At 42.1% G+C, this 142958-nt stretch overlaps 5 protein-coding genes and 1 long non-coding RNA gene across 24 annotated transcripts; 3 read left to right on the forward strand and 3 right to left on the reverse strand.

Annotated features, from left to right (window-relative positions):
- Positions 1 to 10560: 10560 nt before the first annotated feature.
- PLEKHF2 (pleckstrin homology and FYVE domain containing 2) lies at positions 10561 to 29683 on the reverse strand. 3 transcript variants are annotated; one of them, XM_063390795.1, is made up of 2 exons: positions 29547 to 29683; positions 10561 to 11628 (listed from the first exon to the last, which is right to left on the reverse strand). In XM_063390795.1, the coding sequence occupies exon 2, from the start codon at positions 11612 to 11614 to the stop codon at positions 10865 to 10867; it is 750 nt and encodes a 249-aa protein (XP_063246865.1). In that variant the 5' UTR covers positions 11615 to 11628; positions 29547 to 29683; the 3' UTR covers positions 10561 to 10864. The 3 variants fall into 3 exon arrangements, with proteins under 3 accessions (XP_063246865.1, XP_063246856.1, XP_063246873.1); XM_063390786.1 differs by lacking the exon at positions 29547 to 29683 and adding an exon at positions 29158 to 29328; XM_063390803.1 differs by lacking the exon at positions 29547 to 29683 and adding an exon at positions 28930 to 29151.
- A 97-nt stretch (positions 29684 to 29780) lies between these two features.
- LOC134547183 (uncharacterized) lies at positions 29781 to 45849 on the forward strand. Of its 3 annotated transcripts, XR_010079411.1 has the most exons (6): positions 30069 to 30206; positions 34069 to 34336; positions 34492 to 34932; positions 35822 to 41518; positions 41611 to 41788; positions 42501 to 45849. It is a non-coding gene; the product is annotated as an uncharacterized LOC134547183 (long non-coding RNA). The 3 variants fall into 3 exon arrangements; XR_010079412.1 differs by lacking the exon at positions 30069 to 30206 and adding an exon at positions 29781 to 29901 and having other exon boundaries at positions 34492 to 41518; XR_010079410.1 differs by having other exon boundaries at positions 34492 to 41518.
- A 126-nt stretch (positions 45850 to 45975) lies between these two features.
- NDUFAF6 (NADH:ubiquinone oxidoreductase complex assembly factor 6) lies at positions 45976 to 63703 on the reverse strand. Of its 6 annotated transcripts, XM_063390759.1 has the most exons (10): positions 63517 to 63703; positions 62248 to 62994; positions 60028 to 60131; positions 59002 to 59124; positions 56923 to 56979; positions 55159 to 55261; positions 52497 to 52630; positions 50604 to 50705; positions 46631 to 46687; positions 45976 to 46126 (listed from the first exon to the last, which is right to left on the reverse strand). In XM_063390759.1, the coding sequence occupies exons 3-10, from the start codon at positions 60046 to 60048 to the stop codon at positions 45998 to 46000; spliced, it is 726 nt and encodes a 241-aa protein (XP_063246829.1). In that variant the 5' UTR covers positions 60049 to 60131; positions 62248 to 62994; positions 63517 to 63703; the 3' UTR covers positions 45976 to 45997. The 6 variants fall into 6 exon arrangements, with proteins under 6 accessions (XP_063246829.1, XP_063246819.1, XP_063246837.1 ...); XM_063390749.1 differs by lacking the exon at positions 62248 to 62994; XM_063390767.1 differs by lacking the exon at positions 62248 to 62994 and having other exon boundaries at positions 59002 to 59183.
- Positions 63704 to 83078: 19375 nt separating this feature from the next.
- TP53INP1 (tumor protein p53 inducible nuclear protein 1) lies at positions 83079 to 94974 on the forward strand. 4 transcript variants are annotated; one of them, XM_063390831.1, is made up of 5 exons: positions 83079 to 83223; positions 86355 to 86633; positions 87140 to 87491; positions 89179 to 89212; positions 91521 to 91684. In XM_063390831.1, the coding sequence occupies exons 2-5, from the start codon at positions 86522 to 86524 to the stop codon at positions 91536 to 91538; spliced, it is 516 nt and encodes a 171-aa protein (XP_063246901.1). In that variant the 5' UTR covers positions 83079 to 83223; positions 86355 to 86521; the 3' UTR covers positions 91539 to 91684. The 4 variants fall into 4 exon arrangements, with proteins under 4 accessions (XP_063246901.1, XP_063246906.1, XP_063246885.1 ...); XM_063390836.1 differs by having other exon boundaries at positions 87143 to 87491; XM_063390815.1 differs by lacking the exon at positions 89179 to 89212 and having other exon boundaries at positions 91521 to 94974.
- A 12243-nt stretch (positions 94975 to 107217) lies between these two features.
- Positions 107218 to 121145, forward strand: CCNE2 (cyclin E2). 7 transcript variants are annotated; one of them, XM_063390883.1, is made up of 12 exons: positions 107218 to 107348; positions 109151 to 109189; positions 109278 to 109386; positions 109566 to 109625; positions 111556 to 111707; positions 113539 to 113674; positions 115716 to 115862; positions 117085 to 117180; positions 117917 to 118051; positions 118714 to 118825; positions 119472 to 119626; positions 120014 to 121145. In XM_063390883.1, the coding sequence occupies exons 2-12, from the start codon at positions 109176 to 109178 to the stop codon at positions 120113 to 120115; spliced, it is 1218 nt and encodes a 405-aa protein (XP_063246953.1). In that variant the 5' UTR covers positions 107218 to 107348; positions 109151 to 109175; the 3' UTR covers positions 120116 to 121145. The 7 variants fall into 7 exon arrangements, with proteins under 7 accessions (XP_063246953.1, XP_063246987.1, XP_063246978.1 ...); XM_063390917.1 differs by having other exon boundaries at positions 109281 to 109386; XM_063390908.1 differs by lacking the exon at positions 107218 to 107348 and adding an exon at positions 107543 to 107680 and having other exon boundaries at positions 109281 to 109386.
- A 153-nt stretch (positions 121146 to 121298) lies between these two features.
- INTS8 (integrator complex subunit 8) lies at positions 121299 to 141968 on the reverse strand. The gene is made up of 27 exons (XM_063390863.1): positions 141744 to 141968; positions 140240 to 140414; positions 139123 to 139263; positions 138645 to 138716; positions 137438 to 137489; positions 137026 to 137208; positions 136342 to 136449; positions 135532 to 135687; positions 134925 to 135025; positions 134447 to 134588; positions 132582 to 132652; positions 132268 to 132443; positions 131275 to 131408; positions 130537 to 130647; positions 129659 to 129860; positions 128976 to 129097; positions 127778 to 127962; positions 126358 to 126391; positions 125641 to 125697; positions 125496 to 125557; positions 124733 to 124851; positions 123478 to 123581; positions 122763 to 122813; positions 122049 to 122122; positions 121908 to 121972; positions 121771 to 121814; positions 121299 to 121511 (listed from the first exon to the last, which is right to left on the reverse strand). Exons 1-27 carry the CDS (start codon positions 141871 to 141873, stop codon positions 121395 to 121397), a joined length of 2988 nt encoding a protein of 995 aa, XP_063246933.1. The 5' UTR covers positions 141874 to 141968; the 3' UTR covers positions 121299 to 121394.
- Between the last annotated feature and the right edge of the window lie 990 nt (positions 141969 to 142958).

Here is a 142958-nt window from a genome sequence, read left to right on the forward strand (position 1 = left end):
AGTCCATCATGTAAAACATGTGCGTGCAGAACAGCAGAAAAGGTTTGTGTCCAACCCTCAGGGTGGCATTCAATAAGTCGTAATTTCATTGATGTCTCCATCCTGAGCAAAACCCAGCACACTCTGCAAAGTGCTTTGGGACTGCTGGAAAGTTACCTGGCTTTTCTCCAGGTGTGGAAACTTCTGCTTTTAAGAGTGACAAACCCAGACCTGTGAATGGCACGTTTGGGGCTGAGCAGTGCTGCTCTGTTTGGAGCAGTCCTTTGTTGCAAGCAGCAAATCCCAAACACAAATGACATCTTAACACTTCTTGTCTGTGAAGAGCTGAAACTTGAGAGACAAAAACCAAAAAGTAACCACATGCTGCTTAAGCACAGGCTTGGCTGCCCACCAAGTATTAGTGACCACAGTGACTGTACCCTGGTGGAGAAACACAGCCCAGAGCCGGGTTTCACTAACAGCTAACACAGCCCAGACTAACAGGTCTCACTTGGCATCTCCCCTGGTAACACCAGGTCACTGAACAACTTCCCCATGGACAGAAAACTACTGACAGCCACTTACCCTAAGTGTTTTATCAAGTGGGAGCTCATATTCCTGAGTTTCATAGAATCATTAAGGTTGTAAAACACCTTCAAGATTCCCAGTGAATTGTGCATCCATGTTTACATTAGTTTGCTGCTGGACCCACAAGGATAATGATTCTCTAAAAGGGCTTTGATTGTTACTTGTACTAAGAATTGTGTTGCAAAAACAATTGGCATCACCTAAAACCTGAAGTTTTCCTCTTTGTCCTCAGTCTACAGGCAAACAGCAGAAACTGGCTGCTTTCCCTTCCCCTCCATACCTTTCCTGTGCTCCACCACAGCATGCTAGAGAGAGGGAAAAGAGCAGCCAATTTTCTTTCAGAGGTGCTCCATTGGGAACCCATTGGGAATAAGCCTCCATCTTTGTATCTGATTCAAGTGTTCCCTTATCTGTGGTTGTTCCCTGGGTTGGAAGGGTTGCCCTCCCTCACAGTTACAAGGAGTTTCATGCCTTCTCCTCAGTGGAGCGCATCGAATCAGCTCTGCACAGCCCCTGCCCCAGCACAGGAAAGGACAGAAAATGGCTGTGGTGCTACTGCCAGGGAGCTCCCCCCTTCACAGGGGTGACTAAAGCAGCTCTTGCAGCACCCGATACCCCACCTTGCTCTTAAATCAAGCTGCACTGGAAACCTACCAAGCATAGCTCAAATTATTGACAGTGCCAAGCAAATGCGCAGGGAACTGCAGCGTGTGCAAAGGGAAAGGGAGATCAATGCCATCTTTGACAGATGAATGAATCTGGGCAGAGCAGGGGACTCAGAGATTTGGGGAAGCTTTCTGAAGGCCCTGAATAGCTTCCTTGAAGGCTGCATCGCTCACTGCACTGTGAGCTAGGCTCCACAGAAGCCCAGTCACGCCACTAGGGATGGCCCACGCCGACCCGGTGGCACTGCCGCGCAGGCGGCAGAGCCAGGCAGATGCCGTCTGCAGACTGGCAGGCACTGACGCAGTAGGGATTTAGCCCAGTTAGAGCTTTGCAGAGCATAAGCTGCACCCTTACATCCACCTGCTAAAAAAGCCCTGGCAGCTGCTAGCTGCAAGGCAGGCACAGCACAGGAAACCCTCTCCTTCCCACCATGGCCTTCGCAATTCCCAGCACAAGCAGTTACACAAATTGCAAGAAGAAAATCTGATCTGCAGCGTTACTTTATGATTTAACCTTGGTTCAGCTCCCCTCCTGCCCTCTGCCCTGGTGTGAAAAACTTGCCTGTAGTTCTGCTTTGACTTCTCCATACATGAAGACAGTCCTGGTTGCTTGGTCACAAACAGGTACTCACTGCCTCCTCCCCACATCCCAATACCTACAAAAGACAGCTCTTAACATCCAAATAGCACCATTGTATGGGTCACACACTCCGTACAGTGAGGGACTGGGGCAGAGGACTCTGGTGGAACCTTCCTGGAGCCACAGCAGTGTTAAGGGTGCTCCCAGTGCACAAGCGTGCTATGGGTGAGACAGATTTCCACCCAGACCCCCAGCACTGCCCTCCCTCCCCTTGAGGGAGCTGAGAGTGCTGCTTCTGTAGGAAATGTGAGGTCAGGCTTGATTACCCAATCTCTGATCAAAGAGTAGAAAAAATTGCACAGAGCAGAGAAAGCGAGTTAAGAGGAAAACAGCACAGCAGTCTCCAAACCCTGCCATGATCTTCTCTCAAATGGCCCTGAACCAGTTGTTTCTCTGTGACTCATATTCCTCTTCTCCTTTATCTGCCCTTTTTCCTTCCAGACTTGTTAGAGAAGGCAGGTTTAGGCATTCCTACGAAGAGAAGCAACAAAGGAGCCCTTATCTCAGCAGGGATGCGCGGCTGTTTCTGCAACACCGGGGTGGGGTGTTGCCTTGCAGAGGCGGAGAAGCGCCGCTCCCTGCTCCCCACTTCCCTGTCCCTGCTCCCCAGCCTCCCTGTCCTTGCTCCTCACCTCCCTGTCCCCAAACCGGGAGATGCCTGCACCAGGACACGCTTCTTCTCCAGGGCAGGCATGAGTGTTTACTGCCAAGGCAAATGCCCATCCCACATGGCTCGGTGGTTTCATGCTCTGAGCACCACATCCTCTCCCTGCCTTCTGCACAGCTTGAAGTGCAGCAGGTACCGCTCCTGTGCCTGCACTCAGCTGCTTTGGGCAGTGAGGACAAACACGCAGAGGTGTGGGGAGTCCTGTTCCCACCGCCACAGGCTGCCATGGAACCCACACCCACAGAGGCGCTATTTTAGGCACAGGCAGGCCCACAGGTGTGGCAGCGCCCATGCGTCATCTGGGATGCAACCATCCCAAACACAGCCCAGAGTTTTGGCATGGGAACTCCTGGCTGGAGCAAATCAAATCCTCACACCGTGTTGGGAAGGCCAAATCAAAAGTGTCAGCTATTCTTCTAGAAAACAGAGAAATATTGTGTCAGCTAGAAAACAGAGAAATATTTAAGAGGTTGGGTAAAGTTCTCCCACCTAGAAAGGAACACAGTATGGGTGAGAATGCATGGCAGAGCAAAGAGATGGCAACACGGTAAACATCCTTGTGTGGAAAAATCTGGGTACAAATAAAGAAAATACCAGCAACTTTAAAATCTCTTCCTTCCTCTTACAAAACTCAGAAAAATATAACTTTTCTGAGGGGAGGACGGATGGGGGAAGAAGGAACACAACTACACTGGTGAGACCAGCAAACCTGAAATGAAAAATCAAGTTAGCATTAGTTTATAGATGTGCTCAGCACTTTACGACCCAATTTACATGAAGCAAAATATGCCCTTGCAGCAGAGGTAGCAAACAGTATCTTCAGCTGCATGAGGGAAAAATGACCAGCAAACAGAGAGAGGTGATTCTTTCCCTCTGCTTGGCACTAGTGAGGCTACACCTGAAGTCCAGCTGTGGGCTCTCTAGTAGAAAACAGACATGGACATACCAGAGAGAATCCAGTGAAGGGCCACAAGGATCATTGAGGGACTGGGGCATCTCTGCTATGAAGAAAGGCTGTGCAAGGTGGGTTAGTTCAGCCTGCAGAACAGTAGGCTCAAGGAGAACCTTATGTGTACAAATACCTGAAGGGAGGGTACAACGAGGAGGGAGCCAGGCTCTTTCCAGGGGTGCAAGGACCAGAGGCAATGGGCACACCCTGAAACACAGGAGGTTCTTTCTGAATTGCCCTCACTGTGAGGGCAAATGAGCCCTCATTGGGAATACATTGCCCAGAGAGATGGTGTAGTCTCCATTCTTGGGGATATTAAAAATCCACCTTGACACATTCCCGGACAACCAGCTCTAGGTGGCCCTGCTTGAGCAGGGGGTTGGTTCAGACAACCTCCAGAGGTCCTGCCAGCCTCAGCTGTCCCATGAGTTCCCACAGGAAGCAGCAGACAGACACCATTTTCCTTCTCCCATTTTACACAGGTACAAGACCAAGAGAACATGTCACAGATTTTTCCTCAGCTAAGGGGTTGGGTCACTCTTGGTCTCACATCACTGGTCTGACAGCACACAGGACAGAGGAGCAGAAGGGAGGACCTTGCGTGGCACTGTTGGTCCCTTGCTCCTGCCAGCAATTGTGTTTTATTTATTGTGTGGACCAACAAAGTTCCTTTTAACCCCACTTAGGTTATCACTGGGTGCTGTGGTGAACAGCAGGAGCCAGAAACGCGGCAGGGGCAGAAGCTGGCCCCAGGCACCTGTACACTAGCACTGATGATTGCACAAGTGGGACAATGCATACCTGACGCTCTTCTGACAACCAAAACAGCCTCTTAACATGGGTACCAACAGAGAACACCAGATCCAAGACAGAAACTGCAGATAAAGCTTCTCAGCCAGCAGCTCTGGTGCCAGGTATTCATTGCTGAGCCCCACCTACCCGATGGAGCCAGGCGACAAGCACAAGACATGCTGATGCTTGTGCTATAAGCAGATTGCAGTCTCTGCACTCGCTCTACCACCAACTGCAGACTTCACCAAACCCATCTGCATCCTGGGGTGAGCCTCCCCTAACCAGCTCTGAGTTACCCAGCCCGCTCAGGTGAGGACTGCAGGGCACAGCCGGGCAGCAAGAGTTCACCACATTTTTGGAGAGCTGCTGCAGAGCACCCAGCAGTGCTGGGAAATCTCTTCCAGGGCAGGCAGGCACAAGGCACTCCAGTTCCTTCCCCATGTGTGGTTTTGGGACAGCATGGCAGGAAGTTACTTGTCTCCAAAACTACATCAAAGGATCCTTAGGCATTTGCAGCTACTAGGAATCACACACTGAACTTGCCAGCATTAATCTCTAAATGCTGACCAGCAAGAGCAATTAATTTTTTTACTTCCCAAATTGCTCCTGTCCCTTGGAAAAGGGTGACAGGGAAGGTCCATGTTAACACTGTACTCATATGCTGCTCAAGACCTGAAGCCACTGGTATGCAGCACATCAAGATTGCTTTGTTTAGGAATGAGCAGAACTGCACTGTGCTCATTTGATTTGCATGAAATATTCCCTGCAACAAGTCAGATAAATTAGTTTATTCACAGAAAGATGAGATTTTCCTGGACCATATTTAACTTACATCAAGGGAAGTAACAAACCCTTTTATCACATGAACTAGGAAGTACCTCAACAGAAAGTAATATCCTCTGCTTCCAGTTGTCTTGTGACACAAACTATATGCATTACTAAAAGCCAAAGAGAATAATATTCAAAATAGACTTTTTCATGCACTCCTCCTCTTATATCCTATTGTTTCAACACTGTTAAGAACATTACACAATGCTCTTACTTAAAATCCAGGTTGATCTTTCCAACCTTTAATCCCATCTCTTCAACAAGTCAAGTTATTGTAAGTAACTTTCAGGTCAGATGCACATGAGTAGTACTTGCACAGACCTATTACAGACTTATTTTTACTTTTAATAGTAACTTTAGCTTCCAGATTACAAACTCCCCAAAGCCCGTTCCCACTGAAGCTGGTTGCCTTTCCTTCTGCATGTGGCAGTAAGCACCACAGCACTTTGCATGCTCTCAGCAGGCTGAGGGGCCAGGTCTTGTTTCTTTTCTCAGCGTAGCACTTAGCTCTGTTGTCTTCCTGATTCCCAGCAGTGCACACATCCCACAACCTGCTGTAACACCACAGGAGAGCTCACATCGTCCCGGTCCCACCGGAGAGGCAAACTCAGCCCTCAGGTATTTATCTCCCAGGGTAATACCCTGATAAAGCAGATATGCAGCCAGCCAGGTGGGGAAGGAAGGAAATTACCTATATATTTGCACAGAGGGAGCAGATATCCCAACTCATTTTGGAGTTGTCATTCTGGAGAGAGCACAAGCCTGCAGTGGGACAAAAAGGTACCAGAAGGAACTGATAGCTATTTCCAACAGACAAAGCACATCCCCTTCTTTTGCTGCTGAACACATTTCTCAAAGACTGTTGATGTTACACAAACCTGGTACAAGCCCAGAGGTCAGAAGTGCTCAACAGCAGCACCAGGCTCTATAAAAAGAATAGTCTGCAAGCCCTAACTCATTACAATGCAGCCTATGATTAAATTTGCATAAAGGCAACAGCTTTTGGAAATAAAAATCTAAATAGGAAGTCTAGCAGCAGATGCTAAAATGAATCAGCACCAAGACACACCTGTAATAGAGTTGACCACATGTACTTTTCATCAGCAAAAACGACTACCTAAGAAAAATCAAGAGATGCTCCTGAAGGTCTGACTGTTGAAAGATTTAAAACCTTGAACTCATTAGCATTATGCCTCTGAATATCTGAATAAAATCAGCTCTTTCTTTCTGCCTGAATACTTATTTATTCTGGGGGTATCATCTTGTCTGAAAGGATTTGTAAAGGAGGTTTCTTTTAGAGAAGTTCTTACCATTTAATCCAGTTACCTTCTGTGTAACTGAGAATGACCCTGAACAGGGCAGGGAGGGAGGCTGTGAGTGCAATCAGGCCTCTTGGCATCACCTTGGCCTTTGCTGCTGCTGCTATGTGTTAGCCTTCTATGCTTGCAGAAATTACCCTGGCATGGAGTTTTAAAACTAGGCACAAATAACTGCGAGTTTCATAAATGTAAAACTTCATCTCAAGGGACAGATTCATTCACTTAGATAGGACCTGTTAGATGCACTAAGTGACCATGAAATGCCTTCTGCTCCTTAGCATATTTCACTGTCAACTCAACTGATTCACTCTGTTAATTTTTATCCTAAATGTGTCCAAGTGCAGTTGAAGCATTTTGACTTTTACCCTGGGCACATATAGTATTTCACAGACAATTAAAAATTTGCACAGCAATTAATCTCTATTTCAAAGAGTGAGGTTCACATTTCTTACTCATTAATGAGTTTCAGAGAAGGCTCAGGTCCATGCAGTATAGCAGAGCTGTGTCTCATGTACAGCATGGTCACTGTGCTGCACTCCCAAGCAGCTCCCCAGTGCAGCCCAGCAAGGGAACAGAGCAGAGATTCTTCCCAGTGAGAGCACCGGGAGAAACCCGATGAGTCACGGGAGCCAGCTCTGGCAAGAGACCGGCTGCAGGCACAAACAAGTAGCTCAGATTTCATCAAATGAAAGGCAACAGAGAGCCAAGAGACTTTCTAATGTTTACTACAATAACTTGCTATTGGAGGGGAATGGGGGGACATCAACACTTTGACTCTTTTCTGACTGTATCTGCTAACAGAACCAGGCGTGCTTCTCTCAGTTCAAGATTTACAGGAAAATGCAAAAATCACAATACAATCCATAATCTGATTCCACACAAACATTAACCAGTAACTACGACAACCACCCTTTCATCTGCATTAAGAGATTAGCTTAAGCATATCCCCCGGGGGAAAGCCTCACAATACAAGGTTTCTGAATGCGATTTTCATAATCTGCCTGTTAGAGACGGGACCTTAAAAGCCCCACTGCAAACTCAACACTCATTAATCCACTCACCCATTTTTTAAAACTTTGTTTCAACTGAGTAGCAGTGCTTGACCCTCAGATTACAGCTACAGCAAGAACAGCTGAATTTATCATAATGGCAGTTTAGGTGCAAAAGCTAAAATTAGTAGTGTTCAACTAAAATCTTCAAAAGAAAGACTCTTCCCTTTCCTTTAATATTTCCAGCAAATTAACTATGAAGTACTGGTAAAGAGCGTGCAAAATGTGAACTCAGCTAAAGCAAACATATACTTATTTTTCCAATGCAGAATCTTCAACAAAGCAGAAACTGACTGCAGAGCCTTGCAAGAGACATGCACACTGTTGCTTTTATTTCATTGAATTTGGGGAAAAAAAAAAAAAAAAAAAGGGGGGGTAAAACTACTATAAGCAAAAAGTACATAAAAAACAATGACTGCCCATACATAACCACTATTTTATGATCTGAAGAGAGCTGAAGTTTTGGGAAAAGTACCAAGTTTCCTCTCCTGTTTGATACCCCAAGAAGTCTTCTCCCCAGGGGTGGTCTGACAGGACTGAGAACAGAGACCTGTAGCGTTGGAGCTGGGCTACTCCAAACACAGGATCCTCCAGCCTCTTCCAGTGACTGGGACTGCCAGCTCCAGCAACCAACACCAGTCCAACAAAACCCAAATTTTGCAAAGTGCTTGGTCATACTTCTTTTAAACCATTCTGTAAGTGCATAAATTGGCTTCTAAATCCATAACCACATTAATTTCAAAATTAGTCTTAAAACCCCTTCTGCAGGTTTATGCTCCCAGTTTATTGCTATCTCCTGACAGTAAATACACCTGCTGCTAAACTACTTATCAATGTAAAAACCAGGCTGCCCTGTTTTCTCTCACTTTTGAAGGCCCACAGTTAAAGAAAATTAAACACAAGCTTGAAACTATACCATGTATTTGTAAATAAAATAACTTGACAGAACAAGATTACAAAGTACAAAATGAGCCCTTTCGAAAAGTTTTAACCACAAGAGAAGTCAATGTTCAGTCCATTTTCAGATGAAAAATTCCACACACACTCATTGGTTTGGTTACAGCTTCAGGCGTCAGTGCAGCACAGTGCAAGTTTCATTCACAGATAATAAGATATATTAAGTAGGTACAAGTACATTCTCAAAATACAGGATGTGATCTAACTCTCAGAAACCCTTTTCCCCGCTACCAAAAGGTGCTGAAAAGCAAAACATGGAAAACAAGGAGACGGACTCTTTAATAAGACAAGTTAATATTTGACAGCTTAAGAAAGAGGAAACAATTAGATAAGGAAGAAAACTATTGTTAGTCATTGGAAGGTTATGTACGAGGGAGGTTTGTACTTTGATTCTACAGAAAAACAGAAGCTAGCAAGTCTCCACTCCCGAAATAGAAATACCAAGAGGTACAAAAAGTAAGCACTACTAACTCAAACTGCCTTCTCAGAACAGCCAATTTTCCCTGCTGCAGCATCACCACTCCCTCATCTTTCAAGGAAGAAAGTATATGCAACTACTTATTTCCATTAGTCTTTCATATATACAATCCGGCAATTTTACAGAATCTTCCTGGTCCCAAAGTCTGTACCAAAGTGTTTTTCCCTTTGTGTACTTTTAAGTAGAACAAATATTCCTCAGTGCTTCTAGAGAAAGCCTTATTTTTAGAAATTGTCTAAGTTAAAAATACTGATGCAATTTTCACCTGAAGCAATGTCTTGCAAAGTATGAATGCAGAGTGCCTCTCTATAGATGCTAAGTGCATCTTTAGCTACCAGAAAGCCCATGGAGGGATACGGCTCTGAAGTACTCTGCTAATTTTTATTAAAAAAAAAAAAAAAGACTGACACTTTCAGCATACAGAATGGGAGACTAGTGCAACATACAGCATTGATTGTTTATTCAATAAATATTTAACCCAATTATTGCCAACCAAGGCAAACAGTGCAGAAATTGTCATTTAGAGATACAAAAGTTTAACATTTTTTTTATATAAAGTCAGTTGCTACTATATTCATACAACTACTTTGAAGAGGTTTTTCTGCTTCAAAATTGAGGTTATCATTATAAAAATACAGAAACATATTTAGGGGTTGAACATGCCCTTGCAAGTGTAATTTTTGCACTTATATGGGAACATGACACTTCTGTATTCAAGAAATGAAAATGAACACTATGATAGAGACATTTTCTGCACTGACTATTTCATGATAGTCCTTACATCTTTCTTGGTCCTGGGTATACATTTAAAATGAAATAACTTTCATCTCACATTTATCCTGAGGTCAGCTGTGTAAAGAGGAAAGCCAGTTTTATAAGGATACTTGCAGACTTCTTGTTCAAAATATGAAGTTATTTTGAAACAAGCAAATAAAAATCCTGGGGGAAAAATAACCCAATATTCTCACCAGTGTTTTCAGAAAAAAAATTTGTGACATTTTAGGAATTACTTCCAAAAATATGTAGGCTAGCACACCCAAATGCTGTATCACCCAACTAAAATTTCATTATGAATTCACCAAATTTGAAACTATTCTGAAAAGAAAGCATATAAATCCCCACGAAGAATCTCCCTAAGCTTCTCATCCCAAGATCCCAACCTACAACACAAGTTCTGCAAGGAGAAAGCTGCTGGAGCCTGTAGGAATCTGCAGAGTCTTCAGGACCCCGTGCACAGGTGAGGATGTGCCATTTGGGTCTCCATCATCCACCATGGGGTGCAGTTATGACCTTGTCAAAGCTTCACTTTGAACACAGCAGGTATTTTCAATAGCACCATCAATCTCCCAGATACCAGCATTTAGGCAAACACAGACACAGAATAGGTTCATTTCTTCCTGAATCAGCACAATTGGTACAAGGCACTGCTTGGCATAGGAAGCAATAAGTAACAGCAAAACAAGAGTTCCCAAGTTTTGTGACATTTAGGTTTGTAGACTGGATGACCTTGTAATTAATTATATACCATGGCTAGAAAAATAAGATGGTCTACAGGATTAACAAAAACATCACCATCCCATGCATGCTCACAATTTCCTCCCTAGATCAGAAAAAACCCTGCATAACACACCAGTGTGAAACATTATGGGTTGTTAAATTAAGAAAGTACATTTCATTCTCCAATCTTCCACAAAGTCTAACCTAGACACAACTCAAGTAAATGAAGTCGGAAAATATTCTGATAACATTTGCACCAGTCTATCCCTGCACAGGAGAAAAATAACCTATTATCTAGAGAATTCATAGATTGAGGCACATTGCAGTTGAAGATATTCAGGCATATTTCATGGCTAGAACAGAATTTCTCTGAGGAATCTCACTACAGACTTCCCCAAAAGCAGCTCCATATGGTTTGAAACACAACTTGCAACACATGGAAAAAACATTTGGTCCTTAATCGCTACTATCTTCATCATCATCATCATCAGAAACATCATTTAAAGATGACTTAGGTGACTGGCTGTAGGAGTCTGACCTAGTGGACTGGCAAGCAGTCATCTCCCCTGTGGACAGAAGGTCATAGCAGAAGTCGCAGATTCTCACTGGCTTGGAAGACTGGCTGGGGAGCAGGAACCTCTTTTCCGAGCACGGCCCGCACACGACGAAGCCGCACTTGCGGCAGTGGTGGCGGCGGTTGACAGGCGTGAACTTGGCCTTCTGACAGCGCATGCACACAGCGGCTTCCGAGTCCGGCACCCACACGGCCGCGTGTTCATTGCTAGGGGTCTTCCCGCTTTTGGAAAGCAAATCGGAAACACACTTATTTATGTGGTTCATCCACTCCGACTTCTCTGTAGCAGTGGCAGCATAAACCGCAAAAGACTTTGTTGGTGTCTTGATAAGCCACCCATTCCGTAAGTCTCCCTCATCCTGGATGGAATCAATAGTGACGTTTTCCAGTGGGATTATGTGCTGTTTATTGTATTTCTTCTTCTGGATGACAATGTTACCATAAACAAGAATGTCATTGAACAGGAAGAACTGCCTTGCTTTGGGCTTCTTCCGACACAGTTTCGTTAGGACTCCCTCTCCAATCAGAACACGGCCAGGAATAGTCAGGGGTTGACCAGCTGCTCCAAAGCAGTTTTCCACTATACTTATTCTTCTAGTATTTGCTTCACTGTTTGCCAAGCGATCCACCATCTTTCACAAGTATCCTAAAATTAGAAAAAAAAGTTTGTTATTAGAACAGGACTGATTCAATGGCATGCAGCCTTCCCCAAGGAAAGTACCAACCCCGCATTTCCTAAAATATCTAACAGGACCTGCTGGCTGAGAGGCATTGACTTGGGCTAGATTTAAATAAGTATTAACACCTAAGAATTTTTAGCAACCGATTAGTCTTTTTTTCCAAAAGCAAAAATGTTCTATGCAGCTGACAGTTATCTTTATCACACAGACAGCACCCACAGCACTGCATTTGAGAGCCTCCAGAAACAAAATAGCTCCCCCCTAGTAAGGCTATGGCATCCTGGTTTAATGCTCATATTTCTCAGTATATTCTCCTGCACCTACTCCAGATAGCAACAGGAAGTATCATCCATAATTTCAAAGTCTAATGCTACAAAAACATCCACTTAACTGAGCAGCCTGGAGACCCACATTAGTTTTAACACAACAAACAAATTATATAATTGCTGTTCACATAGGAAACCACACTCCCCGAGCTAGCTCACTACTGCTCTTTTTTTCCAGTATGTAAACCTCAAATCATGGGCCAAACCCATGAATCTACCTGCTGGAAACGTTTTGTACAGGCCACAGCTTGCACCCCCCACTACATCAGCTTTCATGGGAAACTCTTGAGCCAGGAACGGGGAGTGAGTCACAGCTGGTGGCTCATCACCTGCTTGCTGCTGCCTTCATTTTGCAGGAGTCCCACAATCCCTCCCTCCTCACCTACACGAACCACACCTGCATCCACCACATTCAGGTGACCTACACTGGCAGACCTGTACAGAGGACAAGCCACACAGCTCACAGCTGCTCCTGAGAAAGACTAAGTGACCTGCACCAGCTCAAAGTTTAAAAAAAAGACTCCCTTATATTTCAGGAAGTGGTAATGAATCGTATGCTCCAGTTACAGATTAAAGCCCCACCTTGTTCCCCAAGTAGCAAATAAGATTTTTTTCTTGTGTGAGATAGCTAAGGCATCCAACAGAGAACTAAAATTAAGAAGCCACTCTAGTGATTCATACCCTGGCAAACCACTCTTTAGCCTCTATTGCCCTAGAGTTTCCCAGGCAGAAGTCTGGCAAAGGCAAACCCTGCCAGTACAATCCAGATCTGCTCCCTTTAAACTCCTTGTAGTACAGCCTTGAACCTGAACCGTTGTGCTTGACAGAGCAGTGAGACATCTGGCAGAGGCAAGCACCATGGACAGACTTTTTCTCAGCTCACAGAAGACATTCCCCCATGCCTCACACAGGACTGATGCTCACAACATCCTTTGCTACAGCCACAGCTTTGAACAGTGAAGAAGAGCAGAGCAGCAAATACTCCAGTGCCTTCTACCTGTGCTTCACAACATGCTCCCAAGTTGGGAAGTCCTCTACATCCCCTACTTTTTCTTTAATCTGCCCTGCCTGCCATCAACACAGCATCAGCCTACAACCGAGAGGAAACTGGGCTGAAACACAGCTCGGACTTGATGCTGCTCAGACTCCATAACTCTGGTATAACCTGATCCAGGCAGTCTTCCTCCTATGAATCAAGGCACAGATACTCCCTTACAAAATAAGGATGAAACCTCTCATCAGGTCTCATCTAAATAAGTATGTTACCTGTGATTACACACATCCACATGCCCAACGTTAAGTATTATTATTGCAAGTTACTGCTTTGGAAGTGTAATTAGTATCACACTAAAGTAGTTTGACAAGTGATTTTGCACAGATATGACTATGTTTTTTAAGCTCAGCACACATTATCTTATATCGAAGTCTGACAACTCAAGACAGAAGAACCTCTAAAAGTTATTTCTCAGCACTGTTTTTGAATTTTCTTTATATGCCTTACAGCGTTAGTTACAATACATGAGTATTGTATTAACTAGTTTTATGGTTAGGGGAATTACAAGCCACCAAATCCAAAACAATTTTGATCTGCAGAAGGTGAAGACAAAATACAAACTGCCAAGCAAAAGGTAGTAAGAAGGGAATGGTAAAGAAACTAGGAGCTTTTTCATGTGTACTTGCTGTTGGTCCTAGGCTCCAAAATCAAATTCAGGTACCTGACTGGTGAAGCTGACAGTTAATTGCCATTAACTGCCAAATAACCATTACCACTGAACAACATACAAGAGAAAAACAACCTCTGCAAGCATGAAAACTGAACTAACAGCCCTTCAAACTTAAAAAGCAAGGCCTCAGTCACAAGGTCAGTCTAAAGTTATTTACTAATCCCATGTTCTCCATGATGTGGCAAAGGACATCAGTCCTCAGAATGCAAAGGGGACAGCCCAGAAAATACACTTCTCTACAGGTACAAATCAACAAGCACTGCTTATGAACCTGCACATTTACACAAATTATCTACAAATTACAGCCAGTTAAATGCTTTTGGTAGTGCGCAGGGGGGAACACTACTCCCACCTCACCCCCACAAACACAACCACACTGACAAGTCACAGCCACCTGTAGGAAGCAGTCACTGTTCCAGGGCTCCAACTCAGCCACTATGTACTCCCTGCCAATAAACTGCAAACTCAGTTCAAGGCCACTGCAAAAGCTTTCAAAATACAAGTCACTGGGAGAAGAAAACAAGGGGAGAAAAAGCTAAAGGTTTCAATTAACTGTTCCCTAGGACAATTTAAGAGAAAACAACTCTAACCAAGATCGTTTAATAATCATCATGGCTTGAAACCAAGACACGTGACTCCAGAATTTGTGCTGAAGACTGTAGTTTGAACTTGCTGTGAAAATAATAACTAAATGGACCTTAATCAGGAATCCTGGGAAAGTTAAGGACTATTAAGAAAGACATGATAAATCGTATCTCTTCTAGATTGAAACTTTTTTCCGTAATGGATAGTATTCCCACCTGCCAGCCTCAAGGCCATAAATGCCAGAGACTGCTGCTGCCAATTCCACCTTTCCAAAGCATTAATTGTACTTTCCCACACTAACAGATTGGACTCTTTTGAATAAGCACTCAGTTTTCTCATGAGTTTTTAAAGAACTAAAAATTTAAAAATCCATCTGATATCCTATGCACACTAATACTCATATATCTTCACCAGCCATTTCTGAAAAAGGAAGTTCAGAAATGAATGGGAAACTATCCAAAATACATCCTGACTATAAGTAATCATGAAACATGAGAAAAATGCACCAGAAACACAAGAGAAGACATCCCTAACTCACAGGAGCTAGTTACAAGAAGTGCACCTCTTCCTCTCATGAGCATACTGACCAAGGAGATTGGAATCAAAATATTATCTGGACACGAAAAGAACTTTTAGCCCAAGATGTCACAGTCCAAAACCAAAGTGATCAATATCCAGTCTTTAAAACATACAATCTTGTCTTAAAGCATATTCAGATCTATTGTAAGAGACAGCAGATCATCATACCCTGGAACTGGCTAGCAATATCCTCCTCTCTTCCAGCTAAACTTTCATCTGAAGTTTCTACTGTTGGCCACCATGAGAAGCAGATACTGGATTACTGCCCTGAAGAGGCAGGATCTCAAGACCTGATCAAACAAAGTGATTCCTGAATAATGGCAAATTGCTGAAAACATGCCCAAATCCTTCCCCAAGCAAGCGAAGGAATAAACCAGAACCATGGGCTTCAAAATAAAAGGTTAGACAGCTCCACATAAGGGGAGAGAATTTTATACAGTCTCACTTTATGGATGCTGTGAAATCAAAAACCTCAAACCCATTATTCAGACTCTTATCATATTTTACTAATTTCACACTTCTGGCACACAAACTCCTAAAAGTCCTGAGGCTGTTATGCAAGGAGGACTCCATTTGTGATGGATTGATGCTCCTCACAGACATCAGATTCATTTGCTGTGTCCAGAAGCAGCACAGTACTAGCTGCTAGTCAAAACATTACAAAAACAAAAACAACAAAAACAACAAAAAAATCCAGATCACTTTGTAAGAAAAGTAGCTACATAGAGCTACATCATTAGCAGGGTTTAGCAGCCTTTCCAAATAAATAAATCTCAGCTCTCAAAATGCTGCAATACCTTCAGTTTGTCCCTCACACACAAGCTCTTAGTAAGTACCTTTCATGATGAAAATGCTAGGTGAAGGCTTTCATTTTAATGGCACCTATTTAAAGGTGACAAAATATTTCATGACACAGAAAGCTCCAACTCTTCTACATTATAAAGAACTGTCTTTCACACTTTGGTTATTTCCATTTTTATTCACATGAAGCTTCTAGAGAAATAACAATTCTGTTATCAAGATCTTCTTGCTCCCCTATTTCAGTCCAGTTTTACACTTGTATCCTGTTGGTGAGAACAACCACCTTCAGTGTGATCAAACAGACGTCACTGAAATTTTTGAAGAACTAACAAGTTACCCACTTACCTAAAACACAATCCATGTTGAGGAAGTCACCCACTTAGTGCAGTTATTAACATTCCAAACTACTGCAGCAGGAAAATAATTCTATTAGGGTTGCTGTGCACTGACAAGTCACTTTGCACATAATTTCTTCTTTTGCCACTGTATCCTGGAGACCAAACCAATGCTCTCCCAGGAATCAATGCTTCTACAGGTTATATTTAAAATAGAATGTTTATTTTATATGCTAGCTCTGCTTGTGATAGTGGCCAGACTAAACTGCACAGAATTGCTGCAGCTGAGGACAGACATTAAGGAGTCAACTAAAAAGAATGCAACCCTGACTGACATAGTTACACCCAATTCAATACTGACAGAAAAGTTTTCTACTAGTACATCAGCACTCTAGCAGTTAGCATTAGCACCACAAGCAGACCACAAATAACAAAGGTGCTGGAGGGGAGAAATAAGATTAAACAAGCTGTTACAGCATAGTTATGCAGACTGCATATAGCTCAGCACAAAAACATTTCTTCACCCCAGCTCAGTGCATCCTACCCTTACAACCAGCACTCCCTTCAGGCTGTAAAAGACAGGCACAAAGGGCATGCAGGAGAAAGAGACAACCCAAAGTCCCAAGTTTCTTCAGCAAGACAGCAGAACTGGCAGTGTTCCATTACTTCTGGCTTGGGTAAGAACACATCAAGTCCAGTGTACAGTCCCTGCTAACAAATGTTAATTAATAAGTAATTTTTAGCATTATTTTTCTTCAACACTCTTCAAGGGAAAAAAATACTACTGGTCTTGTTATAATTGTCAGTTCATCTATCTAGGCTGTTAACAACTACATTTAACACGTTGCATTAATACAAATCAGGCATTTTGCATTTCTCAGAGCCATGGTATCAGGACAGGTAGCTTATCCATTCCTATGAATATTCATAGTTAGGGTGACAGCTTTAAAGAAAAAAAAAAAAAGCATATTTAAGCTGTGGCAAAAAGCACAAGAGCTCAGAACTAATCACAGATAGGCCCATCCAATCTTAAAGCTGCAGCAGGATCCTGGATGTTTCAAAGCCAGATTCAGTAACAGCAGTCTAATAGAAAAGTGTGACTAACCACACAATCAGAATGGATGAAGTGAGATGTAGATACTGCACTGAAGCAAATGTAGGGAAAAGAGTCAGAAATGGAGGAGTACAAAAAAGAATAAAGACAGAAAAGGCAAAAACAGCAGATCTAAATCAAAGCACGTTACACCTTGTCACCCAATAAACTTTTAAATAATTACCCAGCTGTCATAGAGAGCCCTTGTTCTCACACCTGCATAAAACAATGTCAGCAACCATGCTACACCACATACATTCAAATTAAACAATTTTCCTTCTTACCAAAGGTAACATACTGTTGGAGTCCAGAGGATCCCTCTGACAGCCCTGGAGAGTCAGGGGGCTGTACAGGGGGGTCTGGGATCTGTACAAGGGGGTCAGCCAGCCTCCCACAGAGCCCAGAAGGACTCTGATTCTGGCTTCTATCCATGGAAGTGAATGCTCACATGAAGGAAGAATCACAGATCCTAAGAATTTAGAAGTAGATAGTAGTTTGTCATAGAGTATAAATATAGAGATTAGGATTCATAGTATACGGGGCTGAGAGGACAAGATGGAGGAACTGGGGAGTGGCCCCTAGTTTCCTTGTTCTTGTTCTCATCCCCCATCTTTTGCTGATTTGGACTTTAGAGATTGGTTTAGAATAGAACTGACATGTTAGCGTAGCAAGTTAGTATTGGTAATGTTCTGTAAACAATAAATACGTCTTGGACTGTGGTTGGGTCGGGGGTACGGTACATAAGGTACGGGGCTCTCTGATCCGCCCCAGTCCAGCGGCAGCCCAGCGCCAGTCCAACGGCGTGTCTTGCTTTGCTGGGGACGCCTTGCAAAGCAGAACAAGAACTGTTAGATAATATGAAATAAACAACCTTGATAACTTGAGCTGCTGGACTCACAGTGTTGTCTCTGCCTTCGGTGTGAAACGCTCAGGGCAAAGAGAAGACAGAAAACCTTATTATCTTGGGGAACAGCAACCCCAGGGAAATACCCAGGGAACAGCAACCCTGGGGGAAGATTTCACCACCTCGGGGAACATCAACCCGGAGAACATACATGGTTCATAAAAGTTTCTAGTTAGAGTCATTTAATAGCAGGCAAAAGTTACAGGTTTTTGTCATGTTTGACTCCACAACTTGAAGGTTCTGAATAAAACAGAAATTTCAAACAGAAATTCATTTTTCTTTATTATACTTAAATCACACAAATTAAACATATATGAAAGGTACAGAAGATCAAAGAAAAATTTTGCAAGACAGAAACAAGTAAATTATAAACCAGAGACAGACAAGAACTATCTGCAGACCAGATATCTAATGTGTATTAAATGACTGGTTTGCAAGATGACTAATTATTTGTATCCACAGAGGAAAATATCACACTCTCCCTAAAAAGAGTTCATCAAACAGAATCAGTCATTTAGTTACGTGGGAGTTTTTTAGTAACAAGTTTCAAATAATTGTTATATATTATCACATCAGACTCATAGAATTTTCCTCTTGCACTCAAATTAGCCTGTCTTCCTTGCATAGGTAGAGTTATAGCTGCATAAACACTAACAATTAAGCTACTCAGAACCCTCATACATCTCTCACTTAAAGCTCTGTCTGAAAGAGTAATATCACTACTTTTGGTGCTCAAACTTCCAGTTATAAAGGCATCTCAGTATTGTAGTACACTATGCTGACCTCTATCAATATTATGTACATTGCTCTTAAGAGCAACATTTGACATTTTGCACGACTGCCAAGTAAAACACAAATGTAAATTCCTGAAGTGCAACCTGTTTAAGGAAACTTATCCATGTTTAACATGCTGAAAATAGTTCTAGTGTGGAAAACTGCGGAACTAAAAACATGCACAGCAGATCTGATACAAGTGAGAAGCCAAATCAGCATGTTTTAAATCTTACTTCAGCCTCACTAGTTACACCTCCTACCCTGCATCCTTCAGTACACCCAGAGCAGGATGATACCGATGCTCGTCCTAGTTGACAAAATTACATTTTCTATGGACTCAGATCTCATCAGCTGTAATCTGAATCTAAGCATTCATGCACAAGCTACCTCTATGGTCCTTGACAGGTAGCACCAATAACAACAGCTGGATTAAACATAATATAGAAAGAGGCATTTAATTAAATTTTATTTCTATAATTCAGCATATAAAATAAAATACTGAGGAAAATTAAGTGTTAAGCATCCATCAACCAAATTTTTGATCTATTAGTATTTCATTCAATTGTCTACAGCTACTGAAATACATCTGTAACAATTAACTAATAGCTTTTTTAGTATTAATTATATATTTGCATTATTCACCAGTTGCTTTTTATTAAATAGTAAAAAGACCAATTTGAGCATAAAGTTAAGTGAAATCAAAAATAAATTCACCCACAAAAATATTATGTTGATAGGAGATATGGGTATGACAAATGTTTTCTAAAGGTCTTTATCACTGCTAAAAGCTGACACGACAGCAACAGCTAAAATGCCTGTCCTGTGCTGGAGCTAGCTGGATGCTATTTAAAACATAAGACAACAACTATCACTTAAAGAGAAATACAGCCTTCTAACAAGCAGTTCTCTTAATGATTCTCTTCAAAAAAGTATTTCCCAAACTGTTGTATTTAACAAACAGTCTTGCTATCACTACCATAACCAGCTGGTAAGGATATAGAGGATAACCCTATATATATTGATATAATATATCAAAATAATATATCAAAAATGTTTAAAGTACAACAAAAAGCTTCACTGCAATACTGGAAAGAAAGAAGAGCACAGATATCAAAGAGACTTTATCAAGGTAGAGATAATAGCAGGAAATGAGTCAATAAGATCCCTCTGAACTTCAGCATAGTCTTTATCCAGATAATCACTTTTGACTAACCTGGTTAATGGCTGCAGTGTTCAGAAGGGTACTGATAATGGGATAGAAACTTTGACTTGATTTACAGGACAAAAAAAAAAAAGCCCAAACAACCTTTTCTTTATGGCAATGTAAGCCATTCAATCTTCAAATCATTTCCCACACCCTTAATAAATATTGGTATTTAATCAAGTCAAAAAAGCCGCAAGATAAAACACTAGAAAAGATGATGGCAACACCAAGGCTGCTTCAGACTGCAGAAGCAAAGATGCTTGCAACATTTTCATCTGAACACTATAAAGAAACAGTGTAAGCAGCAATCAGTACCACACTGACAGGAAAGAGGGTGTTACTGTGGACTTCTCCAAGTCTCATTTTATGATTCTCATGATTTTCAGAATTTTCTATATGAATGTATTTTTTGCTTCCCCCCATGATGACACATATTCCCACACTGTGCAGGTCTGTGGAGGAAGGGCTCCAGTGCAGGGAAATACAGATTAGCTAACTCGTCCCTTACTGGTACACCCAGTATGACCCAGCAGACTTAACCCTTCATTTGTCTCAACCTGTTGGCCAATGCTGTGGGATCAACCACAGAAACCATGCCAGAAATATCTTAACAGCAACCACATTATGTCATACTGTACAACCTGTAAATACTCTGCCTTGACAAAACTTTAGAAACCTTCAGATTATTCCTGAGTCCAGCATACAGTCATGTCCAACTACATCATGAAAGTCATGAAAGCCAATCCATGCATTTGTCTGGTTGGATGTCATCACAGACCTATAGTAACTATAATGAACCATATGATAGTTCATACAAACTATAATGAACTGTTTTGTTTTTAACTGCTGCACATGACTATCACAAGTCAAACCCCACTAAAACTCTTCTTGAAAGTACAGTGTAGAAATTCTTGTTTTATTTTGGCTAATGTCTTATAGTTTAGTAATTCTTTCTATAAATTACAGTTAATTTTTGTGTAATCTAATTGCTATCTTAAAATCAAGGACTGTTCTTTCACTTTAGTTGACCAGTTGTGTAATAATTTCTCATACAATGTAAATAATTCTAAATGTACAACAACAACAAATTTCACTTTATTATCAAACCTGCAGGGCATGTGCATTGCTTTTCAAGTTTACATTATCCAAATGAGCTAGGAATTCCTGAGTTAGGATTGCCTAGAATGGCAAATTCTATCCTCAGGATGGAGGTAATTTCTAGGTAGATCTTTCAAGATGTATGACCTTATATTCCCTAACCACTCAGAAGTTCATTTGGGTACAGAAAGCTATTTTTAGCAAAAGACTATTTATTTTGCCAAGCAGCATATGTATTAGCACAGCAAGAGCAGAGCAGGCTACTCTGCTGAACAATTACCACACTCCCTGAGCTGCTGTTTGCAGGCAAAACCATCTAAATTCTACACATTAGCTCCTCAAAGGTCTGGCATTTAACACCATAAACCTCAGCTGGAAATAGAACACCAACTTAACCTGTTTGTAAACAGAAAGGCCACTCCCACATCCAGAGGAGTTACAATGCTAAGTAATCACAGAGAAGACACAAAGAAAACAAAGGCATGCGGAAGAGGGCTGTCCCACCAGACATGTCTGGCCTGTTTTAAACCTGCCCTGCACGAAGGATGAGAGGAACCACCTTGGCCATACGGCCACGTGCAGGAACGGCAGCACCCCTGCTCCAAGCAAGAAACATGTGGCACCCATGAAAGAGACACAGAAATCCAGAACTGCTGATTTCAAAGCTGCTCCCACTATCTTCTCCTGCTTGGAGAAAACATGAAAGATGGAAACGCAAGCAGCACTCAAGGATTTGTATCACAGGGCAGTCAGTACATGATCAGGAGGCCTCCATGTACTCCTAGACCAATTGGAAGGAGTTGTATTTCCCTTCCGCCCCCTGCTGCACTGAAAGTCATCCCTGAATGCCTCTTAGGGGAGAAGATACCTCACTGCAGAAGTCCAGGAGGAACATTCTTGTAAGAGGTCCAACTTTTTAATGAAGTCAACTGCTTACTATCACTGTCAGGCTTCTATTTACAATAAACCTTGGTAGCTGGTATTGTTTTTGTCTTCTGGCATGATAGAGACAGTTGCTGCTAGGAAGAAACATAATTCTCCATCCCCACCTGGTAGTCAGGGGTTGGTGCAAACAGAGCAACTATCTAAACTAACTTCTCTGTGTCCTTACCCATCTCTTGACAAGCTGAGCATTTCCCAAGCACCTACACAGGCTTACACGGCTTTGGTGTAACTTGAGGAGCTAGATGTGGAAATTCATAACACTGTTTAGAATATGAAAGAGGAGGTTGCCAGAATGAGCATGTGGAATGGCTAGAATTAAAGGAATTATTTTAAAAGCAACCAAATAAAAAACATAAAGAACCCCCCCCAAACCACAGCATACAGCCAAAAACCCTGAAAGCCTGAATTCTGCAGAGATAAACAAGCAGGCCTGATCCACCATGAATAGTGCTCAACTTTGACAAACTCGTCTCTCAAAGCACAGAAAGCAAGATAAAGGCAACTACAGGCACAGCAAATACTTGCAGCTGTCAGCATACTAAATCAGGGATAAGTAAAAAGGCTGATATTTTATATATCTAAAAATTACATATTCATAAACTACGTAACACAAGTGTGTCCTTTAAAATTAATTAACAAACAAAATTTACTAAAGAAGCTCAGTATTCAGATGAAATTTTTGTTGTCATGGGAAAACACCTAAGTATTTTGACTTGCCAATTGTATGTATTTAGCAGCACTATCAACGGTTTAGCTTAACTTCTGGTGCTAGCAAACTGCATCTTTCATCTTAACCAAAGCACGGGGGACACAGACCAGAACATAGTTTGAAAATCAATTTCCACAGATCTGAAGCCCAAAAAAGCTCAAGTTCCTTCTGAAGTTTTCCACAGTTCTGTGTAGATATAAGACATCAGAAAAAACACAGATCAACACCTTCAAAATGTACCTGAAGAGTCAAGAGCAGAGGACAGCAGCCTGGGATCCTGCTCTACCTCAAGAAGTTGCAGGAGACACAAACCCCATCTGCTGGGTTGGTGTCTAACAGATGACTTGACCAGGCAGCGATACCAAACACTGAGATGTATTTTTCTGTTTGCAATGTAATGTTTCCCTACTCCAAGTGTTCAGCTGTTTGGAGAGTCTCTCCCAGCAAACGTTACTCTCCAGTTTGGCAGCAGGGACTCAGCCCTCCCTTCCATGCCTGGACAGGTGCCAGGTGTGCCCCTCCCATCCCATACACTGCTTTTCAAGGACCAGCTTAACTGGTAGCCCACTTCAGCAGCACCAGGCCACACATCTGGACAGCTGGACTGGCAAATTACTTGACAGATATACACACTTAACATTAAATTTACACTGGGAGAGAGACATGAAAAAAAACCAAAAACCAACCTGTCAAAATGACCGGACCAATTTCTGAGCAAGCTACATCCTGCTTCAGCTTTGACAACCCAACATAACAAAGAGAACCCACTGCATCAACATTTTAAATTTTAGAAAAGATCTATTTAAATTCTTTTGAGGAAGAGACACAGCATCATTAGTATAGAAAAACACAGATCCAGATGCAGCTGTTCTACAAGAACGATTGCCAAATCCATCTTGCAAGCAATTTTCCAAAATCAGATTGGCTGTGTAGTTTGTTGTTTTTATGGATTATTACAACATACATGGAGGCAACTTGTTAATGGCTACCCAGACCGTCTCTCAGGCAATGTGAAAAAGAGGATTTGCTTTCCAGTGACTGAAATAAGCTGTATTTTTCAGCATGCTTCTTGCAGCAACTTTAACTGACAAGTACAGAACATTTACAGAATTATCTCTATTTATCTGTAAGACACAAGTATACATTAAAAACAGCACCTCCTGGATCTCAGGGCACTTGCTTGTTTTAGCACCTGAGAGCTACCAGACCAGCTACATGTTCCAAAGAGCTTCATCAAGTTCACAGAATTTATTTTTCCTTTTTTTTTTCCCCACAAATGCAAACCTGCGACACACCAGCCTGCTCACTGGCTCATGTATTTTTATTATGCACAGGTACTTAAATAAGACAATGCTAAAAAAAAAAAAAAAAAAGCTTTCTGCTTTAAGTTTTCTTCAGTTCACTTTTATTACCATTATGAGAGAAGTCACTGACTTCACTAACAGTCTAACAAGGACTAGAGCACAGGTAATAATTCACAGCATGACCAAACTAGAGAGATTTACCAAGTAGTCAGTCTGATGAGAGCCATTAATTTTCTACAAAGCACTACAACACAAAAGGACTTTCAGTTTTAGCCAGCCATGATTTAAAAGAGAGCAAAGTTTTCCCATTTACAAGCATAGCAGCATAACACCATTGCTATTTCATTTTTATTGTATCAATTTTTTCCATCGCTATGTGTTCTCTGAATCCTATGATAGGAAAAAAGGCTGCACAACACAGAGGTTTCTTTTACCAGCCCAGTAATTTTAAGCAATTCCACAAAATTAAACAAGACACAAGCCAAGTAATAACACTCAACCTTCTCTTCTCTGGCCAGGTGCAATCACCTCAACTCTCTCCTGTTCCTGACCCACCTAAACTAACAAATTTCCACTTCAAGAGATAACTAAAAATATATTGTACTGTAGAAATACTTCCAGGAGGCCAGGCAGCTGATCGCTACCTAACAGATCAGACAAAACACTGCTGGAGCACATTTTCAATATTATAGTAGAAAAAACAGAATATACAGACATATGGAACTCTTTCAAATTCTTCGCTCCTTAATTTAAAAAAAGCTACAAGTAATTTCTACCAGACAAAGGACAAGTATCACTGGTTGCAGGGAAACCTTCTCCTACTATTTAAAACCACTGAAAGAAGTTGCCCAAATTGGTACCAAAAATGGCTCATGCCCCCATAACCACATGCAGGGCTGGCATCGGGAGATCCCAGAGGCGCAGGCAGCCGAAACACGGCTTAGGGCTTGGAATAAACTACATGTGATTTTCATGAAGCCTGACAACACTGAAGTGCTGCAGTCATGGATCTGTCACTGCTGATCCCCAGCAATATTTAAAATATATTTATCCAGCAGTATTTAAAAACACATAACATGCCAAGTGTTGAATTCTCTTTCTGAACAAGAGACATAAGAGCTTTCTTATGTCAAATGCTGCTACCTGGTGACACATGGATGAATGTTGAAGGTGTAGAAAACCGACATCTGACAGCTATTAATAAAAGCCAAAAGGGAAGCTTTAACAATTGATATCATAAATAAAATTTGTCAACCTTCAATACAACCAGCTTTTCAAACATAGCCTGTGTGTTAAAAGGGCAGTTCATTTGCCTCCATGCTGTTAATCTAGATCAGAGAGAGGAGTGGAGGGGGAACTAATCACTGTCACAGCTTTCAGAACAGAAGTACACTGAAAATCACTCTCAGAAGTTTTACATTACCAAGTATTGACAGCTAAAGTACAGACAGGAGAAATTTAAAGCAGAAGAATGGTAAAAACAAGGAGTTATTCCCTGAAAGAACTCCTTAATCACAGCAGCTTACTGTAGGTAAAGGCCTTCCTGGGAAATGCATTCACTGGCCCTTTTCCCTTTCACTGCTTGTCAGACGTGTTTGATTTATTTTAGTTATATGGAACCAACAGAGAGCACAGACTATCTAGAGGACAGTTGGAAAACTGCACAAAGGTTTGCACTGGAGTTAAGCTGCACATGGAAGATGCTGACAACCTGAACAGCTGTGTGTACGGTACACTGTTAATTTGGTTAGCAAATTACGTGTATACTTTAGAAATGCAGATGTTAGAGAACATGCTGTAGCTTTTCCTTTTTCAGAAGGCATACTAAGTACATAAAAGACAAAACGGTTACCTCTAGATGATACGCTGGAGGCACAAGAAGCATTTAAAGAAAGCTAAAGCTGCTGATACAAAGATCATATTTATCAGTATTCAACAGCCCCCTGTGTCTGCTTGAATGAGTAAAATTTCTCAAGAGATTGCCTTTCAACACAGTAACTAACTGCTTGCATGTCACTTTATTACATTCATCCACATTCTCACAACCCCCATTGCACTGGGGGTTGGAGGGCAGGGTGATGCAGCAAGAACATTCCTGCATTTGAAATCTTTAACTTTCAACTACTTTTTTTTTTTCTTCTTTTACAGTCTGTCAAACACCAAAATCCTACTACATAACACACACAGTACGCTTAACACTGTTTTACTGTAAAATAAAATGATGCAGAGGAAAAATAGGAAGTCACTCCTACGTTATTTTTAAAGTCCTTAAATTATTTACAATCTCTAAAAAGCTAAAAAACCCCAACCAAACAAACAACAAAAAAAATCCCACAAAACGTGATTATGTCTAAACAAGCAGTACTCTTACTTATTAATGCAACTAAAGTCAACATGTGTGCATTTTTGACTGCATAGCACTAAAGTGGCAGGCTGAAAAACATGCAGTACTCTTCTCTTCAATAACACTTCTGCAGAATAATGTTTATTTTCACAAAGGGAGCATCTTTGTCCTACAACTCTCAATCAAGTGACTTCTCATGTACACATTTATTTAAACCAGACTACTCTTGCAGCCCTGAATTTCCAGGACTCTACTTGCTAACATCATCATATCTTACAGTTTGCAACAACAATAAAATAATCTTTAGTAAACATATTCTACCATACCTATATATAGAGTAGGTTTTCAGCCCCCTCAACTATAAAAACAAGTCCTCCAATGAAGCACGAAGACAGAAGTTATCCTACAACAGCAAACTTGGCACTTGCTGCATCAGGAAGAAAGTTTTAAACACATGTTTCTATTTCAGAAATCCGTATTTGCCTGTACGTATTCTCTTTTGGAACAATCTCCAGATTATCACACTTTCATCCAAACACTGAATTAATTCATGAAAGTAGTAAAATATACATATATAAGCATAATGTATAACTTAAAAAAAATACAAAGATTAAATGGAAAAGTAAGCTTGAATATTAACAGAGCTTGAAATAAGTCAGAAATATACCTTTACAATTTGAGGCTGTACAGAATAAGGTTTCATCTCCTAACACAAAATGAAGAATTTTAATTCCTTACCTACCATCATCTAAGAATCGTACCAATTGTTAATACTGGGATTTCCTTATTTGACATCACCCATTAATAAGTGCACTTTAAGAAGAAAAACTGGCATGCCATTTGTTTGCTAGGACACCACTTCCAACATTTTATCTAACGTACATTTTCAGAAAATCAGGTCTGCAAGTACTAAAAAATTCAACTCTGCTTTATCTACGTGCCATGCCTTGCCCCTAAGGCTTCACTTAAGCACCTCCAGCCCTCTTTGGTGAAGACAAGCCACTAAAAATGCTGTAAGTGTATAAAACCAATGTTTGTACTCTGCCATAATTGCTCTCTGAGCTTTTGGCAATGCTCTGTCATATCATGCCTCACCTGAAATTGCAGTTTCATCTCTTTACTGCTCTGAAACTATCCCGTATCCACTAACAGTGAAACTTAAAAGCCACCATACTTTTTGAATATAGCAAACATTTTGCCAATGATAATTTTTGTAAACAAAAGGGCTTTAGGATACTATGGATAGATCCTTCTGTCACTCTGGGCACATGTGTAATTACTACAGCTAAAGCTCAGTCCTTGATTTAAGGGAAACAGAACAAAGCTCTAGCTGAAAAATTATTTCATCACAGTATCTAATGAAAACTTGCTTCTAGGTGAAAAGATGCTACTCTCTTTCTATAGAATACAACAGAGGAAAATGAACCAGCTTCTCCAGCTAAAAGTTTCTACGCACCAGTTTTCATTTCGCATTTAAGGGACTTCCTCTATGTGGGGTTCTATGTAGAGCAAAACTCAGACACACCAAACAGCACACAGCCCATCTGCATTCAAAAGCAAGAATTTGGGACTCAGGCACACAACACTTCACTTTCACTGTCGCTTTCAACAAAATTGGTGGCACTAAAACTCTTGGGAAAGTATTATTGAAGAAACTGAGCTGATATAAAAGACATTTAACAACACTGTTGATTCCTATTACCCACTGGGATTAGCCAGCAGTATTCAGATTAGAGGCTAAAAGCAAGAGCACTGCCTTCTGAGCTAAAGGATTCCATTCTGCATGCTGATGACTGCACACAAAGCAATCTGTAGGATCTCAGCACTGATTACACTGCTGTCTTTAAATACTTCCCTTCTTTCAGACAGGCATCCCTAAAATAATTCAATATACAAGCATCAGAACTTAAGTTCTGAATATTTAAGTTCTCCTTATTTCAGGAGAGAAAGAGGAATTTGCAGTCTCAGTTCTGAAGTAGATTCCTGTGTTGCGGGTCTGCTTTGCCTACTGTATTAACCTCATCTGACCTTAAGCTGTTAGGCACATCGAAGCTTCAGCTATAGAGTGTTTGTCAAACAAGCATCAACCGTTTCAGTAACACTTAGCACAGCCTGACGAGAGCCTGAATCAGAATTTAATGATGCTTCTGGAACCATTCGCATCAGTTCAGCCAAAAGACAATCCTTAATCTCTGGTGAAGGACATAAAGGGTCCTTTTGGTTATCAACAACCATTGTACTGACGCTTCATGTCAAAACTCGAGTTACAGCTACTTCCCTTAGCAGGGACAAAGCCGATGCCAGGACGTGCTGCTCAGCGGACTCACCCATCACTTTCTTACCGTGATGAGCAGTTTTGCCATTTATAAACATCGGTGCCTATGAACATAAGTATTTCGAATGAGGCGAGAGGAAAAACATGCGGCTGTCTTTCATCGAGCTACTTTCAGAAAACAGCTTATGAGCCATACGTATCTCTGGCAGACCAGTTACGCTGCGCTCAAAATAGGCGAATTTCGCAGAGAAAAAAAAAAAATAGCACCTTATGCTCGCAGCCGCACGACTCGCGGTCCCCTTGGTTTTTCACCACAGCGTCAACACTTTTCAGGCGCCTCGCTCCGAGAACGACACGAGCTCCACGGGGCGAGCGAAGGGTCGGGGGAGCGCGGCCCCGCCAGCCTGCCGGGGCAGGAAGCGCCCTCCGCCCGCCCGTCCCGCCGCCTCACGGCGCCTCGGCGGAGTCACGAGTCGAGGAGTTTCGGGCACTTACGTAACGCCGCGGGGCCGCCGCCGTTGTTGTTGTTTCTCCCCTTTCCCGAAGACAAACTCGACCCCCAACTCCCTCAGTGCCCCGGGACAAGCCAGCGCTCGCCGTCGCTTCCTTCCCCGGGTCCTTCCCGCCCCGCCGCCGCCCTCCCCGCGGGCGGGACGCGGCGCTGCCCCAGCCCCGCGGCGGGACAGCGGAGCCCAGCGCCGCCTCCCGCCGGGGAGCTCCTTCCCCCCCCCGGCAGCCCCCGGTTCCCAACATGGCCGCGGGAGAGCGGCCGGAGTCCCGGAGGAGAAGGGTTCCGCGAGGAAAGTTTCCCTCTCGCTCCCCGGCTGGCCCCGACCCGAGCCGATCCCCGGCCGCCCAGAACGCGGCCGGACGGCGCTGCTCACCCGGTACACCCCGCTCCGGCCGCCGCCTGCCCCGCTCGCCGCACGGCCGCGGTCATACACCCCGCGCCGGGGGACGGGCTCCGGGACACCGCCCGGCGGGGCGGGGCCGCCGCCATCTTGGGCGGGAAGGAGCCGCGCCGGAGCCCCGCGCCGCCCGGAGAGCCGCTCTGAGCGGGGAGGGAGCGCAGGGCCGCCCGCCGATCCCGGCCCACGGGTGGCACCTCGTGGAAGAGCGGTACTCCGGGCACCACACCTGCCTCGTAGGCGTGTTTGTAAGAGACAGAATGTTTGCAGTCTTTGTGGACGGTCGCGGGTTTGTGCTCGCGCCCGTGGCTCTAAGTATGCTCGCCCAGAGGTAATTCAGGATGGGCACGTTTTTAACCACCTCTCTACACAGCACATGGAAGGGAATTAGTAACATGTTTCAGTCTGAAGAGCTGCTGGTCAGCCTGGAGAAACTATGGCAGGTCTGCTAGAAGGGCTGCCACCAGAAACTGTCAACACAAGGAGCCTCTTCCAGCTTCTGTGTCAGAATTTTTTGTGTGTACATATCGAGTCATCCAGAGCAGTATTTTCCTCATCTAGCTCGGCAGCTCACCTGATTCCCCAGGATTTCCAGCCATTCATGGATGCTGTCAGAGCAGAAGAGTGGCTGGGAAGGTAATGAAGGGCTTTGGGGCCAGGAGGGGTAAGAGGGTACGGCACCATTGACTTCTTCTGTGGTGTTCCTCTGTGCCAAAGTCTGTGCTCGAAAATGGCCCAGTGGGGGGTGTGCTGCCTTTTTTTTTTTTTTTCCCCTGAAGAGAATTTCGTTTACATGTAATATGGCAGTTTCATTTTTCAAATTTCACATTATTGAGCAATAATGTGGTTGGCTTTTCTGAGGATTAAAAATAGGTAGTGGGGCCTTCTGTTAGTAATCATGAACCTGCTGAACTTTCTGACTTTCAGCTGAATTTTCTATCCCAGCACAGATAGGGACAGAGATGGGCAAGAGCCACATCACTGAGCTGAGTTTCTCCTGCTGTGGAAGAGTGACACAGGAAAGGGAGCAGGACATGGAGGTGTGAGCGTCCTATAACATGACAATCTGGTCTTCCACTTCCCTCAAATCCATCCAGTGTGTCAGCCTGAGCTGTCATGTAATTATTATTATTATGTATTATGCACTGATTTATGTAAGGTGTGGGCCAGGCTGTTTAACATGAGTTTTTGGGAAACAAGTGCTTATGGCTGTTTAAGGCAAAAATCTGAGAGCGTGTGCAGCAGGATGTTGGCAGGTGTAAAGAATTCATGTGTAAAGAACTCAGACACAGCCAATATTTAAACTGGCCACAAAGTGTCTTCATTTTGCGATTACTAGTTGCAGACATCTTCACACCAGAGGATCTGTTATGTATGGGCGGGGCTGGTTCTTGTGAACCAAAAAGATCCCTTTGTGTTGTAAGCTTCTGTAGATTTCAGTTGTCCTCTAAATCAATTTTCTTGTCATAAGAAGCAGCTTCATGGTTAATTAAATTTTCTTTCATGCTTACAAATAGTTTTATGACACCCAGTCAAGTTAAGATGTAGCACAAAGTTGGATACAGGCAAGGTGAAGCAGTCCTAATGTTTCTGCCTGTGTGTCTCTGTTTTAATTCTCTTCATGAAGTGCAAAGTGACATTGTTTTCTGCAAGGTTAGAAAGGTGTAAGTAACAGCAGTGAGATGCTTTTTCTACCATGTGTAGTCGTGGAAAATCAGCACAAGACCTTAGCTCCAGTTAAGAGAAGAGTAAGTAACCTGTTATCTGAGGAAGGCTGGGAACTAAAAATGACTTAATGTTATCATGCAAAGCAACTTTAGTGCTATGAAAGCCTGCCTTATTTTTTTCTGTTGCCTATGTATATCTTCAGAATTCTTTTTTTCCTACTGAATGGGATTTTTTTTACTCTGTTCAGGAGGGGAAAATAAACCTGAAAATGGTCTGTTTGCAAATCCTCAAACACTTGTTCCTAAGTCACTCTATAAAAAAAGTAAACATTTGACCTAATTTTTAAGTAGTGTTGAAAAACTTGGCTAAATACCAGAGATTGTTGCTTGGTGTTCACTCTATTGAAATGTCATACTGATCATGTGTGCTGGTTTCAATGGGGTTTTTTGTATTCATCTATCTTTGCTCTTACATGTCTAAGATACTTTGTATCTTAGTACTGCAGGAGCAATCTTGCAAAAAACTGGCTGTAAAGAGAAGATGAATAGAAGAGAAAGGATGGGAGATCATGGAGCGTTCTACTGGAAGAAGCAGACGCTAATTTATTTTACTATTTCACATAGAGTGATTATTTATTTGTAATTTGAATTTAGCTGAAAAAAACTTCTTCCAAAGCATAGTGTAGTCTAAAGAGACTTTTTTTTTTTGCTCTCTAATTATAATCTTGCTTATAAGTTATGCCAGAGCTGTGCTTTAAGGGCGGAGGAAGTATCTTCTTCAGAAAATATGAGATAGCAGGGATATGCTGCAACACATATTGTACTTCCTGAATTGCCCTATGATTTTGAAATGGACACTGTTTACCCACAGCTTGCATTTCAGGGCTTGCATTTTCACTTCATATCTTCACAGGGATCACATGAAAATTGAAGCATATCTGTCTGGTGTTGAGCCAATGCAAATAGTTGTTTCAGTAAGGATTTCTGCTTCATCATGTCAGTGAGACATTTGCACTATTTATGAAAGCTTCCAGTAATGGGCTGTCTACAACTCCCTTGGCTTATAGGTTTCTCTCAAGCAATTTGAAAATTGCTGTGAAGCTTTCCTTTGTGCTGACATCAAATTTCTGATGGAACCTCATTGGGGTTGCAGCTTTCTTTAACATATAAAAATACTCCAAAATTTTCAGCACTGTTGAGTGGGGTTTTTTCTAGCAGTAGTAAAAAGTAGTTTTAAGAAAATTAAAAAGTAATATTTAAAAAATGCATAGAAATCCGCATATATGTAGGTTCAGAGGTTTACTGTGAAGCGAGATTATCCTTTAAAGATGTCTTGCCTTTAAAAGCTGGAGTCGGAGATTTTTTCCTTTAGAGTTCCATGTACAATGAATTACCTGTAGTAGTACCTAGGTAGTCAACTGTGGTTTGCTTCATGGAAGTCCACTTGTCTCTCCCACAAACTCTGGGTTTTTTTCAAATGCTTAAGCATCAGTTTTACAATTGATAGAACTTGCAACTAGACCCTTGCAATGTTTGTTGTGCTTGGGCTAAAATAAGAATCTGTCCACTTCTTACACAGCTGAGTTCTGCGTTACAAAAAGAAATTATTAGAGATTTAATTATTAACATTATATATTCTTGGTCAGTAAAATTCACTCATGGTATATTGAAATGGGACTGTAAATGCTTTGCTTTCAGTAACTTTAAAAAGTATTACGAACAATGAAAAGAAAATCTTTATGTCTTTTGCTTCTTTATTAAATGAAATTCATTTTGAAGCAGCAGCACATTGGCTTTTCTAGCTGATGGAAATGCAGAAATGCAGAATACCTTCCCACTTTTGATTACTTCTTCTTTATCACTTGCAAACCCAGTAACTTAAAGCTTTTCAAGGGGGACTTAAATGCTTTGCTCTCAAATCTTGCCTTTTGTGAAAACGAGAATGAATATGCAGAACTGGTGATTTCTAATATTTCTGATATCCTGGTCTCAGCTTCTGCACTGGAAATTTGTTTGGCTCCACTATGTTGTAACCACCCCTGTTGGTTTGTCAGAGCTTTTGGATGTGTCCTTCTGGGATGTTACTGTCTTTTCTCAATGTTTTGTACATACACATTATCCTCCTTATTCATTTAATTTGCTGCCTTGTTGAATTGTGTAGGAACCCTTTTGACTTTTCTCACACTTTAGCTGTTACTGCTGTCTTACCCATGAAGTGTTTTGCTGAGAAGAGCAGAGCTGTGTATTTTAGGGATGGGGGTTATAACAGGCACTTTTCCATTAGGGTTTTTTCTTATGGTGTTTTTTTTTTTTTTAATTGCAGAGATTTCCTATTCTATGGTACACTAGGGACTGGAAAGACATTGGTAGCCTGTGCAGTTGCTAATGAATGTAGCCAGGGTGATGGGGGAGTAATCTTTTTTTATGAGAAATGGTGTCAACTGCCTGAGTGAATGGGTAGGAGAATATGAATGACAGTTTCATTTATTATTTTAGCAGGTAAGACTGAAATGTGCCATGTGTTCTGAGTTGTAACTGATTTTCTGTGGTCAAGAAGAAATTCTTTTTCCTGTTTTGTCAGGTTTTTCCACTGAAATGGGACTGTCAGTGTTTCCTTTTCCCATGGGGTTTTGGGGGGCTGGGAATCTTGGGATATATTGGGAAATATTAATAATGCAAACCAGAAAATTTTGCAAAGCACCACCATGCTCCTCAAAAAACACCCAAACTAACCAGTTCCAGTGCTCTTGTAAGCATAATGTTTTTCATGTATTTTCTCTTTCAGATAGTGCTGTTTTCCTGATGTCAGTGTTCCTGTGTTTTCTTTGCAGGCCTACCAGATGTGACCTTCAGTTGTTTTCCTGGATGAGATTGATGCTGTTGCTCTTGTATGCGACAGCAAACAAGACCAGGTTCCTAGGACATGTCTGGTATCTTGTGTAGAAGATGCTTGATCTTTGTGAAAAGAAGACTGCAACCTATTTAACTTGATGTGACACCTTCATTTAACCTGAAAAGTAGTAATTCAGTGCTAGTGAATTTCAGATGATTTTTAAATGAGAATGGAAAACAATTCACTAAGCTTGAAATCAGCCCAAGGTCTGTATTATCTTATCTGTATTTAATGTCTTAAAATTTGCAAATCAGCATCTCATCATTAAAAACTTGTCCTTTTTGAGAGATTAGTGGAGATAGTTATGTGTAACTGAAGAAAATTTACTAAACTAGTGAATAAAATTGTATTTTTCTGTTAGCTCTGTTGTAGGAACACTTCTGGCACTAATGGATGGCTTCACTGGTTCAAAGGTTGTGGGAATCAGAGCCATCAGCAGACTGTAATCGGTAGATTCTGCTTCACGAAGACCTGGACACTTTGTGTGAATTCAACTTCAGCTTGCCAAACAAAGAGGTCAGAACTTCAACTCAGCCTTAGTGCTTGTGAGGCCAAGTCCATCGTTATAACAAACCCCAGTTTCAAGGCAGCATGGCAGAGCACTGCAAGTCTCCACTGCAGTCTTTTTGGTAACAAAAGCTTTGATCAAAGCTGGTGCTGGAGCAAATTGAGTGTGTTGGGATCTGACATTCTCACTTGTACTTATTAACAGAGACTTGGACTAAAAGATGTAAAACACACTGTACAGGTGCAAGGCTTGGGAACCTTCTAGCTCATTTGAAACAACTAAGCAAAACAATGGGTATGTAGCAAACAAAAATTTTGGGACGGAGGTGGTGTGTGGGGGACAGCGTGCAAAATTGGAACCCTGTTTTTTTGTGGTTTTTCTCTGTGTTTTTTTCTCTTCAGTATTATCACTAATACTTTTTAGCACTTTTTGGGAAAAAAAAAGATCCAGTTCTTGGATTGAAGGCTAGTAAAAGGGCACTGAACAGCACATTTAGCACAAACATTTGTCTCCAGTTTTTATTTGCTTCCAGGAACCGCAGATGAGGTGCCATGAAACAGATCTAATACCTGATTCCCTACTGTGGAAGAATTCTAAAAATCTGCCATTTAATTCCAATTAATCAGGAAACACTTCAAAGAAAATCTTGTGAAGATCAGAGATAAGGATAAGTAACATTTGACATTTTCTGGATGAGTTACAGTAGTTTGAGTTAAGCTACTCTTCTTGGTAGTAACTGTAGCAATTTGGAATGGAGTGCTAAGACTGTTTTCCTTGAATGAACTGGCAGAAAAGAAAATTTAATGAACTGAGACTGTCACCATGAAATTTTGCTAAATTGCAGAGAATTTGTTGAAAAATCTAAGTTTTCAGATGAGGTTTTATTACAAAGTTTTCCTCACGATCATTAGATCTCATGCTTATGAAAACTCCCTTTTGATGAAAGGTGTACATGCCTTTTATTTCACTGCAACCTGTAGTAAGTGTTTAACATAATAAATTGAGAATTATTAACTTCCCCACTTGAAGATGCAAAGAGTGTATGAATAACTGACCTTTAAAATGCTTAGAAGTATAGCAGATAAGAAAAGTATTTGTGTTGGGGTGAGGGCTTTAGGCGAGTGATTGCGGTTTTTTTAAGAGAAAACTTAGGGCAAACTAAAGTGCAACCATTTGTTTTCAGACAACAAAAGGATTTTCAAAATCACACATGAGACTGGACCCTGAAGCCATTGAATAACTTTCTTGAGCAGCTGGTTATGCTATAAAAAACTGTGTTAGTGAAATATGTGTAGTTAACAAAAACTTCCAAGAAAGAAAAAAACCCAAACACCTAACAATCCCACCTTTAAATGACAGATGCATAAAATTCCAGGCAGGACTTTCAGATGCACTTCAGGAGCCACAAGAAGCAAGAAATGATCTTTCCTGAGTTGGAAGTTGGGAGTTGGAACGTGGCACATGACAACAAGCCAACCTGTTTTCTGCGCTACACTGAGCCTGCTCTGAAGGCTTTCCAGGGGGAAATTAGCTGTTCCCAAAGTCACTGTTGGTTTTCCATCCTTCTGAGCTGCCCAAGAGATGTAAAATGTGGAGCAGGAAGGACTCACAGGACTGTCTGTGCTCGTATGACAGCAGGTGGTTGGCAGATACGTCAGGCACTGCAGGACATAATCGATGAAACAAGTGTTGCCCAGGTTTTGGAGGCCACCTTCAAAATCCCACTTTTCCTGCCAGGCAATGGAACTCTTCTGTGGAAGAAGATCCCATTCTGGCAGAGCCATTTCAAGATGGAGGAGGACACTCATGGAGGAGCACCACCATTGCAATGGTTGCAATGCCTTGTTTTTGGGTCCATTCTCTCTTGCATGCTCAAAGTCTCTGCAGAAATCAGAAGCAATTTAATTGTCCCACACTCTTCAGTGCCTCTTGCTACACACCCTGTTCCTGCAGTGACTTCCTGCTGAGCCCCCTGTTTGTGTCTTCCAGGAGCTCACCTGCAAATTTTCGTCATCTTCTGGATTTCTCATTCCCACGATATCTTCCATAAAGATCTGCGCTCAACCCAGCTTTCCCACACCAGCACTCTGTGTCTCTTGGGACTCAGCTCCTGCTCCAGGGTGCAAGCCTGGAGTAACAAGGGTGGTCTGAGTCAGGGGTGTCCCTGCAGCTTCCTCGTGGCTCCAGTCTCATCCTGTCATGTTCAGCCAACACGTAAGAGGACACAGAAAAGACTGAAACCAGCTCTAGAAGCTGGAAATTAGATCAAGGTGCTCCAGCCCCAGTTGTTCCTGGACAGGGACAATTCCTGTCTTCTCTGTCCACAAGGAGAGACAGTGCATGGTGTTAAAAAGCCACTATAGAATGGTCCTGGAGTGACTGGGAGAGACTGAAGGCAACCATAGAGACACAAGGGGACACAGGAGCTTCTCCAAGGATGTTGATTCCAATCCAGAGGCCCCAGCATCAGGGTGACCTCAACCCCAGGGACCCCAACAGCCCATGCTACATCCCAACCTACTGCCATCCCCCCCATAAACACAACCCTTTGGGGACCATACCCTGGCAAGCTCATCCCGGCACCCTGTGCCTGCTGAGCCAGCATTCCTGAGACTTCCCACTGCACCAGCACTGTTCCACCACTGTGTCCTCCTTAATCAGTAAACACTGCACTGATGCCAGAGGCTTCTGTGTTTCCTGAGTGTCCCCATGCACTGGAGATGTGTCCCCTGGTGTCGAGTCCAGTCAGAACACACCCATGTCTTGATGGGTTTGTGTCCTATGGATCTGCATGTCCAAAACTAGCACACATCTCCAGAGATGGAAGGACTGATTAATGAGAAATTAAGTAATAAGTAATTTTTCATCATCTGTCATTCTGTAAAGTGACAAGATGTCACCTGTTGATCATCTTTCTCTTTGTCTTTGCTCTTATTTTGTTTTTTCCCCCATGTTTGTGGTTTTGGCTCTCTTCCAGTTCTCTTCCATTTCCAATGCATTGTTTCCTGTGCTGCTGCTCCTTTTTCTCTTTTTCTTACTGCCTTGACTTTCCAGAGCTGGCACTGCTACTCTGCCTTCCAGCTTGACTCTCCAAAGGCTGAGGCTACACTTATCTGCACATACAAATTAAATTACTATAATTCAGTCACCCTCTCCCCAGATTTTTTTCCTCCCAAATTTGGCCTGGGTTCTCTTTCTTTCCCCTGCATATGCTTACACCAAAACTTCTTTCAGCTGCTGACATCATGCCTAACAACACATGAAAGGTTCTGCCTGAAGGCAGGACAGCTGCTGCTTTGTGAGTGTAGAACACACCGGAAGGGTCAGTCTGCTTCCACTCCCTTCTAGCCCATGATCTACCAGACCTATGGATGGATTCCAACTGGTATATACTGGCCTCTACTGGTACCTGTCACACATTTTTAGTGTTCATTGTCCAAATCTGCGTGCTCACTGACTTCACTGTGTGTTACTGAGGGTGACTGATCAGAATATTGACAACAGAAATGTCATAGACGTTTAAGAGAAATACTTTAACTTCAGCATTTGTGTGTCTTTTATATTCGCAATCTGCAGATTTACTCACTGAAAAGGTTTCTTTGTCTTTTCAGCAGAGAGAGATGTTCCTCAGATTGGAGGAACACTGTTCCAATACCTGCAAATAATTAGAATCATTGCTGATGAATTAGTTTTTTAGCCAAACTAAGGAAGTTTTGGGGGTTACAATCCACTATAAACTCCCATCTATTATTGATCTGAACATGATCTGGAGCTGAGAGCATGAAGCTATCAATAGTGTCAGAAATTTCTGGTACACAGCAATACTGTCTAGTTTGGGGATTTCACTGGTGTAACCTTTGAAGATGTTGAGCTGGCTGAGTCTGGTGTTTCAACTCTCTTTTCTACTCTCTAGAACAGTGAAGAGTCACCAATCTCCAGGTTAATGAACAAACCACATTTCAAAGCACTCCAAATTAAATGTCTAAACACTGGCATTTTTGAAGGCTAAATCTCTTTCTAGAGCCACACCACCAGAAAAAGGAGGAGGCAACAATTTTCCTTCTGCAGATGGTCACTAGATGAACTAAGAAAATAGGTCAGGTTAAAAAAGTAATTTTTTGACAGCTAGAAATGAATTTTCCTTTCCTCTTGTTGGCCTGAACCTGCAAATTCAGTTGCAGGATATTGTGTGTTCACAACAGCTCACCAGGTTGAGGATCCTTGTAAAATCATACAGAGACAGCTGACAGTGGCATCTCTGCCTCACCTCTGCAGCTGAAACACCTTCTCATCTACTACCACTTAAATGGAGGCTTTCTGGACTTCTAACCCTCCCCTGTCTGTCTTCAGAACACTGTTGCTTAAAGGTCCAAGTCAAATGGGTTCATATTTTCTATCACATTACCTCAGCCACTAACTTCTTGCTGGGTGAAGTTACTGGCTAGGAGAGAAGTCAGGAATTCAGGCCAGTAGCACTGACATCCCACAGCATAAAATGGTTCATCAAGAGGAGACTACTGTGAGAGGGTCGGAGATAGGATGTATTTATTAATTGCTAAAACTGTAGGCATTTAAAAAAGGGAATTTATCATTTATTTTACTTGAATTGAGTTTAGAGTCTTGGAAAAGTGTCATTGTCATAGAGGTCACAGATAGGGCTGGCTCCTATGCCTCAAAGGCTCTAGGAACCCACCATCTCTCTCAATGATGTTAGGACCATTTATTCATGGTATTATTAGGACTCCATATTTTGGGGGGGGAAATCCATCAGGACCCAGAAAGAGGAAAACAAAATGTCCTTTTTCTGTGTTGGTAACTACAAGTCTGACACAGCAGGCTCAGCAGGGACTAGCAACCGAAGGGGCCGGGATCTGACCTAAGCAGAAAATGTAAAGTAACTTTTCAGCTAATGTATTTGATACAGCTAAAGACTGGAAATAAAAATCATCACTTCAAGCAAAATGTTCAGTGTAGAAATGTAGTAACATTATTATATAGCAAACAGAAACATTCAGTCTTCTCTTCTCAGTTAATCAGTTAGTAGTCAATAAAATTGAGTACACAAATAAGTCCTGTGGTTATATCAAATACATTAATAACATTTAAATGACCATATATCCAAGCTGTAAGTAACTTCTAAGTAAATACTGCTAAATTCTTTTTTCCTGATTTGGGAGAAAGTGAGAAAACTATGTATTTTGGAGGAAAGCTCTTCAGCTGGTGTTTAATACTTCATCCAGCTCAATGGACATGGGATGGTTTTTAATTATCAATTCCTCCAGACAAGTGCAGTCATATAAAGGTCTCAGGGAGACAAGCACTGACCTGTTTTTCTGGCCACATGTGTGCACTGTCTCACACACACTGAACACTGTAACTCTTGCAGCGTGCAAGGTTCTCAAGACATCACAGCACAAGTATTATTCTCAAAGTATCACCATTTATACAGTCTAGTTTCACATAAAGGCACCAGCTTTAGTCATTAAACAACTAGCTTTCAGTAAAAAAAAAAAAATAGCAAAGAGCATATCAAAGAATATGTCCATGAAGGAAATACTGTGAAACAAATGGGATTTTTACTACTCTTGTGATGTTTGCCTAGTAGGTAGACCCTACAACGTAAAACAATACAAAGCATACAGAATTACCTAAAACTAAACACAAAAAAACAAACAGACAAGTTTCTGTGCTTTTAAGTAACCAAAAATCAGTGACTGTGAAAGAAAAGACAAAGTTAGCAGTTCAGGTGAGTAAAGGAAGCATTAATAACTCAAACCATTCTTTACATGCAGTATTTGAAAACTTTGAAAAGACCACAGCATGCCAAAAGCAAGGACTTGTGACTAAAAGGTGCATTTGTTTTAGTTGTTTTATTTTCCTGATGTTTTGGCTGAATTGCATTGGCTTTCTAATAGGAGGGTTTGATTTGTTTGCTATTAATGCAAGAAATTATATCAATTCAGTTTATGATCAGAGGACAAAAATGCCCTCAGGAACAAGTCAAGCTAGTCTGTCTACAAAGACAAACCACCAAAAAACCCCTAAATTCCTGTTTAACAACTCGAAAAAGATACACTGTTCTGCAGGTCTGAGGCCAATTGTTTCCAGTTACTTTCTTTCTAGGATATACATCTAAAGGTGAGATTCTGAACTTCAACTGAACAGAACTATCACTGTGTTTCCTTAGCCAAGTGCAGAAAAATAATCCATCAGAGTATTGTGTGTATCCAAACTATGTGGGGTTTTTTGTTATTACTTAGTTCCATTCTTCATCATGATTTTACATAGTCTGCTGATAGCAGAGAGCCAGAAGTATGCCAAGACTGTCAGATCATGCCAGACATCAGCACCATTTCTATTTGGGTGCCAAATTTCCTGAAAGGCTTTTAGGACTTAGTAAGAAGAATATCATTACGGTATAGGAGGGAGATGAGTGTCTGACATGGCCAGTTGATGAGTTTGCTGGAAAGAAGCACTTGGAAAACATGAGCAAAACCAGCGTGGAGCAAAAAGGAAGATAGAGGATGGACGTGGATTTTTTCTCTAGAGTGAACCAGTACAAATATTTTATGTTACTGTTCCAGAAATGCAGATTTAAACTGAAAGAACTACAGGTCCAGATTAACACTGGCCCTGAGTGAGTCTTCAGGGGAGAAAGACAGAGGTGCCAGTCAGAGGCTGAGGAAAAGAAAGTAAATAAATGAGGGAGGAAAAAAGGCAGAAGGAATGTCTCTGCTTTGATATGGGTGGCATGAGAAGGAACAGAGTAAAATTCAAAGTAAAATTCAAAGATTTTCTTATTATTTCATACAGTTTAATGAAGTTTCTATCCCAGGAAAATCAGAAAGGCACGACTCCAAGACAGCAAACTCTTGTGCAAGTATGACCAAGTTCAGTTCTCACCTCAAAGCCCAGATAACAGTCACATTCACTACTTAATGATATTATTAAAATTTTCCTCTTTTCCCTTAGATATAACCTTACCTGGCTTATACCAAAGTTGGGTACCAACTCCCATGATGGGATCATCTATGGATGCAATTCTAGAAGACTTTTCTGCAGCAACAGGCAGTACTGCAGCACACTTATGAATGCAAATGGATGGCAACTGCCTGTGAGAAATAAAAGCTGACTGAGTACATGCTCAAAGGTATGTAAAAAGTTTAATCACCAACCCCGCCACTTCCTGCACACCCCATCATAAGTTTCTCTGCACCTCAGGTGTCAAATCTGACCTGGGGCACACAGGGAAGTGACAGAGCAATGATTTTAGACAGATTCCTAAAATAACTGTGTGAGGTGTCAGCACTATCAGGATATATTAAACTATTTTACAGTACCTGTAATAAACATTCAGTCTTTTTTCTCATCAATCTTAGACAGTGTCCAGTGAAACATTGTATGTTGCCAGAGGAAAATTTCTAGGAAAATAAGAACATAGTTCCCTTCTTCCAACTCAGGGCTGCTGGTCTTACTGTTAAAGACTGGCATTAAGTATCTCTGCTTTTTCCTCATCATGTTATAGATGGGCTTTTGGAGGCTGGTCACTGAACTGATTTTGAAACTAAGGCTTTTTTTATTTTTTTCATGAAACACGATGTTTTTATGAAAGGCTTCGCTGCAGTGATTTTCTCAAAGGCTATTTGGCTCAAGTTGTGGACAAGAGTGTGGGAGGAGAGCTTTAGCTGTAAAAGCTGGTTTGTTGGGGTTTTTTTGTTTGTTTTTTTTCCTGAGAGCTACTTCTTGGTGTAGAAGTAGTTGTTACCTGCTGCTAGCTGAGTCAGGAGAATCACAGAGCAAGAATTTCCATCTTAGCTCAATACAACTGGTTCATATAACTGTGTTCTTCCTCCTTGTTCCAGAAAAGTTCAGTTTGCATCCTCTGAGTATATTCCTGTGGAAGAACATCAACTGAAAAATGGGTCAAAAACTGAAAGACAGTGATCCTTGTGGCTAAGTCTTCTTCCGGAAGTAAGAGTATCACATCTCCTAAACAGTCACACCTAAGCAAGGAGAGTGAAACACTGGACTGCCAAAGAGCTCAAACTTCTTAAAATGTGGGTTCAAATATCAAGTGAAAGTCAAACTGGATCTGTGAAATAGAATAACTATGTCCTTAAGTTTGCAATGCAAGATGTTTTGTCTAACCTAAATTACTTGGAGTTCTACCATACAGTGCTGTAATAGCAACATGACATTTTTCCTTAGTGCTGTTTTCTTTGTATCCAAATTTCTCATTTTTATGGAGCTGTTACTTTTGCCAGAAAGTAAAAGTCAAGCATTTCCTAGTGAAAAAATGGTAACAGTTCTGTTATTGCAGAGACATACCTATTCCAGGTATATGATAGTTCACTGATACTATATTTCAAATAAAGAGAAGTCCTGACTTAAGACATTTGTGTCACTGCAGATTTGCAGGGACACCCTATGGCTCATGCAAGGTAGTCTCAGGTGGGCAGAGAATCACAAGTATGGGATGGGAAAGCAAAGGAAATTTACACATGGGGAGCAGTTTTGGATTACCCTGAGCTTAGAGTAAGTCTGATTTCAATTTTGTTAATACTAAAGTGGGACATTTTCTTGATACTTCCACAGTTGCAAATTCAGTTGGTTGTTAACCAATGCCCATTCAAACAATTATGGGAGGGATATTTAGCTTGTGAAATAATTCAACCTGTAATGGACTATGACTTGTTTTCACAGCTGGTGTGGACTGTTCCTCTTGCTTATAGTGAACTATATCTTAGAAGACTGGTTTCTCTTCCTAATTTTTAATGTAAAAAGGGGTTTTACATTTTAAAATAACCCACTGACAACCTCCTAATAATGTTGGTTATTGATATCTTAGCAGTTTTTATGATGGACTATGGGGTGGCGTTGTTTTGGTTTGCTGTTTGCATGTTTTTATTTAATAGGAACAAGAAAAGGACTGATTTTCAGCAGTCGTGACTTTAAACCCGAAGTTTAGTTACCTGAAGTTCATCCTGGACAAAATACTAATATTTTTCTCAAATTCTTTCAAAATCCAGTGTTAGAACTGTGCATACATAGAGTTGCAGTGCTATAAGGCTACCCCAGTCCCCTGTAGGAAAGAACCTGCCATCTCAGGCTACAGCTGGGGAAAGGGTCAAGAACGGGCCCAGTTACAGCTTTGCATGGATTGGAGAAGGTTGGAGAAGGACCTGCATTTCAGAGGATATTGCTATGAGGAAAATTTGGGAAATTGCTAGGTTGAAGAGCTCCATGGAGGATGGTCAAGGCAGAGGAGGCTGCCCTTTACCTGCCATGATGAGAAAGGGAGTATTGTAGAATCACAGAATCATTTCGGTTGGAAAAGATCTTTGAGACTGAGTCAAACCTTTGACTGATCTCCACCCTGTAAACTAAACCATAGCACTAAGTGCCACATCCAGTAGTTCCTTGCATATTTCCAAGGATGGTGACACCACCACTTCCCTGGGCAGCCTGTTCCGATGTTTAACAACCTTTCCACAGAGAAATTCTTCCTGATGTCCAGCCTAAACCTCCCCCAGCACAGCCTGAGGCTGTGTCCTCTTATTTTGTTGCTAGTTGCCTGGGAGAAGACTTTGCAGGAGAGTGATTCCTTTTGAGAGGACAGACAGGCCTGCCTCAACTGTCCCGACTCAGCACTTCTGGAACAAAACATGACCAAGTGCAGAAAGAGGTGTTTGCAATGCTTGCTGCGGATCACAAAATAAACAGAGCCAATGTGCAGCTGGCCTGGTAGCAGCAAAAGAGCCTAAGTCTTTGCTCTTCATTTGCCATGAAGAGCTGCACTGCCTGCATAGGAATGAAACTTTCTTTTCACCAGACCTCTCTGCCACAATCAGAAACACCAGTGATATGATACTGCAGCTGATCTGAAAAGTGGACAGAGCCTGCAAAGACTTTACATTAAGAAAACAGCCAGTATGCTCCCCATCCAGTACATACTGATTCTTCTTGGTTTGTATCACTTTGATTATTCCACCTCTAGCTAACAGATAAACCAGGAGCCTGAGGTGAACAAATTCAAAGAGAAATACCTTACTCAGGAATAAAAATCTGCATATTAACCAAGATCTGTATCACAAACCAACTTCAAACATGTAAAGCAAAATCAACCAATGAAGAACTTAATGTCAGGATCCTAAAATTCCTACTAGGCTGACAGTTGGTAATAAAAAAAGCCAAAATCTTGTTTGCAGAGATTCATTATGTAGCATTTTACACGAAAGTCCAGGATGATGTTATACAGCCACACATCTGGGGTGATTAGCCCCAATTTAAGAATAAAAAAATCTCAAGGAAAAGCAGCTATTTACTAGAATAAGGATGAGGGCACAACAAACTACCAGATTTGTGCAACTGAATAGGCTGAATGTTAGGAAGCATTATTTTATCATATAACAAATCAAACAGAAATACTTACCTTGATCCTAAGAGATGCTGAGTACAAAGCTACTAGTAATTTCCCACAAAAAAACCCCAGATCAGTATCTTTAGAGAGGACTAAAATTACCAGAAACATTCAGGAATATGATTTCACAGTACCAAAGAAAAGGAATTCAGGGAAGCCATGTAGGAGTGTGTCCTGAGCCATGCTGAATACTGAACACAGGGGCAGTGGAAGCCACATTGCAATGACAGCTGTGGGCAACAACAGAGACAAGGCCAGGAGGAGGCAAACCAAGAGCAGAGGAAAAACACCAGAGCTAAAAAATGTATTTTGTTTTATCCATGCTAATGCATACATATTAATGTATGGGCTCTCTTCCTTGGTTGCAAAGTTATCCTCCCACTACCTAAACTCACTTCAATGCTCAATCTAAACACACAGTTAAGTAATTTCTGCTAAACTTTTCCTGACAGTTTTCTTGCATTCAAATATATGTGTTCATTCTTCCAACTTTGAAGTGTCTTCGCTACATGAAGGAAGCCTGCTCCTTGCACTATACAGAACTACTTAGCTGATATATCGGACATTTACTGTAACTGCTTCTGGGCACAAACAAAGCACTCTTTTTTCTTTATTCAGCAAAGAATCAGAACTGTCAGAAGTATCCATTAGCACAGTGTTTTTCCAAGCATTCTGTCATACTGTTGTTACAGAAAGACAAGAAAAGCAATCTCAGACAAGGACATACGACTTGGCAAACAAGTAAAAAGAGGTATCAGCCTAATATTCCAAGAACCTTAGCTACTGCCAGCAAGCTGACAGCTACAGTTCATGTGCATCTGCTGTTTCCCTGGGACTGCATTCTGCAGAAGTGTGAAGCCAGACACTTCACAATTTTAGCAAGTTAAGACATTAAAGAAAAAGCTCAGCACTCTGAATCAGTATTAAAATAACCAAACTTTAATATGTTTTTTTCCAAGATCTAATATACAAATACAATGGTAATAATGTACTCTTCTTTTGTAAGCTTGGATGAAATATATTGAAGTCCACTTTTCGCATTTTATATAAATAATCATCTAAAGCAACCTAGAAAAGAAGAAAAAAGCTTAATATATATGGTGCACACAAGTAATTAGGCATTAAGTTGAAAAAGCAATACCAGAAACTGAATGATAAACTGCAAGAAAGGCTTGACAGTTTGCCTGTGCTATTAAATGGTAGTGTAATCATCACATTCCAAGCATATAAAAAGTCAAGTTTTGTGAAGAAAAGCATTCTCTTTTAGTAGACCAAACACCAAATTATGAAAATAGACAGGATTTGGGGCTCTTGCATCAGAACAGCAGTCTATGAATGAACAGACTGCTTGGCTGGAATGATGTAGTTAAAAGAGAAGGGTTAGAAGTGTTGATCAAAACTGTAAGGTTCTACAGTCAGGCACACATTATGATTTCTACGAGTTTTAGGTATTACATCCTCCCAAAACAGACACATGAAGTAGCAATTAACCATGCTTAATTTGATACTCCTCACAAATGCATCAGCACAGTAACAAGTCCATCACTTAAAGAGTGCACATATCACACCCACCGTACAGAAAAAAGCAGGATACGCCTTCACAGGAACTTTCTTACTGAAAGATCTAGCCTAGAAGTAAATGGGATAAGGTGGTAGGGAAAAACAAAACACAAAAAAAAGCACTTATCAGAAGAATTTAACATTTCTGATTAAACATCAAGTACTATATATAATGCTTAGAGGCAACAAACTGTATTACCAGTGTTATCCCTTTTTATCTTGACATCCTGAAACTGTAATGTTTAATTCCATGAAAGCCGTGTACAAAAGTAGTTACACAAAAGTATGTAATACTGGGAGAGGCTTGCTAAAATACTTACATAATTTGACAGACCTCAAGATTACATACTATAAACCGAGGTAAATTAGCATGCCTTGTTCCAAGAAAGTCCCTAGTTGCATCTGGCTTAGTAAATACATTTTAACCTTTTTTTTTTTTCCAATAGACAGAAATGATGGAAGACCAGAAATGCATTTTTCTGAGTGCATCTTTCTGGTTCAACATTGCCATCAGTCCCAGGAGTCCAGCTGCAAATGCTCTGGTTACATTTCTGAGACATTGAAATGATCTCAGTTCCTCAGTATCTACATATAAAAATCTAAAGTATGGCTGCATCAAATCTGCAATTTAAACTCATATTCAACTCAGTACATCTAACAAAGCTGAACAAGTCTTCCTGTCTTGTCCCTCCTTGTCTTGCCTTTTCTTACAGGCTAAAACAAATGAACTCTCTATAAATACTGATAAGAATGTGTGGGTTTGTTTAGTTTTTCAAAGACCTATCCAGGCAACTGAGAAAATGAGGTTGAAACTTTAGGAGGAAAAAGTTACCAATCTTTTCAGAAGACAAATTATTTTAAAATTTTGAGATATAATAACACCTGTGTGTGTTTGTGTATATCTATTTCTAAAATAGAAAAATGTTCTTCCCTGATCTAATCCTCTGCCCTTCTACTATTAATTGCAAGATGAAGAGAGTCTCGTTGGACCTTCTCAACCTAGAATGTCATTCAGAAAGCATTTTATCTCCCTTGGTAAGCTGAGTCCCATAATGATGTAGCACAACTGGGACAAATGCAAAAAGCCAAAAGGGAGACCCTTTTTCACAAGAGGAATCAGGGAAAGAGTGCTGAAGAGAAAGAGGGAGAATGTGTAAATGTATTTGTGGGCTTTCCAAGGGAACACTTTGGGGGACTGACAGAACATTTTGTTATGTGCTTTTACGCTGATAAAACACACAATTCCTAAGGAAAACTGCAATCTTCACTATCATACTTTGCCACCTGCTGGTCAGCAGTTGCAGTGTCAGGAAGACCTGACCATGATCAGAAACTTTCCTCCCAAGATCAAGGGCCACAGGACTACAATAAGCTTCATGTAACATGGCTGAGACTCCATTCAGCATTTCAGATTTACGTGTCTTCTGGCTGTGAAATGGAGGTGGTAATTGTTACCCTCATCCTCTAAAATACATGGTTTATGTAACAAATGCTGAGACAGCCGAAACCTCTCTGCAGGTTTGAACTTTACCCTACCCTGTAATCCCAACTAAAACAAAGGATAAGTGGCTGTAAAGACCCTCAGGCAAAACAAAATGGTGATTTTATACAGCAGAGCAGATACATTTAAAGGCATCAGCCCATTAGATTCACTGAAAGTCCTAAAATACCCAGCAAATGCTGCCAGCAAAAGCCCATTTCATCCATTAGGCAGAAAGGATCCTTGTCCTTGCATGAACAAAGACCATCAGATTATGAAGGAGGCCAATACTCTGTTACTGCTGCCAGTTATGGCCAGATCAAGTGGTTTGAATATTCTAGAGCTCCTGCACTGTCAACTGTCCACTGATGATGGGAGACTAGAAGCAAGTTTTCAGAGAGGAATTTTGTTTAAATTTTAATTAAGATGATATAACCCATCCATTAAAAACATACAAAGGGGGGAGAAAATGGGAGGAGTGCCAGGATCAACATTCAATTGAATAAAGTGCTAATGCTGCCCTAATCTGGTTTCTTTGTATTTATACTTTTCTCTGTATTCTCCAACTACATGATCACATTGCATATTTTCCACAGGACACTCCTAGTGCAGAACATGGGCAGGGCTCTATGAATGAAGTGGGAAGAAAGGAGGCCTGTTCTCTTCAGAAGTTGCTAGGCTCATCTTAGGAGCCAGGGGACCAAAGCATTATGAATTATTCAATTACCTGAAAGGTTCTGAAGAACCAAATTCTCTTCCTGCTTCTGTTCCAAAGTTTCCATACAATACCAGCAACCAAATTTTAAGTATGTGGACCGTAAATACACATTACTCATTTTCCATGCCTCTCATCCCTGATATGAGGCATATCAGGCCATGCACGTGGCATTTTTCTAAGCCAAAATTGCAACTAAAGGCAATGGGGTTTATACACTGCACATGATGGGTTGAGGTGTGGAGAATAAAAAAAAAAAATCAAAATATTTCAGCTTGAACAAAGATAACTGACAGTTTTGACGTTATACTTTGTCTCTGTTCCCTGCTTCTAAATGGAATAAACAGTTTTCTTGGGCATGTGACGACAAACTGAAACATCAGGTTAAACAACATGAATAGGAATGCCTTAAATGAAAATTATAATTAGTGTCTGAAAAATGAAGCTGAAGGGTACACAGAATCATGGAATGATTTGGGTTGGAAGGGATCATCTAGTTCCAACCCTCCTGCCATGGGCACGGACACTTCCCACTGCACCAGCTTGCTCAAAGCCCTATCTGACCTGCCCTTGGACACTTCCAGGGATGGGGCATCCACAGCTTCTCTGGGCAACTTGTGCCAGTGTCTCAGCACCCTCACAATAAAGAATTTTTTCCTAATATCTAATCTAAATCTCCCATCTTTCAGTTTAAAGCCATTTCTCCTTGTCCTTAATGCCCTTGTAAAAAGTCCCTCTCTGGCTTTCTTGTAGGCTCTCTTTAGGTACTGGAGGGCTGTTACAACATATACACATTAGTAACAGAAAATAAAATTAATCAGCTCAGTATGCACTGACTGAACAAATCAGGGATGCCACACCTTCAGAAAAGAGATGAAGGTTTCTCCTATTTCGACTGCGTAAGACACTGTGATCACAGGTAATGCTGTAATTGAGGACTGTATTAAAGGTGCAAATGCAGAGATAAATTTGGCATTTCTTTACTCTGAAGAGGTATCTATCTCTCCCCAGTACTCTGACTGGAACCACTGTGTGCAATGCTCAAAGTGTACTTGCAGACGTAAGAAACTCTTTGCAGCGCTTTGTTTTCCAGCTAGAGGCAGACAAAGCATTGCCAATAAAACATTATTCTGCTTTTGTACTGTGCACTAGCAAGCATCTCAGAATGTAGCTAGAATAAAAGCATGAAAGAAAAAACAGAGTAGGATTCTGCATTTCTTCAGGGCCCATCATCCACTGTTCCAACCAAATAAACTTTCCTAATTGACTTTGCTGCATGCCAGGAAAGAAATAAACAGAAAGCACCTTTCTCAACATAGCTCTGGGCATGGCTGGTCATGTTAGGGAATGAATCCCCCCTCCCACACACACTAACCAGCAGTTAAAGGCAACATGCTCTGTTTTCCTGGCAGCGTTCCACTGTGCTTTCAAATACCATATGCAGATGTACTTTCTGTGGTGCTCATTACATGCTGGCACATAGCTGCATTTATAAAAGTCTACTTAAAGTTTCTTCTCCAGTAATAATTCTTTCAGGCAGCATTTATATATATGAAACTGGACCTGGCTGTGAGTAAACTGTCTCCTGTACCTAGATAATATTCATACGGAAGTAGCTGTAATATTTGAATCTCTTGTGTGGTGGGAGTTTTTAATGTGAACTCTCAAAATAATAAAAGGCAAAATATTTGAAATTAAGTATGCAGCTTTAAGTCTTCTAACAACAAATGCTTTGTGAAGACTAGCATCGGTTATGTTTATTTAGATAAATGAAAGGAAAGGAATCTCACATGTTCTAGATGAATATGGGCCTGGCTGGCGATGTCGTAAATTACATCCCTCACATTTTTCTCTTGCTTGCCTCTTATGAAATCCTCTTGTGAAACTCCATGCTAGACACAGGAAGAAAAACCAAAATCAAAAAAGAGAAAAAAAGTCTATAAATATCAAGTTTCCATTTTTGCTTTCAAAAACCTGTCCCAGCAATGAAGCTAAGGACTGAAGACTAAAAGAGCCTAAATGTTCTAACTCTGCTCTCTTACTTTTTAATTCCCTTTCTTTTGGTCAGTTACCTGGAAAAAAAATCAAGAGAACAATGAGAACAGTTGGTACCAATTCTCTGCACATATTGGTTTCCTAAAATTTTGTGGTCAGTAAGATAACAAAGTCAGATTTTAAAGTTTGGTGGATTTAGATCAGTTTAGATACCTGATTTTTAAAACCATAATTCAAGAATCAATATTAAAGCAGAAGAAAGCCAGTAACAGCTACCACAGAAGCCATGCATGCTTTTGGATCTTGGGATTGGTGTGCACATCCCGGACTTGCAAAAAAACCAACCAACCCCCAACTCACAAAACATTGAACAAAGCCATCTCCACAAACCAACCAACCTGGCATCAAAACCCAGAACCACCTGAAAAGAACCCTTCCAACCCCCCAAAAGCCATCTCCAAACGTATTCTTCAACTATAGTGACCAATGTTAGGAGAGAATATGGCATATGCATAATTGCACCAGTTGCCCACTCCTCTCAGCAACCCTCAGGCATGTAAGCTGTAGGAAGGTGGGCACAAAGGCTTCACAGGAGGTCCAGACTCAGCAGAACTCCACAGCTCTTGCCAGCAGCTGAAATGCTTAAAAGAGTGTCTGCACAGAAGGGATACAAGCTGTTTTTACAGTTTCACAGCAGAACACCTTCCATGGCAAGGAATGACTGAATTTTCAGGCTATGTTTGAAAAGCTGAAAACTTGGAAGGCCTCCCATAACATGCAGTCCCAGAAAGGAGAAAGGAGAGTGCAATTTCCTTCTGCAGTCTTGTAACCCTGACCTATACTAGTATCTACATTTTTTGCAGCTACCTCCACTACTAAACTTCCAATCCAAACTTTCAATTGTATTGAAATTATATTCAGAAAATATTAACACAACCACCTTAGCATCACCACAATTGTAAAAATTTTGGTTACGTTTAAAAAGAACAGCATTAACATTTAAAATAAAGACTGGAAATGAAGGACTAACAGCTGAGATGCCTACAGAGTAACCAACTTTAATGAGAAATTCAGAGCTTTAATCCCATTTTACCTAAACTGCAAGATCTGCTAAATTCCAATGCAAATTTGATGTACAGTTTAAACTGGAGGACTATACATCTCCTACAGAAACGCAGGCAATACAGGCCTATAACTGTCTAATATGGGACAGAAGAAACACCACAAACCACCAGCACATTATGATATAATAAAGAAAAGCCCAAGAAGATTCTCACAGTGGTGAGAACAGTACAAGTTCTCTTTATGGTGATAGAAAAAGAAAAAAAAAAAAGAAAAAACCCCACACCCAACCCCAAAACACAAAACTCCAGGCCTCATTCCGTACATCCATTTTTATACATTACTGGAAAAATTCCTGAAACCTAAAATACTACAACATTTAATAATAAAAAACAAACAAACCCCAAAGAAAAATCTAGAGTTTCTTGAAGACCACTCCTCTCACTTCCCAAAAGATAGAAAACTGTGACAATGGCATTATTAGCAGGCCACAGGAGAATGAGTAAAAATAAAGAAAAAACACACTGTTTCTTTCTGGCATAATAAATTATGATTTCATATCTAGCCTTGAGAAACACAGTTAGAAAAACTACACTGTTCCATTCCAGACTATTTGCTTCTCTTACCAACATACAAATGTCCATGGGAAGAAAGACCTTTTGTCTTGTACAATGATACGGAGTTGCTCTTAAACAGGTAACTATGCCTTGTGCTTTCCCAATGTGACTGGCTGCATGGTCAGCATGGATGTCCCTCACACCTAAAATTGCACAAACAATAGATTTAGAAACATGCAGTCAGGCCTTTCGAGGGGTATGGTCTTCTCTGATATGTAGCACAGTCATACTTTAGGAAAGCTACGTGCACTGGTCGATGATAGAACAGTCCATGTGCATAAATTGCCTTGAGATCTCATCTCAGAGGTGCAGAACAGCAGGAAAATTCAGTTATTTCTACATTCAAGAGCAAGATGTCTCTTGTTGCAGTATCTGCAAAGGGTATACTTAGCAGAGCAGCACCTATTCAGATATAAGACACTGGTACACAATCTCATTTTCATTGGCATATTCTCTCCCAGGATAACAGAATTCCAAGAACTGCTTTTTCTGCCAGAAAGTCATTCAAGTGTGAGACTCCTGACAAGAATTAATGCACAGTGAGGTTTCATGACCTGCAGCTGATTCATCAGTGCAGTGAAGTTAAAGAGAATGATCCTGTGTTTCACCCCCCAAACCCATATTTCTGCCCCCTCCCTTGTGCTGTCAGGAGCAATGAGGCAAACTGATCACCAAAACCAATGGAAAACTGATGTTAGTTACTGCACAGTCACACAGCTGTGAGAACTGAAGGAGGGAGATGAGTGGGGCACAGCTCTTCATTGCTCCTCATGACAAGACCATACAAGCTTGGCTTAGACTGACTATAAAGCTGAGCTGGGATAAATAAAGATTTAAACTAAAATTCATAAAAACTCTTAACAGAAGCAGCATTCTACAAAGAAAGAAATGAGGATACAGCAATTACAGATCAGTGAGCCTAACTGACATCTGGAAATAAGACTAGGGGTACCAGATTCACTGCAGAAGCCCGTCTGGGTCTTCAGTGGATCTCAGAATGCCCTGTGAAAGAGTGACTGTACCCAGACCACAGGGACTGATCTTGGCAATGGCTGCAGAAAGCAAAGGGTGGCTTGGAGGAAGCAATGGATATTATTTACAAACTACTTAGGTAAGTAGTTAGAGGTAATTAGTTAGAAATATTAACATTTTTAAATGATAGGAGCTGAGAGGAAGTACCAGGACTTTGGATGACATGATTACCAGTCAAAATGAACTTGACAAAAAAATAACCTGAAATCAGCAAGAACAGAACAGCACTAGTACTGGGAGAGATATATACTAACTGGAGACTGGTCAGATAGAATCTAAAAAGCACAAGGAATTTAGCAAACATGACCTGAATGAAAATAGGTCCACCTAGTCTAGAAAACTCTGCTGATGGGCAACACCAAGAAAGGGGCTGTATTTGATTAGTTTCTCAATTTGTGGGAAAGAAAGAATCACAGAACTGTTTAACATGCAGTGAAGAAGCCTTTTGCTTAGATATTTTGTTACATTTGTATATTTAAGAGAAGTTAAACATGACAATAGAACACCTGGAATATCCAGAGTCTCCACACAGATTTTCAAAAACACTTTAACTGATTTGTATGAGAAGTGAGTGATCCAAGCATGGCTGAACTTATTCAGGATTTCTCAGCATGGAAGACGCTGGCATTTCTCATACTCCTCCATTTCCTCAATAAGAGGTTCAGAAAGACACTTGCAACATTTCACTGATTTCCTACTGAGGAAGCAAACATCAGATGTGAAGAAATAAGTTCCTCAATTGTTCCAAAGAAGAATGTAGTCACCATCTCTCTCTTTTTACTTCTCTTTTTTCTATTTTTTTAACTCTTTTAACATCAGTATTTGCCTTTCATCAGATTAGTCTGGTAAGTAAGAGGAAAATATTGCTACTACAATACGAAACTAATAACAATAATAACAATAATAACAATAATAACAATAATAATAATAATAATGGTTATTATTATTTTCATCTTTTTTTTACATCCGAGCTCATATTCAGAATACTTCCACAATGCAACTGGCACCTAAATGAAAATTACCCTTTTCTTCACTACAAGAGAACAGTTCTTTCCCAGTCTGTGGTTCTTACATTAGACATGACACAGATAGTAACTCTTGATCATAGGGATCATATTTGTTGCATTGTTTTCTAGCTCTTGAATTATTGATAGTTAACCTATTTCTAGGGAAAGGAGAGGATTCAGACTCAAATTTACAATGTCACCAAAGGAAGTTTATAGGCTGGGAAGTTGGCTGTTTCAAGATAATCAGCGTCCCTCACTGCAATATAGAACAACATCTGCAGGATACCCATGGTATTTTGTATTCTGGTAAGTAGGGCAATCAAAATACAGTGAAGAGCTGAATTTACCACATCCTCTAAGAGGAGCAAGAACAGAGAAAACAAAGCAACAAAGAGCAGTAGGAAACTGCACTTCAACGAGCTCTGCACTGAGCAGCTTCCAAGGACAGCACCGACTTCTAGGACAGCTGCAGTACAATTCCACATTTATGGTTCAGCATTCAAAAGATATCTAAAGTTCTACCTAGGACAACTTTTCCTGAAATTAAACTCCAGTGGAAAAAGAAATATCAGTAAGTATTGCACTTGCATTAATGAGTCATCAGCAAAACGTGGAAAGGGGAAAACACCTACCCAGTGTTTCCAAGGTGAGGTACAGGAGAGCACTCTGAGTGTTCTCAGCATACGTTTCGAGCTCCTGGATGTTACGGTACGCCCTGTCATCCAAGTTCTTCTCCTGGAATATAAACACGGAGCTTCAGTGGAACACAAGCACAACTGCTGTCTGTGCAGGCTTATTACTACAGTCATGTCAACCCAATGCACTACCAAAACCAAAAAAAGGACAAATTTGAGAGACAGAGAGAGTATAAACTCAGATAGAAGCAGTCATTAAAGATTATAGCAAGCCTAACATAACTATCCTCAACTGCAGCCAAGTCTGCTTATAAAAGCAAATACAACTTACTGCAGTAATATGAAATCAGAATTCTCCATTCAAAAAAAGAAACAGGCAAAACAAAGCATCATACGGTAATCTTATATTATAGCGTTGTCAATTTTAATACGTAATTTGCATCTGAGGCAGAGAGAAATTGAGATAAATAGGAATGATTTTTTTAAAAACACAAAATAAATCTATGGAATGCACACAAGTGTTAGAGTCATGTGAAAACCACAGATTCATAGAATGGTTTGGGTTGAAATGGACTTCAAAAATCATCTAGCTCCAAGTTCCCTGCCATGGACATAGAAACCTTCTACCAGACCAGGTTGCTCAGAGGTCCACTCAATCTCTGAACATCTCATAGAGCCCACACCCTCTCTGGGCAACCTGTTCCAGTGCCTCCCCACTGCCCCAGTAAACAATTTATTTCTCAGATCTAATCTAAACCTACCCTTCTTCACTCCAGGCCATTCCCCCTTGTCCTATCACTACATCCCCTTATCAAAAGTTCCTTTCCACCTCTTGTAAGCCCCTTCTAGATAGTGGAAGGTGCTCTAAGGTCTCCCCAGAGCCTTCTCTTCTCCAGAATTAACAGCTGCAAATCTCTCAGCCTGTCTTCACAGGAGAGGTGTTCCAGCCCTCTGAACAATTTTAGTGGGGCTAATAAATAATACACCCAAAATAATAAAATACACCCCAAACTATAACATCCTCCAGCATTTTCTCCTGTCCTAGCCATTTGTTGAAGTATGGTGTGAAACATACCACTCTCAAGACTAAAAAACAGTCTTGACATTAAGAAAGTCTGAAGTCTTTCATAGCAATGACCCTTTGCAAGTAACTGACCATCCATTTGCTCAATTTATAGCTTAATTTATAGCTATAAATTATAATTTATAGCTCAAATTATGAGACACTTAGTTCAGCAGCAAAATTAGCTTAGGAGATTCCTGCACTCTGCTTTTCATTCTTGTCCCAGTGTCAGAGTTTGTAGCAACATCACTGTACCAGTGATATTCTTAGTCATGTTTTCTCCCAGGAAAAAGAGTGGCTATTTTAAACTTAATGTGATTTGAATGCTCCAGCTTATACCACTGGTTAGGAAAAACTCCACAGCCGTGATAAGGAGTAGCATGAAAGTGTGGCAGAAGGGTTCAGACAGATCATTTAAACTTTGAGATTTTATATCCACATGAACTCACAAACTACATCAATTTAAAACAAAAATAAACAAAGGATTCTGTTAGCCATTTTGGCAGAAAGAACAGAAACTCTGAAGAGTAGCATCAAGGAAGAATTAAAAAAACCCAGCAGTATCATTTTTAAAGAGAAATACTAATGTCTGAAAAACTATAAAAGCTTTTGTTTTACACACAAACATATAAAAATAAGGAAAAGAAAACCCAAATATGACTAAAGCCAGAATCAGACTCTGATAGGTAAATACTTACTCTTTCATCTATGATCTTCATGAACCACATTTTAGTCAAGTTATGTCTCTTGACAGCCTGAAAATTATCAAATAAAACTTCCATGTTAATGTACACAAAGCGATGGTAGTACTGTATTCTGAAGGCTGAAATATGTTTTAGGTATTGAACACAAGAATTGCATTCACTGGGTTAAATCAAAGTGGCATGTCAGTGGAAAAAGAGAACTTTCTTCAAATACAAAAATTTTCAACTGGCATTTATTGCAAGTTGCTGCACACAGAAAATGAAATACCAGACCTCAAGCCAGCTAACTAAAAGCATTTCTTTAAAAATGTTTTTGAAATTAATTTATTCTTGGAGTCATATGTTCCCACAAAATATTTGCAGACAACTATGTTCACTTTCCAAAAAGAACCGAGTTTCCTCCAGACTCCAGCAATAAAAATATTTCCCCTGTAAATTCTCAAGAAAATGTCAGCACAACATACCAATACATACTGTAAAGACAGAATGCTAACAAAGCAATACAATATTATGGGTTTGTTTAAAAAAAAAATCTCACAGCATCTCATATTCATGCATTCTTCTTTTGGTTCTTGTCTTATATTTGACTTCCTTCCTGTGCCACTTCATTCTATCAACTTTCCTTCAATCCTCTTAATTCCACACTTTGAATTTTTCAGAACATCTGTCAGAAAGGCTACAATCACACATAAAAACTTCTATAAACAAAATTTACGGAGCAGATTTCTCACAATTTAGTCCTTACAGCCCACTTTCAACTTCTTCTTTACCATCATCATATTAGTAAATATTTTTTCAAGATTTGACAAGACCAGATCTTGTTGATTCAATAAATTCTGCTTGAGACAGTACTTGGTATATGAAAAGGCAAATTTGAAGTTGTAACTACAAATGTTGGGTTTGAGTCTCACTTGTTCACCTCAAGTATAATTTTGTAAATTAAATCCTTGGAATACTAACGGGTCAAGACTTTAAGGACCAAACTCAACTATGCAAAATTTGGATATTACATCCATTTTGAGTTACCTTCATTCAAACACATGGGTCCTCATTTCTCTGAAGTTTGAAATATTGGCTTCTTCCACAGAAATGAACAGAGAATTAGGCCTCACTTTTCATATGTCCAAAATAGACAGAAAAGTAAGATCATGTATCATATAGTTGCTGTGTAAGTTTATATTAAAGTCACCAAGAGGTGAGCTATTAATAATTCCACAAATACCATTAAAGGCTCTTTATCTACTTTACTAGTGCATGAAAATTTGGAACCCAAATACAAGTATTCTGGGATATACAAAACTTCAGGAACACATTAAGTATCATAAATTAAATTTAGTCTGGAAAATCACATTGTCCTCATATAAACTCAACAGCAACAAAGGAGTATACACAGAATATGCAGTGCAAAGACATGTTAATTCTATTAACAGCTCTGTAATACTTGTGAGTTCAGGTGTCTTTCCAAAGCTTTTTTTCTAAGAATTGCAATGACATTCTTGGACATTTGTGAAGTCATGGGCTTCAGATAGTTCACTTCTCGGGTATTTGCTGAAATATGGAATAAAATCCCATCTTGACTGCAAAAGTCAGCAAGTCACATTGAATTATGTTAGTTCACTCCAGTGCTCTGCAGTGCTCAGAGCCATCAGAGCTCCTAAAATATTTTCTGAACTATTTTTCACCATCTTCTTTTGCAAGCAGTTCTGCCTGGATTGTAGTATTTGGTCTTCCTTTACAGGAACCATACATGAGGTGAAATTTCACCAAAGATCATTCTTCTTCCACTTCAAAACCAATTTTCTGTTTTGTGAGAAAGGAGTACGATTGGCACTCTAGGCTACTGGAGAGGGTTGCAATTGGTATCCCAGAATCTGAATTATTTCTGTCTGAATACTGTAGTGGTTTTGGCTGGGAAAATTTTCTTCACAGCTCTTTTATGGGGCTTTGTTCTGGATTTGTGTTGGAAATGCTGTTGTTGGTTAGACCTGATACAGCACAGCACACACACAACACTGACATTACTTCCCACAGTATTATTAACACCAATTTTAGGACAAGAAAGGTGTATTTTACCCTCCACAGTTCTGTAGCGACAGGCTGGTGTGGTGGGTTATCGCCGTATATGTCCTCCACAGCGTCCCTCCAGAACTGCATCCGCATTAAACCTGTTGTCTTCTGAGTTATGGAGTCTTTAATCTGGAAAGGATACATCTGGAGTGAAATTCAGTGCCTTTAAGACACTTGGTCTATCTAGGCTGAAAAGACAGACACAGGACATAGTCAGACTAAGCAGGGAAACAGCTCTGTTCTGAATCCACGTTTATTCCTCATAAAGTTTAGGAACACTATAGAGTAAATGCGGAATCTTCACTACAACCTAATTTTAGAACCCACAGAAATTAAGTGCTCCCTGAAGGGGACTTTCCTCCCTGAAGGAAAAAAAGCAGTGGTAACAACAGCAAGGGAAGGTACACCATGGGCTGCCAGAAGCACAGCCTTCAGAAGCCCATCAGGGGTTTTGCCTGGTCAGCTCATTTCCTGGATCACTCCTTTCTGGCAAGCACTGCCAACTTTTGTGGTTGCACTAGCAGTTTCTGGCTACCTAGCAAAGCAGAGAGACTGCAGGCCACTCCTCTTCCACAGCAAATAACAAACTTCACTCCCGCAGCCTTTTCATCACCTTGCTTCTGCCAACAAAGACTTGGTCCTGATTACAGTATCCTGTTTTTTGACTGACCTTCTACAGTTAGGATTTAGCTGCACTTTATCCATTAACTGCATGTGAAGCCAGGACTTAGATGCAATCACTTAACAGTATCAAGAACCACTGCCTATGTGTTATAATTCAATTTTAAAATGCATAAAGAAAAAAGTCATAGAAATTATATACATAAACAAAATAATGGGGCAGGCTGGGTACTTTCCATGGGCCATTCAAAACTGGAGGTTTGCACTGCACTATTTATTCATTGCCCTTGACAGTATAGAAGTTAATCTTGGCAAAACACCACCTACTACAGAAAGAGTACTTACAAGTGTAATTCAGAATATCAAAATTGTTATTTTAAATTTCCAGAGTTCACAAGTGTATTTTAATACCTGCCTGAGCCAGTTCCACATTGAAGGCTCTCAAGGCCAAAGCAGAGGTTCGGGATTCCGCAGGCAACAGCAGAGAACACAGAAACCCATCATAGTCACGCTTCCTATAAAAGAACCAAAAAGCACATTTGTTATTCATAGCTCCAAGTCAATTGGATGTGCTGCTCCTTAGCACTGAACTCCTGAAAGAGTAGCAGTTATGTTATAGCTCAAAACTCTGACCTTGCAAAAGTAGCAGCTTTTAGGCTTGTTTTAAAACAAGACCAACTCCAAGAGAGAGGGCAGCTGTCTGAACTCTTAGTGCACATCTCAAGATATCTGGCTAAAGACATGAAGCAAGGCTATGGCAGAGCTGCAAACAGAATCCAGTTTGTCCAACTGGCAGATTTCTGTTCCAAACATGAAGCCACATTTATTTAAAAGATTGTGCTTTTGAGCTTGGCAGAAGAGTGCTTGTTTAACCATTAAGTTTTTGTTTACTAGCAACTGTATATTCAACACATAAAAGCTCCAGGAGTTGGCAGTTTCACTGCAGGTAACATTGCCAAGCCAGAGTGATGTGCCTTCGTTTGGCCACGTGGGTGTGCCACGAAGTTAAAAACACAGTGCTTAGAATCATAAACTACAAAATCACTCCAGCTAACAAAAACACCTGGCCACCACTGAAAAGCTAAACTGCTTGTTTTGAACAACATTTTAATGTACTTTCTGATAAGCCTGAAACCTGATTCTTCCTTAGAACAAGATGAACTCCCAAGTTTGGCCTGGAGAGTAGAGAAGCAGGTTGTCAAAGAAAACACATGTACTCATTTTCATTAAATTTGCTGTTCTTGCATGTAATCATATTTCTTTTGAATATGATCTTAAAATAGAAAGCCAGACCAAAACCAAGGGTTATTACTTTTAGCATCAAAGAAAAAGGAAGTGAAGTTTAAGAGATGCTTAACCCTACAATACACAGCAGCTGAAAACTAGCAAATGCTTAGTTTCCACAACTGTTGTCAAACTCTTTTAAAGCTTGATGGAAATCCAGAAACATCAACCAAAAAAATTACATTTTTGAGTTGCAGTAGGTTTTAAAGGACACTTTCATATTACAGAACAGATGCATTAAACCTCCCTCAGTTAAGATACTTTCTAAAAAGTATTACCACCTCAAAACCTCGTATTTTTCTCAAGATTAATTGTAGAAATACCCAATTCTGCTCACCCTAGACAGAGCTGCAATGTTTACAGCCACATTTCCCCAACCAGTCTGTCTTTGTTGTTCACACAACATAGAACCACCTCTACTTTCAGAAAGGAAACAAAAATATACGTCACACAAAGTACACAGCAACACAATAGAGAAAATTGTCTTCCCTGTGGTAATGGTGTTGACATGGTGGGGTTTTGGTTGGTTTTCTTTTTTCAATTATTCCAAGCTTAAAAATTTAGTGTTGCAAATCCATTAAGCCTCAGTAAAATAAAATTGATATTGCTATAGATCACATTCCACCCCAACCCTCTTCATGTATCAGTGCAAGGAATGAAGAAAGGAGGGAATGACTTTAAGTCAGGTACTGAGTGTTTTCATAGTGTTCAAGTAAGTATCAGTTTACATATGAACCCACAGACAGAATAAAAATCAGTAATGGTCATAACTGGACTTTCCAAATAATGAATTCATAATAAAGCTAGCAATCCACAAGCTTGTCATTGAGAGCAGGCATCACAGACAGTAAGAGACATAAAACATACCCATAAGGGAAACATTTTTAGTCAAATAGCTGGAATTGAATCTAGTTTTTTAACAGAAAAAGGAAGACCCAGGAAAAATGGCATCTCCTATATCGCAAAAACAAATATTAAGGCACAACACAGTCGTACTTCCTAATGTGTTGGAGACTCGAATTCAGAACTAAGGAGTTGCACAGCCCCAAGTGTTTTATTTCTGTTTGAATAATAATTCCTTCCACTTATTTTTTATAATTATTATTATTATTTCCATGCAATATTTGAGCTACTGGGAACAGCAGCTTCAATTAAATGATGCCAAAAGCATAATTACCTTTCATTTTACTATTCTGAATGCATGTGTATTTATCTAATTAGTCCTTTTCTAATTTAACAAAAATACATATTAAAAAAGTTTTAATTCAACCATCTCATTGGAACCTAACTATTCTGTTCACAGTTGCTGGTTACTGGAAACATTTCACCTGCAGATGTTAACTTTACCTGTATATTGGCTGTACACACAGCCTCTGGTCTCCTGAGTATCAGGGAAATGAATCCTGGGTAGAATAAGTAGGAAAAGAAAGCTGTATTCTGAAAACCATGAAAAATGCAACGTGGCTGTGCATTCTGGTGCATCTGCACAGGTCAAGTTCTTGGTGCTGCACTGAACATTTAAGATTGTCCCATTTCTTTTCCTTAGTTTTCCTACCTCAGACATTACTGCATCCCACACACAGCTTTCTGTCTTTTACAAGCATCAGTTTGGAAAAGATAATCCTGTTCCACTCCTTCTATACACACACGGAACCGGAACCCTTCTCCCAGCTTTTGTAAATCATCTGGAACAACACTATCCAAAGGGAAACTACCTAGGTCTTTATTAAGAGACTTGTTTAACATCGTACTTTACAAAGAACTGAATTCCTGGGAACTACAAAGCAGCCAAGGGGCCCTACACATTGTTTACAGCCCAGAATCCAAGAAGGAAAAGCGGCCTGACATGGAAGTGTCTGACTGTGCTCCTGCTCCTCTTGGAGCATTTTGGGTTTGACAAAAAAAAGAGAGCACGTTTTGGAAACACAGCCCTTGCGTTTAGGAGAGAGAAGGTACTGAGCTGCTCCAGCTGTCTGATGTCCTCTGCTTTGGCCCGTTTTTCCAAGGAGCACGCAGGAAACATGGCTATTTCTCAGCAGCCAAGATCTGCAAACATCCAACGCTTTTAAACATCCACTTCGGTGATTTCGCTCTCTGAAACACCGCCAGAAGGAAACAGAAACGTTCAATACTTCTAAAGAAATCCAGCCATGAAGGGGAGGGAGGAGAGGGAAGGTACTGCCGTGGGAGGCTGCCCAGGAAGGTGGGGGAGTGTCGCCTTCCGGACACACTCAACACCCCCTGGACACACTCCTGTGTAACCTGCCCTAGGAGACCCTGCCTGGCCGGGGGCCGGACCGGGTATCTCCAAAGGTCCCTTCCAACACAGACAAATCAAAGATTCTGTGTGCAGGCTGAATCATCCACGCGGCCTAAATATTCGCCTGGTTTCACGCTCCCGACACGGCGTGGTCCCGCCGCCGCCGGCCACACGGGCTATTTTTGGGGCCCGGAGAGCCCGAGGGCGGCCTGGGCAATCCCGGTCACCCCTTCCGGGAACTCGTCAGCGTTCCCGTCGGGTGGGAAGGGCCGCCGAGCGTTCCCGGGCCGGACTCGCCACCCCCCTCTGCGGAGCGCGCCGCCCCGCGCCCGCAGCCCCCCGCCGCGGGCACTCACCGCACCAGCTCGGCGCAGTACTGCATCGCTCCTCCGGCCGCCGGGCCGCTCCAGCCCGCCGCCGCCCTCCCGCCGAGCGCCGGCGGCCGCGCCAGGCGCTGGCCGAGCCCGCCGCGCCGCCGCGCCGCCCGCGCCATGCTGCCCGCCATGGCCATGGCCCCGCGCCGCGCGGGCCGCCGGCAGGGGGCGCTGTGGGCGGGCGGCGCTCGGGGCGCTGCCAATGGCGCCCGGCGCGGGCAGCCCGGACCTCCGCCCGCAGCGCCTCCCTAGGGGATCCCTGCGCTCCTCCGGCACGGGGGCTGGAAGGCGGCCCGGCGGAAAAGGACCGCGGGGTGCAGGTCAGCAGCTGGCTGAATATAAGCTAGCGTGTATCCGGGTGGGCAAGAGGGCTAACGGCATCCCGGCCTGCATCAGCAGGACCAGGGCGGTGAGGGCACTGGTGAGGGCACACCTCGAGTGCTGTGTCCAGTTCTGGGCCCCTGACTACAAGAAAGACATTGAGGGGCTGGAGCGTGCCCAGGGAAGGGCTGTGGAGCTGCTGAAGGGTCTGGAGAACAAGTCCGGTGAGGAGCGGCTGAAGGAACTGAAGGTGTTTAGCTGGAGAAAACGAAGCTCAGGGAGGACCTTAATGTTCTACACAAGTGCCTGAGAGGTTGTGGCCAGGTGGGGGTTGGCCTCTCAGGTAACAAGTGATACAACAAGAGGAATTTGGCATAAGCTGTGACAGAGGAGGTTTAGGTTGGACACCAGGAAGAATTTCTTAACATAAAGGGTGATTAGACATTGGAATGGGATGCCCAGAGAAGTGGTGGAGTCCCGGTCCATGGAGATACTTAAGGAAAGACTGGGCATGGCACTTAGTGCCTTCATCTAGTGGATGTGATGTTTGGTGAGATTAGGCGCAATGATTTCAGAGGTCTTGATTCTGATTTAAACCTGGGGCCCAAAAAAACTTAAGGAAGCTGTGTAAAGGCTTTGGGCAGTGTGGGCAGAGGAGCAGCTCTGGGACTGAGAAGTGCCTCAGGCTGGTGTGCTGTGTGAGGGAGAAAGAGCAGTTTTGCCCAGGCAGTAACATTAGTCCCAGGGCTCCATCCTTGGTAAAATATGTTTAGGGTTTGCAGCAGAAACACTGTTTCCTCCTTTTAGCTGGCAGAGGGGTTCCTCATCGTACAGGCTGGCTGGACTTTATCTAGAGATAGAATGGCTCTGTTAGCCATGTGGTCATGGACAGAACAGCTGTGCTTCCTCAAAATTTGGCCTATATAAGGATAAGACAGCAGATTGATACAAAATTGCCACTGTGCTTAAAAGCTTCATCTTAAAACTGCACCAGGCCAACCTATTAATTAGCAACTAACCCAATCTAGCTCTTGCTAGAAAAGGCACAACAGCAGTCTGGCTCTTCTTTCTGTCCCCAGCTGTTGCCATCCTCTTCCTGGTGCCAACTTTGACCTTCATTTTATAGTACAGGGAGTTAAACCAGCAGAGACCCATCCACTGCTCAGTTTTGTTTTTCATGAGCTCCTTTCCTGCCAGTTTGGTGCCTTGCATTAGTTCACAGTGTGGTCAGCTGAGCAAGGGGCTGCGGGCCGGGGAGAGGGTGGGCTCTCCTGGGCTGTGGGCAGTGATACATATGTTCATCAGCGTAGCTGCAAAAGGAAGCCATGCAGTAAATACAGGGAGTGTTTTGAGTGGGCAGTGATCCTCAAGGGACAAGGCATCTATTTGGAAATCAGAGCAAGCCTTTATTTTGTGTCACAAAGACAAGGAGGAGAAGGAGGTTAGGGATCACACTTAAACATTATTTATTTTATTGATTAGTGGCCCCTGTGGGTTTACTCTAAGTCTTTCTTCTTCTCTTTTTCTCATGTCTAAAGTTCTCTCTGTCTTGAAACTCTGAACCTTGTTTTAAACTCTTGCTGTGCCTTGAACAAGATTTATTGTTTGTCAGGGCACCCAAAGAAGGTCATTTAGCTTTGGGTGGAGGCTGAAACTGCTGTTTAAGTTTTCAGGGAGAACCCCTAGATAAACGAATCCAGCTCTTTCAGTTGCTGCCAATTCCTGGTAGAAGGGTTACATAAACATACTCTAAACCTCAAGGGTATTATAAATAAATCTTATAAAATATTATACTTTTTTTTTAGTCTCTGAGCAACTGGGTGCTAAACTGATTTAAACTCATAGTAAGGAAAGAATAAACCAGTTGTTTATGTAAAATACTAATCCTGACCTTGTTCTCAGTGTACTGACATTTGCTTCTTATTGTTCTGTACCTTTACTGTTCTTATTGAAGAACTGTTTTTATCTTTGAACAAATATTTTAAGTGTCATGTATAATTATTGAAAAGCTTCCTCAAGACTGTATAGATTCTAGTAAGTTAGCTTTTTCTGCTGCAAGCTCAATGGGAGTAAAGATTTGGCTTAATGTTTTAGCAAGTTTTTGACACTGTATAGAAATGGAAGCTTTGTAAGGGTTGTCCACAAACTTTTCTGCTATTATTTCACTGTGTTAAATAGCATGTTTGATCACATCTTTCAGCACTTCTCTCAGAAGCTGAACTGTGGCCACATCTCTGATGTGTACTTCTTACTGAATCTTTTCTCCCACTGACTCCATAGATAAAACTTTAAAATCCTTGGGCAGCAGTGCTAGTGACAGCAATGGCTGGTTTAGGCAGAGATAGTTCAGTTATTACTCTAACCCGGCATTTCTAGAAAAAAACCCCAAGTTCTGTGTCAAGGAAATACTGATCAGTTATAGCCCACCCTTGTTATAAGAACATCCAGATACAATTTGTCAACAGAGAAATAAGCAAAGGAGCCCCTCAGCCATCCCATTGGCCAGAAGAGGTTGAAGCTTAGGAAATCTACATGTACTCATGTGCTTGTACCACAAAAGGCTTCATGCAGAGGAGAACAGAGCAGAGAGGAGAGAGATCTCCCACAGAGTATCCAGGGACTGGAGGTTGGGGTGTTAATTGGGATATGGGGGACAGTCACTGGGATCCCTCATCTCTGGCAACAAAAGCAGAAATACAAACAGTGATCTGACAGGTCTGTTCTCTACACTCACAGGACCAAGGATATATTTTCCCTCTCTCCATTTTCCTTTTCTGAATAATCCTGAATTAATTTCAATATCAGAGTTAAGGAAAAATCCGTGAGCACTAACAATAGTGTTTCCTGTCAAGTTCTATGCCACAGTGAACAGGCCATTGTAGTTATTTTTACCTGAACTACTAAAAGTATTCAACCAAAAATCTTTGTTTGAGGACAACATTAAGAAAATTAGTTTAATGGCAGTTATTTCAGTCCTGGCCAAAGAATAATACATTAATACATGTGCTAATAAATGCTGGGCCACTTTAAAACACATTTTTCCCATTTTTCATGCTTTAAATATCTCAGTCTTTGATTACGAAATAGATGAAAAGCTGTCCCAAAGGACATTGCAGTGAAGGAGTTTCATCTTTGCTGCTGCATTTTTTATAGTTGATATGTTTCTCTGTAGATAAATTGCTGGTAAACCTTTGTTTATTTCTTGTTATGATTGTGCTCTTTCACTTTCCAGTTTCAAACACAAACGAGGTTGTACAAGGTGGTATGCTAAAAACAGTGGGAGACAAAGGTCTCGGTGATTTATGGAGAGTGAGAACCACTGCAAGCTTCCTTGGCTTTGTGCTGTGGGACTGGGCTGGAGCAACTGTCCTGTAGAGGAAAACAGCAATTTTTCCATATCCACTGGTGAAGGAGTATCTCCGAGACTGTAGAGTTAGCGACAAAGTATCTCTATAAGCAAAGTAGCAGGGGTAGCACGTGGTTTATTGTGAGGGCCTTGCTTGTAGCTGCTGGGCACAGCTAAAGCAGGCCAGGAGAGCAGGAACAGAGAGCGAGGTCCCGAATACCGTACATCAAATATCTTTCCAAGTTGAATAGTCTGTGTTGGACCAACCAATCTAATACAAGATGACAACATTTACATACAGCCAATAGAAATGTCCCATTACCTAAGGCAAGCAGAGGGGAATTGTCTAACCAAGGGAGCTGGCCCTCAGCTTAGCACATCGTTGTTCACAAGCTGATGGCTCTGTACTCTACACCCTAAATCTCAAAGCATGCTTTCATTTCTATCTCGCTTGTTGAACTCATACTCCCAGAATCTAAACCACCATATTTGCAAGGTCTTTTTACTTCATCTTTCCCAACACACTGGCACCTTTGCCAACCAAGGCCATACACCATTGCACTCAATAGGAATGGCTGCTCAGCTGATATTCCTAAACCTCCTGGGGTTTTACCTGGGATTCAGGAATACTCCCATGAAACGGATGGATCTATCAACACACTTTACATACACCACCAAGTAAAGGCCAGGTATTACCAACTTCAAATTTCTTCTGATTCAAACTGCATGCAGACTTGTGAGTGAAACAGTGTCATGCCACTTTTTGATGCCTATCTTTTGTTAGGTTAGTCTCATCTCTTTTCAGACAGCAGATTAAAATAGGACTTCTACAGAGAGTAATTCAGAATAAAGAATAGCTTCAGTTAATCAACTTAGTCCCTCTCCTTGCTGTGGGTTACTGACTGTTTCTGATCAGGAACATCTCCACAGCTGTGCCGCATTCTTTGAACACACAAACACATGGATGCAGAGCTTTGGGCCAAGTTTTCGAGTGTTTAGTGCATCGTACTGCCCAGCTTCCACTTCGGGATCAAAATAAGACCTTCAGATTTAAGAAACCTTTGCTATTAATCTAACAAGTTCCTTCAAAAATGATGCTCTCTGGGGGACAATGTACTCTCGTCAGAATTTTGTCTCTAGTTTTTCAGCACCCATCCTGCCATGAGAAGAGTTGACTTACTTGGCCACCCTTGCACAGGAGTGTAAGCCCACACAAACACAGTTTGGTTCCATGTTGTTGTCTGGTGTGACACACTTACAGTATCAAATGCAAATACAGTGAATATTTGAATAGAATTCACAAAGTGTGCTTTTAAGATAAAGTAAAGCCAAGTCCTTCCACTGCTGCTTTGGATGCAAATGTATTTGTAATGAACTCCTGTTTTTTTCTGTACCCCTTATCTTGCACCTGTTATCATCCTTGTAGTAAAAAGCTTAGGGGTAAGCTTGCCAAATGATACACCCCATCTGTGCTACCTGGATAAACAGCAAGAAATACGCAAATGGAAAAGCCACAAGTTCTTGACAGACAGGTACCAGCACTTTCCCTCTGGCTGGCAAGGATAGGGTCTTTGTGTTCTTTCAACAAGTTGCCAACCTTTTCTTTGAAATTCTCGTGAAGTTGTTAGGAGGGAGATGAGAGAGAGAAAAAGAGAAAGCAGAGGATGTGCAAACTTGTTTGGGGCATGCAGATGAAGTCAACTGCAAATATAACAATGATTTCAGTGGAAATCACCAAGTGAATGTTTCTTCACATGAGCCTAAATTGACCTAAATATTGTGTATGCTGTGTTGAGGGCAGGTGTATCAGTTGTGCACACTACTTTTGTTTATATATCGTTGCTTGGACCCCTACACACCAGACTAGCACTCAGAAGGAGGGAAGGTGAGTGATGAGAAGCTGAATCACTAGGGCTTGTCCCTGTCAAGCCTGGAAAGAAGTTACAGCAGAAACAGGATGATGAGAGAGGCCTCAGGCATTTGGGTAAAGAGGCAACAACAGCAGAGAGAACAACTTGTTCCAGAACCTTATCATGTTCTACTGAGGTCTCCACACTTCCCTATGTTTTCTTTTTTAGGAACATACAGGAGGGACCATTATTGAGTAATTAAAGCACAAAGTTGGCAGCTGGGTTTCTGAAGTCCTGTCATTGAGTTCCTGTGGCAACACATGTACCGTCTGCAGTGGTCACCTCAGAGACAGGCCTGCACTTCACGGTCCTGGCCAGGTCATTTTAACTGACTTGCACCTTTAGTGTTCACCTCTAAGGGCCTTTCTGGTGCACAGGGCACATCACTACTGCATATTAATGGGGATACAGGGTGATATGAGAGCTGTCCCATTTGGGAAAGATCCCCAGACCTGTATCCTCAGTTTGCTGAGGCAGAAGGGGTGAGACCAGCAGTAGTTGCTGTGGCTGGATACAGACAGCTCCCTCTTCTACTGTTCTTCCTCTTCCTGTGCTCCCTGTGCTGGCATGCTGGGGCTTGTTACTTTTGTGTGTTAGAATGAGATAAAGGGTAGAACTCGGCATCAGGAGTGACTTGCAAGGGAATTTACCTAATGCCATTTCACCAAAAGAAGAGACAGAATTAGGAGCCACATTCCTTTGGCTGCTTGTCATATGGGATCTGTGTCTGCAAGAGCTGGGAAGGATCCCTCACCTGATCTGCCCAAGCCTAGCCAGTCAGCAGGGATAATTCATACACTGGTTACCCTGGCAGAGTCCAAGATGACGGCATGTTTTGGCATTTGGATACATTCCACCAGGCACAAGCCAGGAACTTCTGATGGCTTCTACTATTTAAAAAAGTGGTGGCCTGAGGGGATCCCTTTTTATTGTGGTCAGTTTAGTCTAACCCCTGACCTGTCCAAGAACTTTAACCAGGCTCCAAACTCTTGCAGGGTTGGGTGTGCTGCCAGGCAGCTGGGCAAAACATTACAGGTTTGCTGGCAGTGCTACAGCAACCCATGCACCCTTGCTGCCTCCAAGGCCCTTGTAACAGCTTGTAAAAGGGCTCAGAGAAAACTTTCTGTGCAGAGCAGACACTCCTAGAGTGTTTCAGACCAGGCAGTATGCCAGTTGCCAGGGATGAGACAATGCTTTGGGAAGCTCACCTGTAATCAATGACTGGCAGCAACATGTTCAAAACTTGTAGAGCTACAAGGACACAGACAGATTCATTGCATCTTGACTTTTGCTCTCTATGTCCCAGTGGCAGTCTCCTTACCTGCCCATAATATGTAACTAACCTCTCCTCCTTTCTCCTTCCTGCATCCCAGACCCTCATGCTAGGTGTCAACAGTGCCAGTGAGAACAGGCTGTAGAGTCAGCTGCTTAGCAGAAGACTGCCCCAAATCCTGCAAGCTTCTTTTTGAAAAAAGTTTCTTTTTGAAACCCATTGCGCAAGGGTGCAGGGTTGCCAACCCAACTCAAATACCCTTAAATGATCTGACAATTTTATACCGTGTAGGTCATAAGGAACAATTGTAGGGGGACAGTACTGCAGATTACAATGTAGAGAACACTCAGTGCCTAGGCTCCTGAGACTGTGCAGCATTTGTTCTGTTTGTATTCATTTTTAAATGGTTGCTGAGGGCATATGAGGTTTCCTGGGATTGGTTCCTGGGGTAAGGATTGCTGGTGTGCCAGAGGTCCTGTGGCAGCTGTCTCTACCGAGATAAGGCCACATGCAGAAGCAGGATCTTGGGTGTCTTAAGTTTTATTTCTGACAAAAACTTGGGCACTTCCAGCTCCTCAGATCAACAGCCTGAGCCTGACTGTCCAGTCAGACTGCTTTCTGCTTAATCTTTATCTCAGGTAACTGTGTCTCCTTCTGGAACTCAGCCTGGTTCCTCAGAGGTCACATGGAGTGCTTCCACCCTGTCACATTGGTCTGCTCCATCTTACGGTGCGATCCTACTCTGTCAACCATCCACATGAACATTCTTACACATAGTGTTCTTACTTCTCAAAGAGAATCCCTCCCAGCTCTGCTTGGACAAAGTAATTTGTCAGATCCAGGGGGCCTAGGAGAGGGGATACACTTGGGCAGAAGCCAGGAGGATCTTCAGCAGAGGGCTTAGGGCACAAGCATACATAGGAATTTTGATACTGAAATTTGCAGTCGTAAGTAGAAATAATCACCCTCAAAAGTGTTCCTTATCAGCCAACCATAATAACTTGCAGAGTACAGCATTTGCTAGAAAGAATGAGATGCCTAGCTACTGCCCTGTTTTTCACTTCCCCAGATTTTTCTGGTCATGTGGAATCTCAAAGCATTTCTAAAACACCTTTTAGAAATCAACTCTTTTCAAATCCACAAACACTCCAGTTCTGAGCATTATAAATGGCCATGCTAATTAAATGCAGCTAAGATAGTGGAAAGAGTTGCAGGGCAGACAAGATCTATGACAAAACACCCTAAGAGCACAAGAAGGGGAAAAAGTACTGTAGAAAGGTGATTTATGGTTGATTCTCTGGTTGCTGAAGCAGAACAATTCTTGAGACTCTTAAGGAAAAAGGAGCTTTAGGTTGGAAGATTGATGACTGAAAACCATGGGGAAGTAATCCTTTCAGCACCAGCATGGCAAAGCTTCGGTTCTGGGAGGCAGGTCAATGTAGGTCAGTGCTGGCTCTGGAAATGCTAAGCTGGGGAACCTCTCCGGTTGCTTTCTTAACACCGTGTTGCCTCCTCACCACCCCCTCTTTGACAAAGGGAAGCCAGTGCATTTTGTTGTTGTCATTTCACATTCAGCTCCACGATCTAATTCCTAACCAAAGGCTGCAGCACTAGGCAGCCTGATGCAAGAGTAACATTAATTGCTCCAACATGGTGATTCATACTTTAGCCTAGAGTTAGAAAGTTCTTAAATGTAGGTAGCATTGGGATTTGGCATCTGTGAGTGTAAGGGGTCTTTAGTCATCTTTTACCCTGTATAAACCACTATCAGCTTTTAACATAAAGACATTTCAAGGTCCGTCTTACACAAATATGCATTTTTGAGTTAGTTTGTAGCCTCCAGTAACGGTGTGAAAAACAAAACGAGAATAAACTTTTATTCAAAGGGACATTGTTACATTTTCCTATAGAAAGTTGTTCCTGCCCACGGTGGGGGGGTAGAACTAGATAATGTTTAAAGCCCTTTCCAACTCAAGCCCATCTCTGATTCTGTGACTGTATAATCTGAAAACATTGTAAATGCAAAGATTGTAGCTCCATATTCTACACAATAAGTAATATTCCAGCCTGACCAGTTAGTCCACTACAACACAAGATGAGAATCGAAAAGAGTCAGCATGTTGATTTTTGAAACTTTTAAATTTCTTTTGGATTAATACAATTACATATTTGAACAATTGTACTGTTATGTTTGGACAGTTATTTTATGACCATCACAGGCTGTAATTAGACATAGCTGTCTCACTTTAAAGATATAATTTTCTTTGTTTCAAGAGGTTTCAGACAGCAATTATTGCAATTGTATGGTGTTCCAATAGCTGGTCTCCAGGAAACTCCTATGATGAGTCACACCATTGGCAAAACTTGTCAGGTGTGGTGTTATAATGTCATGTAACAGCAGATCAGTGTCTTTTGTTAATATTTGAATGACAACCGTCTCAAGTACTCTAGGTTTTCACAAAGTGTTTCTTATTCACACATAATGATCTGGGTTGCAAAAACACCCTTGGAGGATAAAGCTAATAAAATAAGCAGCTAGTTATTACAAACTTCTTAACTTAATTTTATTGTGTGGAAAATAGCAGTTTTCTTGCATGAGAAAGACTCTGCTGTTGCCTGCAAAGCTTCCACATGGCCCTGCAGCTTTCACATTGCTGCAGTCGAAGGTGTCGATCAGACAGTTGCGGCACTTTCACTGTTGCCAACCTGTGCACCTCTATGTATTTCACAGGTTGGCTTTATTCAAAAAGTTATGTATAGCTGTAATTAGTCATTAATCTGGCACCATTTAGATGTAAAGAATGAATCATTAATCTCTTAACCCCTTACATGCTGGGTTTGCATTTTCATTTCTTTTTTTTTTTTGATAGCAAAAAATGTTTGCAAACAAAATGGAAGCTCACTTTTTTCTCTGTTTCAGAGGTGCATTTCAGAAGTCTCCTGTTGTGCTTCTTTCCCTCAGAGAGTAAAGCAACCCTGCCCAGTTCAGTGAGCTACTGCACTGCTTCTTGCTCAGTATGACTAACACAGTTACACCAGAAGGAGGTTTAAAATAATTTTGTTAGCATTTGGAGCATGAGGTTTGTCTTCAGTGACCTCAGACTGTGCTTTCCACAGCATTATTTGGATCACTGAAATACTCTTATATAAGCCTAATTAGCACAATTAGAAGAATGACTCCTTGCAGATGTGTGTTGCTGTAGCAACCTGGGGGAAGGGCAGCCAAAGTGCCCTCCATGTTTAGCAAAATAATATTAATCATAATAGATAGATGCACCTTATCCTTTTTATAAGGCAGTTGCTCAGGAGGTAAGTGCCTTAACATGTCACAACAATAATCACTGTAATGGAGTTTAAATCATTTGATGCCAAGCTAAAATTCTCTCAGTAATAACCAAAATTACATTGAGATAGAAACAGTCAAATGTTGACCAAATCTTCCGGAATATAGGCAGAAGGCTTAGCTGTTCAATGCTTTGATTCCACTGCTGTAGGAGCACTGGAGGAAAAAAACCACCAAAGGCATCCATGCTGGCAAGAAGAGGCCTGTGTTGCTGAGCTCATCTCAAGTCTTCCTGCTGAACACCCCAGGAATTCAGTGGGAGCACACTTGGCAGACTTGAAATCCACCTGCCAGCTCCTTTGTGTGACAGGGACTCCATGTTTCTGGCAGTGCATGTGGATATGTATAAAAGTGTCGATGGTGCTGGCAGCACAGTGAAACCGTGGCAGATCTTCTGCTTCCCATGTGGAAAGAGTGGGAGCAGCTGCTTTGCAGAGTGGATCCAAATGGTTTGTTCCTGACTCCATCTTGCATGTCCCAGTAAAATTGCACATCTCATCCAAGCATCACAGTCTCTTTGATGTGTCAAAGGGACCATGTGAATTACCCAAGACTCACGACTTAGGACTTGTTTTCATGAACTCTTTTGATTTGAAGCCAATGATAAGTCTGGTATGATTATTTGCTCATAGTTATTAATTTAACACAGTTTTAAATTTTGTCTTTATGTCTTTGCACCTTGAACAGTCACAATGTGTTGCTGTGGAGTACAAGAAAAACCTGAACTCAGCCCTGACTGGGACTGAATAATGGGATTTCCATTTCTAAGATGAAGAAGCAAGTGACTAGCATGAATAAACAAGCAAGTCTGAAAAAAAACAAACACTCATCTTGTGGATGAACATGGAAAATAGAGATGAAAAGGTATCATGAAAAGTTATCTATACCATCCCACTCTTTACAGACGGATAAATTTTATCTCTGTCATTACTGACTAAGTTTTATCTGATCTCTTTAAAAAAGATTTACAATCCCCAGGCAATCTTGCCTAATGCATCACTAGCCTTATTTTTAGAAATTTTTTCCTAGTGTCTAACCAAAGCCTATTTCTGCTGCAATGGAATGTCTTATTTATCTGCAACATCTTTATATTTGAAGGCTGCTTTCACATTTCTGTTGGATTTCTCTTCACTAGAGCAAGCACCCTTGTTTGTCCAGTCTTCCCATGTAATTTGTGTTTTCTAGAATTCTGCTCATATGCATTGCTCTCCTCTGCAGCTTGATGAATGTCTTATTTCTCCCAAGCATGGTGGCCCAAGCCAGGTTTGCTGAGTTCCTGCTGATCTTTGCCAATACTGAGGAAAATTGAAGAATCACTTAATGTATTTTATTTTCTCTATTTATATTTGTAGCTCTCAGTATGTAGTTTGCTTTTTTTGAAAGAGTATGCAACATCCAGACTATTTCTTCAGGGCTGCTCACTACTCATTTGCTCCTCAATCTGTGTTTTTTGCAATGGATTATTCTTGACCAGACATAAAATATTTGATTTCCTATTCTTGAACAATGTCTTATTTTTTTTCACTAACAATCCAGCTATGTAGTTAACTGGTGTGAAATTGCTTAGTTGACTGCTAAGCTTATATTTCTTCCATTTTACTTTCAAGTTTTTTTAAACTTTATCATGCTGGTTTATGCCAGGTATCTATAAATCTTCAGCTTAGCTCTAATTATAGTCCCAGAGCCCAGGTACATCATGTTCATGTGCAGCCTGCATGTGGCCCCTCCACTTACCCTGTTCCAGGTACGATGTTATGATTATAGCTGTTTGACCTGTTGCACCATTGGAAGTTCAGTTTGTCCTGATAATAGTGCAGTTATGTTTACTGTCCTTGCACCTCTGGCCATTACATCTTATTACACCATTTTAATAACTCAAACACTGACATTTGAGTGATATTACGTCCAAAATTCAGGCACAGAGAAAAAGAGCTCTTTCAACTTCGGAGTCTTTTATTTATCTGTTCTCTTGAACTGCCTGTTTTCTCACAACGCATTCCACACTCTGTCACAACCACTTGTGTTTTTCCAAAAACCCTGGAAGACACTGTAAGGCCTTACTTCAGCCAGAAATTTTTTCATAAAAAACTATTTCTTATACTTCAGCATTTTCACTACAGCAGGATGAAAGATATATCTTTAAAATACATTGGGTAGCATGCCTTGAAGCACTTACACAGGTGAGACAACTGGTTCATTGCACAACTATTGGGGCTGAGCCCTGGGAAATACTAGGTGTTAGGAGGCATCATTCTCAAGTTGTCACATTCTGTCATACTGTCACTCATGGCAAAGAATATGCTGTTTTGGTGTATTTGTTTAAGAATTGAAACATACTAACTTACTTTTGCTATGTTTTGGACCTCACACCTGCTGAATTATCAGCTGGAAGAATATACCAGGAGCAGCTCTACTTCACCTTACCCAAGAAACTTTCCAGCAGCTTACAGCCATTTGAAAAGTTCTTATGCAGCCTAGAGTAAAAAGAGTTAAGTGTAAACACCTCTCTTGCATCATCCCAGTGGAGTGCCTGGCTGCCTGACCACATCCTACCTATGAGGAACTCAGAGTTGCGAAGTCTGCCCAAAGCCATACAACAGGTTACCAACCAAATCTGGAGCTGCAGGTCTCTTGCTGTAATGGCTGGACAACATGATCTTGCTGGCAAGTTTTAATAAAACCTTTGCTATCATCTGAGGAGTTATATTGTTATGTAGGGAAGCTAAACCTTTCAGTGAACACTAACTTTTCCAAACTGGAAGGGCATGTTGAAGGGACAATCTGTCCCTTGCCTGAAGGCTTCATTAACACAAATACTGAAGATACTGAGACCTCATAAATTCATTATTGTGCAGAACCAATTTGAAATGCTACCTGAAAATATAGCTGTAATACCAGATCCTGAGCTGCAGAGATTCAGTGTGCAAGGATGATGCTCGCACCTGGCTCCTGTGAAATGCTTAACCCCACAGACAAGGCCTCCCACACTATTTATTCATTCAGCCACACTCAGCTGGCACAGAATGCTGGTGTTCATGTTTGTGAGCTACATAAACATGCATATATGCTGTATTGCACTGCATAAATAAATTGTGAAATACACAAAGACACTCATATATATTTGTATATATCCCATGTTAAAATGGGGTTGGAATTTGCAAGCTGAGGACACTGTGAAATATTGACTGCTTTGTTACAAATGCAATGCCTGAGACCTGGGTGCAGGAAAGGTCATGTCTTTTTTATCCACCATGATCACCTCAGCCTCCATTGCAATTGACTTTATTTGTCCTTCTCTCAGAAGGATTTGGCCTTTTTGTTTAATTGCGACTGGTCTGAGCTATGGTGAGGAACATTGGGCTCAGTATTTGTAAGAAGCATCCATGGCTGAAACGAGTAACAATGCAGAATTAAGGTGTGTGGCTTTGACCCCTGAAAAGACTAAGAAATCTTTCAAAAATAATGGTAATTTACAATTAGGTGGAATCTTACAGTTGAAATCCAAGCACATCTAAGCGTATGATATGAATCATATTACTTGGTGCTAAACTGATGTTGCTAATTCTTTTGTAACTTGTCTCAACAGAACAAAGATAGTGGGCTCTATTTTAGGAAGCATACGAATCAGTGGGAGAGCCAAAAGGAAACAAATGCATCACTGGTGAGACTAAAAATGCCTCAGAGATGTGAGCAGTGTGTCTGCTGACTCTGAGGTTGTGCAGAAAAAATTCAAGGAAGGGTTTTAAGCATGGCTAGCCACACAAAAAAACTACGGTTGGAGCTGGCAATTTAAGGAGGAAGTGATCTTGCACACTGTCCGTCCTTGCTATGTGGTTTAAAACAAAGATATGATACAGACAGACACTGCTTATTCTCTCACTGAACATTATCTGACAGTCTTTAAAAGGTAAGTCCAGCAGAGGAACATAAATTACATGACCAAGACAATTTCCTCCTAAACAACCTGTATTAACTGATCAAGCAGCCTTGCCTATACATTGACCGGGGGGTGCTGATCATCCTAACATCACCACTGAAATGAGGAACAAAAACATGATGGGTTAATAACCATGGTAATAACCCATCAACATCTGAAGCATGCAAGAATTTTATAAATGTAACAAATGCATGTTCAATGCCATAGTCAAAAATGCATGGGTCATTTCCCCTTTGGATGTTAAGAACAATTTGCTTGGCTGTGTTAGGTGGGAGGTTTGCTTCTGGAAAGGCTCTCTAATCACATGGCAAAGAAGAAAACAGTAGAAGAGTATTCCTGGCTGTACTCAGAGGTACAATAGTGTCTTTTATTACTGAGTGCTGAAGGAGAGGACAGGTTCAGGCAAGAATAGTGACAATGCACTGGACTTTTTCTAGTACAAGTGACAAATATGAGAGAGGACAGACAATCCCAGTGGAAAATATTTGATGAATGCCTCTGGGCTCAGGAGAAAAATCATTCCCATAATGACAAGAAGAGGCATCTGTCTCTGGCTCTCTGATGCTGGCATTGTGGTACAGCACTACCTGCTGTGATGCCTGACACGCTTCAGCCCAAGCTAATAATTCAAATGCTGCCACTCAAGGTGCTCTAGAAAAAAGCAGATTTATTCAGACCACTGAAATCTGTATGGCTTCTGAGAGGATTTTTATTTTGACAAGAAGAAAAGTGGCTAAAGCTTATCATTATTTTTTCAATCTGGCTATGATTTACAATGGCTCCCTGCCAATGGCAATTTGAAGGCAGAATTATACCTGGTTTTGCTCTCAAACAATATGAAAAGCAGGATTTGCGTTTTGACAGTTTCAAAGGAAAATGAGGTTTCTTCTAAAATGCACTCTGCTGAAAAGGGCAACAGATTGGATATTTTAAGATAACAGTTCTTCTGAAAATGGAATCCCTCAACTTTTTCAGTCTGTCTTAGAGGATCATATCCAGTAATTTCTGCTTCCTTGGATCTTGCTCAGCTGAATCATGAGGGTTCTAGTCACGTCAAAATTGGATTCTTGAATTTGCTGAATTCATGCTGTAGAAATACAGTCACAGGTCTCTAACACCTGTTTTGCATAAAAGTCTGGAAAGGCCTGCTCTTACTCAAATTGTAATTTGCTGTTTGGGAAAATAGCATTAGAAACTTATGACTTACAGCAGAAACAATCCATCTATCATCTTGAAGCCAATGTTGCAGAAATCTTTGCACTAAATAAAGTCAGGGGAAGAACAGCAGTAAAGTACCTGTTTTATTTGAGATTGATGTTTAAATCTAGAAGTCCACTTCAAAAATGGGATTGACATTTGTACAAGCACACAAATGTCAGACTGTGCTTTTTTAGGCTTGGGTCTGCTTAGACCGTTTGTGCTTTAAACAGCAGGTTTGAAGTGTTTGTACCTAAATTTGGACAGAAAAGTTTCGGCTCTTTTGAACAGTAGTATTTTTTCCATAGGAAAAACAAATAAAAAATCCAAACCAACACAACAGCATTTCATTGTGGTTAATTATAAACTTGAGATATTTTTTAAATCAGAAACCCTGGCTGTTTCTGCATAATGCATTCAGTAGGATCTATCTGACAGCTGTGATTGTGCAGTATCACACAGAATCTCTTCCCATACAGCACAGGACTTTCTGCCACAGCCAGATGGAAGCTTAGACTTCATCTTAACCAGGGTTAAGTTCAGAGCATCAGTTTCTAACTTACCATTAAACTGAAGCTTCCATTTTGGTAGCTGTGCTGGACTGACCTTAAAACAATGGCACGAATCATCAAAGGTGACTGTGAGGAGGTTCCTGTACTGATATGCCAGGTTCTTTCTGCAAGGGAATGATGGCTGTGTTTATGCAAATCACTCAGAGTGATATCAAGCTGGTTTTTACACATTGTTTGGAAAGAATTCTTACTCATCTTTGTCTGGAGGATGTATCTTGCCTGAAGTTTAGAGGGAGATTATTTTTGGTATGTGCAAGGTCTGTTTGGTGTGGTTCTCCCTCCCGCTACTCAGTATTCCTAATACAGAGACAGAGCTGCATTCTCACCTACCTTTGAAACAGGCACAACTGTGGAGTAGGGCCTCTCCAAGAGGCACAACACATGGCAGTGCTTTGTTGTAAGCTCAATGCACTCATTGTAACTCGCAGGTCTTGTGGTAGGAAGGTCACTCTCTACTCCATGGCTAGACACATATTATGCCTGCTAAATACTGCTCTAGTATTTCATCGCAGTGGGAACCCAGACAATAGGTCATGCCTTGCATTAATGTGTAGGATCTTGAAAAATCAATACAATTCAAATAACAGGGGACTGCTGCCCAGTCGTTTACTGTTCCCAGGACACACAGAGCAGCAATGGCTGTGCCATTAAGCTGCCACTATGCACACAGTAAGTACAATGTGCTCTCTGCTAACTCAGACCAATAAATCCAGAATCATGCATAGGCATGTGTTATTGGAAATATGAATGGTTCCCCTGCTCCAGAGATATCTTCAGAATATTTTCTGTAATACAGATATAAGCATCAAATTCCTCAAAGAAAGGCCAGTTTCTCGGCCAGTTTTTGCATCCAGCAAGCCGCAGACCTAAGCAACTGAAGGCCTGCTCTAACAACCATTAGAATCAATAGAAAGGTTAATTGATTTGAAAGGCTTTGGATAAAGCCTCCAAGGCCACAACCTTCACGACTGCAATCGCCAGAAAATTTATCGTTGACCTCAGTGAGTGCAGGATGAAATACCTGGGCTCTTGCTCAGCAGGTATTTGAGTCCACACACATAATTTATGTCATTATAAACCATTCATATGCCTAAGTACTTGTCAGATATGGAACAAAAGTGTGATGGTTGCCAGGCTGAGGAAGAGAGTAGCTTTCAGAACTGCCTTTCTCCTGCCAACAGCAATGATATTTGAGAGAAAGAATAAGCAAGTTCATTGTTTCCACCATTTTTGTTACAACAGAGAATTAAGAAATAAATGAAATAAAAATGGAAGAATGTGAGAGTAGCACTACAGAAAGAGGAGAGTTTCTTGTCAGGAGACTTTAAAAAATATAAACAGTGACTTTTTATCTTCATTAGGAGTCTGTGTCTCAAATACAACCCAAGCTTTCCTAGGGCTTGCCTACACTGGAAAAATGCATTATGTTAATTGATTAACATGTAATGCTTAATATAACAGTCAGTATAAACAAAGACCAAGCTTTGACATTTTTTGTTGTCGTTGACCCAAGGTAACCCAGCTGCCAAACATGACAGTTCTTGTCTACACTAAGTGGTTTGTATCACCTTAATTAACATGTTCTAACACAATGTAATTTTGCAATACAGATTAGTCCTTTAGGGCATTTATTATGTTCATTTCATTTTCTGTCTCGCCTATCTTGAATTTGCAGATATGCGTTGCTTCTCCCATCCCCCTTCTATTCTGATATGATTCACTATCATTGAAAATTGAAGAGACTTTGTAGGCATTCTTATTTCTTGCTTCAACTTATAAACTGAAAGCTCAATCAAATATACTATTTGTTTATGTTCCTTGATAGTGCTGGTGTTGTAAAAATAAACTTGATCTTTTAATTCAGGAACTGCTAGTTCTGCACAGAAAAGTATCATCAAATGTTGGCTAATTGAAGCTTTTGCAAAAATATTGCTGATTGTATGACTAGGCAGTCTCTTGGTCAACTTACACCATCTATTCCCAGCCACAGCAAGGCACTTCGGAGCATTTTTCCAAAATCTACTTTCTCTATTTTGTTTTACATAGACAAGCTTTATTCTTACAAAAAAAAAAAAAAAAAAAAGGGAGGGAGAAATCAAACAAGTAGACAAAAAAAATCATTAAACATTGAGGTTAAAAGATCAAGTTTATCTGGACTCCAGCAACTGACACGCTCAGGCTGGACACATAGTATTTTATTACAAAATGCTATTATTTTGTAATAAACCAAGTTCCACAGCACAACTGAAACTATGAAAAATCCTAAATTGGTAGGGCATGTTTCATATCAAATGCAGTTTGGCTGCGTATCACTGATTCTTTTCAGCGTCTTCTGAAGGACCTTTGCCCATCCACCACTCACTGCAGTCTGAAGTGACTATTGACTTTCTGATATATTCAGTTATATTAAGTGACTGAAGGTGTGTAGCACAGCCACACCAGCTCTCCTGGACTGTAACTTCACTCTGGAAATTCCTTTCTGAGAGATAAGCAGCTAAAAGAAAAAGTGCTGCTTTTACATTCAATTCCTCTTATTCTTTTTTCCTAAAAAGATGGGGTAAGTGATGCATGAGTTTTCTAGGGCTTCACATCTGTGACTTGGAAATTTAAAAGCCCAGCTAATGTGCTTCAGCCTAATAAATGCTGAGAGATAGGATTCTTCTCCTATACTCTGCTCCCATAAGACCCCACTTGGAGTCCTGCATCTAATCTCAGCACAGGAAGGACGTGGACCTCAGTACAAGAGAGATATGAAGTTCCTGGAGCAGGTCTAGCATAGAGCTACAAAGTTGGTCAAGGGACTGGAGCATCTCTCTTATGAGGAAAGGCTGAGAGAGTTGGGTCTGTTCAACCTCGAGAAGAGGCACCTGAGAGGGGACCTCACCAATGTCTATCAGTCTCTGAAGGGAGGTTGTCAAGAGGATGGACCAGGCTCTCCTCAGTGGTGCTGAGCACTAGGACAAGAGGCAATGGGCAGAAACTGATGCACAGGAAATTCCACTTGAACATGAGGGAAAACTCTGTGGGTGACTGAGCACTGAAACAGGCTGCCCACAGAGGTTGTGGAGTCTCCCTCACTGGAGATACTCAAGAACCCTCTGGACACAATCCTGTGCCATGTGCTCTGGGATGGCCCTGCTGGAGCAGGGAGGTTGGACCAGATGACCCAGTGTGGTCCCTTCCAACCTCATCCGTTCTGTGATTCTGTGACCTGTTGGAGCAAGTTCACAGGAGTGACACCAATATGACTAGGGGGATGGAGCACCTCTCCTGTGAAGAAAGACTGAAAGGGTTGGGATTGTTTAGCTGTGAGGAGGCTCCGGGGAGACCAGGAAGTTTTTCACGGTGAGGATGGTGAGACACTGGAGCGGGTTTCCCAGAGCAGCTGTGGCCGCCCCATCCCTGGCAGCGCTGAGGCCAGGCTGGACGGGGCAGTGAGCGGCCCAGTACGGCGGAGGTGTCCCTGTCCCTGTCCCTGTCCCTGTCCCTGTCCCTGTCCCTGTCCCTGTCCCTGTCCCTGTCCCTGTCCCCTGCAGGGTTTTGGTTCGCCACCATCTCCGCGCTCCGTGCCAGCCCAATCCGCCGCCGGGGGGCGGGGCGAGGGGCGGGGGCCGCCGCTCCGCCCCGCCCCCTCTGCTCCCCGCCCGCCCGTCACGTGCGTTAGCGACAGGCGGCGGCGGCGCCCATTGGCGGAGGGGCGGGGGGGCGTGGCCGGCGGCCGGTCCGTCAGCTGCGCCGGGCCCTGACAACAAAGGGCTCCGCAGAGGCGGCGCGGGGTGACCGCGGTCCGGTGAGTTCGCTTTGCGGGGAGCTGCGGGCACCGAGCACGCTGCCGGTGTCCCGGCTGTGGTGGTCTCCCGCGGTCTGAGCCGCGGGAAGCGGCAGCGGCGGAGCCCCCGTTTTCCCTTGCGCCCTTCCCGGCTTCTCTCCGCTGGGAAGGCGCCGAGGCCGGGGGCTTTTGGTGTTTCCCCGGCTGTGGGGCAGCCGGTGGTCTTGTCCGTCCGTCCCCCGCCCGGCCTCGGGAGCGTAGCCGGGGATGTGCGCAGCTGCCGGGGGCTGTGCCGGGGCAGCGCCGCCGCTGGCCGCGGCCGTGTGGAGCCTCCTGGTGGTGGCTGCGGGCTGGGGGCGCGGGGATCGGCGGCTCGCTCGATCTAGCACAGGACTGCACTGCGATTAGGAAGTGTCGTTTGGTTGTGTTTTCCTTTTGCTTAGCACATACCCCATCTCCTTTGCTAGGTTAGAGACCAAAAAAAAAAAAAGGAAAAAATACTTTTTTCATTGCAGCGATACTGTATTGTTGACATTCATTGGATGTGTATCTGTAACAGCCTCTTAATCATTACTGTAGCTGAGTCAGTTGTTCCCAGGCTTGTGTTTTCCTGCAGCTGCCAGTTCCTGTCTAAGAACTCGAGAGCCTCTCTCAGTCTCTGTTCTGTTTTCCTCTCCGGACGATGGCCCTTGATAACAGCCTGACTTCTCTTTTGCTCTCTGACTTGCACAATAGCACACAAGTGTGGTCTTTTTAAAGGCACTTGTCCAAAAGGATGTCAAAGTATCAACCACTTTCTAAATGTGCCGTGGTTTTAAGCCCAGCTGGAGATGAAACCAGGACAAAATGATTCAGATGTTTTTTTGGATCCTCCTTGGGGTGCGGGAAGGGAAAAATGGGACAAACTGCTTTTGATCTACAGAAAGTTATTTGTGGGCCAAAAGCTGAGGTTGGTTTAGCTGACATTCTCAGGAACAATGATCTCTCTCTTACTTCTTAGAAGTTATTTATTTTATGTTGCTGCAATGCCTGTGTTGCTCTAGCCTTACTACAGGAGCGTGAGCTCTCCTCTTGCTGCACTCTATGCACAGAACAAAAAGCCAGCCTCTGCCTGAATGTACCTCCAGGCTTGATCTAGGCAGGAGGCAACACACGTGTGTGGGAGTACAGGGAAAGCCAGAGCTGACCAGCAGCCACGCAATGGCTTACTAGTTAGCCTAAAGAAAAAACAAACTCATTTTTTTGTAGGCCTGGTGCCAGGAGAGAGTTAGGGAAGGATGCGGAAGGTAACTGGAAAACTACGGACTTCAAGCTTTCACTTAGAGTTCATTTCCTTATCTGTAGTAAGCTCTGCCTATAACTGAAGCACTCGAACCTTGTCAAGAAGGTGCTTAGAAACACTGTAGGTGTTTGGCATTTCCTTAGGTAACCCATCCAGGGCTTAGTGACCTTAATGGTTAAAAGTGTTTCCTGCTAGTAACCACTGAAAGTTGAACTTTGCTGCAGTTTAAAGCCACTTCTGCTTGCTCTGGGTGTAAAAGAAGGCAATAAATATTTGCCTCTTTCTTCACATAATTGACTACTGTTGTAATTTTTTCCTTCCCTCTATAGAACTTTTCTATTTTTAAAATTTTGTTGATTTTCTATAGACTTCAGTTCATTTTTATAGCTCTCTTCAGGAGAGACCTGATGTTTCATTTTCAAGTGTGGTCCTTAAAAATAGACCTGTATCACAATTGCAACTGAGCCTGTTGTTTCTAGTCTTGTGTTTTCCTGCAGTCTGTCGTTTCTCTTGAGGAACTAGAGTGCATAACTTCTTGAGTTTTGCTGTACCTTTTCATATTGCTCCTCAACTCTACTTTGAATTCTTCTCCCATCCTTCTGTGCTGTCTGAATAAGGTGGAAGCTGTATAAATGTCTACAGGAGTGATGCTGCGTGGAGCAAGTGCTTGTCCTTACCTTGAACAAGTGGGTGATGGGGTCTGGTTTCCTGGGATAAGATGACACAAGAGGCCCAAATGACTCTTTAGTGTGGCCTGAGAATTCTAGGGTGAAGCAGGGTATACTGGCCTATACATAAATAATATTCTTTATGGGTTGTATCTTTTAATATCTGGGTTTGTCTACTGTCATGTGGTTTGCTCCCTTTCTGAATGCAGGCACTCATACTGTCTTACAATATATTCTTTCAGTGTATTCTTTCCTATTTAATTACTGAACAGGTATTTAATCTGTAATAATTCTGACCTGCTGTGATGATTCAAATATTGCCATGGGCAAAAATAACTTGTTAATTAATATTTTCCCCATAGTTTTTACTTTTTCACCTGCTTTAAATGGCTTCTATTTATTGGTTCATACATATATATCAAAGGCTGTAAGTGTGCTGATCTGAGCTGTTTAAACATTCAGCTTCTTGGTGCTAATGGGATTTTTCATCTTAACTGTCAGATCCAGAGGTCAGGCTTATGGTAACCAATAAAGTGTGGATTTAGGGGAGTGAATTGAGAAATAAACATTGGGTTTAGTTAAACATATCCAGTACTTTTCTGTGTTCCTTAGATTTAGTATACATGGCTAGTTGAGTGGCTGCTGTGAAAATGATCTCACTGGTAACTCTGTGGTGTACTTTGAACCTGGAGACAGGATGTGACTTGCTGCTGTGTTAACTTGTAGTCAGCGGCCCTGAAATGTGTGTGATGGAAGGGAGAAGAAACACTGCTTTGGGCTTCCCTGAGAGCCCTCACAGGGGCTCCTCTCTGTCAGCAGAGGAGATGAGTTGTCTGGAGCAGAAAACATGCCCTTGCCCTTGGTTCTCTCTGACATGGAAGGAGCTGGGGGAGTGTAGACACAAGAATCCTGTACAAGAATCCTCTCCTCCCTTAGGAGAAGGTGGGACTGACAGCTGAACAGACCTTTCCTTGGGGAGGTCTGAGATGAAGGCAGTCAGCTCCCAGGAGAGACCTAGCACTGGGGTTTTTGTATGTATCTAGCTGGGAGGTGATGGCAAATGCCAGTGAAGCTGCCTCTCCTCTTTGGGGAAACACATTCACTGGTACTTCAGACTGCACTAACAAGGGACTTTTAATTTGTTTCTCTAGGGATGTTACCTGTGGTTTTGTCATTAAGATCCTTGTCATCATTTTTTACAGGTTTCACGTAAACTGTTTACAAGTCATGCTTTTGCATGTCCTGTACCTAAGCTGATAAAGCATCTATGCACTTTAATCTCAAGTCTGTGCCACTCTGCTAGTGTGAGCTGTGCCTTGAACCTTGGATATAAGGACCTACCAGCCAAAGTCTTGTTCCTGCCTTAGTAATGTTCCAGAGGTTAAATAACATGCTCATGGGAGAGATTGATAGCTTGTCCAGCCAAGAGCCAGAGTTCAGTGAGAAAGAAGATGACGAGTGGATTCTGGTTGACTTTATAGGTAAGATGTCTGTCAGATGTAAGTTCTGCCTTTGTTTTGCTCTGGCTCTTGCTTATCTTACTTCCATGTGAACAAACCAGTAACTTGGGGAACCTTTAGCTCAGCAAAACCAGTGTGGGATTAGAGTGTAGGATGTCTTCCAAACAAATGTTACATGTTATGTAAATTGGTGAGAAAAATGATGCCAGGTTTATAAGCCTGACAGAGGCTTCAGCAGAACCACTTGTACAAATGTATTTGACTTATTTCGCAATTATATAGCTTTACTGATAACAGTTGTTTGACATGTCTACCATGGCTTGTCTGGGAGCTCCTTTTTCCCTTCCCCTGATTCTAAAAAGTAAAAACTTATGTATGTGCTAACAGGGCACTTTTTCATTTTCTTTTTTCTATTATTATTTTCTTTTCATATCCCATTTCTGGCTACGTGAAACCGTGTTGTTTTCGACCTTCTGCAATCACCAACATCCGTGGGTCCCTCTCATCTGCTGAATTGTCCCCTCCAGCAGACACTTGCACTAATTGCTCTGTGGAGGAAGCAGACATTGTTGAAGCATCGGCCACGGACAGCTCGCCCGTCTTCTCTTGTTTATCGTCTCCCTTGGAACACTTGCCAGAGGCCAGCGAGTCTTGCTTCATCCAGTTTGAGTCATGTCCTATGGAGGAGAGCTGGTTTATTACCCCTCCCCCATGTTTTACTGCAGGTGGATTAACCACTATCAAAGTGGAGACCAGTCCCATGGAGAACCTCTTAATAGAGCATCCCAGCATGTCTGTGTATGCTGTCCACAATGCCTGTCACAGCCTTAATGAGACTGGATGTGGGGATGAGGAGTTTCACAGCCCAGGTAGTCCCAGGTATGTCTGAATTCTCTTGTCAAGTAGCTCTGGTGCTGAAAATATCTGGTTTCTACTTGGATCAGCTTAGACACTTAATACTGAATTTTCCAGCTTATGTCAGGGGCAGTGAATAAAGCATGAATACTATACAAGGTGTGTAGAGGGGTCAGGTGCCTGCCTGCTCAGAACAGTGTTATCCAGGATGGCCATGTGGGGAAGCAGTTGGGTATGCATTTTGGCACTACAGGGAATATTTATGGAGCCTTATTGCTCCCTTGCAGAGTTCCAGTCCTGTGTAAACTGGTGGCAGTTAACTGTATAGCCAGTAACATAGATATGAAAGCACTTTGCCCTTTCACAGCTATGTGTGTTTTTCATAACTGCTACTCAGTACTCTTTCCATCACCTCGTGAGATGAAACATAGAACTTTAATTATCCTGACAGGGAAGTGGCTTGGGGTTTAGGTGCAAGGCTTCTTTGTTGGTTTTTTTTTTTCATTCGTCAACCTAGTGATAGATCAGAACAGGATAAATTTATCCACAAGTGGCTTGTGGAGCAAAAGCAAACTGAAAGATTCCACAAAACTTAGTCCCCTCAATGTAAAAATCTGTGCTGCAAACTTCTACTTTTAGCAAAGTAAGAAGTGCTTTTTGGTTTTGAGTCCTAAAAGTGTATCCATGTGGGTTTATTGTAGAGGCCTGTTTGCCATGCACTGGCATTCTTTGGTGTTGGTGTGTACAGCTATACCAGTATAGTATGCATGGCTGTATGCAAGTAGAGTATTTCTTTGCCATTATGACCCCACGCTTGCCCACATTCACTGGTTTTGGAAAGAATTTGGTGTTTTGTGAATCTCGGTTAGTAACAAACACTGACTTTTCAAATCATCTAGTTCTTAAATTTAGAAACAATAATACTAAAGAAAAAAATCAATATACTAAGCTTTGATATACAGGAAGAAATGTGTGTAGTGGTTGAGTTGCGTAGATGCCTATTGACTTGTCTAAGCAGGCCCTTGCCATATTTAAGTTTTTAGTTCAAAGAAGCAGGTGACTTTGAGATGACACGCTGCTGTATAATGTTGAACTATAGCACTGATACTATTGATCTTGGAGGGGGATTTGTGTAATTATTTGGGGAGGACAGTTTGTGGTGTTAAGCATCAGGAGTCTAGCCTAAGTGAAATTGGGGAAGACTATGAGCAGCCAGCACCTGTAAAATGAGGATCTGAAGGAATCTGCAAGAGTACTGTAGGCTGCAAGGCATGCCCTAGCAAAAGACAGTAAGCCACTTTATCTAAAATGCCAATTTGCAGTGAATGGGAACGCTCAAAGTTGGGTACTGACTTTTCAGTCACTTGAAGTGGGACTACTGCTGTAAATTCATCCAGAGAAGAATCCTGTCTTGTGTTATACAGTACAGTTAAATTGCTTTCATGTATGGGGGAGCTAGAGGTGTGCTCTTCAGCTGGTGTGTCATTAAGTTTCTTCACACTGAACTCTGTGCTGCTGCTTTGTCAGAGGATCTAGGCTCTTGTACAGGGTATTTTGTGTGACAACTGGGATGAGACTTAAGTCTTACCTCATCTTAAAGCTGAGGTAGACTGCAGAATTTGGGAACATTGGTTACACTGATATTGCAGTAAGTTTCAAAAGCTGTTATGAAGTCTCTAGTGGTTTAATGGTTGGCCATTTAATATTGTAGGGCCAAGAAAAGCTGCTTAAGGCACACTGGCACAGTAAGTACTTCTGTTTTGGAACAGTGCTTTTTGTTTGATCAGGCTGCTAGCAACACTGCTTCCTCTAGAGCCTTGTCTGCCAAAGCAATACTGGTTTTAGGACTAACCTTTGTGCCAAATGATTACTTGATTAAGCCTAACTACATCTGCTTTAACAAGCCAAAATGCTAAGTGCAGAAAAATTACTGAAATAATTGGGTTGGCCTTTATTGTTTCTTGTGGGGTGTGGTTCTGTAGCACAATGAGCAGGACACTTCTGCTTTCTAGCCAAGTAGACACTGGAAGCACAGCAGCAAATGTATGTAGTGATGGTCTGGCTTAAGGCACAGCCCCTCTGAGATTCCATTTTGACAATATGATGGAGACTCATCAACCCTGTTCTCTCAGTGCATGGATCTCACTAGTGCCAGCCTACCAAACGCATCTGAGGTACCAAAATGCTGCATTAAATGTGGCCATTTAACTAATTCAAACCACCTCTCTGTCCCAATGTCACTTTATGATGACAAATAGAAGAGTGTGGGTTTGCAAACCATTGCTGGAAGGGTATTTAACAAGGGTGGGGGGAGGGTGAAGTTAAAGTGTCTTCAGCCAGCAAGTTTAAACCAGTTTTTCTCCTTTTGTGGAGGAAATCTCTTTTCTTCATTTTAAATTCCTTTCAAAGCAAAAGGGTGTTGTATAAACTTCCCTATTTGTCAGATTAGTCATATTTTTCCATAACAAAACCACAACAGTTTGTATTAACAGTTGCTGCCCTTTGCTAGCTAAGGGTATACTTAGGAAATACAGGTTGCAATAACTGTGGTGTGGCTTCCTGGCTCCTTAATAGCTTTCCCCAGAAAGGTTTCACTTGCAGTTCCACCTCCAGCACTGTTGGATGTACTAAGGGATCATGCCACGTAGAAAATAGTGGACCCATATTTGCAGGTGCCTTTATGTAAATTAAAGTGGTGTAATCTGCAAAGAATGTATTTACAAGGCACCGTGAATTGATTTGTGTTTGTTATTTGCTTTTTTTTTCGCTTGATATTTCAAGTGTTGGGTTTAGCACAGCATCCAGTGAATAAACAGGGGAAGACTAGCATGTCACATATGACTGTTCTGCAGTCTTCAGTCAGTCATATCAAGCTACCCAAGGAGCCAAAAGCAAGATTGGATGTTTAAAATAATAAAAAGTAGGAGGGAGGGAGTGTTCCCTTGATAACAAGGAGTATTTCCCTCCCGTGTGGAGTGGGAGGAGGCAGAAGAGCTTACTTTGTGTCAGGCACCTGCAGCCTCCCACAGTAAGGCCATGGTATACCCTAGGCATGGAGACCTGACCTACAGAGCCATCATACAATAATTGCAAGATAAGCTCTTCCAGAAGAGACTTTATGACAAAGTTATTCTAGTGTTGAAAGGCAGACTTCCCAAGAGACCTCTTGCTCATGCCTGGGCAAGTTCCTGGGCACCACTGACCAGTTGACAGCTGGTTCTTGGGCCCTGGGTGGGGACAGAAAAGGCAAGAATCTCTCCTGCTACTGGTCTCACACCAGCTCTGGCACTCAGATTAGGGTTTTGCTTTGCTTTTAAAATGGCAAGGCTATTTTTGACTTTATTTTGGAAGTTTCAGGAAATGCCAGTGATTGTTCTGTCAAGTGGGGAAGTCCTTTTTCAATATGTCGGTTGCTGCTTGCATAGGCTGCTGGTTTGTTTTTCACTAGTGCATGATGAAGCAAGAGTTTGCCAAAACTGCTGACTCACAACTCATGAAATTTAGGGGCCTGGTTGAGGAGCAAGCTTTCTAAGTTATTTTTCATGTGTGTCACAACTGGTCTACCTTTCCATTCTTCTGCATGAACATTGTTTGGATTTACTTTTGTGGCTGGCAATTGAAATGCAGTTTTGTTAGTGTGCTTCTGTTTTCAGGCTGAACCACTATGTTCAAGATGATTTTAAACCAAACTTTGCGCAGTAGATAATTCACAAGTCTTCTAAAACTGGAGCAGTGTGACACACATTGCCTTATATTTCTGATCTGCACTGCATCTTGGGCTTAGGGGAGGTGGTGTTGGGGTGAGCACAGTAGAGTCAGACACCGAAAGTCCCAAGGTTGTGGGGCCCTTACACAGAAAGTGATTTAGCAGCACTACACATTACTTACCAATGTGGTAAGTGGCTTGACCTCACCTCAGCCCAAATCTATGTCCAGTAGAGTACTGCTACCCTTTGGGAATGCTCAGTGTTGATGTCCATGTTCTACCCTTTGTTTTGGTTGTCTTTCCAATGCACCTGGGTGGTGACTGATCCCTACTTGTTACATTTCTAGACTGGAGGCCCGAAATGAAACAGGACAGCGTGTTCACTGCTATGTCACGGCTCTTGCTACTAGCTCAACTTTCCTGGAAAAAAACAAGAGCTTTCGTCCTACCCACTGGATAAAAGAACATAATGAAAGGCACTATCTCAACAGAAACAGTCTCCGTCGCCAAAACCTTACCAGGGATTGCCACTCTCGGCAAATCAAGCACAACGGACTGTTTGTTCACCAGCCTTGCCAGCGTCAGTTCAATTACTGATGGTTCCTGTGGTTTTAATCTATGGGCTAATTGTTTCTTAGGTTGCTCTTGTTTTCATGTGTAAGTAAGTGTGGTCAATCTGAAGTTGATCGTCAGTCCCTCAAACACAATCGTAACTAGTGTTGCATTATTTTCAAAAGACACACAGCTCTCCATCATCTTGCATCAATTTCTAAATGTTGATGTTAAGTATCAATGTCTCGGAAGCCTATCAGTACAATAGTTTGTGTGCTGTTTTATGAACTATGATGTATAGATGGGTTCTTAGTGGGTATTTTAAAGAAACTTAACTGAGATGGAAATCAGTTACATTTTGCATTAATCAAAATGAAGTTAGAAAATTTGAGGTTAGCCATGTGCTTTAATGACCAGTACTTGACAGCTTGTGTATCTGTCTGTATTCAGCATATATGATTACTTTCTAACGAGGAAATGCTATAGCTGCCAGTGGATATTACGTAGCTGTGCTGAGCTGTTTCAAGAAGGACATCTCATCTAGATTCCTAGAACTTACTTGTGTTAGTGGGGTCTGTGTAGGTGTGCTATGTACTTGATATGGATATTGAAAGAGGGTTAAATGTCCCACCAATATTGTTGCAGTACAATATGGCACTGGTGTTACAGATGTAGTACCTCACAGTGGAGTGGGAAGAAAAGTGAACCTTCGGGTAACGTGCACATGCACAACACAGAGAACTGAACTGGGTTTTGCTAGGTGAAGTTTGAGTTTCTCTAACTATTTCTGTCTTTGAAACATGATATTTCCCCTACCCTATCTCATTTAATCTCTAGTCTAGTTAAAGGAAAAAGATGATGAGTTGACTGTTCTTTTAATCCTGTCAGTAGCTGACTGCTCTTCAAAGAAGTCAGGCTGATGGACAGCTATTTCTGAGCTACAAATTGCTATTAGATTGTCTCATATTTACAGATTGAGAGTAGCTTGGAAGTAGATAGAAGGAAGCTTTTACTCAGAGTTGCAATTTTCTCTTTCTCCCTATGAAAATGAAATCCAAGTTAATGGAGACTGGAAATGAAGGGTGGTGTGAGGCAGGGAGAAGTAGATACTGAGCTAAACACAGCAATAACAGAGTGTATAAAAACTGACCAATCAGCCACAGTTGTTCTCCTAGCCCATTGGAGGCAGAAGGACTGGATAGCAATTCCATAGGCCATCAGGAAGGAAAAGCCATTTAAAACTATCAAGTAGTTTTCTTAAGAACACTGTGCAAGATGTCTTGGAAGTTGGCAGGTACGGCCAACTACAACTACAGGTAAAGTTCACCTGTTAACAAATGCTGTCTTACACAGCAGCCAGTGGTATGCTGAACCCTGATAGATCAGTCTGGGAAGTGGATTAAATGGGTATGGAAGTAAGGAAGCAGAAATCTGCACTGAAAGAAGGGGGGGAAGTAAAAGTAAGTTTATCTTGCTTTCTGCCAGTGCTTGATGTGACTTGCTGTTTTGCCTTGTGTTTAGTGTCCAGGGCATTACAGTGTTAACATTACACTCAGCTGTGTCTTCCAGTAGTCCTTACACAGAAGTTGGTATAAGGAGTCTTTGAAATAAGGTAAGGTCAATAATGTGAATTGCTCCAGACCTGTGAAGTTTTTAAATTCAGCCAAATGCTTCAATTTCACTGAAGCAGAACCCCAACAATTCAAATTGACCTTGATGTAGTGGTACTGTTGCATGTTCTGCAGCTGGAATTTGTGGAACCTACTTAGCTTACAGGGAACAGCATTTATAATTTATGTTTCACTGCAGATGTGCTGCCTTACTGGAATTAGGATTGTCACAAAGGGATGTTGAAAATAATAAAATGTATAAAAGCAAGAGGTGCTTTCCTGGATACACTAGTTTTTTGGGGTTTGTTTTTGTTAGGGTTTTGGTTTGGTTTGTTTTTGTGGTTTGTTTTTTTTTTTTTTGACAAATTGAATTCACATGGACACTGACAGAAAACAGAATTAGGCACATCATGAGTTTCCAAAAGAGATACTTTATTAATGCTCTTTTAGCAATATGTGCCCATGTCCATACAACAATTCTTATGTGGTCCAAATACTTTGATTTATCTGCAAATACCTGTAGTTCACCAGTCTCTTATCTGTTACTCTTACTTGCCTCAGATTATCTACCTTTATCACTCCAACTTTGTGTTTAACTTAAACTTATGCTCGCTGCCAACTTTCTAGCTCAGGAAAATTCTTTGCTTTCCTGTATTACTTTCCTTTATATAAAAATAACTACTTTCCTTCAGCTTTAATTTTCTTAAAGTGCAATGAAGGAAGATGGAGTCTCCACCTCCCTGTATTGGAAGGAGTAATCCCTTAACTCCTGATGGGGAGATGGGGCTGAGAGTATAAGGCTCCCAGGCATTAAAATGAGAGCCTTGGTCTGTTCTTCTCAGTAGGCAAGTAAATGCAACTTTAGACTGCTCCTAGAATTGGGAGATACTGATCTTTTTATACTGCATTACTAGATGACTTTCTGGTGATGAAAACCTATATCTTTCAGGATATAAACTATTTTGTTGCACAAAGCTGTGCTTCTCAATTTGTAATATTGGAAACCATATTATTGTGTGAGATAGTACTACATCAATGGCTTTTTGTTAATTTGTTTTACATATTTATGTTGGTCTAGCCCTGTTTTGTGCCCAGAAATATTGGGCAATTAGATTTGTTTTGGTTTTCTGTTTTAATAGTGAGCTATGTGGCTTTTTATATGGTTTTTTGAATTGTATTAAAGTGTGTGTTTTTATCTTGTAAAAGTGGAGGCCTTGTACTGTCTCATACTGATTGATATTCATGAATCTTGCTGAAATTGTATTTTCATATGTATTGGTCAATGGACAGATTTGCATTTTAAACTGTGCCTTCTACACAGCAAACTTGAAGATTCAAAAGGGACATTTCAGTTGGGTTTAATACTGTACATCGGTCTATGCATATATGGCAGCTTCTCTCCAGAGCCACTTCTCTATTTGTAGCAGTCCTTTTGATACGGAAGAATGTGTGGCTCTTGTTTTTAATAGTTTAACACAAGCTGAAAACAGACAAAATACAGCACTTTGCCAAAAAAGGTAGCATTGCTTAACCAGTGTGTATTTACTAAAGTGATCTTCTGTATTTTATTTTCATAGTGCGTTCCACGCACTGTGGGGGAACATGATCTTAACTCTCAATAAAAAATGGCCTATTAAAAGTTGTCAGTCTGTTCTTTAATGTTACAGGTTAGTGAAAATCCAGATGCCTGAGCATCCTGTTCAGGTGGCAGCTCCAAGTCTTGAGTGTCTCAGTGCTTGCTCTGGCACAGCAGCTGCTCTGGGATTTGGTTTGCAGTGCTGATCAGGTGATAATGTGCATCCAAGCAGTGTTGCTGGTCTCTGCTGACTGCTGCCTTTCCTGATCAACATGCAGGAACTCCACAGCTGAACAGGACAGAGATAAAAGCACATGCCATGTGCATGGGGTGGGGGGAATTTCTTTGGTATCTTGGCTGAACCTCTCTTGTTTCAACTCCCTCCCTCACTGCCTATGCCTTGCTTTCCTTCCATGCACCAACACGAAAAATCTGTATGGAAAGCTGCCAGTACAGGTGTCCTATGAGGGGCAGAAATCCTGTGCAGATGCCATGGGGTGGGGCTAGGGAAGGTTAAATAAAGCCACCTGCAGCTGAACTTGGCAAAGGATGCGGAGGACAACAGGCCTTCCACAGGTACACCAGGTGCAAAGGGAAGACCACAGGAAGTGTGGGCCTGCTGCTAAGCGGGACCAGAATCCATGTGACAAAGGAGGTGGAGAAGGCTGAGGTACTCCATGTCTTCTTTGCCTTGATATCTACTGGGAAGGTCACCCTTTGGGACTGCAGGCCCCTGATGCCTGTGGGAAATGCTAAAGCAACGAAGATCAACTCTTGGATGAGAAGTCTCAAGGTAAGAAATGCTTAAATAAATGCACCATACACAGTTCCATGGGATGCACCCATGACTGATGAAGGAGCTGGCTGATGTCTTGGTGAAGCTGTTCTTAATTGTCTGAAAGGGTTTGGCAATGAACAGGATTCCTGAGGGCTGGAGAAAAGCAAGTGAAAGCAAGTGTCTTTCCTGTCCTCAAGGCAGACAAGAAGATACAGGGGAACAAGACTGTTCCCTTGATGTTTGGGAAGGTAATGGAGCAAATAGTCCTGGAAAGCATTTCCAAAATGAACAACAAGGTGATTAGTAGTAGTCAGAATGGACTTATGGAAGGAAAAGTCTTCTACAGTGCTAAGCCTTAGCTAATTGGCTCAGTGGATGAGGGAAGAGTGGTGGATGTTGTTAGTCTTGCCTTTATCAAGGCTTTTGACACTGTCCTCCATAACATCTTCCCAACGTGATGAATTAGGGACTGTGTGAAGCAGAGGCGAGCAGGTGTGTTCAGAGCTGGCTGAACCTTATGTTCAAAGTGCTGTGATCAGTGACATGAAACCAAGCTGAAAGCTTGTTTTTACTGGTGTACCCTATCACTGCAAGATCCTTGCACTGTTAGAAACCTTCATTAGTGACCTGGGTCATAGGGCAGAGTTGCTTATGCACCAGAGGGCTCTGCTGCTCTTCAGAAGGACCCTAATGGAGAAATGGGCTAACAGGAGCCTCATGGAGTTCAGTGCAGCTACAAAGTCTTGTAGCTGGAAAAATAAAAAACCCAGGCACCAGGCCAACTGGCTGGACAGCATCTTGGCAGAAAGGGCCCTGGGGGTCCTGTGGACATGAAGTTGAGCGTGAGCCAGCAGTGCACCCTCGTGGCCTCAAAAACTCAGAGCTTCCCAGGCTGCATCAGGCAAGGGGAGGGAGGAGATTTTGCTCCTCCTCTCTGGGCCAGTAAGACACATCTGAATGGCACAGTGCTGAGATCCCAGTACGAGAGGGCATGGGTGTACCAGAGGGTATCCAGCTAGAGGCCAGGGAATAACAGGACTGAAGACTGAAATAACCAGGAGAGGATGAGAGCTGGGATTGTTTAAGCTGGGGAAGAAAAGTCTGAGGGGATCTTGTCAAGGTATATAAACAGCTGAAGGGGGCAATGAAGACAACAGAGCCAGACTCTTCTCTGGTGGTGCCTAGTAAAAGGACAGAAGGCAGTATGTACAAGCTGAAATACAGGAAATTCTTGAATGTGAGAAATGGGCTCAGTGATCTTCTCCATGTTGTTATTTTGGCTTTTTCTGAAACTATGAATGAATGGGGGGTTTTGCCTCCAGTCACTGGGGATCCTTGATCTCTGTGGCTTTCCGAAGATCATGGAGAGTGGCCCTGAAATGACATCAAGCAGCTCTCTCAGCACATTGGATATAGGCTTCCATGGATTTGTATGGGCTGAGTTGTTAAAAGTAGTTCCTGATTTAATTCACACCCACCAGGTGGCAAAATGACCTATTTAACTGACACAGCAGTGAAAAGGTATTTGTGCAACAAAGCATCCATCTTCCCAGAGCAAGAACTGAGTAAAATCTTTCCCTTTACAATGTAGGGTTTGTTCTGTGCATTTATCAAAGCAGCAAGTCTATGCTGAGAGCTGTACAGTATTCTTCAGGAGAAAGTTTGATCAATTATATTTGTATTATTGTACCTATACAGATAACCTAACATATTTAAGCTGACAGTGTTCCTTTGGGGGGTGCTTATTTCAGACCTGATGCAACTTTTAAAATTTAGCTTGGACAGTCTCCAAAATACCATGAACTAGCGTTTTTTGAAACTTCTCTGCGCTGAAGCAAAAATGTTTGTATGAAGGGTTGCATCAATGGAATTATTGGCTTAAGTTCTCACTTTATGTTCTAATATTTCTATGTATATAAATCTTTATATGGCTTTGATAGAGTGCCTTCATCAGTGTTAAATGTCAGAGAGAACCATAATTACTACACTGTTTCCTCATCAGTCATTCAATATCTGCTTTCTTTGTCTCATTGATTTCTGGTGCATGTTTATAGACACAAAATGTTGTGCCTGTTATTGAATGATACTTGCAAGGAAGGTTTGGGCATTTTGGAACATGTAGGAATGACTCATCAAAAGAACATGCTGATGCTGCTGTGGCACTGTTGTTCCCATGGTGTGGTCATGACATATCAGTCTTAGAGTAAATGAGACTGAACTGAGACTTATCAGGATATGTTTTGCAGCCAGCTTTTTCTTGATGAAAATACTGTTCTGGAGTTACAGTTGTATTAAAAAAAAATACTTCAGAAGTCTCTTGACTTGTTCAAAAGTTCTGTCGACAGATTGATAGCTGAACACTCGAATACCTTAATAAGGCAAATAACTATTGTAATTTCATGAGTAAGCTAAGGAAAAGAAATAATAACAACAAAACCCCCAAACAGATAAGAGTAACAAAACTAGGCTAGTGTCCAGGAGCAGGCTTCAGATCTCAGCTTGCAGACATGGGCTGTGCCACAGGTCTATACTTTTTTCTCTATAGACTTCAAATTGTTGTGTCCAAGCAAGGTGACTTGTGCTGTATAATAAAAAAATACCATTATTCACAAAAATAAATCTATCAGAGTGTTAAAAGAATTATAGAGTCCCTGAAATGGGGCTCTACAGAGAATTAGCAGCAGAGAGAGGTGGAAAAGAAGAGGAAGGCCTCAGGCTTTTGGGATATGTGGCCAAGAGCTGTCAATTTTTGGAAGGTAAACAATGGCGATGAGATCTTGATTAAGAAAGGGGGAACTGACATGGGCAGAAGTATCCCCTTGTCTATGTGAATTTCAGTTCTACCTCTTCTGTCCATGGTGTGAGACTGAGGATTATTGATGGACCAAAGACAGTGGTCTGAGATTCAGTAAGACCAAGTGCTGGGTCCTTCACTCGGATCACAATAACCCCATGCAGTTCTACAGGCTTAGGGAAGAGTGGCTGGAAAGTGGCCTGTCCGAAAAGGACCTGGGAGTGCAGGCTGGCATGGTTGGATGGTTACAGGCTCTTTGAGAGGGTTAGACGTGGCAGAAGAGGTAGGGGTTGGCACTGTATGTAATGGAAGGGTTGGAATGTGCGGAGCTCACAGTTGGCAATGGCACAGCTGAGACTCTGGATATGAATCAAGGAGCAAACAAACAATGTGGATGTCATCGAGGGAGACCTATAGACCTGCCAAGCAGGACGATGACATCAACAAATTATTCTTTGGAGAACTAAGGGACACTTCCAAACCAACTGCTCTTGTCCGTATGGGGAGGTTCAGCCTGCCAGAAATTAACTGAGAACATCACACAGCTGGGGCAACCTGGGCCAGAAAATTCCTAGAAGACCTGGACAACAAATTTATGGAACAGGTACTAAGGAAGCTGACTCAGAAAGATGCCCTCTCTCCTTGACCTGCTGCTTGTCAACAGAGTGGATCTTGTGAGTGATGTGGTCACTGGTGCCATTTTGGCCACAGCAACCATGAAGTGGTCGAGTTTAAAATCCTTATTGACAGGAGGAAAAGTGCAGGAAAACCTCAACTCAGGACATGAGGAGAGCAGACTTCAGGCTGCTCAGGGAACTAGTTAGAAAAGTCTTCTGGGAAATGTTTCTGTGGTGCTGGGATCTGTCAGTGCTGGTCACTTTTAAAACATCACCTCCTAAGGGCACAGGAGCAGCAATTCCCCAGTGTCAGAAGTCAAGCAGAAGGCTGCCTTGGCTGAACAGGGATCTTCTTTTGGGTCTAAGGCAAAAAAGGAAGGTGTGTAACCAGTGGAAGCAAGGTCAGGTGACTGGGAAGAATATAGAGATGCAACTTGCCACTGCAGGGAGAAAATTCATGCAGCTAAAGATCAGTTGGAGTTGAAGCTGGCCAGAAATGTGGGAGACAATAAAAAGTTTTTTCAAATACATTAATGGCAAAAGGCAGCATAGAAGTAACCTCAGCCTGCTACAGGATGAGGATGGGCACCTCGCAGACAGGGACATGAACAAGGCAGAGGTGTTTGATGCATTCTTTGCCTCTGTCTTTAACATGGATGATGGACCAAGGAGGTCTCAGTCCTCTGAGCTGGAGGACCATGGCTGTGAGAATGATCAAATCCCACCTGACCCTCAACTTGTGAGGGATCTACTACTCCAGCTGGATCCCTACAAATCTATAGGGCCTGATGGGATTCATCCAGGAATCCTTAAAGAACTGGCAGATGTTATCACAAAATCTCTCTTGATGATTTTTTAGTTGGGAATCTGGAGAGGTCTCAGCTGACTGGAAGCTGGTGAACATTGTCATGATTTTCAGGAAGGACAAGAAGGAGAACCCTGGAAAATATAGACCCTTCTGTACCACTTGAGTGCTGGTAAAATCATGTAAAAGATTATTCTGGGAGGTATTGAAAAACACCTCGAGGTCAACGCAGCCATCAGTCACAGCCAGCACAGCTACATAAGGAGAAAGTTCTGCTTGTCAAACCTGATTTCCTTCTTTAACAGGGTAACCCACCTAGCTGATCTAGGAAAAGTCTTTGTGGACTTCAGCAAAGCCTTTGATACTTTCTTAGGATCCTTCTGGACAAAATGTCCAGCACACAGCTGGATAAACACATCATGCAAAGGGTGAGGGACTGGCTCAGGGGTCAGGCACAAAGGGTGATACGAATGGGGTGACACTGGGCTGGGGACCTGTCACTAGTGGGGTTCTGCAGGGCTCCATCCTCAGCTCAGTTCTCTTCAACAGCTTTATTAACAATGTGGACACAGTACTTAAAGAAATACTAAGTAAGTTTATCAAGGACACCAAACTGGGAGGAGCTGTCCATTCCCTTGAGGTCAGGGACACCTTGCAGAGAGACCTCAACTAGAGAGATGGGAAATCACCAAGAGTATGTAGTTTAACAAGGACAAGTGCCAGATTCTGTATGTGGGATGGGGCAATCTTGGATGTACAGACAGCCTGGGGAACGAGAGCCCACAGAGCAGTGCCACAGAAAGGGACCTGGGGGTCCTGGTCAGTGGAAAGTTGAATGTGAGTCTGCAGTGCCCTGGCAAGCCAGGAGGGCCAACCATGTCCTGGGGGGCACAGCATCACCAGCTGGGCAAGGGAGGGGATTGTCCCGCTCTGCTCTGCACTGGGGCAGCCTTGCCTTGAGTGCTGGGGGCAGTAATGGGCACCACAACATAAAATGTCAGTAAACTATTAGAGACTGTCCAAATGAGGGCCATGAGGATGGTGAACGGTCTGTAGGAGAACGCTTATTAGGAGCAGCTGAGGTCAGTTTGTTCCATCTACAAGAGACTGAGAGGAGACCTCAACATCCTCATGAGAGGAGGCAGAGAGGTGGGACTGATCTCTTCACTCTCATGACCAGTGGCAAGGCCCAAGGGAACAGCATGAAGCTGAGTTGGGAGGTTTAGGTTGGAAATCAGAAAAATTCCGGTTCTTCTCCTAGAGGGTGGTTAAGCATTGGAAAAGAACAGGCTCCTCAGGGAAGTGGTCACAGCACCAAGTCTGACAGGTTCTGAGAACTTTGTAGACAATGCTCTCAGGCACTTGATGTGATTCTTGGGGTGTCCTGGGCAAGGCCAGGAGTTGGACTTGATGATCCTGATGATTTCTACTCAGCATATTCTATGATTCTATGACAGTGGCTGAACATGCGCCAGCCTGGGCCCAGGTGGCCAAGGCAAGCAAACAGCCTCTTGGCCTGGATCAGCAGTAGTGTGGCCAGGCAGGACCAGGCAGGGATTGTCCCCCTGTACTTGGCACTGGTGAGGCCACACCTCAGGTGCTGTGTCCAGTTCTGGGCCCCTCAGTTCAAGAAAGACTTTTAGGTACTGGAGTGTGTCCAGAGAAGAGCAGTGGAGCTGGGGCAGGGTCTGGAGCACAAGTCCTTCAAGGAGTGCCTGAGGGAGGCTGGGATGTTTAGCCTGGAGAAAATGAGGCTCAGAGGGGACCTTAATGCTCTTTATCTAGGAGGAGGTTGTAGCCAGGTGGGGTTGGTCTTTTCTCCCAGGTAACAAGTGACAGAATGAGAGGATATCGCCTCAGGCTGTGCTGAGGGAGGTTCAGGTTGGACATCAAGAAGAATTTTGTCACTGTAAGGGTTGTCAAGCACTGGAATGGGCTTCCCACAGAGCTGGTTGAGTCACCATTCCAGGATGCATTCAAGAAAATGACTCGATGAGACACTTAGTGCTATGGTTTGGTTGACAAAGCGATGTTCAGTCAAAGGCTGGACTTTATGATCTTGAAGGTCTTTTCCAACCGTAATGATTCTATAATTCTATGAATGTGTCTTGTATTAAATGGGGAGGACAATATGGCTTCTGTGGCTGATGACAAACTGCCAAACAGCTGAATAAGTACATATAACTTTACTAATGGTGGGCAATTTGTAGTGATTATCTCCTGCCTATCACCTTTGCCTCTGGAGAGGTCCACAGTGTCTCCTAAGCATGGCTGAGCCTTAGGATATGGGGAATCATTAGTCTTAGTCACCAAATGTTGAAAAGGTGTTTAACCAGTGCTTGGAAGATGGAGCACGAACAGTAAACACCCTTCTCCTTGCAGGCTTGGGAGGGAAAGTCCTGAGCCCAGGGCCTGGCAGCTGGAGGTTTGATGAGGTGATGTGAGTTGTCTGGATGAAGAACCACATACAGGTGGGTCACAGGCAGAGCCAGGAAAAAGAGGGCCTCCCCCTATAGCCAGCTGTCTGCTTCTCCTGGCAGCAGGGTAAGGAGGTGTCTCCTTGCACACTTATCAGGTGACCCTAGGATAAATTAAACTGTTTTGGTTTTAAAAAAATACTGCATTATTATTATTCTTGTCTTCTACATGGCTCTTTTCTGTTACGCCATATTCCTTATTTCCCCGTACTTACACTTATTTCCTGGTCCCAAAGGTGTCACACTTGCAGACCAGTGGTTAAGCAGTACTGGAAAATATGAGGGAAGCATGCCTTGTTATTTCTTTGTGCTGCAGATAAGAGATTCAACACAGAGGTAGGTGAAGATAAACTCAATTCTTAGCTATTAGTTACAGGTGCTCCTTCTCACTGGAGAGACACTATCCCTACTGAGGTGTGACTGTGGACTTTGCTTTGAGATCAAGTGTGAGAATTGTTCTTTAAAGGTGTTTCACCTTTGGTGTCTTCACAGCAGGAGTTCAAATCTTTATGTACAGGAAAGGCTATGGGTCTCTGACATGAATATGAGTTTTCATGGATACGAATAAAGTGCCTTCTGCATAAAAGGGCTTTCAGGACAAGAGAATGTTTTTTTCCAAGCTTCTTTCTGATAAGAAAGGTGCATGATCTCAAGAAGAAAGAAAGAGGCTACTAACAAGAGCCAGAAGGACATAGTCCATCGGTTTGCTTTATAACTGCTGTGAAGTGACATCTACTTCTGAATGTAGGTTTAAAAGACTGGCAACTCTGACTCGCCAACTCCCTTATAAGTGTGCCTTCAAAAATTTAATTCAAAGAGGAAATTCTTGTATTGTGCTATACTGTTCAAGGTTTGATACTGTAAATTGTAAGGGAATTAGTAACTTATTCTTGATTTTATTTTAGTTTTCTTCCTCTATTATTAAAATAGGTATTAGCTATTATCTTCTAGTTAAAACTCTTAGTTTGGATGTCTTAAGCTGATTTGATTGTCATAGAAGCTGCTTATCAATAGCTGGTCTATGCCTATGCTCTTTATTGCTGGTATTTGCCTTAGAAAGTTATATTCATTTGCTTATGACTAAAGGTTTGCTCTCCTATATTTTAGCTAACAGGTTCTTAATAACTGTAATGTGAGCTCTCTCCCCACCAAATCAGAAATAAACCCTCAAACCACAAAACAAATCAATCTTGTAAGGTCTTAAAATACTCCTCAATGCATATTAAACTGCATTATGCCTTGTTTAAAAATAAAGAGGTTGTGGAGTCTCCCCTGCTGGAGATACTCAAGCACTGTCTGCACACAATCCTCTGCCATGTGCTCTGGGATGGCCCTGCATGAGCAGGGAGGTTGGACCAGATGACCCACTGTGCTCCCTTCCAACCTGACCCACTCTGATTCTGTGAAAAGGTCTCTGAATGAAACAAGCAGGAGAGTAGAATATTGTAGGTTCTAATAGAAAACAAGAGGCTTCTAAACCTCAGAGTTTCAAGCTGTCTCATGCTCTTCAGTGAAAAAATTTTGCACCTTTATGGAATGGTGCAACTTCCTGCTAAAGTATTTCTCTTTAGGAGGTATAAAGCTTTAACAGTGCTTTGTTTAGCTATGTCGCTGGATCCATAAATAACCTTAAAACACCTCTTAAAAACAGTGAAATTCATCCACACAAGAGCAAGCCTTTCCCTTAACTACCTTACAGAACAGCATTGACAAAATGGCTGTGACTGAAAAGGACAAAGCCTGACAGCACAAGCAGATAACCATAGCAGTATGTTTACTGCAAGGTAGGAGGAATATGGGACTTGCTATTCCATGTTATTGTTGTGCCCAGATCACAGTGGAGTGTGTGCAAATGTTCTAATGAAAACATGCTTCTTTCCTTTGGAAAAAACAAATGGATTCAGAAACTCCGCAGGAGAAGAGCAGTATTGAGCACACAACAATTGAGTAATTGGATTGATCCTCATACCTTTAGATCTGTGCATTTTAGAGCCTTGGTAGATTCCAGGCTCCTTGAAATAGAGCCATAAAAGGATAACCAAGAAAAACAACCTCAGATGTGTAAACTTGTAAGGAAGGCCTTAAAACCTTCTCTGGAACATACCTACCAGTGGTAATTGGGAAAAAAAGGAAAAAGAAAACCACTAGACTAATCTAAAATGACTTGCTAGATCCCAGCACAAACACTGCTCAGCAGTAGTATATTTCTAGAAGCTTTAAAAAAATCTTCTTTTACACTCATCCTCCCTAAGGAGGCATCCACACAGTAAAAGAGGATGTACGGTGTGTCAATCAACTTGGAAATGTCCCAGCGTGGACTAACTCACTTCATTTTTATTGCCACATCAAAAGGTCAGTGTGTTAGCTCACATTGAAATCATAATTTCATTATCTGCTGCAGGATTTGATTACACATTAGTTTCTGGGGTTTTGGTTTGGTTTGGTTGGTTGTTTTGTGGGATTTTTTTACGGTGAAAATTTACGGGAAATGTTGCTGGTAGGATGGGGAATGTTCATGGGACCTGGTGCATTTTCCACTACTGAATCAAAACCACAAAAACGTGGCAAGTGACCTGCAGCAGCTCACATGAAAAGGTCTAGAAAAATGAGCAGCATAATCATTACAGTCTTTGTGCTGAGACCTAGTCATGGCCAACCTGACCCATTCAGTGTTTAGTTATCATTCCCTTTACAGTATTCCTCTGTCACAATGTGCCATGGATCTTATTCCTGATGTACTGAACCCACTTTGCTGCGTGGAGCCTGGTTGCCAACAAGCCGTAATCAGGCATCTCTGAAGGATAGAGGTTTTTTAGGGAAAACAGATATTTTATCTCTCTTCTCTTGCCAGCTGAAGTTTCCATTGTTTTAAACAAATTAGCTATGGTAGTATTTCAACTTCAGCAAGTCAGCTAAAGGCAGGAGGTCAGTTAGGTCAAGTCTGCCCAAATTCAGGGGACCGCTTTTTCTCTGTAGTCAGTGCAGTAGGAGATGAACTTCCAGATGGCAGGATGCATCTTGCTGGAGGATTTCAGTGGAAGTCAACTAAATGAGATACCTGCATGTCTACTGCAAGCATCCTGAAACATGGCATGGGTTAGATTTCTTGCAATGAGCTGATGCAATATATTCAGTTGACAAAAGATTGTTTAAATGACAGTGAGTTTGGGGCTTTTTTTTGCATTCCTTTTGAGCCACAACTGGCAGATTTTTCTTCATGACAAGGTCTGGAACAGACATTTTGCAGAGCTGAGGTGGCTGGCTGGCTGCAATGTCTATCTTGCACATCAATGCCTTGCTTGCAGTTTGCAGGAATTGTTGTCCCCACTTCATCAGGTGCTGTAAGGACACAGAGCTGAGAGATGGCCCTTGGTGCTCAAAACTTGGGACCTGTTAAACTGCTGTCAGCGACCCTACTGTGACATCTCTGCCTTGGTGGGCTGCACTGCTTTTTCTCTTGTCCTTTAAAATGGCAAAGCTACCAGAGGGTAAACACCTGGTTATTGTCTTTAATTTCTATAATACAGGCTTGGAGGCAAGACCTATGTTTACTCTTTAATAATGTTACACTTGGGAAAAGAAAAATAAGTGGAAATAAAAGATGTGGATTTACTTGAAGGCAGCCATGGCTTCTCTTTGTGCTGTTTTGCAGTACATGTGCTCAGCACTGCCAGAAAATGCCAGTTGTTCCTCATCAGCAAAACAGCTGCAGGTGCCCTGTACTGGGTGTTTTAAAGAAAAGTGTCTGCTTACAGCATTGCTAGGTATGTGGTGCTGTGGGGGTTTGTTGCTTTTGGGGCAGTGTGGATTTCATTTTTGGGTTTTTTAGAATATGTATTAAGAAAACTCCATGCAACCATTGAGTGATGTTGACAGGAGGTGTGCTGGCACTGAGGGTAAGTTTGGGTATCATCTGCTGGAGAGGGAATTGCAGGGTGGGTGCTCCTGCAGTGGGCTCTGCTGCCTTTGGACACGGTGGGACCCTGAGGGGCAGTGGTGGGCCTGGCTCGCAGGTGTGGAAAGCTGCTTGGTAGGGAATAGGGCTTGTCCACATGGAGTCATGGAGGCTGTGCTTGGGGGAGGCCTCTCTTCAGCTGGCACAGAATCACGGAAATAATTAAGTTGGAAAAGATGTCTGGGATCATCGAGTCCAACCTCTGACCTAACCCCACCATGTCAACTAGACCTTGGCACTAAGTGCTATATCCAGCCTTTTCTTAAACAAACTCCAGGGATGGTGACTCCACCTCCCCGGGCAGTCCATTCCAATGTCTAATCACCTTTTCTATGAAGAAATTCTCTGTAATGTCCAACTCCAACCTCCCCTGGTGCAGCCCAAGACTCTGTCCTCCTGTCCTGTCCCTCGTTACTCGGGAGAAAAGGATGACCTGTTTGGCTGCAGCCTCCTTTCAGAGGTTGTAGAGAGCGATGAGGCCATTCCCGAGCCTCTCTTCACCGGCCCTCGGGCAGTGGGATGTGTGACAGCCTGCGGCTGCGGGCGCCACCTCCGTGCCCGGTGCGGGTGCGGTACCAGCCCGCAGGCGAGGTGGCGGGGCGCAGGCTGCCGGTGCCACGGGCCCCTCGGGGTGCCGGGGCTGACAGCGGCGGGGGCGCAGGCTGCCGGTGCCACGGGCCCCTCGGGGTGCCGGGGCTGACAGCGGCGGGGGCGCAGGCTGCCGGTGCCACGGGCCCCTCGGGGTGCCGAGGCTGACAGCGGCGGGCGGGGCCGTGTTTACATCCCGGGCCGCCGCACGCTGCCGCCGCTCCGCGCGCTCCCATTGGCGGCTCCGCCGGCGGCCCCGCCCCGGGGCGGGCGGGCCGAGCCCCGCTGGGCGCGCGGGGCCGCCGGCGGAGCCGCCGCTGTCTCGGCGGGGCCCGATGGAGCGGACCGGAGCGGATCGGACCGGAGAGAGCGGCGTGATGGTGCCGGGGGTGCCCCCCGCCAGCGGGGCCGGGCGGCGGAGAGGTGCCGGGGCTGCGGGCGGCGGCAGCGATGGCAGCGCCTCTCCCGGTGCTGCCTGCCGCTCTCCCGGACAGCGCTGCCGGCGGAGCCGGGGCAGCCGGGCCGGGCCGCGGGGTGTCCCGGGGGCCGCGGGGGTCGGCGCGGCCCCGCGGCGCAGAGGCGGCGCTGGGGCGAGCGGGGCGCGGGCGGCGGACGGGCGGGGGAGCGCCTGCAGCGCCTGCCGCCCTCGCACATGCGCAGCGCGGGCCCGGCCGCGCTATATAGCGGGTTGGCGCCGGCGCCAGCTGAGCAGCGCGGCCCGGGCGGCAGCGGCGGAGGTGCGCGGGGGACCGCCGGTGAGCACGGGGGCTGGCTGGGCGAGGATGATGATAATAATAATCATATTAATGATGATGGTGTTAATGATGACGGCAGTGACGATGGTAACGACGATGATGGTAGTGGTGGCGGTGTTGAGGATGGCGGTGATGAGTAGTTGTGGTGGCGGTACCGGCAGACACGGTACTGGGTTGTGGGGGGGCGGGGGGTGGTGTGAGGGGGGCACTGGCAGCGGTGCCTGGGAGCGGTGAAGCGGGAGCGGTGACCGGGAATCGTGACCGAGAGCCGTGACCAGGAGCGGTGAGGCGGGCTGCCCGCCCGCCCGGGCAGCGTTTTGGAGGGAGAGTGGCTGAGGAGAGCCTGGGGGGAGATGTCCCCACGGGCGGCCCCATCCGCAGGGAGCGGAGAGTGGCGATGGCCTGGGTGGGCACCCCTGGAGGGAGGAGTGCGGTGGGCCGGGGTGCCGGCGGGATCCCGCCATCGGCTGCCCCCTCCCCACCGCGGAGAGCCCCGCGGGGGGCGGGCTGCCCGGTTTTGGAGGGAGCCCGGCGCTCTGGGGGCGGGGATGCCGGCCGAGCAGCTTGGCGGGCTGACCCCGACCGCCCGCCTGCGCCGCACCCCGGCGGGACCCGGCTCCCCCGCCCTGGCCCTTGGAGCGGGGTGCGTGTGGGGACACCGCCTCACAGCCCCGGTCCCTGCGCTGGGGGGTCCCGCCGAGGGGTGTCCCGGCGGGAGGTGGGTGTCCCCGCGTGTGAGGCGCCGTCCCGCCAGCCCCTTCCTTCCCCCTCAGGTTTTGGAGGGAGCCGCGCTCTCAGCCAGGCGGGAGCGCGGGGGGGCGGGGCGGCGGTCCTGCCCCTCCCGCGTCCCCTCAGCACCCTCGGGAGCGGGTGGGTGTCGGATCGGCCCTTCGGGAGGGGAGGGCGGGCGCCGCCGGTGCCCCCAGCCCAGCCTGACCCCGGCACAGGCCGCCGCCGCCTCCCCGCTCGCTGGAAATTGGCGCGGAACCGGCGCGGCGGGAGCGCGGGCGGCGGCGCCCGGCCCGGCCCATCGCGGCCCGGCCATCCCGGCAGGTGTGGGGGGCATCGCCCCGGGGGGAGCGGCAGCGTCAAAACGTGTGTCTGTGAGGGTACCTGGAATGGAGGGTGTGGGGGGACTAGAGGGGTCACAGCCCCAGGGGCTCCCCACACCCTCTTGTGTGGGAAGTGTCCCTTTATAACTTCCCTGCCCCCACCCCCAGGCAGCCTGAGCTAAAGTGCTGGCATACCTGGGCACCCTGCAGCAGCACATGGAGCTGCATGTGCTTATATACATACCACAGTCATGCTCTGCTTGGGCATTCCTCAGGCTAGCAGAATACTTGCACCCTTCTGTTTGAGCTGTGTGAACCATGCTGCTCTTTGTCATGAATTCATGACACAAAGTAGGGAACTTGGTTCTGATTTTGCGAGCACGAGCTAACTGAGCTTGTCCTTGTTTCTTTGATCCAGGTAGATATCTTGCAGCCCAAAGAAGATGTCAAGGCGTAGGTAAGCTGTTAGCATTGTACTAAGATTATCTGTACTAATCTAGCAACTGCTGCTCTCCTAATATCTAATATCTTTTTACTCTTTGCAGTAGCCGTCTGCAAGCCAAACAGCAGCAGCCACTGTCCTGTCAAGAAGAGGCTCCACAAGAACTGCAGGCACTAGATTATGTCCAGACCAGAAAAAGGAGAACAGCAGAGGTGAGCAACTTGAGCAGCTTAGAAAGCTGCATGATGCTGAAAGCTCTCCAGTGCATTTGGATGGGACAGTCTTTACTTTGCCAAGTTACAAAGTGGGGTGGGGATATTAAGAATTTGCCTGAGCTTTAGGAGGGTGTGCTGGCCACTCTCGGTGTATTGATATGTGTCTCTCTTCTCAGCAGGAGATTAAGAAAAGAGAAGATGGGAAAATTGCTAAAAAACATCAATACGAAATTAAGGTAATTCAATCCTGAATACCATTTCAAACTAGGTAAGGGAGTCTGTCTGGTTTATGTTAGTGAGTGTGAAATCATGCATTCCACACCAGAAAGTATTGAATAGGGGAAGTTTGTATTTTCAGATATTAAAAACTAGGGGAGCTTAGCACCTTTTTATCTGTTTTTGCTTTTTTACACATAATTTTGTTGCAGATAAAAGATCCTTCAATGTAAAACCCATTGCAGAGTAAGGTTAGGTGAAAAAAAGAGAATAACCCCAGATACTTCTGAATAATTCCATATACAGAGCAGTTAAGGCCTAGAGGCAAGTCTAAACAAGATCACTGCACTTGTTTTAGCTTTAGGTGTGGTTTCATGGCCATTTAGTTAAGATTCATAACCATGCAGGCCATCTTTGCTTTCATTCAACAGTTCTTTTGATTATTTAAATGAATTTAGGAATGCGTTCTTACTAGCACAGAAAACTCTTAAAACTGACAGGCCTTACAGTTTTCTATTTTAAAGCAGATTAGTAAAATATTATCACTTTCTCTTGCAAACAATATTGTTTATAGTTATTCTGTTTGTGAAGTAAATGAGACTAACAGCTATGTTGAAGTGAAACTCTTCTGATTGTGAAGTTGTCTTTGTAAATCTTGAGTAGGAAAAAATGCTGCATAAATACATCAGCTGTACCTGGGGTGAAACTTAAGTGTTGTTACAACTTACCTTTACTGAAAGGGGGAAATCCTGCTTGCCTGTCTCTTCTTCCTTGATGGCTGGCTGTGTAGCCCATCCTGTTCTTTGAACGAAGCAGTATGCAGGTTCATCTTGCTAATTTGGCACTACAAAATAAGTCAAAGTTCTGCCAGGTTAGTGAGTTAACCCAGCAGAGAGTCTCACAAGCATTGGGGTGGAACTTGGGCAGTGAGGATCACAGGAGAGAAGGAGGAGTGGGACCTCCGTTTTCTCTTGGCTATGTGCATGAAGGTCAATTCTGCTGCAATATGTAACTTCACTCTTTGGATGCTTCAGTCTGGCTATAAATAAGTTTAGATGTACTGAGGAATCCTGTGTAGCTTACCTTGCAAGTCAGCTGTATGAGAAAAGCTTCTGTGTTCAGGGACAGATGTTGACATTCTTTGTGAGTGGGATTCCCCCTCAGCTCCACAGAGAATAATTAAAGTTCTGTGTCACCATTTTGAAGGCTGTCAGCCATTACAGCATTGCATGTGCTCCAGGGATTTGATACCTCCTTACTTGTATTGGTTACATCCAACCAAATAAGCATTAGTGGAACAAGTTATAGTCAACAACTATAGTAATCTAGAATTCCTTCTCTGAGACTTTCTGCCTGAATACCTTGACACTCTTCTCCTTTTGAGTCATTGCATCCCATATTTGGCATTGGCAAGCTGAGAGAGAGTTCACAGCTGCTGCTTGCTCAGTGGTATCTAGCTGTGGGGCTGAGCTGGGTGGCTCCTCTCTGGAGCACTAAACTGAAAGATAACAGGTCACTGAATTTCCACTGAGAGACACTAGAACCTCCACCCCCTCCTTTCTTTTCCCTCTGAATAGATAAGTAGATAGGACTAGCAACCTAATGTCTTGTGTTTTAGTAGCCATTAATATCTTTGGACTTTGCACTGTAACTGAGCTTTTCAAGCCATGGATAGGCTACTTGTGGGTTCTTAAACTAAAGATCGTCATCTCCCTCAAAGCTGAGTTCCCAAATGCATCCAATTTATTTATACATGTTCCATCTTGACTATGGAAGGTTTCATTGGCATTTAATTTTCATGTTTCTTGGTTTCAGTACTTGAATCAATGCTGAGGTCCAGAAAGAGTAATGTAGATTAAGTATATTGTTGCCATTGCTATAATCTACTCCTTGCCTTTCTTGCTCTCATAGCAAACTTGGCATTTAAAAGATACCTTGTTTATTTTGCAGAGTTGTTGGCCCCCCACGATAACAGGAGGCATCTCACCTTGCATAATTATTGAAACACCTCACAAAGAATCAGTAACCACTGACTTCTCAAGATTCAAAAAATACAGATTCAGGAATCTCTTCATAAATCCATCACCTTTGCCAGAACTCAAGTAAGTTTAACAGATGCAGTAATTGTTAATATCTGAACTACTCTAATAAAATCTGTTGCATTGTGCTTATATAATACACACCTCTACACCTCTCCTCATTCCACAAAAGATTTGATATTCAAGTGAAAGACAGAAGTTCTTGGGTTTGGTTGTTAGGATATTTTTTTCCTTGATCTTATAAACACATCAGACAAGTAGTTTTCACCTTTCAGAGCTATCCTTTTATAACTTAACACTGGACACTCTAAGTGGTTAAGAGGTAGATAATGGTTAAACTAAACTTCTTTCAGTGCTATTGGAACTGAGTGACCAAAAAGTTTTAAACAAAATTTTCTTAATGGACTTGAAAATGTTCAAATAAACTTGTGGCAATATCACTGTGCAGATAGCTTGCTAATGAAATGTAATGTGCTTGGTGCAGTCACAGTTCTAGACAGTTGCCCTTCTGCAGAGAGATGGCTTAGCTGAGTAAATTATAATTTTCTAAGAAATTTCAGAATTTCTTAGACATTCAGGTGTGTTAGATGAGTACCCACTTGCTGTTTGTATCAGCCTAGAGTTTAATGAAAGAGGTGGTAAATTTACTGTCATGTGTTAAGGAAACCTTCTGCCAAGGTGAATGAGAAGAGAAGCAGAACAGGAAGCATTACTTTAAGAGAACCTTTCTAGATATACCTTGGTGTGTTTTTTTTGTTTGGTTTTTCTTTTGTTCTGGCCCAAACTGGATCAGAACTTTGAGATGCTGCCAGGTGATGCTTTGCCTCAAAGATGTGTTCAGATACAGAGTTCCATGCAAGGTGCTTTAATCCTGTTGTTCACAGGCAGCTGGTAAAGTTGAACTCCATCCTTTCTGATTAGCTGAATAAGAGGATAATTAACTTCTCCTGCCTTCTCCATCCTTCTCTAGCTGCTGTAAGAAGATCATAATCCATTTCTCAATGCCTGTCTGCTTAAACTGAGAGATCTGTGCATTAAACAAGCAAATATCTCCCCAGCTTTTAACTTATGAGGGCTGCAGAATGAAACTGACCTGGGTTAAAATTTGTAGGCAATACCAGTGAGCAGCTCTGTCTGTTTCTGCTTGGGGAAAGGTAAATACATAACTCCAAAAATTTCAGTAGGAAATCATAATTTCATTGGTTAACATGCTTTTCCTCTTAGTACTGCAGGATGAGAAGTACATCTAAGAAAAAGCCCATATTGATTCATAATAACAATTACAAATAAAGCCATATTGGTGATATAGGCATCATGTTCATAATAGACTGGAATGCTAATAAATTATAAGTTAGAAATAAAGAACAACTCATTTTTTCTCTAAATAGCTTACTTCTGGGCCTTGAAGTAAATAAGGAAGGAAATAAAGGGATGGATGGTGACTCTTAAACACTATCTTCAGTCTTTCTCAAGCTAAACTGGACAGCTTATGTATGCTTTGTTTTCCCTGAGGAGGAGTACATTGCCCTTTTTTAGGGGGAGGGTTTGGGTTTATCTTGCTCTCTGAACAGCCACCAAACTTGCCAAACTAGCCAAAATGGGAAACTCTGGTTCCACGTGCAACTTTGAGAGAGGCACATGTTCAGTTCTGCTACCTGTTCTGTAGAACTGGACTTGCTGGTGATCTTGGCAGGCTGCTGTTGTGGTGATGTAAAACATTCCAAGTATTCCTGCAGTTTTCCAGTTTCCATAAGGATCTTACAATATGTGGAGTTTTTCTTTTTGTTTCTGAATGTCTGTAAACGATAAATAATGGGGTTTTGTTGGTTTTTTGGGTTTTTTTTTGTGAATTGTGTATATGGTTAATAATGCTTTGTGTAACTTTATTCCATAGCTGGGGAAACTCCAAAGATGTCTGGCTCAACATCCTGACGAAGGAGAACAGATATGCTCACTGCAAACACTTCACATCCCTCCATTCTAGTTTGCAGCCTCACATGAGATCGATACTGCTCGACTGGCTCTTGGAGGTGCGTACTGCGAGTTACTCTGCCGTGTGTTGTGCCTTGGAGGAGGCAGGTAAAAGCACAGCTTTCACATAAAGGTCTAGTAGTAACATGTACAGTTATAAAAATGGCAAAACCATTTTGCAACACAACAAGTGACTGATTTTGGTCCTCATGGTGAGCTACGTTTGGGCCTTCCCAGGCAGGAGGCACTGAACTTTCCCCCCAGGACAGTGAGCAATAGTATTTAACTTTTGCTCATGAAACCCTACATCCTGCAAGGGAGAGAAACCTAGTTTTGAGACACTTGTATTGAAATTGCTGTAGACAGACCAATTATGGATCTCTAACTTATGGGGTAGACTGTATCTAAGTCATGAGACAACTGTGTCTGTACTGAGGATTTGTGACCCTGACCATGTCAAGAGCTCTTGAGTGTCAGCCCATGATGTTATTTCCTGATTTCATAGTGACTTTTCACTTTTATCATATGAGAAGATCAGAACCTCTTAATGGCTGACAGGTAAAGGTTTTTGATACAGAGAGCTTATTATGTGAAGATTACAAATAAATCATATTAGCAAGGAATTTCAAGAAAAATGAAGGGTTTCTTTTAATACACTCTGAATTATTCTGATTGTGTGCCTCACTAGTTCCTCTAATGTGGAATTTACATATCACGATCAGTATCATTTGTTGCCTTTTTTTAAATCTTGAATTGGGAACTCATTCAATTTCCAAACAAAAATATCAACAAGGGCATTGCTTTTGTCCAGCTCAGTGGTTCTATATGCCACAGTGGATTTAAATTCCAGCAACTTTGAGACCTCTTTAGTAGTTCCTAACACTCCTCTGTAACTTTATAACAGATACTGCTTAACATGACCAAGTGTCATTATGTTTGGGAAATACGCTTCTATAGAAACTGCCATTTATTTATGGGTGGTCTCTACAGTTTTAGTTCAGAATCTTCTTTGGAGCAGTCGTTAATAGCATCAGAGTAACACATCAATTATCAGGCCAATAGATCAGGTTTAAAAGAGTGGGGCTGTGCTATTTCTGCCAATCAGTCACATTTTTGGTGGTCAGGAAGGGCTTTAATTTGCAAATGAGCTTCCAACCTTGTCTTGGGAAATAGCTTGTAGTAGTGAGATTGTATTCTCCCTTTTCATCTAAGTAAAATAATGAAGTGGCCGGGATCTATTTCTTGGATATTCTTTTCTGTTCTTGTTCTGTACTGCACATAGATTGTAAGTAATTCATAGATATCTAATAGCATTCTAGTTGTGAAAGGGGTATGGAGTTACAGGCAAGCTGGATTTGTGGTAGTCCCTCCCCATTCAGTTAGAGAGTAGATGAAAAAATAGGGCTCTCCTATGATCTCCAGGTCTGGGCACTCTCCTTTCTTTTTTTGTGGAACTGGCATTTGAAACACTTTGATACAATGCGAGTATTAAAAGTTCTCCCTGCCAGGGAAACCGGCAATGGGACGGAGCAGATGGCAGCTCCTGCAGTTTTGTTCCTGCTTAGTGAGGCTGTTGGTGTGCCTGAGGGGCTGCAGGCAGTGCTCCTGGCCTGCCAGCAGAGCTCCCTCCAGCAGGAGCTTCCAGCCTTCTTTGCTGTAGAGCCAAAGACTTTGATTTTTTTTAGTGGTTCTGCCCTAGGACAGACCTACTGAGAATTCGGTGAGGATTTGACTTCAGCTTTAGGCTTGAGAGTACTCCTAATCAAAGTAATTAGTGTGTGTATGTGTAGGTGTTGCTGTTTTGTTGGGGTTTTTTTCCTCAACAGGCTTTCTTCTTTCAGTGGAAAAATGGTTGCTATTTAATTTGGAAAAAGCATTTTTAAAAAATCTGTTAGTACATCATAGGCAAATCACATTCAGGTAGGAGCATGGCAAATACCTTTTCCAATCCCATGCTAACCACTGCATCCTACCATACCTTGGCATGCAAAGCTTTGTGTGTGCAGATGAACCTGCATTTTGCTGTTAAAGCTTGAACATTCCAATGTGTTCACACAGTTTTAGAACAAAAACCTGAATTGTTTCTTTGCCCTGTTGTAGGTGTGCGAGGTGTACGCACTGCACCGGGAAACCTTCTACCTAGCTCAAGACTTCTTTGACAGATTCATGTTGACACAGAAGAACATTAACAAGAGCATGCTTCAGCTCATAGGAATTACCTCATTATTTATTGCTTCCAAACTTGAGGTAAGAAGCTGTTACAGGGAGGAGGATATTGAATTTGCAGTAGCTAAAAAGACAGTGATAACAATAATTTCTTGCCTGAATCTTTTGAACTTGGTGGTGTATGTACAACACTGAAGGTCAGAATGGGTAATTTTTTTCTCTTCCTTCAACTGTGCATTTGTCAGTCTCTTGGAGAGTGGTTTTTGTCCTCCCTTTCTCCAGCAGCAGGGAAGGAGACCACATAAACTTAAAAGGCATGCAAACATGCTAGAAGTAGTTTTGTTTTGTCTTGTCTTTTTCCAAATATTCAGCAGTTGGCAAACAATCTCAGGAATGGGTGTGGGACTTGAACAAAACCAAGCCTAAGTCTCAAACTGCTCATACATCAGCCTGCTACCCTTACGATAGCCTCCATTCAGTGGAGTGTGAGTCTTAAGTGCAGTGATGGTGATACCTTACATTGTGTGCTACATCCATGGGCCAAGAGCATACCTTTGGATAATGCATAGTGGGCTAGACTGACAGGAAAACTTGGGATTAAGTTGCTGTCTTGGAACCCCTAGATCTCACTGTGGTTCCCAAACCAAGGCTGTTACTACAAGCAGTCACCAATCCTAAGGAAGTGTGTGGGGCCCTGGTGGTTGCAGAGCTGGCTGGTAGGGAAACAGTTTTGCTGGCAAGCTCTCTTCTACTTACACCAAATATGCTTGGCCCCAGCTGGCATGGCTGGCTGAGCAAATTTCCTTAACCATCTCTGCACCATGGATTTTGACAGTTAGAGTGGCTGGCCGTGGGATTTTCTCACATTTTTTTTAGCTTTTCTCTTTTTAATTTTTTTTTAATTTATATGATTACGTCAGTACTGACATTGCAGGTAACCTGTACCAGCCAGTCATCTGTAGGAGAATTGGGATAATGTACGTTTTTACAGCATTGGAATGGATGAGTGGAAAGATCTGTAAATGAAAGGGTGTTCTGATTCCTTGGTCAGCATTTGTTTCCCCAGAAGCTTTAAGAGTTGCATAAGTCCATTGCATTATACAAGAGATACTAAAACCCAAGTAGGTTATATGTTATCTCCCTATCCTATAAGTTTCTTGTCAGTTTGTATAAGGAAAAAACCACTGCTGTAGCATAAGAAATGTTAACATGTCAATATGGACAGAAAAGTATTTCCCAGTATCTTCTCAACCTTTCTTAGAACTCTAAGATACACTCATCTTCATTTTCCCTCTCTTTAAAGGAAATCTACGCTCCTAAAATACAGGAATTCGCTTATGTCACTGATGGTGCTTGCAGTGAAGATGATATTATAAAAATGGAACTTATTATGTTAAAGGTAAAAATTTGCTGTGTTTTTAAGTGCGGGGTGAATGACTCTCCAGCTGAGCCCTGTGTTTTAATGTCACTTATTTTCTTAGAAGAAGGAACCTGTCCCTGTTTCTGCACAATAGTGAAGCCTTTGTTGTGTGTGCAGTGGGGCTGTGATGCCCTGGCTGGGATGCAGTCCCTGAGTGGTAGAAAAGAGCAGGTTCCTCATGCTTGTGTGACTGTAGAAGCTCCTAACGGTGCAGCCAGCCCCAGGCAGGCCTGAAGGCTGCCACTGTCATGTACTGCCCTTGCCAACATCCCTTGCTGTCCATGAACAGGGGCTTCTGGAGAGACAGGCCAAGACCTCACACTGCTTGGTGCTCCTCATGCTGGAAAGGATCCATCTTTACCAGCACAGGACTCTACACATCTTTACTTCCTTAAGAGATTGGAGCTGCTGGTTCATGCAGCTAGCCCAAAAGCTTGAGGAAATAATATTAATTTCCCAGCTTCTGAATGGAGAAGACATAAAATCCAACCAGCACAGATAAAAGGATACAGATTTGTGTTGATCCTAGCATGGCCTTTTCAAAAAGCAGTGAGACTGCAACCTGAAAAGAATATTTGTACTTGAAATGGTAAATGAATTTTATTATCTTTTAAGGATATGTGCAATAATCTCAGGAGAGGTATAGGAAGAAATCAGAGCACAAAACTATCCTTGAATGGTTTAAGGCGCTTAAATATCTGTTAAATATTTGCAGGCTTTAAAATGGGAACTCTGTCCAGTGACAATTGTCTCTTGGCTGAACCTCTATCTTCAAGTGGATGCTCTCAAGGATGTTCCAAAAGTGCTGCTACCTCAGTATTCTCAGGAAAAGTTCATTCAAATAGCCCAGGTAGGTAGCAAACGGTTGGAAAATGGTTCTTGGGGCAATGACAAGCACTACTGAACATTACAGCCTGAAAGCCACTTTGTTCCAAGTGTTCCCTTGTTTCCTCTCGCCTGTTACTTGGTTAAGGAACAGACAAGTTTGGCTCCACCAAAGAAATTCCGTTTTGAGGACAAGTACCCCTGTGTTTCTTGTCTCCCTGCTTTCACATACTTTAAGACTTTTCTGTATGCTGGAAAAATAAAAAATCCATTTTATTTATTTAATCACTGTGCACTGCAGCATTCTGCAAGCAGCAGTGACAGCTCTGAGAGGAAGGTGGATAAATTTGGACTCTCGGCTGTTTTTACCTGTGTTGCCCCTTGCAGTGTTTCTGTGGAATTGCCAGGAAGGCAGCCTGGGGAGTGTTTTGACTATTTTGGAGGTGCTGTGGTTCAGTTTGGATGGGCAGGTGTTGTGCCTAGCCTCAGAGAGGCTTACTGAAGCTGGTAGCTCAGTGGTGTAAATACTGCACTAGGCAGTATTTAACTTTAAGGCAGTACCTTCCTGGAGCTCAGCCCTGTTCTGGAGCAGAGGCTGCAGGAGGACTGCTGTGTGTACAGCCCTGTCTGAGACAGGATCAGCTAAAGTATCAGCTTGTTAAAATGTGTTACTCTTGATGTCCTCAGCTTTTAGACCTGTGTATTCTGGATGTGAATGCTCTGGATTTCCAGTACAGGACGCTAGCTGCTGCAGCACTCTGCCACTATACCTCAATCGAAATAGTGAAGAAAGCTTCAGGTAAGATGCCTCTGTATAGGCAGGGAATTCTGGAAGCTGTCACAGGCCCAAATCTGCTTAAGAGGGTACTGATTTACCAAGCTGCCAAAGACCAAAACCTACATGGACACCAGTATTTGTTCTGTGGCTTTCTTTTCCTCCTAATTTCACTTCTACCACTATTTCAGATGTTACAAAGACTCAAAAGAAGGAAACACCTTCAGCAGTGCAGCTTTTGCTAAGGAATTTAAACATTTATTGTTTTTGCTTTTAGGCTAATGTTTGCCCTATGACTTCAGGTGTTTGGGGGATCATTAGCAATAAATTTGGCCACTTTTTCCTATGAAATGTAGTTCTCAAGCAGTTGTGCATGTCTGGCAGCAGCACCCAGTGAATGTTTTTATACCACGACCCACAATCTTGTTTTCAAGCCACAAGTCACGTCAGCCTCCCCTGGAAAGCTGGAAAGTCACACCCCTTGTGACCTCCATTCACTCTCTGTAGCCACCACCCTTTTAGCATAAGGAAATGTTGGCTGTTTCTGGGAGGATGTTTCTGAATTCTTATCTGCAGTATTATTTATTGTATCTTTTAACTCATGGGCACATTGGAACACTGTGCAACTCCCTCATGATTTCTAAATATATTGCCATGTTCTACCCTTTAGGCTTAGATTGGGACAGCATTTCAGAGTGTGTACAATGGATGGTTCCTTTTGTGAATGTGGCAAAAAAGGTCCCTGTGAAGCTGAAGAACTTTAAGAAGGTTGCAGCAGAAGATCGACACAATATCCAGACCCACACAAATTACCTGGACATGCTGGTGAGTGCTTTGTGGATGTGCAGTTCATGACACAGCCCTCGTCCTGAGGCAGCCCTGAGTGGGCAAAGCACCTCCCTGCTTTGGGAGGCTCACCTGGCCTGGCTCACCCCAGTGAGTGCCCAGCCACCAGTGATGCTATAAACAACATGTGATTTACCCTAACACTCCCAGGCCATGAGCAAACACTTGCATTACCAGTACTGGAGAGGTGTTTATAAGAGAATAATCTTCACTCTGTTATGCAGTGTCACTTTGGTTTTCTCAGTATCCTGACTCTGGAGCGCTTGAATTCTATGAGCAGTGTGAGGAAGCGCTGCTGCCTCTAACTGCCACAAAAAAGGAGACCTTGTGACAATATTAACTGTTGTCTTGTTTCCCCATACACAGGAAGAAGTGAACAGTGGAGTAGTGTCTGCTGCCCCAGGGCAGTTATCACCTGTGTCAACAGGAGGAATAATAACCCCTCCCAAAAGCACAGAGAAGAAATGAAATACAGTCAATTGTCAGGAACAGATTCAGAAACAGGACTTGGTGCTTCAGAACAAGACCACACTAAAGGTGACTTTTAAGCTCTTTACTGCTATTCAAGACTTGGGCAGTGAAAGACACAGCAGATGGAAACTGAGATCAGCATCCTCCTACAGACTTGACAAAAAGCTCAGCTGAGTATTGCACCCTGCTATCAAAAGAGCCTCAACCGCTTTGGTCCATTCGGCCGTGACTTCGCGCTCATTCTTAACTTATGACTTTCAAGAACATTTTTAATAGGGCTGGGTGGCAAGATTTATCCACTCAGCTTCCATGGCAGACTTGCTTTAATTTGGGTTAGGGGAGCAGGAGACTCTTGCCAGCTTGGATGTATTACCTCTTCTTGATGCTTTTTCTTTTCCTGGTAAGGTCAGAGTTCACTCGTGTCAGTTAGTCCCCCCAGCTCAGGTGCAGTATTAGAGACCTGTGGCTAAGCAGGTTTCACATCTCTGAACCACTCCTCACATGCAGGACAGGGCAGCACCCTTCTATCAAATCCCAGCTCCACAGGAGGCTGAGGAATTTAAGGCCCTTTGGGGCAGCCTTTAGTTCAGTTTTAGTGTGTCACTGACCTCAGGTAAGAGTACCAGCACAGAACCTGCTGCTGCAGTAACCCGAACTGGAAGAAGTACAGTCCCAGCCACCCACTTGCAACAAGAGAGAACAGTAGGAGACCTGGAGAAGGTATGGAATAAAGGGAGCCACAGGTACTCTACAACCACTTACGTCATAGGAACAGTATTTTAAACTGTGGAGCTGTATGTTATCAGTGTTTATAAACAGCATTAACTACTGTGTTTTCCTCAGAATATTCACTACCTCTGAGTCACTTCTGTGATGAAGGGCAGTACTGGGAAAGAAGGGTATCAGTCCTCCTTTCATGATGCTCCTATCTGTGCCACACAGCCAGGGACAAGTGTTACATGACACTGAGCAGCCCACAAAGCTGCACTAGAGCATCAGGTGCCACCCACATCCACATTACACTCACAACAACTTGGCAAACTTGAATTCATGTCTTCTTCAAACAAGCCATTGTGGAACTAGCTGCAGTTGCTTTCCAGCCTTCTGTACAGTTTGTAAAAATGAGGGGTTTATTGTAAGATTTCATCTATTTCTAAGAAGAAAGATACTAGGCTGTAAATGTTGTACAAAAATTTAAATGAATTTTTAAAAATAATAAAGTCTTGAAAGATTTTTTTCACTTTTACACATTTTGTAATAGTCTTCCATCATTAGCCTAAAAGTAAAGTTTTGCCATTGCTTGAAGAAACTTCTTTTTCCTTCTCTGCGCAGCGAGCTGTAGGACCTCCTCGGGATTGCTGGCGTTCAGCTCTGTCTGGCCAATGGCTTTTATCTTGAAACAGAGGAGACACAACCAGCGTGAGGGCTGCCCGTAGAGCTGGTTCATTTCAAGGCGTTTTCAGTGCCAGTTCCATGGGTTCCTGTAACATGCTCTACACCACCCCACTGCTACAGCCACAACTTTAGGTAAAGCACCCAGATTCTACAAGAATTGTGTGACAAAATTAGACCTGGAATCAAAGCCACCCTTTCAGAAGTGATTTCAGGGAGGGAAAGGCTCTACAGAAATCCCAGCACCTGGGTTAACTTACTGCTATCTGCCGCTTGTCTGTCTCGCCTCTTTTGTGGTGGAGATCTGAGAACAGGTCAAGAAAAGTCACTTAGGCAGGTAATGGAGTTTTCCCAGCTGTGAACATCCAGTGTGTGTGGTATTCCAGCAAAAGGATACATGTCAGGTACTCCAAGATGGTGACATCCCAGATGTACTCATAGTAAGAATCCATGGCATCGTGACTGAAAGACAAGGCAGGTTCACTGACACAGTCACATACTGTGCTTAAGCTTCCATAAACTTTGTTGTGACATTTACCTGTTCTGTTCCTGCAGTGCCTTAAAAGCAGTTTTATAGTCTACTTCTCTGAGGAACTGGCACAAAATAGCTACCTGTAAAGAAACACAGTGACTCTGACAGCCTCAATTCCCCACAAACCTTCCACACAATGCCTTGTCCATTCCACTCCTTTTCTAGACCTAATCTAGACCTTGCTTCCACGGCGAGCAAGTTCTGAGCACCTGAACACAGATCATTCTGACATCAACAGTAGCAACAGCTAGAAGAAAAAGGGATTTACTCAGATCAGAAGGGACTGAGTTGGCTTCCAGGTTTCCAAAGGCATTTAAGAGCTTTTAAAGCAGAGCCAAATACAAGCTTTATTGCTTCCTGGAGAATGACTGACCCCATGGAACAGCAATAGCCCTGCAGTTACAAAAAACAAGGCCAGATTCCCCACACTACCCCATAGATACCTTCTCTCTAAAAAAATAAATCTACATTATCAGAGTAAAATAGGACAAAACACCCCCAGACTACTTCTACTTCTTGCATTAACAAGTATGTATTTATTTATGATGTATGTATTTATTAATTTTAGTCCTGTAACTGTCCTAGAAGCAAAGGTAACAAAACCTACTCTACTGTGGACTGTAATTCCAAGGGAAGTTGAATTCAGTCTTTTAAAAAGTTATTCCCTATATAAATATCTATAAACAAATGTTTTAGTTAGTGCCATGTTTCACTTCTTACCTGGGTGTGACAATTGAGTAAAGAGCAACACTTGATCATTCTTTTTATCACCTACAGAAAGGTTAAAAACAAAACACGTTCTGAAATGCTTGTTTTGGAACACAAACTACAATTATTGTTTTCTTTTTTTAATTCAAGGGACCAGCTAAATAGCTATCTACATTCTTCTACCCCCTAAAAACTCCCAGGCTTTAGCACATGCACTGATGAACTGAGTCTTTCTCACTACAGAGGTTTCCAGCACAGTAGGAGCCAGATGTTTTCAGCAGCTGGAGCTGAGGGGAGCACTGGGGCACTGCTGCTGCCCTGCCCTGAGCAGGTGTGGCTCCCAGCCCTGCCCAGCACGGTGTGGCTGTGCAGCGATGAGCCAGGGACGGTCACACCACACAGTGACTGTGCTCTGGCCTTTGCCATTTGCTCTCTGCTCCACTGGCGTCCCCAGCAGTGCCTTCCCAGCACACCCCTCTGCGGGCTCTACAAACTAACAAAAGCCTTCTGTGCTTCTGCAAAGGAGAAGTCTCAGATTTTCTGTGGCTTTCAAGCAACAAGCCACAAAAGAAAAAGGACGGATGAGGACATATATTCCTAAAGGCATCAAGATGTAACCCCTCACATGCTTACAGGAATGTGTGTGTGCTGGACAGTTTTGTCTCTAGGTAGAATCAAGATGCTGACTGAATCCAAAGAGATTTCTGTAAATCCCACTTTAGCTCACCTGGTCTGTGTACACATCTGGTGGCACCATCTTATTAAAGAAATCCGAGCACACAGCTCCCGCCTGTAGGTAATAGTGAAGGGCTGCTGAATACTGATTAGTTGCTGCCAAGGGAAAAAAGCAAAATAAAGTCTCAAGGGTAAATAGAGCAGTTATTTAATACTGAATTGTTTATAGAATTATTCAGATGTATATCTCACAGCTGAATTCTGCTGGGAAAATGACTCATGTTTCGTTGTTTAAAAAGCGTGGACACACAGAAAGTGGTTACACAGCAGTGGATGGAAAAACTACACAAGCAGGGAAACTGGCACCACAGGCAAATTTCTGCCTTTTGGGGATTACTTTTTACTTTTTCAGGTAGTTCTTCTTGAATCCATCAACCTTAAGAGTGGAAGTTTGCCTTCAGTGAGCTTAGCACACATGGGGTAGAGAAGGAGCTGAGCTGCTGTGAGTGAGAGAACAGCACTCTCACGGTTCAGCACCACGTCCACTCCCAGTAAGCTCCTCCCGAGCTCAGAGAAGGCAGCAGCCTCCCGGGGCACTGTGGCAGGAGCAGTTTCAGGCTGCTGAAACAGAGACCCTGCCACTGCTCCAACCACTGCTCTTGCAAGTACCAGCTCTGAGGCTCCCTACATAAATGTCTTCCTTCTGGGATGCTGCTGCACTTCATACAGGCAATAAACACTGAAAAATAGGTTTATAACCCTGAATCAGTCTCCCACAGGTAATGTGACAGCACTGAACACTGGATTAAGACCCCTCCTCTCACCCCAAGGGTTATAAAGCTATTGCTATTCCTCATTTACAAATGCTTCCTCATTTGCAAACCCTTGAGGCTTCCCTATATAAAATACAGATCCTCTCCACTTTGCTCATCTTGTACTCCACTGAAGCTGATCTCAACATATAAAAGCAACCACTCTTCACAACTTTCCATTCACTTATAAAACACCAAGTGCCATGGGTTTGCACAATTACACCACTCAAGGACCAACTGCACTGGAAAAGTGAAGTTAAGGGTAACTGTTAAAGCTTCCCTTACCCTAAAAACAGGTCTGCATGACCTTTCTGTGGGCTTAAGACACCTTCCCAGACAAATCTACCTACACCACTGCATCTGAAGATTTTAACCTCATCTATCACATAGACTTATTTTCATAAAAGGAAATACAAGGAGGGTTATGTCAAACAAATCTCAGAGCAGCAAGTTTCCTGTACACTCATGCTAAACACAGACATTGGTTTCACTTACCAAAATAAATATCTGCCTGAATAATTAACCAGAAGTGGTTGTTTGCATTGATGGTCAAGGCATAGCTGACCAGCTCTTTTACTGTAATAGCTACAGCTTCAAAGTCCACTGATTGAAGACTAAAGGAAAAAAGAAAGAAAAATAATTCCTAGCTTATTGCTTTGTCTTTTTAACCAATAATTTGATTTCCCATCTAGTTAAAGCCCAAAGCACCTTGCATTAAATGTAAAGCATAAATAACTCCAGAAAAGATTTTGTACTAAGACTACTGTTGTTACAATACAGTAAATCTTAAAACAAACAAATACAGCCTTCACAGGCTTGAACAAAAAGCCAGAACTGAACCAGATTCTGAGATCCCACCCCACAGAGCCTCTAAATTTCAGTGGAGAAATACAGTTCAGCCCAGCCAGAATAAGTCAGTACATACCACTTGCCACTTCCTATTTTGGCTATTATTCAAACACACCTCAAAATTATTAGTGATTTCATATTAAAATATTATATAGTTCACATAGTTACATACAGTTCAATAAAGCACACAGCTTAAAAAACCCCACGTTTTCTTCTCCTCTTTCTCCTTTCCCCTATCTCCATCAGGACCATCAAACTAGGAACAAAACTCTCCATGGCCTCAAACCAACCTTCCCAGAGACAGAATGGAGGCAGCGATGCCTTTACATGGAGAAATCACTAACAGGAACTGTGACCAAACCCATCACAAACAGCATTTTGAAAAAAGTGGTTTTCATCATCATCTTACTTGGGGATGGATGAGGGCCAGATAGAAATGTGTTCTGCTGCAATATCGTTCACAATGTCTTCCTAAGAGAAAAAAGATGGTATGAGAAATCACAACAAGAAACCTTTCAAGAAAGCCAAGAAAGACTTTGATGATATATACTAACCCGAACATTATGAAGTTTGACAAACAGGGACAGTATTGTAGTTAGAACCAATGGTTCCTGTAGGGGAAAAAAAAAGTATTCCCATGAACTGATGAAACTCTACTTTCTTCCATAAGCTTTAAAACGATGTAAGAAGTTCTGCATTCATTCTGCCATGAATAATTTCCTATTGAAATAGGACAATATTTTGTTTAGAGACCTGCAACACAAGGATACTGCAAGAATGGTTCTGTAGAAAGTTTTTATTTACTTCAGATTTTCCTGAATAACTCCTTGGATATAAACTTTGTTTTATGCATCTTTATGTTATTTCTGTGATTTCTACCTAACCTTAAACTTAAGCTAGGTTTACTACAACTTTCCATGCATTTACAAACCCAGAAGCTATAAACAATTTCCCTCCTTCTTACTTCTGCTGCTTAGTATGATGCATGTAGCAGCTTCTGTCTCCCTCCAAAAGGAATGTTTTGCTGCATGACAGCTGCAATAAAATACACTCCCAATGTAAACAGATCTCCATCAGAATTCAGGGTCATTTTTTTACAAGCTATTCCACACTGCTGTATACCAGGTATAGCAAAACCAGACTTTTTCAGCCATACAAAACACCCATATAACTGTTAGATTTTCTGGAATTTAACACAAAAAGTCCAGAAAAATACTACACCAAAAGGAAGTTTTGATTGCAAATAAATTTTTGACACCACTGTGACTTACCCGAAGCTTTTTGATGAAGGACAACAGTTCACTCCTAAATTAGGGACACAAATACCCATATAAGTAATCATCCAAAATAAAGAATATATGCACACTTAAAACAAGAGTCAGGAGAGCAGATTTTTCACCTGCTAAAATACCCCTTGCCCTCTAAGTCTACAAATGCTGGGCATGTAAATGAAAATGCTCAAGCAGCCCATTCACTTCTAATACAATTACTAGCAAATTTTACACTAAAAACAGCTTAAGTATGTTCTTCTAGCAAGCTATAAAAGGCATGAAAATCACAGAAGTCAACCACTGACTCTAAAAGAGACAGCAGTTGAACTGTACTGCAATTCTCCAAGCTAGGTTTGCAACAATGACCTACACACTTACAGAAGAGGGTACACATTGATCATTTACAATGTTCTTCGATTTCCTTGTAATGAACATCAGAAATTGTCACCATAAGACAATCCAGACAAGGACAGCCTTTGGAAAAGGTTTCACTACTTCATTTCCACAATAACAACAGCGTCATTGCCCTCTACTGTTTGCATCAGAGTGGTCAGGAAAGGTTCAGTAACCTGGAGTACACCTGTTCTCCTTTTCCTTGCCAGAGTACACAGCTGGATGCTACAGCACGTCTGTTCCCTCTTACACCTGCCCCACAGCAGCGTAAGCAAACGCAGCCGGCCTTTAGCACCCGTGAACCTGATCAGCTCAAGGAAGGCAAAGACAGAAGTTTGATAGAGGCACCCTTCCCAAGGCTTTAACGTGGAAAGCCTCAGTATAATCACACATCACAAACTGTTCCACATTAGACAACTTATATTTAGGCTTAGACTTCAGAACAGGCCAAATCACTGGACAAATCAGAGTTTTGAATCAGTCATTTGAGGCTAAGGCTAGGAAGGTATCTGACAGAGAAAACTCTTGACCAGAGTAATTTGATTTCCTTACTCTTTGCAGAGCTTAGCTGAACTAGAACTTCATTTCAAAACTGAGTAACATTTAGCTTCAGAGTCAGAAACAATGATGTGAGCTATGTGCTTGATACAGCTATAAAAGTATCAAACTGATAGAGAATAATACTATTTGCTGCAAAGGAGACACCTCCAGCCCATCAACTAAACTGCCCTCTAGATGTCACTGACTTTACTGGGAGATCTGCACTGGTTATAATGGGAGCACAGCCATATATGCTTCAGTTTCTGCTTGGAGAGCTGCCTCTCACACGCTCCTTTTCAGCCTCTGAAAAGGAAAGTCAGCACATCCCTGCCAATACTCAACTCCCACAGTGGACAGGATTTTTACTCAGATTTTTAGGTGCTGCCATTCTTAGCTGATGACAGTGGAATCCAGACAATTTTTGACCAGAACATGGGATGAAATAAACCATTCAAGGCATCTTCAAAAGAAATTTTAGAAAACATACCTGTACATAATACCAAGCGTGGACTCCCTGTGTTTTATCAAACTCACTCTTCCATCATTGCCACGTTTGTGCTGGTTGGATACGCTGCAGATTTGCACAACAACCTCCCAGAGATCTTTAGCTGTGCGTCTGCTTTCTTTGGGACCTGGCAGTTCCTTGCATGTAGCAGCCAGCAACTGGCCCAGCTATGCAATGCAACAGAAAAAAAAATACAGGAACTAAGGCTTCTTTGCATATCATCTACAGCAAAGGAATTACTGGCATTTAAAATAGCTAAGCAAATGATATTAAATTATGAGCTACAAAGCAATGTGACTAAATTTTGCAGCACAGAACTCTGATGAAGAAGCTAGAAAACAGGCATTAAACAGCATTTTTCCATTTATTAGATTCCTTCATTTCATTACTACAAGCTCCAGAAAACAAACATATTGCATGAAACCTAAACTCCAAAAAATACCATTTTACAAAGACTGGCAATGTAGAACTCACTTAACATCCATATAGTAATTAATCTTAACTGAAACTGGCACAATGTTATACAAAAAAGCTGAACTTCAAAACAAAAATTAGGAAGTATAAGTAGGTAAGCAGAGCAGGGTAAAAATGAAGCTGTCCTGTAACATCATCTGCCTTCTGCTCCATGGTCTAACCCTGAAGTAGAAACATTGCTGTGAAACAATTTTGCAAACAAAGTTTCAAAGAAGGCAGGGCTTGAATGTCTCCAAAAATTCAACACTAGTGTTGGGTAAAAGAATGGAATTCCTACAGTGCATTTGGAACACAAGTATCTTGGGAACAGAAAAGAAGCCAGACATGAAATCAGAGCTCCGCACACTTCTCATACTTCCTACATAAATCTAGGCTGAATTCCAGCTGAGAGGGGAGTTCTTTAAGGAAGTGCTACAGTGTTTCAACCATGGCTCATAACCAGACACACCTGATGGAACCAACCTTAGCTGAAAGCCAACAAGGGCCAAGATTTCATGTGTTCCTGCAGCACAGCTTCCAAGTTTTCTGTCAAGTGCTAAACATGCTTGTTGCTTAGCCCTACTATCTTCTACCCCATATTTAATTCATTACAGCCATCAGGCCTCACACTCTCGAGCAGAAGGGTACTTGCTTTGCAAAGTACGAAATACTTCAACAGAAAAGTCAACTACAGTCTGAGAAAGCTTTGAGACTGAGCACTTGTTACCTTCACATAAGGATTAGTTTGAACTAGAGGTAATGGAACTTGCATGGTCAAATACTCGTTCTCACACCAGTTTAGCAGGAAGGCAACACATTCTTCAGCTATAACTTGTCGAAGAGGAATATCTAAAAGAAAAGGGATTCTTCGTTTAACTTTTTATTTTTGAGAAAACAGTGTTGTAAAATGGTGTTGTATGAAAACAAGCAAATCCCATTCCCTCTAATCAGCTGGTTTTGTTCCACAGCTATCACAGGAAAATATGATGCCTAGCCCTACAAGAGACATCACCTCTGGAAATCAGGAGCAACAAGGGTTTAATCTAATCACAACAATACCACATTACTCTCTCATAGTGAAACCAGGAGAAAGCTTTAACAACCAGCAAAACCTTTCAGGCAGAAGTGCAGACATGTTTATCCTGTTCATGTTTATCCTTTAAGTGGCACTGAACAGAAACTGTCAATGCTTAGCATCAGGTAGACATCATGCTCATATCCCACTTCTAAAAACTAATGAAACTTCTAAAGACTTACTAAAACCAGCACCAAAGTTACTGTTGTTTTTTCACTTACACACCTAAGTGGTTAATCTGCAATACAAAGTTGTTTTATTTTGCTGTGCTGTTTTTCCCCTTCTCTTGAGGTTTGTGCTTTATTGTATACTAGGAGAGACAGTAATGTCCTTACCAGGTACTCTCATTTCCAAATATCCTCGGACTCTGCTTATAAGATCAGAAGGAGGACGCTCTCCAGAAGCACCAGGCCCAGCCTCGTGAGTGTAAATGTCCAAAAGCAGCATTTCATTCAGCATGACCTGACGGAGCTTTGGAGAAAACTCTGTCACAAGCTCCAGGCAAGCGGCAAAAAGCTGTTTTGCATGGACAAAATCCTGCAATAAAAATTATATGCATTAATGATTCCTAATGAATTCATAAGGGGAAATACTACAAGCTAAAGCGCATTCAGCTCTATCCTGGCTGAACCAGCCTCTGCATCCATTAGCATCAGCATTGCTCCAGCATCTCACAGTGTCTACTTATGAGTCCTTTGGACGTGCTATCAAGCTTAAGAGTTCCAGATCTTTCAAAAACAAAACCAGGAGTTTAAGCAAAAACATGCTAGAACCAACTACTGGTACGTTTGGTACAATTTTGTTTTAGGTGCAGTTTAGCAAATTTGTCAGTTACATGGCAAACAGAACAGTATTCCAATAAATTCCTTATGTAAAACACTTATCCAAAAGAACAGCACTTCATCTCATATCAGTAAATCAAATCACCACTGGATTTAGATGCCATATGATATAAAACATTATAATCCAAACTTTATATGAATGAAATTATCTCCAGACCCAACTCACTGGAAAGCCATTAACTTTGCTCTGCTGATGGAACTTTGAGAGACAGAAATATTTAGCCATTATACAACACATGGAGCTTGTTACAACACCTCCCTCACCTCCCAATTTTTCAGTCTTTTTTTCCTAAAAAAGGGCCTTCCAAATTTCCCATTTCATTAAGATTCAACTGTCCAAACCAACTAGTAAGCTCAGACGGTGTGCTCACCTTAATGGCACAGCAGTGTAATCCCTTGGCCATCAGGATGTAGACCAAATCCCTAGTCAGACTGTCTTTGATTCCTAAAATAACATTGCCGTAAACATTTGGTACTTCCCACTGGGAGAGAAACGCATAGGACATTTGCACAGAAACAAGTTTTAGAATGCACATCACTGCTTAGAACACCATCAACAAACCCCAGATACTGAAAACTACTGCCAAATCTTGTCTTTACATGTAATCACAAGTAATGTATGGCTCATTTAGAAATGCAATAAAAATGCCCAACTATCTTTTGTTCACTCTGAATATGCAATAATGAGGGGAGGAACAACAAAAAAAGACAAGAGATCTTTACTTAAACAAAGAGTCTTCTTCTCTCCTGCTCCCACCTTCTAATGACAGAAATTTGAGCTAAAACAATATTGCTATCTACTTAGCACACTAAAAGTAAAAGCTATGAAAACATCTTTTCTCATAAGGAAAGCTAGTGATACAGCCTTAAAACAAAGATCATAGGTTTTACTGTAATATTTTTCACATAGAACATGATTTATTGTAATATTCTTCACCTAGAATGTGACTTTAGATATGTATCATCATCTTTATTAAATCCCCACTATGCAGAGAGGGAAAAGATAAGTCACCATAAGGATCTGTGAGAAAATGTTTATTGTTCACTGCAGTATGATACCTAACGAGTCCTTGAATTATAATCTCTTGTGATCACATGAACTAAGTTACCTTATTAGAAATAGTCCAGAATTGGCGTTCTGAGGTCATACCATGCAACTCGATTAAGATCTGGCGAATCCTCCAGGGATCCACTGACAGTATGAGCTGATGCTCAAGCTGGCCGATATTGACGCTTGCTGAAGCTGGAAGAAAAGCAGCCAGGTCTCCAGCACACTTCTTCTTAACGTAAATGCTTACAATTATTTAGTATATAATACTTCAATCAGAACACAGTAAAAACAGCAGATACAGCATGCTTCCATAGGTCCAGCCATCCTTTTGTGCCCTTCCATGAACACCTTGTGCTACCTTCACCCTGACCTAAAGGGGTGCTTGCAAGCCCCCTTCCTCACTCCAGCAGCTCAGAGCACTCTTGTTATAGCAAGGGAATAGATTCAAGATACACATTAAAAGAGGGTCCCTAGACTGTTCTAGTGAAAATACACATTGTCTTAACTGGCTTAAGTTACTGCAAGACTGCATTAGAGCTGGAAAGGTAAGGCTTTCCAGCTCCAGCCACCGTCTGGCACCTCTTGAGAGCTTTGACTTGTGCAGCTGCACAGCCAGCCAGGTGTATCAGGGAAATTAATTGGTTGAAAAGATCTGTGGTTTACTTTGGTAGGTTTAAAATTTCATTCAGATGGCACTCCTGGTCCAGCTTAGCACACACTCACATCATCATTAGTGTATGTAAGTGAAGAGGCTGGATTCTCTTTCTGGGAACAGCTGCCACAGCCACATTTTGTTCAAGCCAATGCCATATTCTCTCACTCTAGGACACATTCATTTGAGCTTATCTATTACATTCACTCAAGATACAAGCAAGTAACAGCCACCTTTCTTGAACAAGCAGGACATGCACCGACTAACAATACAAAGTACTCTCTCTAAAAACATTCTAAACTTTTTGAGAACAGACCTGCACTTCATAACCTCAAGGTTCTCATAATGGAAACAGGGCACTGATTGCTCATAAGTTAATGAAAATGCCGTGAAAATTACCTGGGATATCATAAAAAGAAGTCACAGGTTTTGTGCACAGATTGACTCGAGGAGATCTCTTCCGCATTTGGTCAATGAGCAGCTTCCGTTCATCATCCTTCAGCAGTTTTATGAAAAGCTCATGAGATGAAATCATGAAGACAAACTGAAGATCTTCCATACCCAAACACAAGTTTCTAAACAAATAAAAATGTTAGTACACAAGGAGGAAAAATGTGCTAGTTTTTCCAGTTATGAGTTCTTGAAATATTCATTGTGATGTATTACATTGCTTACGAAGTGCAAATTCACATTATCTTAATATGGGTACATACTTGAGAAATGCTGCCATTCTTCTCTTCAGTTCTTCAGAAGCATTTTCTAAGTTTATTGACCCTGAACAAACCTGGAAGAGAAAGCAGGAAAGAACTAAGCAGCCCTCTTGTACATTTATAATACTTAGTTACAGCCAGTGTTACTGACTATCTTTTTGTCTCATAAGTAGTAACAGCCATTAAACTTCTATCTCAATTGAGGCAACAAAGTTATAGAATCAGGAATGGTTTGGGTTGGAAGGGACCTTAAAGAGAGATCATCCAGTCCTAGGAGCCTGCCTTGGGCAGGGACACCTTTCCCTAGACCAGATTGCTCAAAGCCCCATGCAGCCTGGTCCTGCACACTTCCAGGCATGGGGCATCCACAACCTCCCCGAGCAACCTGTGCCAGTGCCTGACCACCCTTACTGGAAAGTAGCTAATTAGCTAATTGCTAAACAGCTAATCTAAACCAGCCACTTTCAGTCTGAACCTATTACCCTTGTCCTGTCCCACAACAAAACGTGAAAATCCCTCTCCAGCTTTCTTCTAGTCCCATTTAGGTACCTGAAGGTGCTCCAAGATCTCCTTGGAGCCTCTGCTTCTCCAGGCTGAACAACCCCAACTCTTTTGGCCAGTCTGTTGTTTTTACTTTATAGAGCAATTTTTGAATCTGCTCAAGTGCTGTAGGGTGGGAAGCAAATGAAGCATTGCTGGATGGTTACCCTAACTCATCTAGAATCAAAGCAGTATTTGTTTTGCTCTGTGTAACTCCGTCATGACTCTGTAACTGTAGAGATGAGACCAGCTCTCAAGGGTTTCTTGTAAGACAAAGAGAGTAAGATAATATTTGACTGACAAAGTTTGATAAAGAAATCTCAGTACAGATGTGTGAAATTAGACTATCTCTGAAGTAAATCTGATAAAAGCTATTACCATCATATACAGATCAGTTTCCTTCACCCTGTTCTCATGATAAGATGGTTCAGACAACTGCAACCTTCCCTCAGACTTAACTCACATTCCTTTTTCCTATTCCTCTGGTATACAGAAGCACTGACGCCGAGTGCCACACTATCAGTCACCCCACAAGATCATTTAGCGTATGAGTGTAAAGATGAAATATTTGTAAGTGCAAAATGGTAAGCTTCACAAGGACTTGGGGCTTTTGTAAAAGCAGCAGTTGAAAAATATCTAGATACTCGAATTTAGTTGCCAGCTTGTAAGTATTATTTATTTTAGAAGTATGCACCAGTCTCAATAAGAGCAGTTGATGTACGCTTTTACTTTCTCTGCAGCAGAGAGTACTGTCAGTTAACTTTTACCACGTGCTTGAACTAGTCTCAAATTAATAAAAGACATTAAAATAATAGCAATGCAATAAAAGGATTAAGTTTAGTTTAAGCAATAACAGTTTCCTAAAACGCTTCACTAAGGGTAACAGTGAAGGTCTCACATGTAACAGTAACTCAGGACCACTTCATCACATGCTAACTTCTACAACAAAGCTGGTAAGGGAAAAGTAATTTTTCTACTCATTCTCTCTGGCTTGGAGAATTTAATTCTTTGTTCCACAAAAACAAATATTCAGCAATATCTCCCTGTAATTTAAAGATGCCAGGAATAGCAACGATTTCAAATACAAGCTGAAGCAAAGGTTCAGCACTGGATCCTCCCCAACAGATGAACACAGAGCTATGAACACAGATGCAGAACTGATCACTGAGCAGAACTGTACTAACTGCAAACAAGTTGAATAATGTTTGAGAAGTCACCCTTCTCTGCTTCAGAAATCTGAGTATCACTTGCAATAATAATAGTTATGCAGGGAAAGAAATCTCTCACTAAATACCATTTTCACATCTCATTTTAGATTCATGTTTTACCTCAAGAAGGAAGTCTATTTTTTCTTTGCTGGGTTTCAGGAACAGTTGACAAAACTGAATATCAATTATTCGACCTTGCAATACATCACAGATCGTGTTGCACACACAGACTTTGAAACAAACTTCTTCCAGAGCATCATTCCTGCATGAACACAAAACCAAAGATCACACGACAGCTCTGACAAACAAAGAGTGGCACCACAGCAGATGGAAAAAAAAAATTTAAAAATCAGTGATAAAATTAACTATTTATGTTCATTACATTTTTTAGATATATGGCCACAGTGAGATCCAGCCAAGGAGCTGTGGTGTGATGTAAAATGTAGTTTAGACTATTGTTAACAGAAATGAAGGCTGAAGTTTCTTGGATGTAAGTAGTTTGTTGTTAAAAGGTTTTACATACTTTACGCAAAAAAACGTAACTAATGAAAACTGCTCTTCAACATCACTAAACATTGATCATTATTTAATGTCTCACCCTTGTTGAGCTTTTTGGAAGAGTTCTCTCAGCACTGATTGTCTGAACTGTTCAGGTAAACTGAGGGTTAGGTTATCTTCAAGGAATATCTTCACTATGTCCTGTAACAAAAACAGTTGGAATAGTCAATGCATTATGCAAAAGAACCAGACAGAAAACTATTTTATCTGGTAAAAACGATAAAACGGAGAGAAGCAGCTTGCATCCATATTTAATACTAAAATTCACTGAACAACCAAAAAGGGAATCAAGTAACAAGAAAAGTTCTCTATCATCAGAAAAATCAAAGAGAAAAACCACAAAAACCCCAAACAAACTTGCACATCTAAATAGCAACATTCTCTGAAACCCAAAGAAGTAGAATCTACCTGAAAATCCCTTATCTCAACTAGCAGGAATTATTTACCACTGTATGAAATCCAAGATATTTTAATCTAATTTGTACCAGATTATGTTATATTCCTAAACATATAGGATTTAGAAGTGTGTATTAATGTCAAATTACCATTTAAAATGTCTTAAAATCCATACCAGTCCAAATGGAATCATCCATGCAGAATGATCAAAATCCCCCTCACACATATGTGGGTTTATTTAGGCATCCTACCTGATATTTGCCAGATTTCAAACAGCTGTGGATTTGACTATATGGAGTTGCCTGCTGAGATGCATCATCAGAAGATGAGGTAAGAACTTCACAAGCTTGACAATACCCAGCTAACCGTTCTTCATCTATCTTAAAATGAAGTGATGATGAGCCATTCTGAAAAGTAAGAGTTACATCAGATCTTAGTAGCCAAAGTATTATGCTGAATTCAGAAACAGAGACTCACAGCTTCCCCAAGTAACAGTAAAAGAACAAAAGAACGTGCATGTACGCACTTTAAATAATACTGGAGTTCTGCAGTTTTGGAAATATAAAGCAAAATAAAGAAGGAAGCATACCTAACTTATAAATTACGATGTACTTTTTTAAAAGGTTAGAACATCGACAATCTGATTTCCAAGGAAAGGTTAGATTAAAAAAAATAGGAAGTGCTGTATGGTTACCTTCCTCAAAAACACATAATCACGATGGGCACAGGATGTACTGTTCAGTCAAGCTGCTATTAGCACTGGAGGTGTTATTTCTGCATTTTTTTGCATCAATATAATTTGTGTAAAAGAACATGTTCTACATGAAATGTTCTACATTTCATTACAAAATGTAGAACAAAGGAGCAACATACTGCAACCAATTAATATCATTTCAAACCAGGCACAACATGAAAAAAAAATACTGTCAAAACCTGAGCAAGTTTCTTTAAAAATTTAGTATCATCAACAGTTATTAAACTGCTAAAGAAGGAAACAATAATTTAGACAAGGGTTTGTTTACAGAAGAGATGAATACACATGCTAAAAGAACACTTGTTACCTTTGCAATCAACTCTTTTGTTTTGAAAAACTTTTCCTTAGCCTTTTCATGAACAGCTGCATTTGTAGATCCTTGTTGGAAATAGATTGCACCCAAATCATAGCAAACCTGCAACAGAATGTATATCAAACACACAGAATTGGACATCAAGTTTTGAGTCAAGATTAAGTATTTCAGCTCAAATATTGCCATGTACTTTAAACTATTCCTACTTTTATCTAATTTACCAACATACACTGCACACCTTACACCACATACTTCAATTGCTTCCTCTTTAACTGCAATCTCAGTCTGAGTAACTCTGCACAAGCTCTGCATTACAAAATTGAAGAATGATTTTCCCATCATCATTGAAAACAATGCAATAAGCTGTCCTTGTCACATAATGGGCTATTTCAGGGGACTGAGGAGGCAGAAATGAGAGGTTGGTGAGAAGCAGCAGTATTTACAATGATTAAAAGAAGTTCTATTAATGTAAAAATGAAGCCAATATTATTCACTGCATTACAAAAAAACCAAACCAAACCAAAAACAAACCACAACAAAAAAACGCAAACAAAAACCCCAAAACATCACAGGGAACATTAACAGAAAAATACTGCAATTTACCTCGAAATTATTATCTAACACTTTCTCTAAAGAAACAGATAGAAACTGAAAGCTTTAGTACAAAATGTGAGCTACCTGGCACTGTATCTCCTCTGCACTGATTTTCAGTCCAGCTGTGGAACTCTCTGTTTCTCCATTCACCATACCAGGTTCCATTGCCAATAAATCCAGAGTTCTTATAGTATGGACATAAAGATCTTTGTTTAATTTAAGTGCTCCTTCTAGGACCAGGATGGAATCAGCAGCCTGCTCCTTCAACTGTAATAGTTCAAATACATTAAAAGAAATATCCTTTTGGTTTTGAGTTTAACTCTTGGTTTAAGTTAATGCTACAGTTTTAACAGTTCAGTAAAAGGATACCTTAAAAAAAAGTCCTTGCACAACTGTTCTATGCCCTGTAGAACTGGCCTTTGCATTTCTTGTACAATAAAGAAATTAATATTCACATGTAAATTCAAGCAAAAATAAGAAGGGAAAAGAGTCTCACCACTTTCAAAATATTTTCAGTTAGTTCCTTCTCTTGTTGAATATGATTCATACTGCAAGTTAGACACAAGAGGTCAATAGTTCAGTTATAAGGCAGATCTGCACATTATTTTGTTTTATGTTCTAGATCACAATAATTCACTCATGCTTGGTTTTCCTTAACTACATTTGGAACATCATTATGCAGGACCACTGACTGCTCTAATCTATCTATCTATCTCTGAAATACAGAAATATACATAACAAAAAGATAGTTTTGTGTAAGAATGCGGTTCAATAAAACAAAAAGTTGCAAAGTCATCATTGCCATTTTAAAGATCAGATTGCTAATACCAATTCAATAGCAAAACAATAATGAAGAAAGCTTCCACAGCTTCAAGTCTCATGAAGCTCCAACATTTAAATCTTCTCAAACATGTCAGGGGCAGAGGTGTGTTCACATGTTTAAGTAAAAAATTAAAAGTATTTTTAAATTATTTTCCCACACTTTTTTTTTTTATTCAGGATCAGACTCTGACACACATAGGACAACACAAGATTTACAGTAAAATAAGGAGTAGGAAGTGGAGAAGGTTTAATCAATATATTTAACAGACTCTCAAACAAGTATGGTCTAACGCTTAAGTACAAAATTAACATAAATCGTGTGAAAAGCACCACTTAGATTCTTCCAGCTTTTGGAGAAATCTGTAACAAAAGTCACAGACAAGTCGTTACTAGAGCCTCACAGCTTCTGGAGGGCAAAATGCAAAACTGATTTTAAATTACAAACTATCACCTAATGAAGCAAATGAAAATACTTCATTATTTCTTAGGTTATCATACACAATGCCTCAAACTGGTGTAATAAACCATATTAAGCAAGCTGCTGTAAGTTAGGGATGCAAAAGAATGCAAGAAATGTACTCCATCTAAACTAGAGCATAAGCATTCTGGCAAGGCTAATTGCCATCTCCCTTCCTCCCATGATTTTTCATGCCATGACAAAGTCACAGATTATAAACTTGACAGAGTGGAACAACAGACAAGTCTATGTATCAAGCATGTCTGACAGGAAAGTGAGAATATACTTGAAATAAATCCAAGTTTCCACGTCATAACTAGACATTTTAAGCTGTATGTTACTAACACGATTTAATCCACTTAGAAATTACATTCCTGATTATAAAATATCTACAACATCCGAGTGAATTATATCTGTAACTTACACATTTAACTGAGGTGGACCAGGTTTCACTTGCTTTACAGGAAAACTACTTTGAACAATGGTCCTTATGGCCCTACATAGGGGAAAAAATTAAGCAAAAAATGGTATTAGCCTCAGAAGTGCAACAAGCAGATTACAGGCCTCTTGATAAAAGCAGTTTACCATCTCAGAAACATTATACCATTAGAATATATCCTTTACTCAAGAGCACATCTAGCAGCTCAGAAATGCTCTTACATCCATAAAAAGATGAAAGACAAAGATTTTTACATTTATAAGGAGAGAGTTCAAACCTCTATCCTGCGTATTTTTTAGGGAAGAAAACCAGTTCTAGAGCAGTTTTTCAAACTCAGCTCCTTCACTATAACCTAGCAAGAGTACTTTAGGATTATTTCTCCTTCTATGTACAATTAAATAGATAGAAGAAAAGATTGCTTTATTCTATATTGATTTTATATTATTGCCTTGCAGTAGTTTACCATCTGTTGTAGAGCAGTATTGCCATTGCAGTGGTTGGGGGTAAGCTGGACAGATCTACATCCACATGTTTAGTTCCTGGGGGAACTTTGCTGATACACAGAAGTTCGTTCAGTAGCATGTTCAATACAGGAACAGACAAGCTATTAAAAAAATAAGTGAGAGAGAGAATCAGATACTTCATACTGTAAATCTACTTAGGGAATGTTAAATAATATACACTACTATATTCACTTTTGGATTATTACTTAACATCACATGGATGTTTATTCAGCATTTGAGATCAGGTATGTAAAGCAGTTACCAGTATTAGCTGCACAAATTAAGCCCAAGTGGATGGGCCCCCACTCTGCACCACTGCATTAGCCCACACAGGCACCTCACCAGAATAATCCAGTCACCTGCAACAGCACCACCCAGCTAAAAAGTTCTTTCAAAGCAGCCCCACATCATACTCCTGAAGGTAAACAACCCAATTTCCTTCACAAACGAAATTTCACTCACATAAAGTGAACAGTGAAGTTAAGACTAGAAACTTTTTGAATAGAGAAAAGTAAAGCATACATTAGCTGAGGCAGAACTCTAATAAAATGAGAAGACACACAGGCTGGACTGCACTGCTCCAAGCTTTTGTGGTATAATTTAACACAACTAAAATACTATTACTTATTTAGACATTATTTGAAATTAGATCAACCACTGCCAAAGTACCCTTGATGGGGTCTGTCTATATCAACCACAGTCATTTCAGTGACCTAGTTCACAGTTATATGGAGTTCTTCACATCAACAGAAGTGGAGAAAGACCTCCAATTTCAGGGATGTTAGAATGAGGAAACTTGCACTAGTTTTGTCACTGAGGAAAACATTACCTCCAATTCATCTTTATGCAGTTTACATATCTTAATGTGTAAGACATGCTATTTTTCCTTTCTAAATAGTGTTGATTTGTTCAGACACACTGCCTTTATCAAACCCCTTTCCTAACTTACAGCTAAAATAAAACTTCATTTCAGTTGTCACATCCAAGAGGGAGCAAGACAGATTTCCATTTTTTTAAAATAAATATCTCAAGCCACTTAAATTTAGTAAAATTAACATAAAGATGTACAAACCATACCTTTTTTCTAATACATCCAAATCCCACTTCAGATGAGCAGCAACTTTGAGAGCAAGAAGTTTTAGAATGCGGTTTCTTTTGTTATCAGGTGGTGGCTGGACTTGGTTCTGTTCATTCACTGATGGTTTTGAAGCTTGTTCCAAGAACTGAACAATCAGCTGCACAGGTGGTGGGTCTGCAAAAATACACAGCCACTCCTCAAACTCTTTGTAAGCCCAGAAATCAGGTTTTTTCCCAGCTACAAACATAGTTCTTTTATCCTTGGTGTTTATAGTGCTGACATTGTTACCTAGTGGATTCTAATCCCAAAGGGTGTCCTGCATTTGCTGAGTCAAATCAGACTATTAACATATCTTTGCTTAATATTAAAGTTCACTTGACCATGGTAACCACAATCTTACATATTTTCACTGTTTTTATAATTATGTTTCAATACTTCCATCTACTGAAAATAAATGCTGCCTAATGAAATCACAAGTGAATTGTTGTAAAAACTATATATTACCTACTTGTACTTCTCCTCTGTATGTAAACTATATTGACTAGCAATTGCTGGTACTTCTGAATACATTTAGAAAACACTTTAAGATTCGTTAAAAAAACAGAATCAAAAAAAGCACCCAAATCTCTCCCTTACAATAAGATAGCCAATACCTTTGAGCTCTTTTGAAAAAAAGAGGCCAAACCACAACTATTACATTCTCACTGAACTTTGTGAAACATAAAACAAGTATTATCATTTTACTTACTCAATTACAAAACAGAATAAAAGCACAGATTTAAGCATAACATCTAAACTAGATTATGCTTAAATTTACTTTTTATATGCAATGTACGAAGTTATTTCATTATATAAGTGCAAAGACTTCTAAAGCACAAATTTTCTTGAAAACTTAGGAATGTACGATATCTACATTGGCAACACTGGCCCAGGTTTTCCTGTTTCCCCAACCTCCTCGCAGAATTCAGGTACTGAAAAAGATAATTACTATTTATGACTGTCAAAAGATTAAGTAATTTTAAATAGGGTCATTTTCTTATAATACATCAGACGAGATTTCTATTTATTCCAAGATCGAGCGAGCAATTTCAGCACTGAACCTTTCCGGAGGACTTCTCTCCCTTGGGAGAGAACCAGCTGCGAACTGCAATGATGTTCAGGAGCAGCACTTCCCACCGAACAAACAAACAAACAACAACACTTCCGCACACAACATTCACATATGAGAAAGAAAAAGCGAGCTACCAGACAAGAAACACACAGAAATTAAGTTATTAAATAGGAAAGATAATGTGAAATGAGAAAAAGAGGGTTATTGCCGGCGGTAAATGCCGCCGCACAGCCGCGGGCAGTGCCCGGCTCCCTCGGCCCCCACTCCCCAGCAGAGCCTCCCACCCCGATGCCTCACGGCGCCCCGGATCGATCCCGCCTCAGGAGGGGCCGGGGAGCGGGGCCGGGCCGAACCCGAGGCCGCGGGGAGGCGGCGGCCCGCAGGGCACGCACCGGGAGAGGGCTTCTGCAGGTGCTGCTCCAGCAGCGTCTCCTCCAGCACGAACTCGAACCACGACGTCTGCGGCGGCGTGCATGGCCGGCTGGAGGTGGCGGCTTCCCGGTCCGCCGCCTCCGCGCTCATGCCGGCCGCTGGGCAGGGACCCCCGCACCAACCCCGGGCACCGCGGCCACCGCCGGCACAAGATGGCCGCCGGCCCCGCCCCGGAGGCGGCCCGGGCAGAGCCCGCCCGCCGCGGCGCGGAGGGGGCGGCGCCGACGGGGCAGGGCCCGGCCGCGGACCCGCGGCCTCTCCGCAGGGGTGTCCTGTCGGTGTAACAGCCTGCTTCCCGTGCGGGCTCGGTGGTCTGCTCTCCGAAATCACTAGTTCCACGCGTATCCCCCTGCCACCCCCCGCAGCCGTCCCTCTGCCTTTGCGCCCACCGCGATCCCCTCAGGTCACTCCGGCCGATAAGTGGCTCACCCTCCATGCTCCTGCCCGTGCACACCCTAATGCCTCATGAAAGGGTAAAGAAATTAGGACCTTGATCCACGGAGGCAGATTTAAATCGTGGAATCATGGAATGTTAAGGGGTTGGAACACACTTGAAGGGTCATCTAGTCCCAACCACTCCTGCCGTGGACAGACACCTCCCAGCAGACCAGGCTGCCCAGAGCCCCGTCCAGCCTGGCCTTGAACACTTCCAGGGTTGGGGCATCCACAGCCTCCCTGGGCAACCTGTTCCAGTGTTTCACCACCCTCACAGCTCATGGGAAAGGTGTGTGCTAGTGTCTTTACAATTGATTCGATGAGGAGATGATTTGGGAGATTTAGGAGAAATGCGGTCTTTGGAATGGGTCTCTAGGAACATCGAGCTCCACGAGTTTGTGACAGAACCCAGGCGTTTTGACCAGACATTTTGAATTCCTGAACCTTAGGGTATTAGGAGAAACAGGCCTGTGAAGTCCATCGCAGAGCCCAGATGGTCTGAACTTTCGGTGGATCCACAGAACCCAGACAGTCTGAACTTCCAAACTTTAGGGGAAAATGAGGATACATGTTTTTGGGGGAATATATGGTAGGCATTTTGGGAAGGCTGTACCTTCCTGGTACCTCAGCCAATGGGGAAACAAAGAGGGCAAGTGGTTGGGAGTTTAGGATAAAAGGAGGCTATGTCCTCCAAAATCTCAAGAGACACCCTGTGGGGAATTGGCCTGGTGGACTCTCTC

This window comes from Prinia subflava, chromosome 1 (assembly GCF_021018805.1).
Source record: "Prinia subflava isolate CZ2003 ecotype Zambia chromosome 1, Cam_Psub_1.2, whole genome shotgun sequence".
Lineage (NCBI taxonomy): Eukaryota > Metazoa > Chordata > Aves > Passeriformes > Cisticolidae > Prinia > Prinia subflava.

Excerpts from the sequence above, each read along its gene's own strand:
- PLEKHF2 (XM_063390795.1), bottom strand. The coding sequence starts at position 11,614 with ATGGTGGATCGCTTGGCAAACAGTGAAGCAAATACTAGAAGAATAAGT.
- CCNE2 (XM_063390883.1), top strand. Across the intron at positions 109,626-111,555 it reads AACATCAATACGAAATTAAG|AGTTGTTGGCCCCCCACGAT; the intron begins GTAATTCAATCC and ends TTTATTTTGCAG. Across the intron at positions 118,826-119,471 it reads AATAGTGAAGAAAGCTTCAG|GCTTAGATTGGGACAGCATT; the intron begins GTAAGATGCCTC and ends TCTACCCTTTAG.
- NDUFAF6 (XM_063390730.1), bottom strand. The coding sequence starts at position 63,671 with ATGGCCATGGCGGGCAGCATGGCGCGGGCGGCGCGGCGGCGCGGCGGG. Across the intron at positions 46,688-50,603 it reads CCCATATTCATCTAGAACAT|GCTAGATCTTTCAGTAAGAA; the intron begins GTGAGATTCCTT and ends ATTTACTTCTAG. Across the intron at positions 46,127-46,630 it reads ATCCTGCTTTTTTCTGTACG|GTTGCTTTAGATGATTATTT; the intron begins GTGGGTGTGATA and ends CTTCTTTTCTAG.
- INTS8 (XM_063390863.1), bottom strand. The coding sequence starts at position 141,873 with ATGAGCGCGGAGGCGGCGGACCGGGAAGCCGCCACCTCCAGCCGGCCA. Across the intron at positions 127,963-128,975 it reads AAACTAATCCTTATGTGAAG|CTGGGCCAGTTGCTGGCTGC; the intron begins GTAACAAGTGCT and ends TGCATTGCATAG. Across the intron at positions 122,814-123,477 it reads CAGATGTGTACACAGACCAG|GTGATAAAAAGAATGATCAA; the intron begins GTGAGCTAAAGT and ends ACCTTTCTGTAG.
- TP53INP1 (XM_063390815.1), top strand. The coding sequence starts at position 86,522 with ATGTTCCAGAGGTTAAATAACATGCTCATGGGAGAGATTGATAGCTTG. Across the intron at positions 86,634-87,139 it reads GATTCTGGTTGACTTTATAG|CAGACACTTGCACTAATTGC; the intron begins GTAAGATGTCTG and ends TGTCCCCTCCAG. Across the intron at positions 87,492-91,520 it reads CACAGCCCAGGTAGTCCCAG|ACTGGAGGCCCGAAATGAAA; the intron begins GTATGTCTGAAT and ends TTACATTTCTAG.